The 106,414-nt window shown below is 40.9% G+C and overlaps 1 protein-coding gene and 3 pseudogenes across 4 annotated transcripts; 3 read left to right on the forward strand and 1 right to left on the reverse strand.

Annotated features, from left to right (window-relative positions):
* Window positions 1–5,205: 5,205 nt before the first annotated feature.
* Window positions 5,206–6,010, reverse strand: LOC308433679 (derlin-1-like; annotated as a pseudogene). The gene has a single exon. The product of its transcript is annotated as a derlin-1-like (transcript).
* A 5,612-nt stretch (window positions 6,011–11,622) lies between these two features.
* On the forward strand, window positions 11,623–96,521 carry CPLANE1 (ciliogenesis and planar polarity effector complex subunit 1; the record flags this gene model as incomplete). Its single annotated transcript, XM_080933746.1, has 51 exons — window positions 11,623–11,703; window positions 13,932–14,067; window positions 14,167–14,286; window positions 15,102–15,334; window positions 16,661–16,767; window positions 18,258–18,414; window positions 19,083–19,186; window positions 20,494–20,676; window positions 23,227–23,476; window positions 23,634–23,786; window positions 23,954–24,708; window positions 25,517–25,725; window positions 25,919–25,999; window positions 27,553–27,717; window positions 30,066–30,224; window positions 32,749–32,977; window positions 33,633–33,769; window positions 34,284–34,501; window positions 34,896–35,060; window positions 39,699–39,837; window positions 40,458–40,567; window positions 40,721–40,879; window positions 41,768–41,876; window positions 45,507–45,801; window positions 48,008–48,944; window positions 50,748–50,890; window positions 51,728–51,888; window positions 52,390–52,460; window positions 53,094–53,173; window positions 56,877–57,057; window positions 57,264–57,545; window positions 58,459–59,196; window positions 61,160–61,317; window positions 62,170–62,299; window positions 63,027–63,081; window positions 64,279–64,383; window positions 66,450–66,521; window positions 67,462–67,577; window positions 67,878–68,070; window positions 68,251–68,361; window positions 70,459–70,736; window positions 73,616–73,700; window positions 74,776–74,940; window positions 79,967–79,997; window positions 81,210–81,341; window positions 82,225–82,390; window positions 83,882–83,940; window positions 84,436–84,600; window positions 85,405–85,529; window positions 95,125–95,282; window positions 96,239–96,521. The coding sequence occupies 51 exons, from the start codon at window positions 11,623–11,625 to the stop codon at window positions 96,413–96,415; spliced, it is 9,528 nt and encodes a 3,175-aa protein (XP_080789872.1). The 3' UTR covers window positions 96,416–96,521.
* Window positions 41,981–45,122, forward strand: LOC308433620 (transmembrane protein 223-like; annotated as a pseudogene). Its single transcript has 2 exons — window positions 41,981–42,077; window positions 44,608–45,122. The product of its transcript is annotated as a transmembrane protein 223-like (transcript).
* A 799-nt stretch (window positions 96,522–97,320) lies between the features above and the next one.
* On the forward strand, window positions 97,321–105,600 carry LOC308433681 (non-POU domain-containing octamer-binding protein-like; annotated as a pseudogene). The gene is made up of 3 exons: window positions 97,321–97,437; window positions 99,070–99,272; window positions 104,274–105,600. The product of its transcript is annotated as a non-POU domain-containing octamer-binding protein-like (transcript).
* The last annotated feature ends 814 nt before the right edge of the window (window positions 105,601–106,414 follow it).

Raw genomic sequence — 106,414 nt, forward strand, 5'->3', positions numbered from 1 at the left:
GGTGATATAGTCATAGCAAATAAATTAACCAAAACCTAGATCTGAGGTTTTGAAATAGATGTAGGATTCAGGATCCTGATAGCAAATCTTCATCCTACATTTGATTGACTTCTGAAGCTCTCTGTGGAAGCCTGGCCAGGCCTGGATATGTATTTATTCCTGTATTCTGCCCTCTGGTTTGCTCCTTTGTCTTCTACCTCAGTCCTTACTATCTGGTTTTGTAAATTAGGAATGTGGTATCATCTTGAACGTCTTCCCTCCCTCAAAATGTATTAGTCATCAACTTCTAAGCAAGTCTATTTCCTACTATCCCCCTATCTGTCCAGTTATTATTTGAGTGTCTATTCTGGTGTCATTTTGAACCCTGCAGTCATGTGAATAGTAGTAGTTCTTCCAATCATTAGTTTGACCCTTTCCTTTATTTTTACCCTTAGAAGAAATGATAGAGTGGCATGTGAGGATTACAAGATTAACAACAAAAGTAACAAAAGTCTAGAGCTAAGCACATGATGAATGGACCATCAAAACTGAAAGGCTACCAAGACAGTGGTGGCACATGCCTTTAATCCCAGCCCTCAGGAAGCAGAGGCAGGCACATCATCCCTGTGAGTTTGAGGCCAACCCATTCTACAGAATGAGTTCTAGGAGTGTCAAGGTTACACAGAAAAACACCTTCCCCCAAACCAAACCAAACAAACTGAGAAGCTGAAGTCTGGCTTTCCTCATGATTACACGTCATTCATTCAAGTATCTGAATATGTAAAGAAATTAAAATAATCCCATGCATTCTACCATATCACCATGGACTGGTCTTTAATAACAATAAAATCAACAAAATGGCCACATACACAATAGAAGCTGAACAATACTCAATAACATGGTCAAGGAAGAAAGAAATTAAGGACTTATTAGAAGTTAATGAAAATGAAGGCATAACATACCCAAACCTATGGGAAAAAGGGAAAGCAGTGCTAGGAGGAAAACTCATAGCTTCGAGCACCTCCAAAAAGAAACTGGAGAGAGCATACACTAACAGCTTGACAGCACACCTGAAAGCTCTAGAACAAAAAGAAGCAAATACACCCAAGAGTAATAAACAGCAGGAAATAATCAAACTCAGGGCTGAAGTCAACCAAGTAAAAACAAATAAGACTATACAAAGGAACAACAAAACCAGGAGCTAATTCTTTGAGAAAATCAACAAGATTGATAAACCCTTAGCCAGACTAACTAGAGGGCACAGAGAACGTATCCAAATTAACAAAATCAGAAATGAAAAGGGAGACATAAGAGAACCTAAGGGAATTCAAGAAATCATCAGATCCTACTACAAAAGCATATAACTCAACAAAACTGGAAAATCTGGATGAAGTGGACAATTTTCTAGACAGATACCAGGTACCAAAGTTAAATCAGGATCAGATAAACCATCTAAAGTGTCCCATAACCCCTAGAGAAATAGAAGCTATCATCAAAAGTCTCCCAACCAAAACAAAAAGCCTATGACTAGATGGGTTTGGTGCAGAATTCTACCAGACCTTCATAGAAGACCTCATACCAATATTCTCCAAACTATTCCACAAAATAGAAACAGAGGGAACACTACCCAACACATTCTTCAAAGCCACAATTATACTCATTCCTAAACCACACAAAGACCCTACAAAGAAAGAGCTTTAGACCAATTTCCCCCATGAACATTGATGTAAAAATACTCAATAAAATTCTTGCAAATTGAATTCAAGAACACATCAAAACGATCATTCACCATGATCAAGTAGGCTTCATCCCTGGGATGCAGGGATAATTCAATATATGGAAATCCATCAACATAATCCACTACATAATTAAACTCAAAGAAAAAAACCAAATGATCATCTCATTAGGTGCTGAGGAAGGATTTGACAAAATTCAACAACCCTTCATGTTAAAAATCTTGGAAAGATCAGGAATTCAAGGCCCATACCTAAACATAGTAAAAGCAATATACAGCAAACCAGTAGCCAACATCAAACTATCATCTGGAGTTTGCAGATGATATGATAGTATATTTGAGTGACCCGGCAAATTCCACCAGAGAACTCTTACAGCTGATAAACAACTTCAGCAAAGTGGCTGGCTATAAAATTAACAAATCAGTAGCCTTCCTGTATTCACAGGATAAACAGGCTAAGAATGAAATTAAAGAAATGACACCCTTCACAATAGTCACAAATAATATAAAATACCTTGGTGTGACTCTTAACTAGCCAAGTGAAAGATCTGTATGACAAGAACTTCACGTCTGAATAAAGAAATACGAGAAGATCTCAGAAGATGGAAAGATCTCCCATGATCATGGATTGGAAGAATTTTTTTTCAAGAGACAGAATACCAAGCTATATTTATTGTTTACAGTAGTAAAGAACAACAGCTAATGTACAAACCGGTGAATAAGGACAACAGGAACCGGTGTCACTGGAGGGGTAAGTCGTGTTCTCCGACCTGCCGCTCTGCCACCACAACTCGATTGGAAGGATTAATATAGTAAAAATGGCCATCTTGCCAAAAGAAATCTGCAGATTCAACAAATCCTCATCAAAATTCCAACTCAATTCTTCACAGAGTTAGAAAGAGCAATTTGCAAATCTATTTGGAATAACAAAAACCCCAGGGTATTGAAAACTATTCTCAACAATAAAAGAACTTCTGCGGAAATCACCACCCTTGACCTCAAGCTGTATTACAAAACAACAGTGATTTAAGGGAAAAAAAAAAAAAAAAACTGTATGGTACTAGTACAGAGACAGGAAGTGGGATAGAACGGAAGACCCAAAAATGAACTCACACACCTATGGTCACTTTGACAAAGGAGCTAAAACCATCCAGTGGGGGGGAAGATAGCATTTTCAACAAATGGTGCTGGTTCAATTGGCAGTCAGCATGTAGAGGAAAGCAAATAGATCCATTTTTATCTCCTGTGCAAAGCTCAAATCCAAGTGGATCAAAGACCTCCACATAAAACGAGATACACTCAAACTAATAAAAGAGAAAGTGGGGAAGAGCCTCAAACACATGGGCACTGGGGAAATTTTCCTGAACAGAACACTAATGGCTTATGCTATAAGATCAAGAATCAACAAATGGGACCTCATAAAATTGTAAAGCTTCTGTAAGGCAAAGGACACTGTCATTAGGACAAATCAGCAACCAACAAATTGGGAAAGATCTTTGCTAGTTCTATATCTGATAGAGAGCTAATATCTAATAAATACAAAGAACTCAAGAAGTTAGACTCCTGGACTGGAGAGATGGCTCATTGGTTAAGAGCACTGACTGCTCTTCCAGAGGTCCTGAGTTCAAATACCAGCAACCACATGGTGGTTCACAACCATCTGTAATGAGATCTGGTGCCCTCTTCTGGTGTGTCTGAAGACAGATAAGTGTACTCATATATAATAAATCGTTTTTTTTTTTTTTTAAAGAAGACTGCAGAGAATCAAACAACCCTATTAAAAATAGCGGACAGAGCTAAACAAAGAATTCTCAACTGAGGAATATCCCATGACTAAGAAGCACCTAAAGAAATGTTCAACATCCTCTTGCTCGCTCAGCTGGTAGTCCTTTCCGAGTCTGAGCCTCCACCTTGCATGGGGAGTGCACATGCAATGCCATAGGGAGATCGGCTTGTGGAATCCTAACAGATACATTTTTACCACAGCCTCAGGTCAGCAAGAGACCCAGGTGGTTTAGGATCAGCCTCCTTCTACCCAATAGTTTGTCATATAAATTAAATATGGAGAGGTACACAAACTTACAAGAAACGGGGAGCTCTCTTTCAAACTCCCACTTCCTAATATAATACACATCTCAGTTGTAATGAGCAGAGAAAGACAAGTCACACTGTTAGGGTACATTTCCTCAAAGGAGAAACCAAAGAATCAAAAACCCTCAGACATCATTCAGAGCACACTGGCCACATCACCGCCAGCAGTCTGATTTCAGAATGAAAACATGAAGTAACTATACAAAGCACTGTGGCCTTCAGAAAACTTTATTTAGTGATAAGCTGAGCTCTGCTGACAAAAGCCCACCATAAAAAGGGAGCAGGTCTGATTCACAAAGTGTATACATGCATGACCCAAAATGATAAAGACCTTCAAACGCAAATGGTCCTAAAGCTATTGGAACCTCTGATTATGAGTGACTCATTCAGATGTGCCTCTATTAGCCTTAAAAACTGATCAACACACATCTGAAGAGCTGGACTTCCCTTACCATTATCACAAACACTTGAGCAGAAAAGGCAGGAGACAAAAAACAATGAATGAAAAATTTTGAGTCTGACACTCTCTTCTCCACCGACTCAATGACCATACATCCACAAAGAAGATGAAATGGAGTCAGTGCCCCGAAGCTGGCCTCCAGGGATATGTCTGGCCAATGTGATCTGGAACACAACTGCTCTGGGTACGCAAAGCCAGTTCACCCATCAGAAGAAACACAAGGGGTCACGTTTAAACCCATCCTCTGTGTTAGGAGCAACTCCACTATGGTCTTGGCTCAGAGGGAGAAAAGCGCCTAGCAACCAGTCCTAAACCTCATTACTCCTGGTCTGGGTGCTCACTGACTCAGAGATGCCTTTGTCTATAAATATCTAAAAAGGCGCAGATGGTGTCATTGCTGACCAGCCAAGGAGAAAGTTCTTCCTCTGCTGCGCCAACCTTCTCCCTGCAGTTACAGTCCTGCCAGTGATGGTCAAGGACTACATGTGAACCAACTCTTTGTAACCAAGCTTTGGCAAAAGTCAGTATGTGTCAAAAGCAAAGCCCTTCTGTGGACAACTCTAGCTGCAGCTCTGGGGACACGTGTGTGAAAGGAAAGGGTCCTTTGACAGGGTTTGGTTAATCAACCCCTCTTGCCCAGCTCATTATTCAGATGGAAGGGGAGGAAGAGAAGATGCCAGAAAATGAGCCAGTTTTGAAATCTGCACAGCTGATATTGGTTCGTCATAGTAGTAAGGACTTGAATGAGAATCACGAAACTTGAGGAATACTTGTATTTTCCTTCAGGATTTAAAAATGTGTCCTGCACCAAAAGACTACATTCAGTGTGGGTCAGGTCCAAGAGCAGCAGCAAGAGCTCGGCCATTAAGCGTGCCTAGCGCTAGGAGACTGTCACCTGCGTAGCATGGCTGGTGGCTAGTGAGCAGGCTGGGGTTGCTCCTCACTGGTCGCCAAGTCGGAAGCCCTGGCCCCAGCAGTGCCTCCCACCTCCGCCATTCTGATTAGCAGCTTGCCTCATGCTCACAGGGGACACACCAAACCCTGACGCCCCTCCTTCCTACTGGGTAGCCAGTAGGTGTGAACACTACTCTGAGGTGTGAACAGAAAACTCCTTCCTCCCAAGTCCGTTGGGTATTTGAAAATCAGGAAGCAAAAAAGATGTCCGACAAAGTTTCCAATGAGCTCTCGATCACCGAGCCTCCAATGATATAGTTGAATCTGAGGATAACCCAAGGTAAATAACAGGCCTTAAATCGTGTTCCAAACCAAAATGATACAATCAGGTCTCTGTTCAGCTGGGCCCAGATGTAAAGTACTGACATGATCAAAGGAATCATCAGCAACTGCATATGCATTGCTAAGCCAGTAATAACGATGCAGACCCAGTTAAAAGAGAAGCATGAATAAATAGTCTGCTGGCCTCCCGTCCAAAGCTCCTGCTTCAAGCCGTGTAAAATACTGATATAAGAAATATAAATTGACCAAATAAAGAAATCCAGTTCCTGGACCCACGGGGAAATAGAAGATGGCAGTGAACGACCTCCTCCGTATCCGGAAGCAATAGAGGAAGGCTTCAGGCCAGAGGAAGAAGTAGGCCGGGCTGATAATCCGAGCTTGCCGATAAAGGGGACGATGGTGGCAGCAAACCAGTTGCGTGTGATGGCCGGGATGCTCCGAACCAGTCCTAGATGTCCGACGTGGTCGCCCATCTGGTGGCCGACTGCGCAGCACCACGCAGTGCCCATCCCATGTACGTGGCCGGCTGGGCCAGAAGTGGAGGCGCAGCTGCTGTGCAGGAGGCGGAGACCGACGGACGTGGCGCCACCGAATTCTGGTCTATAGGATTGTTGCTGTGATTATCTGGGTTTGAATCGAAATAACGCTGGCCTCATAGAACGAGCTTGATAGTGTTCCTTCCTTTTATGGGCTAGTTTAAGGAGGATTGGCATTCGTTCTCTCCAGATCTGGCTTTTCTGTGTTGATACTCTTTATTACAGCTTCAACATCATAAACGCAGTTTATGCCTTCTTGACATTTGTGTCTTGGAACTTAATTTCTTCTATACTTTCTTTTTGAAATGCAGCTTTCGAAGTATTCTCTGACAGGCCTCTGGATTTCACTGGGCTACGACATAGATGAGGCTCTTCCCTTGTTTCCTCTAAAATCCGTCCAGTTTCAGGCTGGCCTCTGTGTTTGGGGAACGGGAAGACGTCAGGAAGCTATGAGGATTAACATACCCTTTGAGAAAGTTAAAAGCTAAGCCATCTCTAGTAGTCCTCATTAGTGTTTATCCCGGGTATAAAAATGTCTGCAGTAGGAACAGGAGACCGGAAGCTCATCTTTGGGGAGAGATCTTAATCAGGAGCTCCACTTCTCACTGCACTGCCCTAGCCAATTCCTGTGGAATGATTCTAAGAGTCCAGTTTAACAAGGTCTATTCCTATCTTCTCTGCTGGGTATTTCGAGCTTCTAATGTGGTGATATTTTCTTATCTGATGCGTTTATCTATTTGCCACTTGTTATTCACCTGACTTCCTCTTACTCTCTGGTTTTTTTTTTGTTTTTTTTTTTTCTTTCCCCTATCAACTTGTCAACTGGTTGCTTACTCCACTTCTTGGCCTATGATGACTTTATTTAATCCTGTTTACAATAAGCAGAAAGGTCCTGGTTTAAATGTGTGTGTGTTAGGGCTAAGCTGCACCACAGTTAGAAACACGTTTCTCCAGCAAATAACATAATGTCGGTGTTCACAATGTGATCAAATATCCTGTAACATGTATGATAGAAAACATTACAATTATTTTAAACTTACATTGTCAATTGACATCACTTACAGAAAAGTACCCAAACTACAGGATACATTGTCTCTGACTGGTGTTTGATTAAGAATGGCCCCCATGGGTTCATAAATTTAAATGCTTTGTCACCAGGAAGTGGACCTTCTTTGAAAGGATTAGAAAGATTAGGAAGTACGTCCTTGTTGGATAAAGTATGTCATCGAAGGGTGGGTTTTGAGGTTTCAAAAGCCCATGGTTCTCTCTCTCTCTCTCTCTCTCTCTCTCTCTCTCTCTCTCTCTCTCTCTCTCTCTCTCTCTCTCTCTCTCTCTCACTTATGGATCAGGATATAGCCCTCAGATACTTCTCTAATACCAGCCTAGCATGACACCATGCTGTCTGCCATGATGATAATGGACTAAGCCTCTGACACTGTAATTAAGCACCTAATTAATGCTTTTTTGATAAGAGTTGCCTTGGTCATGGTGTCTCTACACAACAATAGAACAGTGACGAAGACACCAAGTGAACACACCTATTAACCACTGTTGGAGAATTCTGCTTTTAAGGTCACAGTTGTTCATGTCCAAATGGCTCTCCAAGCTCTGCACAAAATGGAAGACTCCTCTTAGCTCTTTTTCCAACACCACATCTACCTGCATGTCACCATGATTCCTGCCATGACTAAACTTAAACTGTAAGCCAGCCCCAGTCAAATGTTTTTCTTTTTAAAAATTATTTATGTATGTGAGTACACTGTAGCTCTTCAGACACACCAGAAGAGGGCATTAGATCCCATTACATGGTAGTGAGCCACCATGTGGTTGCTGGGAACTGAACTCAGGACCTCTGGAAGAACAGTCAGTGTTCTTAACCACTGAGCCATCTCTCCAGCCTTAAATGTTTTCCTTTATTTAAAAAAAAAAAAAGGAGGACTCCCTTTCTCAGTAGGGCTTTCTTTTCTCAGCCTGACCTTGTCTGAAGAGAGTCCCTGAGAATACTAAAGAAATAAATTATTCCTGATGGGGAGCTGTAGAACATGTTTTTCGTTTGTAGAGATTTTATTTTTCTCTTCAGAAGTATCTATTTAGTCCAGTTGCTCTATTTTAAATGAAACTACTTAAAAGAAATAGTTCCATTCTTTTCTCTTTTTAGTTCTTTGCAGATTCTGAATATTCTCACTTATGGATGGCGGCCAACCCTTTTCCTTTTAGTTCTATGAAGGGCTCCTCTGGGGAGTTTAGGTTTGTATTTATTTTTGTTATTTTATGAGTGTCTTGCCTACAAGTATGTGTACCACCTTTCTGTCTGCTGCCCACAGAAGCCAGAAAAGGGTGTCAGATTCCCCTGGACCTGGAGTTACTCAGTTATGTCATCATATAGGAGCTGGGAATCAAACCCGGGCCCTCTACAAACGCAACAACCGTTCTTAACCGTGCAGGTCTAAGTGTTGGTTCCGAAAGCATTCTCCTGCCAAGCTCCACGCAGGGCCCGGAAACTCAAAAGACCAGCAGGAGAGGAAGCCAGGGATGGAGAGAGCAGGAGGGCAGGGCAAACTCGGTGGAGGAAGCCCACTCTGGCAGGCTGGCAGAGCTCCCCTAGAACCCGGACGCAAAGCTGGCGATGGCCAAAGAGGCGACCCCAAGAGCCGCTGGGTGCCCGCCCACGGGGCGACACGGAGCATGCGCAGTGGGGAGCCCCCGCCCCCGCGTCTCCAGGAAACGGCTGTGGGGAGGCGCGCGCGGCCTCCTCCCCTCTCTCCTGGGTTTTCCGCTGGCTCCGCGGGCCTCAGCGGGAGGTAACGGCCTTGGAACCTTTCCCCGGTTTCGGTCCCCGCGCCTCCCGCCTCCCAGGGTGTCCGGGCTAAGCTGTGAGGACCTCCGTCTTCCTCGCGGCAGCACGCCGTTCCCGCCCCCGTCCTCCCCGCCGCGGCCCCCCACACCTCCACGGGGGAACCTTCGGGCTGGACTCTGCGGCCACAGTCACGAGGAAGCTTCAGAGTAGACCCCAGCCGACGACAGAGCAGCTAGGAATGGGCGCGGGTTCCTAGCATCCTCCGTGGCAGTAACCTCAGGACGTCAGTGATTTGCTTGAAATTGCACGCTTCGATTTGTTTGAAATAAAGGTACCCTTTACTCCCGTTCCTGTAGACTTGCAGATTACTCCTGTCAGATAGCTTTGCGCGATGGAGCTGGTTTTGCTCAATTCTTCCACGGGTGGTGCCTGTGGTGTGGTGCTTGGTCTCTGTCTAGTAGCATCAGTGTTTTGAGAGGCTTTGCCGTATGCGTCAGAAAATGGTGTTTGCTGCAGCCTAAGAGGTGATTTTTAGAATTCTAAGTGATGGGAGGTTGTACGTGATTCTGTAGGACACCGTCCGGAAATCTTGAAGGGGTTTACTATCTTTTTATTTTTTACATTTTACTTACAAAATATAATTCTACACATATCCAAACAAACCTTTAAGTGTTTATATTTCATATCTAGATGTAAGGACTCATTAAATAAAAAAAACATAATACAGTCAATTCCTCCTCACAACCAAAACTAACAATTTGTCGTCTCCAGTACATCTATTAGAATAGTCACCAGTGCAATCTAATGATGATTAACCGAATCATGTTTGGTTTACTCCAGTCGCCTTTTATTGATTTCGCATTTATATAAAAGTTGTAAAAATAATACAATTAACTGTGTATTTTATTCAGATTAACCAGTTCTTTATGTTTTGCTGTACTTTATTTTTCATACATGTGCATACATACAACAGTATTTAGGAACTGTTAACTACCTAGAAATAGCTTTTGGTTTGAGGATGATTGCATGTATTATATAGTCTTATATTCATTTCTCATATTCAGTACAATGCATATTTCCAGTAATGCTCTTTTATATAAATAGCCATAAAATTTAGGAAACTTAGCATTGAATAATAATAGTTTTTTTGTTTGTTTTTTCTGCTGCAGGATAAAATGCTGCATTTGGTTGTCCTATGCAGTTAAGTCATGCTTCATTTAGAGCACCTGAGCTTTTGTTCGCTGACACTGGTTACCGAGTTTTATGTCAATTTACCACAAACTAGAATCATTTGGGAAGAACCTGAGTTGAAAAAAATGCCGGTCCCCCTCACATACCCCCTCCACCCAGATTGTAATGTGGTCAAGCCTGTGGGGCATTTTCTTGATGGATGATTGGTGTGAGAGGCCTCAGCTCACCCTTGGGCTGGTGGCCCTGGGGTGGATAAGAAAGGCTCTGCAAGCTGCAAGCCGTGGGGAGCAAGTCAGTAAGCTGAACTGTTGGACAGAGAACCTCACATGCCAAACCAGTGCCTAGCTCCGAATGGTATCACAGCTCTTCTTACTTTTCATTTTGAGACAGGGTCGGGCTGGCCATGAATTCAGTCTTGGCCCAGAGAAGCCATGAGTTTAGTCTTCCTGCTTCACAGCCTTAGGAGTAACTCATGTGTTACAGGATGGGCTAGGCTTCTTCAGATGAGCTAGTTTGGACTTGCTCACAGCTGTGTGGGCTGATGGCCGTTTGCTTTACCTGGTGGGAGGAGTTTCATAAATGTTTACTCCAGAGATTTCTCACCTTTTGTGATTTAGCCTTGGAAATTCATAGTGTCACTTCCATTGTACTTTCTTGGCTAAAGTAATCCCACAGTCTACCATAACATCAAGGGGACAGGCAGAGCAGTAGCAAAGTCAGAGGAAAGCAGGAAGCTAGATTTGTCCTTCTTTACTAAAATATAGTCAGTTACAGAGAAATGCAGATCATATGGAAACTTTGCTTACGGCCACTGTGACCAGTTAAGAAAGCAAATACATTTTTCCTATGTTCAGGATGTGGATGGAATACAGAATGCAATTTCTTACCTTAAAAAAAAAAAAAAAAAAAAAAAGATTGGGGCAGGAGACGTTGGCTTAGCAGTTAAGAGAACTGACTGTTCTTTGAGAGGACCCCAGTTCAACTTCCAGCACCCACATGGCAGCTCACAACTGTAACTCCAGCTTCAGGAGATCCGACAGCCTCACACAGACCTACCTACAGGAAAGATACCAATTCACATAAAATAAAAATAAAAATCATTTTTAAAAGAATAATTTTTATGATCTATTACAAGTTCTTGAAGTTCTAAATTGACATGTTCAGTGTTATCATTTGAATTTCAGATGTCTTCCTGCAGGCTCGTTTGCTTGACTGATTACTTTGTGCCCAGCTTGTGATGCTGTTTTGGGAGGTTCTGGAAACTTGAGGATTTTGGTCTAGTTAGAGGACATGGGTTACTAGGGGCGAACCTTTGAAGGTTGTGCCTGGTCTACTATCCCTGCTCCCTCTGCTTGCTTTCTCCTGTGAGGTGGAAACTCCTCCCTGTGCAAACACCAGCTGTGAGTTGGCCTTCTGAAGCGAAGCCACAGTAAATCCTTCCGCCCTTACTTTGGTGGTTGTCATCGTTATTTTGTCAGTGTTGAGAAAAGTGACCTAGCCTTCCCTGTAAGTATTATGGGCTGTTTATCAATGCTGCTGTCATTCACAGGATCTTGAGACTGGCTTTGCTTGATTGGTCATTGTTATCTCAACGAGCATGGAGATGAGATTAGAGGTTTTGACATCAACAAGTATCAAGCAGAAAAAACCGTGGCCCAGAGTATCCTGGTTGGGTCAAGTGAGTTTTCCTTTGTTCATATACAAAGGGTTTTATATATGTTAAATATGTGCTTTTTATATATGTTAAACATGTAAGATATAGGAATAGTCTGTGGCCTCAAAAAGCAACAACAAAATGTGTGTGTGTTAAAGTTATAATGTACAAGCTAGCATTTTCAGAAGATGGGTGTGGTAGGTGTGTCAAACTTATAATGAATAAGTTAGCATTGACAGAGAATTGAGTCTTCTATCTAGGTGTAAGCTTTTGTCTTCAATTTTTTCATCATATCAAGTTTCTTCATGTTAAACAAGTGTTGGATTTCTTAGACTTTCACTACTAAAACAGTGGAGTGTTTCCTAATACTGTGTCTTTTGTGAGTGTGCTATAAAGTAACCTCAGAGCTGGAATAGGAGAGGTGGGTCATAAGGCATTAATAATCCAGAAATGCCATTTATACAATATGGAATAGCACTCACACCTTAGAGTGGGCAAACCTACACAATCCCCTTCAAATAATGATTATTGACATAAAGATTCAAATTTTCAGTGAGCAGCTCTACCCATAATTAACTTACCTATAATGGGAGTTCTCTACTAAAAACATTTTTTTTAAATGTTCTGTGTGTGAGTGTTTCCCATTCATGGATGTAAGTACATTACATGCATGGTTGGTTCTCACCCAGGACAGAAGAGAGGTAAGGTACAGTTGTGGTGTACACATGGGTGCTGGGAATCAAGCCCCACCTGGAAGAGTAGCAAAATACTCTTAACCATTGAGCCATCCTCCAGCCCAGGGTTTTTAATTTTTATACTCATCAGAGTCATCTGGGCAGGTGAGATTTATTCAGCCATAAAGGAAGAATTTTGAAGGCTCCTGTATGGAGCTAGAGATCATCCTATTGTAAACAAGAGATGCCTGACACAGAAAGACAAGCCCTGTGTGCTTTGTCTCAAAATATGTGAAAAATCTGCATTTAAAAATAAATACATATATGATGTGAAAGTAGAAAGGGGACGTTGTTGGAGGAAGGAAGGGTCCAGGGAGAGAAAGAAGAGGTCCAGGGGGGAGGAAGGAGGGTTCAGTGGGAGGTGGTCATGACAGAAGGAAGAGGGAGAAAGAGAAATATGCTGTGCTTTTTCTCATGTTTTATCTAGACTTTATATGTATGTGCACACAAGACAAAAGCAGAAGAGGGAGTGAGTTCTTGGAGGTAGGAGAGGAACAAGGTTGGTTAGTGGGCCAGTGTGAGCAAAATCTTTAAAAATAGCATAATAAAATGATTTTGAAATACTTTATACACTAAGATGATAATAATAATAATAATAATAATAATAATAATAATAATAATAATAATAATAATAATAATAATAATAATAATAATAATAATAGATTGCTGAGCCCTGTAGCTTTTCCAGCTCAGTAAGTCTATGCTGGATAATTCATGTTTTCTTATTTCATTTTTTAAAACTTTAGAGTGTTTCAAAACTTTATGTATTTTGTGAATATGTGTTTTGTTTGCATGCATTCCTGCATACCAGAAGAGAGCATCAGATTACATGAAAACTTTATGAGACTACAGTTACAGATGGTTGTGAGCTACCAAGTGGGTGCTGTGAATTGAATCAGGACCTCAGGAAGAGTAGCCAGTGCTTTTAACCACCAAGCCATCTCTCTGGCTCTGGTAATTTGTGTTTTTAACAGGTTCTGAGGTAATGGTGCTGCTGCTGGCTCCACAAACTTCATCAAAACTACCCTGCTATTTCTAGACAGAAAAAGTGATTGGAGTCATGAGCTTATGGATTTCTGGAGCCATGTGCATTTTAGTCTAATCAAACAGTATAAAAACTTGTCCATACAAATGTTCACATAAGTAGGACATTAATTTGGCTAATGCTCCTAGAGTATTAACCTTTAAAGAACTTTAATGCAGCTAGCTGTTAGATCACCTTACGCAGTAATTTTAGCAAGAGGTATTTTGTTATTTACTTGTTCCATAGTCATGGACGCAGAGTCCTGACCTCATGCCTGCTGGACCAGCACTCCCATCACTGAGCAGCACCCCAGCAGCAGGCTTGTTAACACAGAACAGAAAGTGCTTAGAGTTCAGGTCCATGTTTACATTCGTGGTGTAAATTATTCTCGTTCTTAAATGTTATTTTGTTTTCCTTTCTAGAGTCACTTATGTAGACAAGATGGAATTCATTCTTGGGATCACCTAAGAACTTCACTTTTTTTTTTCTCTTAGGAAAATGAAGCTGTTTTTCTTTTGGATAAGAAATTCATAAATGAGATTAATTTGCTGTCAGGAAGAACAAAGAAGAAGATTCCTAGTCTGCAGCCTTTGCTGAAGGATGTTGTTTTCCTGGCAACATCCACTAATGGTTAAGTAGCACTGACATGTTCAGAGGCTAGCTTACTGTGGTTTTTAAAGAAAACCAAGTGAGTGGTGCTGTGTTAACTTTGATTTTGCTTTTGAACAGATGTGTGGCTGTCTGGGGTCCTCACTACAGGAGAGCTGTTTCTGTGGAACAAAGATCAAGATTGTTTGAAAAAGATACAAGTGACTGAAAAGCCTAAAGAAGCTATTAAAGCTACAGTTGGTAGGGATTTTTAAATTTTTGTTTAACGGGGAAAAGTCTGTGAAAGTTTTTCATAGTGCTGTTTTGCTGCTGTGTCTGTGTTTGTGTGCTTATGCACCTCTGTCTGTCTGTATACTCTATGTTCTGAAATTTGGTGGTGCTTTGCATCTGCTTCAGCTCGAAGGAGAAAACCTGGCATGACTGGCATTGCTGTGATAACAGGCTCCTGCCGTCACATAATATTGCAGGTTTTATGGTACGGGAGACTGAGGCAGGAGGACCAGAAGGCTAAGTATTGCTTGTCTCCCAGATAAGCTGAAGGTCAGCTTGAGTGCAGACCCTGACTTAAAATAAAAAGTGAAATGAACTTTAGTGGTGGGTCTCAGTGTTAGAGCACTTGAGGAGCACACACAGGCAGAGGGTCAGTTCCTAGTCCCTTATTATTAATGCCAGACATGGCAGTGCACACCTCTATCCCAGCCCCTGGGAGGCAGAGGCAGGCAGATTTGAGTTTGAGGCCAGCCTGGTCTGCATTGTACGTTCCAGGACAGCCAGGGCAACACAGAGAAATTGTCTCAAAAACAAGAAGTAGTGAATGTAACGTCATTCGTGTCTTTATTATTCATGCTCTAGTTTTAACATCCTGAAGGTAAACAGCTTGAGTCCTAGGATGGTAGCTAACCTTGCCAGGCAAGCATTTGGGAGGCTGAAGTAGGAGGATCATAGTGAGTTGGAGGCCAACTTGGCTACAGTTTGAGACCCTATTTCATAAAAGCCAAAAAGTAAAATAAAAATCAGATTTCAAAAGTTTAATTTTTCTGTTTTGTGTTAATTAGCAAGCTCTTCAAGACTATACTTATATGTAGCTGAAAATGGGAAAAGAATTCTGCTTATTACATCTTCTGGCTGCATACTCCTGTGGGAATATTTGGAATCGAAGAATATCTTATCTTCTAAAAGCCCTTCTTTGGTGGGTCGGTGGTCCCAGATCGTGCCTGAAGAAGCAGTTTTATTGCCGTCCACTAAAGATAAAGAAGCTGTAGTAGATGCTGTCTTTGTAAGAAATGAGGTAAACTCCAAATGATACACTATGGAGTAGAGTTCTTGGTTAGTCAGGGGTGTGTACTCGCATACCTGTTTGTTACTAGTCAGAGTGGGTGCAAGATTACTGTTTGAAAAGATGATTTGGAAAATGGCTTCAAATTAAAATTCCCTTTCTCCTAGTCCATAATAGGACTTATAGTGGGCATGTGGTAAGCATGGGGGCGCATACCTGCAGCCCAGGTGTTTGGGAGGCAGCTGTGCAAGGACTACCCTAAGCTTGAGCGTCCTGGGTTGCATATTGAGCATATAGCAAGGCCTTGTCATAAACAACCAAGTTAAAATAAAATGTGTGTATGTTTTGTAAGTTAATAAGTTAGAACTGGTGGTGTCTAATAAGTCATAGCTCATGCTATAGTACATTTATTCTTTAAAATGCAAAATTTAAATAGTGTCCAGTCCTCTCTGTGAACTTTTATCTATTACCTGATTCACTTTTGTTGGAAATTGTAGTTTGAAGTCAGGCTTGGAGGTATGTGACTATAGTCTCAGCATCATGGAAATAAGTAAGATGATCAGTTCAGATCACCTGGGCTATGTGACAAAGCGCAGAGGCAGAGGCAGGTAGATCTCTGAGGCCAACCTAAGTTCTAGGACAGCCATGGCTGTTACACAGAGAAACTCTGTCTTGAAAAACAAAACCAAAAAAATTGCATTTTGAAATTTTATTAGTCCCTCTTATTAAGGTGATAGTCTAATTAAATAAGATAAACTATAAAAGAAGAGAATAATTTTAGAGCAACCTTTCCAGCAATAGCAAGTGGCAGTATATATTTTTAAACTAGTATTTGTACATATCTATGAAATAGCATATAATACTTCTATATATTTATATATTATAGTTAAATCAGGGTAATAAGCATTTCCATGTCTTCAAGCATTAAACACATTAAAATGCTGGGAGTTTTAATATTTGAGTCACTTTGATAATATTGTTATTATATTTTATACTATCAGTCCTAATACTGATAATATGGTCAGTATTTACCCTACTGTGCTATTGGAACATCAGTACAAATCCCTGTACTTTGGTGTCTCTTATTGGACTTGAATGTGAACAGCGTGCTCAAGGCTCTAGGCTTTCTCTCCAGCCCCAGAAAGAGCCCTTCCCTGCCTTAGGCTGATTTCCATTTTGGCTTTGCTTTTGGAAAAAGAAAAATAACATAGCCTTACATTTATTGTTAAAAATGAAAATAAAAGCTGGGTCCCAATATTTTCCCTTCATAGGGGACATTTGCATACATCAGTTTATTTTCAGATTAATTTTACACTAAATTGCTAACTTTGTCTACAGTTACTCGGCGACTGCTGCCTGTGCTCATTTTCTTTTTACTCTGGAGAACACTTGAAGTTAACATTTCTGGCCATTCAGTGGTATGAGAGCATGTTTACATCTGTAAGGTGAGGTAAATATTTCCCATTCTCTTATTTTCCACTTTTAAACTAGTGGCGTCATTTTTGACCAGTATATATTTAAGATTTTTAGATCTTAATTCTGGTTTTTCTGACTTTGTAGATCTTTCTTTCCACCTTTCACTTTTAAACATTTAATCTAGACAGTTTCTTTTGTTTTTATTTCTCTTCCTAGGAGGGAGAGTATGTAAGAGATAGCATAGTTTGTGCTATATTTGTCTTCATACTATAAAAATAATTATTTTGAAATGAATTGAAATTTAAAGGGGACAAAAATACTTGGATTTACTTTGTACCTTTGAAATGCTCAACTATTATGTTTTATTCAGTGTTTTTGGACAAAGTTTCACTACATAGTCTTGGCTGTCCTATAACTCTGTGTGTGAGCCGTGCTGGTCTTGGATGCACAGAGATCCTCTTGTTTTTACATCCCAATGCTGGAGTCCTCAGGCCTGTGCAAGAGCCTTTAGTTCTTATTTATGTATTTATAAAGATTTATTTATTCTTATGAGTATGGGGTAGCTGTCTTCGTACACAGCAGAAGGAGGCATCAGATCTCATTACAGATGGTTGTGAGCCACCATGTGGTTGCTGGGAATTAAACTCAGGACCTCTGGATGAGCAGTCAATGCTCTTAACTGCTGAGCCATCTCTTTAGCCCTTGTTTTGTTTTTTTTTTTTAATTAAAAATTTTTAATAGTAGAATAGTTTGTATTCTAAGCTTCATAAAATAGAGCAAGATATAGTAAAAGCTTATAATTTCTATGTAAGATTTGGAAAAGTAATGTGACTTTTATGAATTCTTTATGTTAATAGTACATTGTTAGCCACATAAAGTAAAACAGGTAAGTTTGTAAGTAGGTGAGTAAATTTATACATCTATCTAATTATCTCTCAGAATAAATGTGGAAAATTGACATAATCTAAAAAAGGTTTGTTTTCCCTACTTCTTTCTCAGTTTTTGAATTAATGTACATTAATTGCATAAAAATGTTTCTTTATTCATTTTGCTTGTATTCATATTCCTACCATTCTTGCTCAGTTCTCTTCCTTATTTTGATGATTCCAGCAAAACGTTTTCTGACACATAAAAATGTTTAGTTGCAACAGGTATATATAGGTTTGATTATGGGACATAACTATTTACAGAACTCCAGCAGTGGACTAGATTGGCTGACAGCTATTGAACAGTTACTCGTATGTATACTTCCATGCACTGAGGTATACGTCAACCCTGCTATTTTCTGTTATGGACTGTGTATCAACCTCAGAATTACTATATGAACTTGGCATGGTCTCATATGCCGGTAGGTAGCCTCTGTCACTTGGGAGGCTGAGGAAGAAGGCTTGCTTGATTCTAGGAGTTCAAGGCCAGTCTGCATCATTATCTTGAGACCTCATCTCCAAAACAAAATATACACAAAAAAAAAGTAAGTAGAATTATTAAAGCTTGCTATCTTTTGTTTCCTTACTGTTAGGTCATTGCCATTCCGTGTTCACTGGGCACAACAGGAATGTCGTCTGTGCAGTCTGATTCCTAAGTGTGCATCAGTAAAGTCAAGAGGAGCTCTGATCTCTGCCTTCTCAAGAGATGGCCTTGCTCTTGCAGTAACTCTTAATCAGAAAGACCCAGTGGTCAGTAATAGCCTCTGTCCTTACTACTTTATGTTGTAAAATTGATGTTATCAGTTTTGGGGAAGTTATATAAATTAGCTGCCATCATCTTCAAAGTTGTTCTGGAGAAATGTAAAATTAAAGCGTTTACCTTGGCCAGATATACCTTTAATCCAGCACTCTAGGGGCAGAGGCAGGCAGACCTCTAAATTCGAGGCCTGCTGGTCTACAGAGTGAGCTCTAGGACAGCCAGAGCTACAAGGAGAAACCCTGTCTCAAAAAAACCAAAAAGAAGAAAAAACAAATAAAAGCTTACCTTGGTGGGAAATGCCTGTCATGCCAGGACTCTGCACACTGGGGCAGGAGGATTTGAGTTGAAGGCCAACCTGGGCTACATAGTAGAACCCTGTCTCAAACACAACAGAACCGGATGAACAGTGAATGGAGGGACTGGAGCAGAGAGCAGGCTGCATGCACACTCCACCCAGCTGTTGGCAGGGCGGGAGTGGGAGGGTTTCAGGTGACTCTGAGCAGCCTAAGCAAAGACTGGTGATGGGCTTCCAGTAAGGCCTGGCTTGGAAAGACGGCTTCCTGTAGTAGTGTATGACAGCCTCTCAGCCTCCAGTGTGGTAAGCAGTGTGTACAGCAGGGTGGATAACTACATTGGTTGTCATGTTTTCCCCATCCAGGCAACTCAGGTTTTGTTTATAAACACGTTGAATTTTGTTACTGTCTGTGGTGGCCTTAAAGGATGTGGTAATAAGAATCCCGTGGTCCCAGCCACACTTACCAGGTAAGAGCACGTGTACTTACTGCTGAGGATGGTTTTTGTTTTCTGTCCAATACTTTACTAATACAGGAAATGTCATTTTGATAGAGTTCAGCTTACCTTTTTACCTAGTAAATTCTGAAAGTTGTTTTACACAATGAAAGCCTCAAATGCTTTTAAAGGAAGGGCAAGGTAGAAAGTACACAAAAGTATTTTCTTTTTCAACTGTTTTTCTATCTTCTTTGGAATGCAGCTGTGAGTAGGTAGCAATCTGAGGCTTTGTTGGGAAGGGTAAGATGGAATCCAGGAGGGCTGGGGAACTTACAGCCTTTTAAACAATTGAATAACAACCTGAACTATAAGAGCTATACAGGTTGTGTGGTGGTGCACACCTTTAATCCCAGCACTCAGGAAGCAGAGGCAGGGGATCTTGGGTTTTTGAGGCCAGCTTGCTCTATGTAGCAAGTTCCATGACAGGGCTGTATAGAGAGAGTTTGTTCCCCCCCCCAAAAAAAAAATAAATAAAGGAAAAGACCCATAAAAGATCATAGTACAAACATTTCCTCTTGAGATTTTTTTTTTAAAGATTAATTTATTCATTTCATGTATGTGAGTACCCTGTCGCTGTCCTCAGACACACCAGAAGAGGTCATCAGATCCCATTATAGATGGTTGTGAGCCACCATGTGGTTGCTGGGAATTGAACTCAGGACCTCTGGAAGATCAGTCTGTGCTCTTAACCGCTGAGCCATCTCTCCAGCCTTCCTCTTGAGTTTCTAACCTTTTTGTATCTGAACTCCTTCTGTACTATATCCTCTGAGTGTGCAGACTGGTCAGGTTGTCTAGTCCCGTCTCCCCCTTCCTTCCCTCTCCACAGTTCCTTTCCAAGAGCAGCACTAAGCTCAGTGGGGGTCCTTTTGACTTACGGCTGCCATTGTCAGAAGGGTGGGAGCTGCTGCTTTTTGTTCTAGTGGCACATGATGCTGCCAGGGAGTTAAGCAAGGAACAGCTTTGGGAAGAGGCGGTGAGCGGGATTTCGTTTTCTATCAGGCTGCAGAGTGGATAAGCACAGTCTCAGAATCTGTCCGTCTGTCTTGGCCATAGGTGCCAGTGAGGTTACAGTTCATTCTCATCAAAAGATGGGTGGCTCAATGCTGGGAAATATTTTCATTTCTGAACTGCTTACAAATCTAAGTACATTTCTAATTGGAATGTTGTTGGCAAAGATATAAGTAAACCTTTTTTATTTCCTACAAAATAAAATTCACAAAATTTATGTGAGAGTTATATACTATCCAGTCCTTTCTAAAACTGTCATTTGCCCTTTCTAGGTCATATTGGGTTGGTGATATCAGCTGGACACATGACAGTCTTTTTCTGGCTTGTGTATTAAAACGTGGCTCCCTGGTTTTATTGACCTGCCTGGGTGAATTGCTAACATTAGTTACATTTGGTTGCTCTATAGAATTTGGGCCAGCTGAATTTATTCCTCTTCATCCACTAATAACATATAGGTGAGAAATGTGAATTGTTTTGTTTAATACCTAATTTTCTTTGGTGATTAATTTTATTATATATTTTATTTATTTAGTTTTCTGTGAGTCTGTCATGTCAATATCTGTTTCTTATCTGTTACTAATTATTTATAGTTTTCTTCCTGTTTCTTTTTGTGGCTTAATCCTGGTGAAAATTTGACATTGTGACTATGTAAGTATAAAGTTATTTAAATTCTTAATAGTACTAAAAACTTATCTTTACTATAAAAGACAATAAAACATGATGTTTATTATTTTAAAAATGTAGCACTGAGAGAGTTTAGTAACTAAAAGTTAACATATTTTTTCCAAAGGACAAAATCTGTTAGTAATAGACTGTAGAGTGTAACCATATTTGGATTTTAATTGTGAAAGAAGGTAGCAATTTAACTTTGTAGTCAGACTGATTATTTCAAATACTTGTTTTCCTATTTCCTAGTTTTGTAAGTGATAATTTAAAAAAAAATTCTCAATTTCTTTTCTCATGAAAGGAGGATGATAGTAATTGTCGTCTAGGACTGAGGGAATGAAGTAAAGATATGCATTATTATATGTGGTTCTCAGTAAGTGCTGAGTCTTTATTGTTGTTGTTGTTTACTGTGTATAGTTAGATGTACAGAGAGAGCTATTTTAAAAATTACCTCTACTTGAAAATCGTGTGAGGAGGTGGCTGCAGTGTGATTGGGGGCAGAGGCCGCAGACACCCCTGGAGCTGGAGTTATGGGGGTCTGCCCCATGTGGATGATGGGATCTGATGTATGTCTGAGACCTTGTGCATATGGTGACCATGGAGGCAGCTAAGGGTGTTCGATCCTCTGAGAATGGGATTGCAGGCAGTTGTGAGCCTTCATGTGGGTGCTGAGAACCAAACTCCATATTTGTGTTTCCTTAAATTTCACTCATTCTTTTCTAAAATTATTATTTTAAGGCATTTCAAATAGATTTTTCTAATAGGTATTCATTATTTAAAAAAATAAAATTTGAAAAACATGATACATTATTAAATAGTATGAAAACAATTCTTATATTCCAAATCTTCAGAGGTAACAACATAGGGTATTATTGCCTTCCAAACAAGATACTCATATTGTGTTTATAATCATAGCAATGTTAGTTTTCTTCAGTATATGATAGATTACATGAAACAGCCATTTATAGTTTTATTTTTAAGTGTATTTTGTATGTATGTATATGCCACAGTGTACACGTAGAAGCAATTCTCTCTCTCCTCTCACCTTAATATGTCCGGCTTATGTGACAAGTGTTTTTATTCACTGAGCTCAGTAGGTGCACCCTCATCTGGCCTCCTGGTCACTGCATGCATTGGCATTCATGTAAGCAAAGCTCCCACGCACATTAAAAAAAAAAAAAGCCTAAAGGTTAAAAATAAAATAAAATACTTTTACTGCAGGAAATGACAATTTTCTATTAGTATTTATATATCTGTCACTGAAAATTAGATATTATGTCAGGCTGTGGTGGCACACGCCTTTGCTCCTAGCACTTTCGAGGCTGAGGCAGGTGGATATTTGTGAGATCAAGGCCAGCCTGGTCACTAAAAAAAAGTGAGTTCCAGCACAGTCAAGGTTTGCACAAAGAAACCTTGTCTCAAGAAAACCAAATGAAATGAATGAATGAATGAATTAATTAAAACAATTAGACATTACTATTTTGCTAAACATAATCAAGGAGATACCCACACTACTTTTCTTTCTATAGATTGATACACTTAACCATCTTTTATACATCTCTCCTTGTCAGACACTGTTTTTAATGGTTCCACACATACTGACCTGTTGTTGGACAGCTGGTTAGTGGAGAACAATCTTTATTAGAATCTTGGGCATCCTGACTTGTCTTTGTGCTAAAGATTAGACTCAGGACCTCGTAGGACTTGGTAGGCAGGTCTCCCATATCTGTATTTTAATAGTTCTCTAGCCCAACAAATTACAGTGTATTAATCTCTCATTTCATATTTATAAAACATTAAATATAATAAGCAGCTGTATTGCATAGTCAGCTACATCATTATAACATATGTATATTTATGTGACTCATTCAATTTTAAACTCAGAAAATGTTACTCCTGATTATATTCTTCAAATGTCCTTCTTTCTTTTTTCTCCTTATTAACATTTGTACTGATTGCATTTTTGTAATTCTATTCCTATGCTTATATAGTTTAGAAGGAGAGTCAGCTACTTAACTCTTTAATAATAAAAGTAAGATTCCAAAAAAAAAAGAAAAATAAAAGTAAGATTGCATATTTTTTTTCTGAAACAGGCTGCATATAATTTTTTAAAAACTAATAAATGTCACAAAATTCAGGAAAAAAATCTGGAAACATAAAGATATATGTTTTGATCACTGTATGTTTCCTGGAAGACAAATATACAATTAATATTTTCTGTCTCATCTGCTTGCTATCATCAGTCTGTGTGCTCACTTGCCTTGTTTTGAATGATTGCTTCCTTTTAGAATGTGATTGCTCCTCTTGCTGATTCTTGACTTTTCATGTTTGTTTGCTAGACCTCAGAAGCTTCCATTTCAAGATTCAAATAACTCTGTAGATTCGTCAGTTTCTGAGAGTGACCCTCTAAGACAGAGGTTTTCCATAAAAGCCCACTCACGGCTACCCTACCTCATTATCTCTGATGGATACATGGTCACAACCCTTCGCTTTCTTGATAACCAGTCACCAACAGTGCTCATGAGGTCCTTGCTTCTTGATTCAACACAGAGGCTTGAGAAAGCATACCAGAGTATGATGCTGTCTAAGGTACAGTGGCTTTGAGTATCTGTGGTTAAAAGTACTTTTCTTTTTAAAGTTAAAATTATTGACAGTAATAATAGCCTTTTTGACACTAGAAGTTTTGAATGCTTTAGGTTTATAGATAACATTTTTTTCTTGGAAATCATTTGTCTTTTTTCTACAGCCCAAGGACAAAGGGCTGAATTTGCGATCTCTGGATTCTTTGAGGTCTAGCCTGTTAAAGCGTCAAGGAAAGGAAAGTTCAGTACATTGCACTATCCCCAGATTTTTGCAGGCAGAAGAAACAATGAAGTTAAATGAAACCACAGATTTTCAGGTACTTACTAATACTTACTGACTTTATTCTAAGAAATTCATTGGTTTGTTGTTTTTATTCTTTGTTGTTGTTGTTTGCTGTTAAATGAAATAGAAAATGTAGGAATAACACAGTGATTCTATACATAAGGCTTGAATGGTATTAAATATTTCTCCCCTTGTGTTTAGGAGTTTGAAGGAGAAGAAACTAATGAAGTTGAACAATTTCTAAACAATTCATTTTCTTTTTGTAACCAAAGAAAAGATGTACAGCTTAATACTGTCAAGGAAGGAAGACTGGAGTTTGCATCTATGTTTGATACAATTCATGCAAAGGACGATTCCAGGGAGACAGGCGGAGCCATTGCAGAGCTTCACTGTATCCAGAAACAGCTGCTTGCAGCTTGGACTATAGGAATTTCAAAAACTGTGACAGAAAGAAAGTTAATGCTAAATTACACAGTACTTTGCATCACTCATTGTTTCTACATTCTTCAGTTTATAAAGTGTCCTTTGCCCAGGTTTGACCTGCTTTTAAGTAAGAGTCTGAAGCATAACACATGGGTTCTCTGCATCCTTCAGCTTTTTCATCAGTGTTTATCACTCCACTATTGGGATATGCCATATAGACAAAACATGAGCCATTTGATAAAGCTCACTGCAAATACTGTAAAGCTTTTATTGACTCAGCAACAAAAAAATGGATTATTCTCAGAAAAGCTTTTAGCTTGCCTTTCTTTGCTCCGAACTGTGACCGACTATTTAAACGGCACATGCCGTCTTCAGCCTGAGGCTGTTCCAGCAGCAGCTGATGGAAGTAGACTAGCAGAGCTAGATTCGTTAATGGTACCTATTTTTCAAGCTTCTAAGGAAAATTGGTCTTGGGACTCATCTTTAAAGATTTATCCTCAAGTGACAAATCTTGTTCAGAAGCCAGGTCACAGGTAAGAATACTGATATTAGTAAAACACCATTAGATTTCTTAGTCTGTAATAAGTTTATAAGTTGGTACTTTTTAGTATACTTATTAGTATACTTAGTTTAAAACTTTTAGTACTAATCATAGAGTAATTTTTCACTCTAGAAGGATACTTTGTAACCTCTAAATTCCAGTATTAAAATATGTTAACTTAAAAATATTTAAGTACCTATTTCCAAAAAGCAGCACATCTTCCTGATATATCAATATGATTTTTAAATATTTTTTTGTTTTAATATGTGTCTATGTATTTGTGTTTATGTGTGGATACCCATGGAAGCCAGAAGAGAGCATCAGATCCTCTGGAGATGAAGTAGGCAGTTGAGAGCTGCCCAGTGTGAGTGCTGAGATGCAAACTCGGGTCCTCTGGAAGAGCAGCAAATGCCCTTAACCTCTGATGCATCTTTCCAGCCTCTCTGTATAAATCTTCCTTGTCAATTAAAAATTGTTTCAGTTTTTCCCCCAAATATTAAAAAAAAAAACACACATTTGGGGTGGTCTTGGGCAGCCATAATGATCTTGAAAGTATATAGTAAAAGTTAGGTATATAATGAAAAATGTACACAAGTGCGTCAGAATTCTGTGAAGATCTGTGGTCCTTATGTGCTTTTGCCACATTAGAATCTGTCTTTTGATTGTGGACTGTGATCACTAACTTGGTCAGTGTGTTCTGTTGGATCTGTGAGCAAACCAAATAAAACATTGCTGATGAAGGAAGGTAAACTCTCTCTCATGAAAATTGGTTTTAATGATTATCTAATATTTTTGTACAGATTGATTGCTCTTTGGAGACTATTGTACAAAAAAAGCTTATGGTATCAAGCACAGTTAAGCAGAAGAATTCCTGATGGTGGCAGACAGTTAACTGAAAGTATAACACATGAAATGTATTTTGTCAAGACTCTGCTATGTCATGTCCAGGCTAGCCTGCAGATGGCTGGGGATAGCCTGAATCAAGCCCTAGAACTTACACCTATCAGTGGTTAGTATCCATAAACACTTTCTAACTTCTTGGATATGTGAAGTGACGGACTGGACTTTGGGTTTTCAGAATGGGTTACACTTACTTGATCTTCAGAATAATTTCAGGCTAGAGATATATCTGCTGAATTTTAAAACAAAACTTTGAAAGTTACATAACCAGCTAACTAATTGTTGGGTAAAATCATCCTTAGGTGAAGAGTGTTTTCTGCTAGCATCATATGAAAAGTCAGTTTGTCTGTGGAAGAAGGCTCTACAAGAAACCCAAGAGAAAGGTAAGGAGTGTTTCCAAAAAGTAACTCTGTATTGGGAAGAACATAAATTAACTTGCTGCAGAGTTTAAAAATATTAAGTTCAGAGTGTTCACATTATCTTACTGTCTTACTCTTCAAGTAAGATGCTGATTGTAGGGAACTTGACTGTCAGAAATACTGTATTTTAAATTATTCTTGATTTTAAAAATCATAGCACCAAGAATCTTTTCAATGCTCTCAAGTTAAATTTCCTGCCTGCCACACCCCGCTTGTGTAACGATAAAACTTGTGGTGGAATGTTAACGGACAGAATGAGATTTACACCCTAAATATTTTCTTCCTTTTTAAGGCACGACAAATATCTAAATAGGAAACTATACATCAAATGCCCTACTACCTTCCTACACACATTGAGAGAACTATGGGGCTAAGCCTCCTGGCCTTGAAGAGATTTGAATGTTCTAGGCTAAACAGAGTATGGGTGTGATTTGTGTAGGGTTTTTATAATGACATAGGACTCTAGGTTCCAGAAACTGATGATATCTTTTATGATGTTGGACTGGCGGTGTGACTGAGATGAGAAAGTATTCTGCCTGGTCAGAGCTCTACACTTTACTGTGTGTCTCTATAGCTCTCCTCTCATTACAGATGGCTCATCAGATCTCATTACAGATGGTTGTGAGCCATCATGTGGTTGCTGGGATTTGAACTCGGGACATCTGAAGAGCAGTTGGTGCTCTTAATCACTGAGCCATCTCTCCAGCCCTGTTGATTCTTTATGAATATCACATCATGTACCCAAATCCAACTCATCTCCATGGCCCTCTAGATTTACACTTTGACCTTACAATCATCCCATAAAAGAAACACAAAAAAATTATTGTTGTGGAAGTTGTGGTGTATCACACAGTATATACCCTTTTACCCAAACAGCGTTACTTACAAATGTTCATTGCAGTGAATCCGGTATGGTTGAGGCCTCTGGCTTCTGCTGCACTATTAATTCTGGATCCTCACCTGGACTCCTTGGATATCCTGTTATTGCCTTGTGTCATGGAGCTCTTACAGCTTTGGTTCTGGAGGATTTGCCCCTTCGAGTGCTTCAGAAGTTTATAGATGGAGTAGATGTTAGGGTGGGTCAACTCAAAGCCCTGGGTGGTCAGCCTGACAGTTCTCCTGCACCAACGTTGTAGGATATGAGATCGCTCTGTGAACACCAAGATTGTGTTATTTGCTGAAACAAAAACTGTTTGTAGTCATATAGTCATATATATATAATACTTTCATTGAGTATTTGGAAATTTCACATCATGCACCGAGGACTTGCCCTCCAACTCTCCAGAAAGGAGGAAGAGAAAGAACAAGTTCAATATGTGTTTGTTACCCATGTACTCACTGGAATATGGTCAAACTTTCCGTGGCTAGTTGTTTAAAGAATAAAATTGTTTATTGAAGTATAAAACAGATGCAAGAACCCTGCATGTCATAATTGTGTAACTTGCTGAGTTTTCACAAACATCACGCAACTGTCTGTTCCTGTGGCTGTGCTTGTAAGTCGAACTCCTCTGTTTCAGGAGGAAGAAGGACGTGTTTTCTTCAGTTACGCTACTATCTCTCTCTATTGTACTGTCACCTCTACTGCTATGATCTAAACGATGCTCAAGGGTTATGCGACCACCTCGTAAGAGAGGTACTCAGCTGGTCCCAGTTACCTGTAAAAGAAAGTAAAGATTGCTCAGGTATACTTTTTAAAATTCACTTATGTTATTTGTTTATTTTGAAACAGGGTCTTGCTGTGTTTCCCTCTGACTTTTTTGATACTTATGTAACCAGCCCCATGCTAGTTAAAACCTCATGGCAATTCTCCTGCCTCACCCTCCTCGGTGCTGGGTTTATAGGCATGTGCCATCCCACTGACTTCATAGCGTTAATTTTCTTTATGGATTTAGAGAACAAATTATTTACATGTAAAACTTGGCTTGCCTTTACAGTGACTAAGTTATTCTTTGTGGGCTTTGGACTGTCAGCTTCTTGGTAGCTTATCACACAGTTCTTATTCAAGATTTATCCAAGAACTCACTAAAGTCACTTCATTCAAGAAGTCAAAATATGCTTCCTAAGTTCTTGCTTTTCTCCGTTTTTTGCTATTTAAGTCCTTGTATAGTCTGCATCTTAACCTCTGGTAGGGCATTAGCTGGCAAGGTTATCTCCTGCTTTGTGGGTTTCTTCATTACTAGGTTGATTGTTCCCTTTGCTGTGCAGAAGCTTTTCAATGTTACGAAGTCCCATTTATCACTTGTCAGCTTTAATTTCTGAGTAAATGGAATTCTATTAGTTCTTTCCAGCCCCTGTATCCTGAGGTGGCACTATCCACAGTTGACTTGGGTCTTCCAAGAAAATACCTCACCAGCATGTCTTTAGGCAGGAACTAACCAGGACACCATTTACTGAACGTGGTGCCTTTCCTCCAGTTGCATTTTTGGCATCTGTCAAACATTGGATGGTTGTGCAGAACTGGTCTACCTGTCTGTGCAGTACTCTGTGGTTCTTATTACTATAACTTTGTGACACAGCTTGAAATCAGTTAGTTAGTAATCCTTCTAGCATAGTTTTTTAAAGACTGATTTATTTATTATATATAAGTACACTGTTGCTGTCTTCAGACACACCAGAAGAGAGCACCAGATTCCATTACAAATGGTTGTGAGCCACCGTGTGGTTGCTGGGATCTGAACTCAGGACCTCTGGCAGAGCAGTCAGTGCTCTTTAACCTCTGAGCCACCTCTCCAGCTCCACATATTCTTCTTACTCAGAAGTCCTTGGCTATCTGAGGTCTTTTGTGCTTCTATATGAATTTCAATTCTTTTTTTCTATTTCTGTGAAGAATAATATGAATACTTTGATTAGGATTATAATGAATTTGGTTGAGTCTGTAAATGATTTTTGACAGGATTGTAGCATTTTACATTATTCTAATGACCCATGAACATGGGAGACCTTTCAATCTTCTAGTGCCTTTAAAGGTTAGGTTTATTCTTAGATATATTTATCTACTGAGATTGTTATGAATGGGAGTGTGTCCATGATTGTTGTATTGTGATTGGTATACAAAAAGGCTACATTTTTTTTTTTAATATAAATTGATTTTGTGTGTTTGTGTATTCTGCCTCTGTAGTGAGAATTTTGGAATTTTGGTTTCTTAAAAAAAAAAAAAAACACAGAAAGAATGTTTTTTGTTTGAATGTTTTTGTTTGACTCCCAGGTGTGAGATTCGGGGCTGCTTCAGATTGTCCACAGCAGCTGTATTCTGTCTCCTGCTCTAGCAGGTGGATGCTTTTGCCAGCTACGATGGTTTCTGCAATTGTGTGATGTTTAGAACTCTGGGCAGTTTTGAGAGGGTCTATACATGCTGGGGCCTTGAGAGGCAGAGTGGGTTGTTGGTTCTTGGTTGGTGTTGGTCCATGTTTGTTAAGTAGTGTGGAAAGAACGAACAAGAAGAAACTAGAAATCCTGACAGCAAAGATCAAAATTGCCCTAAGGAACTTGACACCCCGATAACATTGTCCCTGTTCTGACCCTGACATTTTTCAGGGAACTCTTTTCTTTCCCCTCTGTCCTTTTTTCTCTTCTAACTAGTGTTTGGGGTTGAAAAGCTGGAAGGAAGGGTGGATGAAAGAACCCACAAAGTAGCCAGGACAGCTACAGCCTCATTACTGAGTGTACTGTTTATTATAGAAGTTTCCTGGTGACATTTTTGATATTTCTTACATAGATTTTCCTATTATCTATGAATAGGTATATTGGAGGTCTTTTCCTATTACTTCCCTTTAATGTCTGGCCTGGAGCACTGTGTTGAAAGCAGCTGTGCTCACCTCGTCCTGCCTGTGTCCCACAAGCACTGCACTGAGAGGAGCAGGGTAGTGGGCGGTGGCCCCAGCTGGCCTGAGCATGTGGGCGGTTCGTCTGGGTCTAGAGGCTCTTCTTCTGGCTTGACTCCATTGTATCACTGGATGGGCCTGAGGGTGGGGCTGTCTCATTTTACTTTTTTAGCTTGTTGAGACACTTGGCCATGTGCTCTGTTGTTTAGATTCTGAGGTTGCAGTGACTGGAAATGTACACCCCCAGGCAGCAGTCAGAGTTGTCCAGAGTATGGCCCGCTTCATGGCTGCCTATTTCACCAATGAGCCACTCTTCATCCCGCCGCCTCACAGTGTGAGTGTTCTTCCTCCCCTCCACGTTAAGACAGGTAATACGCCAAACAAAAACTGTTGTGCCTTACTTTGTACCCATGGTATTTAAGTCACTATCCTATGGAATTTGCATGGTTTTGAGACTAAAGCTTGTCTTTTTTTCTGAACCTATTGTTGTTTGTTTTAGTTTTTTTCATTTGTTTGATTTTTTTTTCCCGAGACAGAGTTTTTGCTTTAGCTTCTTGAATAGCTGGATTATAGGTGTGAGCTGCTCAGCGTACTTCCCTTCTTTAGTCCATCCATCCATCCACCCACCCACCCATCAGTCCACCCACCAATCCACCCATCCATCCACCCACCCATCTATCCACACATCCATCCACCTAGCCACCCGTCAATCCACCCACCCATCCACCCATCCACCCACCCATCCACCCACCCATCCACCCATCTACCCATCCACCCACCCATCCACCCACCCATCCACCCACTCATCCATCCAGCTACCCACCCACCCATCCACCTACCCACCCACCCATCCATCCACCCATCCACCCACCCATCCATCCACCCACCCACCCACCCACCCATCCACCCATCCATCCACCCACCCATCCACCCATCTACCCATACACCCATCCATCCACCCACCCATCCATCCACCTACCCACCCACCCATCCATCCACCTACCCACCCATCCATCCATCCACCCATCCACCCACCCACCCATCCATCCATCTATCCACCCACCTACCCACCCATCCACCCACCCACCCACCCATCCATCCACCCACCCACCCACCCACCCACCCACCCATCCACCCATCCACCCACCCACCCACCCACCCATCCACCCATCTACCCATCCACCCCCCCATCCACCCACTCATCCATCCACCTACCCACCCACCCATCCATCCACCTACCCACCCACCCATCCACCTACCCACCCACCCATCCATCCATCCACCCACCCACCCACCCACCCATCCACCCATCTACCCATCCACCCACTCATCCATCCACCTACCCACCCACCCATCCACCTACCCATCCACCCACCCATCCATCCACCCACCCACCCACCCATCCATCCAACTATCCAACTGACAGTAGGTGTTAAAGTCAGTCTCCTGCCTGCTCAGCAAGTGCTCTATCATTGAGCTGTACTTCAGAACCTTTTTCTCTTGTTGCTTGTTGAGACAAGGTTTCACGTAGCCCATGTAAGTTTTAAACTCACTGTGTAGCCAAGGATGGCCTTGAACTCTTTTTGATCCTTCTGCTTCTCAAGTACTATAAGTGACACGTGCCATGCATGGCTGTCAGTCTGTGTGATTGTGTGTATATATATGTGCATATGTGTGCTGAAGCCATAGAAGACCTCAGGTGTTGTTGCTCAGGCACTTTCTACTGTTGCTCTCTTTGAATTCATTTTTGAGTCAGGACAGGTTCCCTCACAGGGTTGAAATACACCAAATAGATTATTCTGGTGGACCAGCAACTCAGGATCAATCTATCTCTGTTAACCCAGTACAGAGATTGTAAATACACAGATATGAGCCTGGGTTTTTAAAATGTGGGTTCTGGAGATCAAACTCAAGTCTTCATAAGTATAAGGCAACCACTTTATTGACTAGAGTCTCTTCCCAGACACCAGTCCTCTTTTTTAATGAAGAGTAATGTATTACATTTTGTAAGTTTTGAATATTTTCTGAAATTGGAAAAATTTTTGACTCTGGATAATGTAAAATGAGATAAAATACAGTTTTCATAATCTGCTATGAAAAATAGGAACACGTTTATGAGTAGTTCATTTACTGTACATTATGATCCAATACATTTTAAAAGATTTTTAGTATATGTGTATGTTTGTGGGCAATTATGTACATAATAGTGCAATGCCCAAGAAAAGAGGGCATCAGGTCCCTTGGAACTGGAGTTACAGGTGATGGTGAGCTGCTGGTCGTGGATGCTGGGAACTGAACTCTGATCTGGTAGAGTATCATGCTCTTAACTACTGATTCTTTGTGGCCCAGCAGTTCTCAGCATATGGGCTGAGGCCCCTTTGGGGGTCAACAGCCTTTTCACAGGAGTTCCCTAAAGCATGTCCTATATATCAGGTATTCAGATTACAATTCATAACAGTAGCAAAATCATGGTTATAAAGTAGCAACAATAATCCTCTTGGTTGGGGGTCATCACAACATGAAGAACTGTTTTAAAGGGTCCCAGAATTGGGAAGGTTGAGAACCACTGCTGTAGTCCCTGGCCTGGTACATACGTATTATGTACATTTTATCTAACTCATTAAACAGTAGCCACCTTTATTTAGTGTAATGCACTTACTCTGTTCCTGCTGTGTTGGTTTTTTTTTTTTTTTTTAGGGAATGTTTGTATTTTATGCATAGTTCATTTAAGGAAGCACATATTTCAGTATTAATAAAACTGTTCTAGAGGGCATTATTTCATTCTATATGCCTCTTCATTGTCATGTTTGAAAAAAATTATTTCATATAAGAAGGCATGAATTTGGGTATATGTGTGCAATTGTGATATCATTTTCTCTAATTGATTCACAGAGCATTCCTTGAGACTTATTCCTCTACAACACTCAAAGGTGGCCAGTATTGTTAGAGATCAGAACCTGTCAAATGTGTGGACGGTTGAATATACCCTCGAATTATTATTTATTGGCGGCCTGATTCCAGAGGCTGTGTGGATGGCACATAAACTTGGAGACTGGAAGACATCTGTTTCCATTGGTGTGGCCTTCCAAGTGTTCTGTAAACATGATTGCAGCTCTGTTCGGTATGGCTCTTTAAAATATCTATTGCATGTGTGTGCACGTGTGTGTGCGTGTGTGGTGTGTGCATGTGTGGTGTGTACATGTGTGGTGTGTACATGTGTGGTGTGTACATGTGTATGTATGTCATGGCACCTATGTAGAGGTCAGAAAAACAGTTGTGGGAGTCAGTTCTCTTCTTCCACCTTGTACGCTTCAGGGACTGAAGTCAGATCATCGGGCTTGGCAGCCTATCTTTTTACCCGTGAAGCTAGGCCACCAGCCCAAGGAATGGATTTTCAGATAAGCTTCGAATGTTGCATAATAGCGAGTGAGGGGAAAGCTAGAAGCACTCATGTAGGAGATGGCCTTTCAGGTGCACACTGGAGGGGCAGGCAGCATTTTGATGAATGGAGCAGCTAAGGAGTGTGAACATCTTGTGCATGAGCAAAGGCATTTAGCAGAGAAGTTTGGGCTTCTTTGGGTAGAGTTATGCATGAAGGACAGCAGTGAGAATAAGGAAATATGATCCTCTGAAGAGCCGTAACATAGTGTTTCCTTGTTAGCAGGGTAACAGAGCAGTTGACTGCATGTTTTCTTAAAAACACTTACTTCCTGATGTAGAATCTTTCCTTTTTTTCAGACATTTTATTTATTTCTCTTAACTTGGTCTTATTGCAGGTCTAAGGAAAAGGGTATGGACCTACCTTTGAATATGACTCCAGCACAGATTTTCCAGGAGAAACTGCGGTGTTTTTTAGGTCAGCCTGTCTCTTTGGCAAAAAATGAAAAGGGCTCAAAATATAAACAATTTACAGGTATGCTACCTACATAACGTCTCAGTGTATCAGGTTAATATAAACTCTTGTGCTATTACAAAAACTTAGGAGTATTAAGAAATATAAACACCTTGAAAAATTATCAAAAATTTCAGAATGATATTTATACTTAATCATGGAGCATTGCAAACTGATGTCAGTGAGCTGGAGTCGCAGCTCAGCGGGGAAGGACTTGCCTGGCACGTGATTTGCTCAGGGTCTGATCTGAGGACCACAAAAAGAAAAAGAAAACCTATGTCAGGTGAAAACATGCTTACTCTGTAGTGGAATATACGGCTCAGTAGTAGAACACTAGATTGACATGTACAAGGCCCTGCATTCAGCCTTTAGCACTGCCAAAACCAAAACAGCCACACTGGAGTCTATTCTGTTTTATACATAAATTTATACTCACTGTTATCTTAGAGATGATAACTCACTTATCTCTGAGTGCTAGGGCTGTAGTCATGAGCTACCATACCTGGCTAATGTTACCTCCTGCACTGTTTGTTAGATCCCATTGAAGAAGAAGATGCCAATCTGCTGTTTGGGTCTGTGCAAGAAGTGCTGAAAGCATCAGTCATGGCTGATGCAGATGTTGTTTCAGAAACACTGCAGCTGCTGATAGACTCCGCTAAGGACTTCAGTAAGAAGCTGTGGGGCTTAGTGCCTGTCGACTTGTACCTTCCAGCGCCTCCGTTGTACTGCCCCCAGCCTGCCATTCTTAGTGAGGTAAGTTCAGTGCAGTCTTGTCGCAGTGAAAGTTTATTTTGTCTACTTTTTAAAAATAGCCTAGGGGGCTGGAGAGATGGCTCAGCGGTTAAGAGCACTGACTGCTCTTCCAGAGGTCCTGAGTTCAATCCCCAGCAACCATGTGGTGGCTCACAACCATCTGTAATGGGATCTGATGCCTTCTTCCAGTGTGTCTGAAGACAGCTACAGTGTACTCACATACATAAAATAAATAAATCTTAAAAAAAATAGTCTGATAATAACTATGTTAAAAATGCAAAAGCTAAAGATAAACTTTTAGTGTCCAGCATAACTATTTACTACATGCATGGTCTTTTTTTAAAATTTGTTTTTTAAATATGTTTAAGTAACATAACTGTTCTGTTGTCCACAGGAACATGGTGACAATCTTCTTTTAAAAGCTGAAAAAGATAACCGCCAAAAATTGTCCGGAATCCTGCAGCGAGTTCTCTTGCTCTTCCGGGCGTCGCGGTGTTCTTTTCCTGTAGCACAGTGGTACATCTTACAGCTGAGGTGGGCACGAAAGGTCATGCAGAAGGTATGCGGTGTCCTAGTCATCCAGGTGCTGTGCATGGCAGCTGAGAGTACTCAGCACTCAGTTACGCCCAGTGCTTTCCCAGGAAGTTCTGCCCTGCGAACCATAAACCTTAGGTTTATTTCCAGTAAACAGCTCAGGCCAACTTCTGGCTGAGGGAGATGAACTGTGAGTTGCTGAGGAGGCCAGCCCAGGTGTTTGAAGGGTTCTTCTTTCTTGTCAGTTCTTGAGGCAGCAGAGGAGGTGGGGGAGGAAGAGTGTTTTATTTGTGGGGGAGTATTGGTGGAGGGTAAGACTTGGTCTTATGAAATACAGGGGTAAGATTTTGTCTTACGAGATATTTAGGGTTCCTGTATAATAAAAAGTTTACTAAGTCTTAAGTTACTATGCTATGGCAGCTGACCTGCCCTCCATGTTCCTCTGAGGCCGGAGACTGCAGTCTCTGGCATTTAGCACCTCTTCCTAGAACAGCAAAGGATTAGTTAAGTAGCCTTTGTACCATCTCAGCTGAAACTACTGGGCTCTGACTTTCAGCCTGCTAGTCAGAAGTTGCAGGAAGAAAAAGGGACACTTAGAAAAGAGATTAAAATGTTTATTACTAAGTTATCAAAAGTTTCCTATGAGGGCTATCTAAGAGAAAAAACTGAAAAGATCCTAAGTGGGGGTGGGAGAGGAAAAAGGACTCCTAAGGAAAACAAAAAGGATGGGATGCTTTTTTCTTTTCCTCAGTACTTACACATCCTCCAGAATACATGATCACATGTTACCAAGTTCAACACAAGTTCACACACCAAATCAAATCATAAATCAAAATAGAAGTTTACAGCAGAGAATGTTTACATGCATATCCATTAGGAGTAATTATCCGGCTAAAGATTCATCACCTGTCTCAGCTCCACAGGTTCACTGAAGGTTTAAAACCATAATTAAATTATTAGTGAAGTTTTGTATAGATAAACCCAGTCAATATTTTATTCTCTGTCCTAGCACCTATAATAAATTGTTAGTTCCTGTTGCTGTAAATATTAGTAAGGATGGCTTATCCCTTTATCAGCCCCCAAGGTCTCACTCCACGGATGCCATTCTAGTATGGAGCGGGGCACATGGATTCTGTCACTTGGTCCACAAGCCGCCCTCTCCAGGCAATTTCCTTCCTAGGGGTTCACTCCACCCGCCCTGCTGCTTCTGTTCTGGGTGGATACGTCTACCCCGGTGTGTTCTTTCCACTACTGCCCAGCAAAAACATTACTCCAAAGCCTAATAGCTTTTCATGTAGGTTTACATAGTAAATTCTCAATCCACAAACCCTCTACACAATAAAATTAAATCCTGTAGACAAAGATACAAACTGCCCTTCTATAAGAGATGAAAAGACCTATAGAATCCCTTAAGAGTATTCATTTCTACCTATCGTCTATTACGGCCACCAGGATCTAGGTGGCCACCAGGATCTAGGTCTGCTTTCTCCAGCTCCATCTTGTAGACCAAGTGACAGATTCTGTGTGTTTGTCTCCATACTAAAGCAGTGCCCAAGGAGTGAGACTGCGTGGCCAATAAAGAGATATGACATTCACTTTTTAATACTTACTGCAACAGGTTCCCTTTTTATAACCTTTGATTAATTGTTTTACAACCTCTTGGAATGTGCTCTGAGTAGGAGAAAGTCTGGTTACTATCTAAGAGCAATTAGTTGGTGACACTTGGGAAACTGGCAGAGTTCTCATTGCATTTCTGACTATCAGAAAATGACTTAATAGAAGTCCCACTATAAAAGAGCTTAATAATCAGTTATAATTTTAGGAATTCTGATAGGATCATCATTAAGACTTAAGTCATTTATTTGTCTATGTAGTGTCACTACAAAATAGTACATCTTTGTAATCTGCAGAGATCTGCTCCAAAGGTGTATCCTATTACTTGATTGTTACATATGTTTAATAATAACAGGAAAATCATATTAATAGTAGGAATCTTTCTTAAAATGAATCCCTTACTGTCTTGCTAAATAAGGGCAAAGCAGTTGCAGATTATATAATAATCTGAGGCGGCCATTTCAAGATGATCACCTGCTAGTTATTATCTTGTCCGGTTATGGCTCCTGACAGTGAGTCTTTGGGTTAGCTCACTTTGTATAGTAATAGAAAGTCTCACTACATAGTAAATTCTTCCAGACTGTACCTGTTTTTTTCTACCCCCTCCAAATGCTGAAAGATTTCCTCTGTTTAATCCCCCCCCTTCTAGAAAGTTAATATCTTTGTTCTTTGGCAAACTCAGTAGGTTCCAAGCATGGACAGTTAAGAAAGTTCTTGGCTGTTTATGTCAGGAGACTTCCTTCTCTGTCTTCTGAGAGGCACAGTTTGATTCTGGGCCTTCCATGCTCTTCTACCCTGACTTGTGCTGACTCACCTGTTCTGAAGCTGGGTGGGTATTGGATATGTTTCTTTATACAGTTGCAAGTCCTTATCAGCAGGTATTTTTGAAAATTGGCCTCTTTTTGGAACAGGACAAATCTCATTGTATAGCCCAGATTAGCCTTTAACTTAGCCCTCTGAGTGCTTAGGATTCACCTTGGCAGAAACACATCTCCATGCCCGACCAAAATTAGTATTAAAAATGTTTATGTATGGTATATATGTCTACATATAGTTTGTTGTGTGAAAGTTGGTATATGCATGCCACAGTGTGTGTGTTAGGGTTCAAGAGCACCTCGCTGTTAGTCCTCACCTCCTCCTCCTCTGGGACAGTGCTGCTGCGTGTGCCAGGCTAGCTGTCCTTCAAGCTTCCCCCTGTCATCTTGCCATAGAGCACTGGGATTACAAACTCCAGCTGTGTCCTGGAGAGGTGAACATGGCAAGTGTTTATCAACTGAGCCATTTCCTCAGCCCCACATTACCTTCCGTTTGTTGTTTTGAGATGGTTTCCCTATGCAGTCCTGGCCAACCTAGTACTTGCACTTAGAACAGACTAGCCTCCAACTAATAGAGATTCATTTGCTTTTTTTCCCTGAGTGCTGAGATTTAAAGGTATGCAACATAATGCTTGGCCAAGTAAGCCCTTTCTTTTAAGGAATTACTTATTTTATTTAAACGAGTACATTGTTGCTGTCTTCAGACACACCAGAAGATGGCATTGAATTTCATTACAGATGGTTGTGAGCCACCATGTGGTTGCTGGGAATTGAACTCAGGACCTCTGGAAAAGCAGTCAGTGCTCTTAACTGCTGAGGCATCTCTCCAGCCCCCAAGTAAGCTTTTAAAAGAGAAAATGAGGTTTAGAAATTTGCCTCCGATAAAAATGTGCTAAAACTGTTCATTGTCATCACAGTGGAGACAAAAATAGACAGTTGGTTTTCAGTGTCAGGAGAAGGGAAGATAAAAAGACTCCTAATAATATATATGTGCATGTGCAGTGGTAATGAAAAAGCTCTTGAGTTAGCTAGTTACTATCCATGACTGACTAGCTGAATACAACAAATCCAGCTAGGTAGCTGTCACTTATAAAAGATGAACCTTAAGGTCTTTACAAAATGACACTGAATTAAGTATTTGCACCATATAGTTTTCTGTTCCTTCTAACAAGTTGCCAAAACCTCATGAGCTAAAGCCTCGCACCTTCTTACTGTCTGTGCATCACAAGTCCCTCGAGTCTTCCTGCTTCTACCACAAAGCTAGTCAACTGCAGAGCTGTGTCCCTTCTACTGTCTTGTCAGGAAAATCTATTTCCAGACTCATTCAGGTTGTGACAGCTCAGTACAGGACTAAGGTTCTCATTTCCTTGCTGGGTCTCCCTCTTAGTAACATCCTACTAGAAAAGTGTTTGATGGAGGGCTGTCATTAACATGCTTACAGAGCATTTGATTAGATTATAGCTTTCTTGAAGTGACAGGTAGAAGGTTGCTATAAACTTACTGTTCATCTTTTTTTGATATCTATAACAGCATCCTTCTTTACAAAAACCAAACCCTTGATATTTTGGAGAAATGGTTATTGTCCTGTACTGCATTGTTCATTTGTGATTTAGTGCCACGCACCTTGTTCTTTGACTTATGTCCTGGAAACCAGTTGTTGATATCTGCCCACCAAAATACACAGGCTTGACTATATACAGATCTTCTTGGGAAGAGTCCTTTGTAACGATCGTGTACTTCTCTGTTTCAGTTTTTAAAATGATACAGCATGAGGAACTTGAGTCAAGTCAGATCCTGTAGCAAGTTCCCCTCAACTCCTCAGCTTCTTCTCTAGTTTGACATTTACTGATAGTCCTATCTAGAGTATCTTTTAGGAACTGTCAGTTGATGACTTTCTATTGTTGCCATTTATAGATTTGGTTTTTGTAAGTTATGTGAGGAAGATTTTTTTTACTTGTTTTAGGTACTGTACATTTAATCTCAGATGGCATTTAAGTATTCTCTTACTTATGACTATAGGGAAAACCTGAGATGAATCTAGGAAAACAGACAATGCAACCGGTTTAACACTCTTTCTTCGATGACAGAATGTAGTGATTGAATGTCTTCAATTAGGCTTGTGAACTGAGTCTCTGAACTCAGAGGGCTGCTTATGTTCTGTGGTTTTTCTTGACTGCCTCACCTGTAAAGATTGTTTACTACTGATGATTAACATATTCTATCCTTCTTTTCAGATTCGAGTAAAAGGGTCCCTTCCTTCTCTTAGTTCTTTCCCTGAATCCTTACTTAATTACTGTAAAGGAGGGATAGCATTTTTTAGACCTGGAGCGGCCGGAGACCACAAGCTTGATGACGTTTCCATCAAAGCCCTAGGTTTGTCAGAAATGAGCTACTTGGTTGGAACTCAGATGCATATGAACTGTATTAGGATTTTCACTTGATCTGGGAAAGTTTTCTAAACTTAGTAATTCTAGTTTGCTCTTTGATATTGTACATAGGGGTTTACAATTAGACATGCTCCTCCAACATGTATGTATGTAGATGCTTTATATGTATGGCCATAAATTACACTTTTATTATATAAAACAAACTGCGACAATTATGGCAGTGTTATTGCTTCCTTGTTTAAATTTGGAATTTCAGCATTCAAGAATACCTTTTCTGTACGTTCCTTGCAGGGAGGGTGTGCTTACTACCACACTGTTAAGTGGGCAGGCTTTGAACACGTTTTAGGGCTTTTGCCCTCACTTTATGATCCTCCGTTCCCACCTCTTCGGTGCTAGGCTGAGTGGGCTACCGCACTGTCCCAGAGTCTGATAAGTGCTGCAGACCCACACTCTGAACTTTACATGTGCACAGCAGCAAGCCCTTTACTTGTTGAGCTGTCTGCCCAGCCAGCCCTCACATTCTTCTTTCATAATAAGCAAAATAAAGAGATAAATAACCTGCAGATGTAATTCGCACATAATTTCCTTTTATGTTTGTGTTTTTAGGTTGCTTCAGAGAACTTTGTGCTTTGTGTTGGATGTTGCATGTCCGGGATAAATTATCGTACACTTGCAGGCAGTATCAGAAAGCAAGAGAAAATGCAAAGACAGAAAAGGTATTTATTAGGTAAAGAACAGAAAGTAAACAGTACTTGGAAAATTATTGCTTAGTTAGAAATGTTTGCTGTTTGTAGTAAACTATTCTTTTGAACTTATTCAGGTCTGTCCATGTAAACTGAAAAAACAGTTTTTTTTTCTTATCCACATAGGACCTCGAGGTGGAGTTTGATTCTTGTGTGGTTGAGCACTGTTTCCATGCACTGGAATGGGCCTGTAGGATGCTACCATTCTCTCGGTTTTTTAATATGGAAGAACTTATTCAGGATATAATTTTGAGCCTTATTGGAGAACTGCCACCAATCAGAAAGGTAATATCATTGTTGGTAAAAAACTAAACTTGAATAATAGGTCCTGGTGGATTTCTGTTCTTAGTTAGGGATGATGTTACCTTTTCCTGTTGAACGGATTGCACTTTGGATGATACCCTCCAGGTTCAGAGAGATAGCTACTGTATGATCCCACAGGTAGACCCTAAAGCTCACTGAAGCAGAGCGGAATGGTAGTTCCCAGGCTGGGGATGTGCTGGAAATGAGGTAGCAGAGGTGATAGAAATGGTGTCGCACCACCCCTCAGGAAGTAGTATCTCTCTTAAGTCCTAATATCTTCTTTGCTTCTTGGAACAGTTTCCACAAATCCTTGAGGCAAACAGATCAGTGCTTCTCAGATCCATCTCGGTGTAATTCTTTTAAGTGTTGGTTCTAAGTACATAGAGAAAAATAAGCTAGTTTTTAAAGGGTGGGGAGGGATGAAGAGATGCTAACTAAATGGTCCAAACTTGCATTTCTAAGATGAGTTCTAGGAGCTAGTGTTCAGCATGGTGACTATAATTAATGATATGCTATGATTTTCTTAAGTTTAATGAAGGAGGTAGAGCTAAAGTGTTCTTGCTGTGCATATGCATACATACAGTTATTGCTACATTTGTGATTGACATGCTAATTTGGCTGATATACTCAGCACAAATTATATATCAGATCATCATATCCTCTATCTTGAATATACATAATTTTGTCAAATATTTTAAAATACAATAAAAAGGAAGAAAAATGATGCTGATTTCTGATAGCTTGGTTGAACAACAAGAGTTTTAAGTAAGTTTATTGTCTAATTATGTTCTGACTTAAAGCATTTAAAGAATTAAAAGGAGAAAGAAAAAGACTGATGTTGCTCATAAAACATTATTTTTTTTTCTGAAGGTAGCAGAAATTTTTGTGAAAGCATTTCCCAATCCTGAGGCCATAAGGGTTCCTTTAAGAGAAAAATACCACTCTCTTCAACAGAAACTCAAACATGGTGTTGTGAAAGGTATTTGCTATTTTTCAGCTGTTTAATGGATACATATTGTTGAAGATGTTCTATTTTTATTTAAGTGTGTGTGCCATGGGTGTACAAATGTATGTGCATATGCCATGGGTGTGCAAGTGCCTCTGGAGACCTTAGTTCCCCTAGATCTGGACTCACAGGCAGCTGTGAACCGCCTGACGTGTGTGCGGGAACCGAACCCAGGTCTCTGGAAGAACAGCAGTGCTGGGAACTGCTGAGCCATCTCTCCAGCTCCAGGATGTTCTTGCTTTGAAAGTATCTGTTGTCTGTCACCCAGGTATCTGGATTTCTGCCCATCCCTACAGGTAGAGAATGAGAAAGAGGATGTACTAATTAGTTGTTTTGCAAATAGATGGAGCGGACTTCATATCTTAGCTCTGTCAGTGACTGTGTCTTAGGCAAGTTTCTCAGTATCATTAGGCCATTGTCTAGGCCTCATTTCCTTATCTATAACTAAAATAGTTATTCTGTTACTTGATTCATATGTATTGAGAGAGGATTATACAAGGTAAGAGATAGATAAAAATGAGCCTGGGGTTTGGGGTTACCTGTGGGGAGGATCACTTGCACTCATGTTTTCAAAACCATTCTGGTCCACACAGAAGAATTTCCCTCAAAATGAAATGAAATGGACAATGGGCTGTGCACGTCATGCATTTAATGAAAACTCTTATTTTTCCTCTTTGTTTAGAGTTACTTATGGTTTTAAGATAATGTATTTTATCTTATATATTCAAGATGGCCTTGTAGATTTTCTCCTGTGGCAAAATGTATAGAACAGGAAGCCAGCCATGTAACCTCCCCATCTTCTCTCTTTTTGTGATGATGCAGAGCAGACCCAGGCCTCTCGGCATCTTGCTCCTGCTTCAGCACCAAACCACAGGAGCCGCAGAGAGCCTTCAACTGTCTTTTTTGTTTCCTTACTCGAAGAACTGCTGGCTTCTTGTGCAACTTGCACTTGCTTAGTTCTTGATACTTTTTCTCGCTTCTAAAATATCTTCTTTCTATATTGATAATGCTTAAATTTTTAATAGACAATCTTGGGAAAACCTTGTTGTTGTTACTATTTCTCACTACTTATAGTAAGAAAGCCTTAATTTTTGATAAAAATATTCTCTATTTTTTCATTCAGAGAGAATAGAAAATAATCCTTGTCCTTCTTTATTGACAATTGTATGTCTTCTAAAGGAAGATGAGACATTTTTATTTGCTCATTTCCTGCATTGAGGTACTTTTCAGTGACATGATTGGCCTTGAGATAGATTCTTTACTCTAGCCCTTCCCTACTGTTTAGTTGCAACCAGTCATTTTATGTGTCTCCTCTTCTTCTTTTTTTTTTTTTTTACTTTTTTGAACCACTTTATTTTAAAAAAACAAAGATAAATGTACAAATTTTAAGCATTTTGCATAAAAGTATACTAATACATTCTTCTCAGTGCTTGTTTTTTCTTTTTTTTTAAAGGTTTGATAGTGTGCAATAAGATAGATCCCACCCGCTACAACGAGCATAAAGTACACGTAAAACAGGATGTAACCTGGATTTAGTCAAAGTTTTCTTGGTGTGTAAAGATCAAGCACAATGTTTTTTTTTTTTTTTTCTTTTTTTCTTTTTTTTTTTCTTCAACCTCACACAGTCTGTGAGTTGTTTCTGGGGTGTTCAGAGCTTTCTGGGGTTAGTATCCAATTATCAGTGACTGCATATTATGTCTGTTCTTTTGTGACTGGGTTATCTCACTCAGGATGATATTCTCTAGATGCATCCATTTTCTTAGAATTTCATAAAGTCGTTTTTGATAGCTGAGTAGTACTCCATTGTGTAAATGTACCACAATTTTTGTATCCATTCATCTACTGAAGGACATCTGGGTTCTTTCCTGCTTCTGGCTATTATAAATAGAGCTGCAATGAACATTGTGGTACATGTGTCTTTGTTGCATGTTGGAGCTTCTCTGGGGTATATGCACAGAAGTGGAATAACTGGGTCTTCAGGTCGTACTATGTCCAATTTTCTGAGGAATCGCCAGACTGATTTCCAGAGTGGTTGTACCAGTTTACAACCCCACCAACAGTGGAGAAGTGTTCCCCTTTCTCCGCAGCCTCGCCAGCATCTGTTGTCATCTGAGTTTTTGATCTTGGCTAGTTTGACTGGTGTGAGGTGGAATCTCAGGGTTGTTTTGATTTGCATTTCCCTGATGTCTCTTCTAAGCCAGTTTTGCAGAGACTTACCTGCTCCAAGGCATTGACAGATTCATGAGTTAGGCCACCAGGGTGAAGGGTTCTTCAGAACCCTTTCAAAAAGTCATATTAGCATCTACTTCCTATATCAGAAATACCTTCAACTGTGGTGGGGTTGGTTTGTTTGCTTGTTTGGTTGGTTCATTTTGACATGGGTCTTCTAATACCTGTCTTCGTGTCCTGATATGCTATAAGATGTGCAGGGGCACATTTCCATGCCTGGCCTACCCAAAAATTATTTCACCTTATGACACACTCTTTAAGAAGGGGAGTGAGAGAATCTGGATTCTTTTAGTATTTGTATTTATTATTTATTATCATTATTATGAGTGGCTCTTATTCAGCTTCTGCAGTTCTGGAAAGGGCCATAGCTTTCCAACAGATACCAAAGAAAACAATCTGTGGCCATGGTGGGTCAACCAGCTTTAGTCCCTATTGCAGTCCCAAAATGTACACTGGTCTTTTTGCAATGCAAAAGGGGTCCCACGGAATGTGCTGCTTTTCCAGCATGAACGGGGCTGCTTCTTTGTCATCCTTGGACTGTTTTGTGCCGGTCAGGGCATCTTCTGGACCTCCCTGGCTGTTGCAGCCTTATCCAGACCTCTGATTTGAGTACCCACAGAGGCTCCCAACCTGGGCTACCTGGACCCGTGCCCTGCACTCTGGCGCTACAGACTAGCTGTTGGTTGCGGCACGATGGGAGCCTTGGTCCTAGGTGCTGGTCTCCTCTACTCACTCCGATCTGCATGGTCAGTCATGCTCCTTGCAGGAGGGCAGCAGGTGACATTGACCACCTATGCCCCCTTTGGGTTGGGTACCCATTTCACAGTTCTCTTGAATCAGATTTCCTGTGTGGTCCACACAGGTAAAGTTTCTGCTATGCTGCCTCTGAAGGTCAAAGGCCAGCACTTCTACTTCCTTTTGGACAAAGCTGGACACTTTCCCAACACTCAACTCTTTGATAACACTGTGGGTGCCTACCGGAGCCTGTGAAAATGGCTTAGCCTTCTCAGATGATGCAAAATTCTTAGGGATAAGGAGACCACCAGGGCAATGAAAAGGTGCCCAGGATTCACTAAAAGTCAATAAATCTATTCCAAAAGACTTCAAAAAACAAAAAGAAAACACAATCTGCAATAATGGGCAAATTAGCTTGGTTTCAGTCAGAATTGGATCCTTTTCTTCCTCTCTTTCTTTGACACAGCCTTGTAGCCATGGATGGTCTGGAACTTAGAGTGTAGACAAGACTGGCCAGAACCTGTTCTGATCCTCCTGATTGTACCCCCAATTGTAGTCATGTGCTACTACTATGCCTGCCTTAAATCTTGAGTTGAAACAATTCTATGAACCATGAGGACTTTGCTTTTTACCCCCTAGGTCCTCAGACTGAGGAACTGATGTCTGTGGTCATGCGTTCTGCTCATAAAGTGAGGGCAAAAGCCCTAAAACGTGTGCGGAGGAACATAGGCGCTTTTGAGATGAATATATGGGAGCCGGATGAAGAAAAGAAACCAGCTGCCTCTCCTGCCAATGACAAGTTTTCCCTGGGGACTAGTTTGAGCAGAAGTACACTCACATTAGAACTGGGCAGTTCTCTACTACACAGCGACGCAGATACCTTCTCTGAAACCTTGTCCTTTGAAGAGAAAACTTGGATAAACTTCTATCAAAGGTACACCTGGGAGGTTATAATACAAGTACCCACTTCCTCCAGAAGAGAGTGCAGATGATGAGCTTATTTCTAATGTCAGAACCCTCAACAATATCAAAAGTAGATAAGTGCCAACCTCTGTAACCCACAGGGGCATTACCAGTTTATATATTTGAGATTCATTGTAAATATTACTGAGATTATGGAATGGTTTTGATATCTGACATGACAGAGGAGTAGATAATTCAGTGAGTGACTTGAGGTCTTTATTATTATTTTTAATCTTTAGATTTATTTAGGGTGTGTGAGGGGTGGGTGTGACATTTGTTTTTATTTTGAGACAAGATCTTATATCTGTGGCTCTCAGAGATCTGCCTGCCCCTGCATCCTGAGTGCTGGGATTAAAGGTTTGTGCCGCCATGCCCAGCTTAACCTTTATATTTAAATACACATTTGACATGCTTAATTTAGAAACCTAAAGTATGAATTTCAGCTCTAAATCTAGTAATATACTAAAAGTTGAAAATTCATGCTTGATTTTTTATAAGAGGTTAAAGTCACAAAACACTAGATATACTGTATAGACTTCCTCTGGCCACTAGGAGTAAGGATTATGGGATTATTTGAAACATAGTTGATGTTTGTTTTGTTTCTAGTGCTGGAACAGGAACCCAGGCCCCTGTACATCACAGATTATTGTTACATCACTGAACTTTCATATTTGGGCCTTATCCCCAAGACATCTCATTACATATATACAAATATCAGCCCCTGCCCCAACCAGTAAGAAAACCCTCCCAGACTCAAAATACTTCTGGTCCCAAGAATTCCAGTAACAGATACACAACCTGTAGTTTGATTGGGTAGGCATGTTATGTTTGAGGACCCAAAGGAAGGAACTTGCATGCTCATTTTTAGAATTCTTTATAAATTCTGGCAGATTCTTCCCTACCATATAAACCTGTGATTTAAGATCTTGGGTTTTGTAGTTTTGATTAGGATTATAGTAACTGCAATGTAATATATTTTCTTTGATTTAAAAACCATATAATTAATAATAATTTTTATCTTGATTAAGTTTAATTATATCTACTTCAAACATACTTCAACAATATCTAATAACATTTTAATAGTGTGTTTGTTTAACAAAACAGCTGTGCTTAAATACAGAGACCTACTTTACAGGCTGCTCTCGTGCTGTTTAGGTAAGCAGACACACACTGTCCTGGGCCCAGGGACCTCTCAACTTCTCTCATACTGAGAGATCCGAGAGTCTCTGTTCTGTCCCAGCCACTGTGTTGAAAGAGTCACTTGACAGCAGTAGTAGCTGCAGCTGAGGTGCCTGCCAGCAGGTTTCCTAGAGCAGTTTGTCATCATTGTCACAATCTGATTGATCACCTGCACAGTGGAGCTCAAGGGACTGTTCTTGTTTACACTGTCACCAGGGTCGAAGAAAACCATGGGGAAAGAACCATGGAACACTGGAGGCATATTTGTCCTTGTGACTTTTTTTGTTGACTCTAGTTTTTCACCTTCCGAATGGACATTCATGTGTTTTATCTTTATATTTGTGTGTGCCTGTCTGTCTGTATGGTATGTGGGAGATATGCCCGTCATGGCATTACTGTGGAGGTCAGAGGGCAGTTTGAGAGTTGGTTTTCTTGTTCCACTGTGTGGATTCCAGGAAGCAAACTCAGGTCTCGAGACTTGGCAGCAAGTGCCTTTGCCTGCTGAGCCATTTTGGCAGCACCCTTACTCTTTTTCTGTGGTACACCTATGTGAACACATTTTAATTATGCCAGTTTCCCTTTGCATATTGTTCTTTAAAGACATTTATTTTTACTTTATGTGTATGTGTATGTACCAAGTGCATGCCTGGTTCCTATGGAGATAAGGAGGGCATTCGATTCCCCGAAACTTAAATTACAAATAGTAAACAGTTTTGAGCTGCCTGACATGAGTGTTAGGAGCCAAACTTAGGTTCTCTGGAAGAGCAGCTGGAGCTCTCAACTGCTAAGCGAATTCTACAACCCCTTGTTATTTCAACCCTGTAGAATAGTCTGCTCATTAGATCATGTAGTTCCTTATGTTTCATTGAAAAGATAAGCAATTGAAACACAAAAATGATACATGACTTGATCAATACAGATAATATTTTAAAAATCCATTATGAGAGCAATATTAACAATTAAGCAATGGTTAAATTAATCTTGTTTTTATACCATAGGCATGCCCCAAGTCATATGGAATTAGCACTGGTTGGTAAGCCCAGTGATAAAAAGAAAATAAGTAATCAGAAAGAAAACTCCCGAAGAAAAGAAGATCATGAAACATCAGGAAAAGAAGCACTTCCTATAATTGGTGTTTGGGAATTTGAACGTGATGATGATGAGTATATTAGCTTCCTTGAGCTCTTTTTGAGTTATGTTCTTGAAAGAGACCTTTGTTCCAGTGATCCAGGCATTCCATTTCTGACAAGCTTTTCTGGGCACCTTAGAGAACACGAACTTAATTCCTTACTTTTTGATGTACATACAACATTAAAACGACGGCAGAGCAAGACCAGCAGTGAGAATGTGTATAGAGCCGGTTCCTGCTTTGCTGCCATTCCCGAGTCTCAGGAATCTGAAACCCTATTTTCTTTAAACAGTGTAGGTGTCCGAAATTTAGAAAGCCAGGTCCTTTCAGCTTCAGAACTAGGTAACCAGTCAGGGAGCACCTCAGAGAACCCTCCACCTGATGTCATGAACCATGAAAGAAGGGCGGGATTGTTTGGCTTAAAACAAAAGCCAATTTATAGAGTTCCAGATGACAAAGGAGAGAAACCCACAGTGCAGAGGTCATCAAGCCACTCCCTTTGGCTCCCCAAGTCCACTAACACCAGAAGACACAGTTTCCGAGCACTTCAGTGCAGCACTGGCCACCCTCGGGAAGACCTTCCTCTGGCACTTCAGAACATGTTCGGCGATGCAGGGAGACTGGTCGAGTGGATGATCCGATGGTCAGATCGGAGACTCCTCTGTGATTCCGGGGTCACTCGGTCGTCCTGTAAATACGGTCCAGTAATTCGTGTTAAGACCTCTACAGCTGCCATTCTTACCTCATTGTGGCTTCTGGAGCAACCCTATTCTGTGGCATATATGGCAAACGATGGCGTTATCAAGGTAATTGCTTAAGCCACTCATAACAGGTGTAGAAAGCAGCTTAAAACTGTCGATTGCCATGCAGAGACTGTGTTCTCTGCTCTTCCCATCTTCTCTCTCCATTCCCTTCCCCTTCTCTCCACATGCCATGTCTGGCCTCTACTCCCCTCCCCCCACCTTTCTCTGCCTCTACTACCCTGTCAACTCCCCTCCCCATGCCTGAATAAATTCTATTCTATACTTAGAAAAAGAATTTATTGAAGTAATAGGAAATTAATGACAGTGTTAATTATACCCTGCATCACCCAGTGTGTTCTTTTTCTCTTGAAGAGATCCCCTTCGTTCTGTGAGAAATTACAGTGAAAGCACCTTCAGGAGACTGAGGATATTTTTATGTTGTTTGTACACAATAAAAAGGGGAGAAAACACTTTAACATTATAAACGTTTTTACATTTCTGTTTTTTCTCTTTTACATTTCAAGAGTTAGTTGATAAAGGGACTGGACTACTTTTCATTACTGAAGTTTTCAGCAAATACATAAGGGGATGTTTTTACTTATACTCTTGAGACAAAGGTTGGAAAATCTGACCCAGAAAAACAGCTGTGGAGGAGCAATGCTTATCAGTTCTTTAGCACGTTAACGGCAAAGACCTTCATTCTAAAACAGTGCTGAAGAAGTGTGTGTGTGTGTGTGTGTGTGTGTGTGTGTGTGTGTACATTATTTTTTGTTCTTTTTAATGATTTTTCATTTCTTTTTAAAAACTGTTAATTTCTGTTATTTTAAGGTTATTTTAAGTTTATGTGAAATGAGGATACTTGTTTTCTTGAAATTACATTACTTGTATTGTTTTTCATTTTTTCCTTTTAGTTTTTGTGTGTATGGTGCTTTTTGCCTGTATTTAGTCTGTGCACTACACACATGCCATGACTGAGGAAGCCAGAAGAAGGTGTTAGGTCTTTTGAACTGGAGTTGTAGATGGTGGTAAGCCCTGACGTTGGTTCTGGGAGTGAAACCGAACCCAGGTCCTCCGGGAGAGCAGCCAGTGCTCTTAACGACGGAGTCATCCCTCCAGCCCGGTCACTTGTATTTGTTAGGTGCATGTGCTTCAACGCCATGTAATCATGAACGTGTGGGGGGGGGCAAGCATGTGCTCACTGGCCTGGAACTTGCTAGGAAGACTGGCTGACTGACCAGTGAACCCAGGGATCCTCTCCTGCCCATGGCTGGTGCTACAGCTGTGTGCCAGCTCCCCTGGCTTTGTTCCATGAGTTCTAGGGCTCTAACCTAGGTCTTGATGCTTACATGGCAAGGGACTTGAGGACAGAGCTGTCTCTCCAGTTCCCAGATGTCATCGTAATGGCAAGCGGAGTGGGAGGAGTGCATCCTGGTGTTTTGTTTGTTTGTTTGTTTTTGTTTTTCTAACTAATGTTTTATGGCTGACATAAAGGTTAAGTATGTGAACAAATGGTTTTGTGTCTTTTCCTTTTTTAAAAATCCCTTGAAGGAGGGTTTCTCTGTGTAGCTCTGGCTGTCTTGGAACTCACCGCTGACCAGACAGACCTTGACCTCAGAGATCTGTCTGCTTTGCCTTCCAAGTGCTGCACTATTACTGCCTGGCTTTATGTACGAAGTCAAACTTACGTTTTCCAGGTAGACTGAAGATTTGACCATTGCTTCTAGAAACAAATCATTGGCTATATAAATGAAGTAAATAATGACTGTATAAAAGAATTAACCAGTTCTAAATAACATATGAATGATAGAAAAGTATGATTTAAAAAGTGGAATAATACTCTATAAAATTCTAAAATGGTTTCTTTAGGTTCTAGAGAATCATTGCACTGAGTCTCAAGTGGCAGCCAAGAGGGAGAGCAACAATGACATGGACTCTCCAGTCGCAGTGGCAGCTCAGACAGGAACCGAGGAGGGAAATGACCAGAACGAATGCTGTCAGAGCATCTGGAAGTGAGTTGCTATGTGTATCCTCCTTTTCAGTAAAGTGTGTTAGCTTAGGAAGAAGACTTGCGCTCTTAAAAATGAAAAGAACAAGCATTTCTTTGAACTACAGGAGCAGAATGTAAGCCCCCTGAAGTACTTAGAATTCAATGTAAACTATGTTTCTTCCACATTGGTCTAGCATGTCTCTTCTGAGGGAGGAGCTAATTCTTCCCGAAAGACCCCTTTACTGTGAGACAACAGTAGGAGCAGTATTATTTGCGAACAGTTAGTCAGGTTTCTGTCACTATGTTGATAAACACGAGGTAGGCAGCTTACAGAGAAAGAGGTTCCACTTTATGGCTGGTGGCCATATTGCTGTAGGTCTGTACTGAGACAGGATATGATGGAAGTGCATGGTAGAGGAAATCACCCACTTCTTGGCTAGGAAACAAAAAAGAGGAAGGGCCGGGACTCATCATCCTATTCAAAGGCACGGATTCAGCAACCAGTGAAGCAACCTGTGAACTCCGAGGGGTTCTTACCTCTCAGAGCTGCCTCCACCCCGAGCAGTGCTGCTCTGTGAGCTAAGCCTTGGACAGCAGTGACCTCGGAGGGACAGTCACCTGCAAATGACAAGTACCATGGCAGAAGCATGAAGACACCTTTAATTTAGAGAAGTTGAATTACTCTGGTGTTTTGAGCAAATGAAAGCTAGGCCCTTCCATGTATCAGAAATATAAGAAACATTTTTTAAAAGGCTTAGAAAATATGAAAATGAAGTTAGTTTATTGTTGTAAAATGAATCATTGAGAAATTGTCTCCAAGAATGGACTCTAATTTTCATGGCTGTGCTTTTGTCAGTAGAACGGCAGCTGAAGCAGGAAGCCACGAAGTGAGAGGGACGGGTGATGAGGCCAGTGCTGTCACGCACGGGACTGAGGAGGAATTTGTGCATGTTGATGAGAGCCACTCAGGAGAGTCATGTACACAAGATAAAACGGATATGCACATCTCAGACTCTGAAGGTCAGTTCGTGTAGGTTATAATTTCCATTGGCATTACTAATTTCTAATTAATAATATCTAAAATAACTGTTATTCTTAAATATATTCTTAAATATATTTGCCCAGAACATAGTTTAGAACTAAAAGATTTAAGTGGTAATTTTTGAAATGCAAAGCATATTGATTCACTTGTAGCTTGCTTTTCAAATAAACCTGAGAATGTGCAAGACATTTTCATGTTAGGAGGTTTCTCTCTCCAACAGTCACACTTGAAACTGAATTCCAGGAGCTGTGCTTGCACTTAGATTAATGCATGGCCTCTCAAGGCTCTCCTAGCATTTACTTGGTAAAGAAGTCATTTCTAGGTGTTTTAAAATGTATTTGTATAGGGTTAGAAAATATTTCTGTCATAATTTTCTGCAGTATCTCCTAAACCCTAGAGAGAGGGGGGGAGGAGAGTGAGAGGCAAAGAGAAGCTTTATCTTTAGACCTTAGCATTTCCCTCATTTCTAATCTTTCTAGAAGGACCCATTGGGAGCCTCAGAGGTCCCAGTGCTATCACCTGCGGGCCAGCGTCACAGCTCTCATCAGAGGTAAGCCGGTGACTTAGTGCTTGAGTGACAGCAGAGGCATGTGCCCCACTGCACAGCATGTTAGGCAAAGCCACTGTCACAGATGCTCTGACCTGTAGGCAGTATGCTGCATTTCTCTTCCTCTGAGATTCCATTACGTGTCCTGTGCTTTCAGACACTGAAACTTTCCATTTCCTGAAGTGCTCCAGCGAGCCAGTCAAGAGTGTGAGCGTGTCCTTGCTTATGAAGTGGGGTTCGGTTTCAGTGTGATTTACAGTTTCTATGATTATTCGTTTTCTCAAAACCAAATTTCTAAGAGGAACATAGATCTTTCCTGTTAGTTTAACATTTACTTAAAAAAATTAGTTTTTCCTCATTTTGTGGTAGTTTTCGCAAGTTCATTTACATGTGATTTATAAAACAGTCTACAGACAACACCTCATCTTTCGACTTTGATAGACTCATCCTGATGGGCTGAAGGCAGTTCACATGTATAAGGACTTGCTGAGAGCAGGACTGAGCCTTTTAAGGTTCATTTTTGTCCCTTGCCTTTTAGAGTGGTATTTAATGTAAAATCCAAAACACACAACAGGAGTTGTGCAAATGTGTTTCTCCTCTTTTCATTGTGGATGTGGGCACTATTGGCTTTTACAGCGTTCCACAGAAGAGGCTCAGTGTTCCAGGAAAGAACCACTGGAGACCAGCGTGGATCCAAAATGGACAGAACAGAAAGGGTAAGGAAAAGAAAGTAAGACATGTGTCTTTGTCACTTTTCTTGTGAAGAAACATCATTACGAAGGCAAGTCTTGTAAAACAAGCCATTTAATTGGATGCTTGCTTACAGTGTCAGAGTCCATGGTAATCATAACACTGGAGCAGTAGCCAAGAGCTTCGCATCCTGATCCACAGGCAACAGGGAGAGATGGAGGGAGGAAGTGAAGCAGAGGGAGGGGGCCTTTCTCATTCAAACTACAACAACATGATTATAAGCTGGTTTTTTAAATCTTAGTGAAGATTTCAGACATTCTTCATAATTTATATATTTTAGGTTGGTGTTATTTTATTCATAATGACAGCGAATTGTTTTCGGTAAATTCAATTATTGGTAGAAGTAATCATTTCTCTTTTGCCTTTGTCTGTCACTCAGCCTTACCAAAATAAATTCTACTGTGCCCATAAAGAGATCAGGGTCTATTCATCTACTAATTGGGGAAGTACCTGTTCACACTGATTACACTTCTGTTGTACATCATAATACTTACGGCCTTCATCGTTGTGTTCTGGTTGCTGCATTCTGTCCATTAGGGCTCGGGACAATGTGTATAATTTGCTTCTGGTACATCACTGTTTAGGGAGAGGTGAAAATTTTAGAATTTTAGAAAATAGTAGGGGCTGGTGGGTAATTGAGCCAGTAAACGGCCTGTCACATAAATTCAAGGGCCTGAGTCTCATCCCTGTGCCCATGTGCAAAGCAGGTGTGATGGTGCTCACTTATGATTCCAGTGCTGGATCAGTAGACGTGGCAGATGCCTAGGACCCACTGTCCAGACAGCCTAACCTAACTGCCGAGGCTCTGTCCCCCAAAACGGAGTGAACACTTCCAGAGGAATGACACCCAAGGTTAACTGGCCTCTCTGTCTATGCCCATGCTCCTGCGTACCAGCCTACATGAGCCACACACTTTCACCATCATCTGTTGCCTCTTTGTTTTTCTCCTTCCCTCCTCCCTTCAACTTAATACAAGCCAGATATCTGGAAAGAGGAACTCAGCTGAGAAAATGCTTCTTATCAGATTGCTTATAGCTCGTGTATAGGGCATTTTTTGATTAATGATTGATGTGAGAAGGACATATCACCCTTGAGCATTTGGTCCTGTATTGTATAAGAAAGCAAAGGGAGCAAGCCAGGAGGAACAAGCCAGTAAGCAGTTTCACTCCATAGCCTCTGCTTCAGTTCTTGCCTCCAGGTTCCTGCCCTGGCTTCCTTCTGTGATCCCGGGAAGTAAAATAAAAGTTTTCATTGCTAACTTGGTTTGGCTAGTTTTTATCACATCGAAGAAACCTAAGACACTTGATAAGAGAGGTAACATTAGACTCTTTTTTCCTCAGATTACAGAGATTTCATGTTATTTTGAAAAGTTAATATAATTTTTTGTTTTGTTTTTGAGACATGACCTCACTATGTAGACCTTGACTGGCATAGAACTTGTGTAGACCAGGCTAGCCTCAAATTCATAATCTGCAGGCTTCCGTCTCTCAAGTGCTGGGACTAAAGGCAAGTGCCACCACAGCCAGCTGAGACATTTTTCCCTGGAGGTGCTACGGATTGTTTGTAGGGCCTTACATCTAATGGACAAGCTGTATCTCCTGTCCACTAAAGAATAAACTTAATGCCCTGTGGTGCCATTATAAGTATTAGTATTAACTGTTCATAGTTGTAAAATTTAATCTTCATAGTTTGAAACTGAGATTCTTTGTTCTGAGTAAAGTGACATTTGTTCTGTAGAACTGTGGGTCATAGATGGCTTCATGCCCCCAGCTTTAGATTATATTGTTGATGCTAAGCAGTCAATGCTGCTCAAGCTGTGTGTTAAGTCATCGAGTCTTTGCTGCTGTTTGACTCCATGACTAATTGCTATGGAGACCAGTGTAAACAGATTGTGATTATGAGCTAAGCAGTGTAGCATTATTAGAGGAGTAGATTCTTCGATGGCAGAGCAGTAGTCATGTGCACACCTTAGAAACTGTAGAGGATATTGTGTTCCTAATCACTTCTTCTTATTTGTAGTCTGATCGAAGCCTTGCCAAAATCTGAACATAGCATTCCACATTCGCTTTGCATAGATGCAAATTCAGAAACTTCTAGGTAAGAATTTTTATCTACTGCACAATTTTGAAATCATGTTTTAAAAATAAGAGAATATTCCTCCTGTGCCAGCCTGAAATAATTGCTAAGTGTTTGTTCTAGACACTAAGAAAATAAGTAAAAGTGATATGATACATTGAAAAGCAGCATAGGCACAAAGTTTTGACACCTCAATTATTTCCTATATCTGTGTTTTAAAGGAATAAACTATGTTGGGACAGTCTTTTCAGAAAAAATCCAGCACTAGATATATTATTGAAATATTGTTCCTATTCATCTTCTGATCCCTAATATAAAAATGCTTTTAGCTCATTTCTATATTCTTTCCTTCATTTTGCAGTACTGGGGGATGAACCTAAAGCCTCAAGCAGGCTAGATAAGCTGTCTGCCACTGAGCTACCTAACCCAGTACTGCCCTGCCCTAGCTGATTAGCTTCTGAGACCAGAGGAGGGAGGTCAGGCTGCTGTGCTGAAGACTTCATTATCTTTAGGTTTATCCTTTTTGTCTTTTAAGTTTCTTCTACAAAAGTTAATCAGAGTGCTAATAAAATTTGCAGAGTTAGAGGTACATTTAGTACAATTTTATATATAGTAAATTCTCAGACTTGATCTCCTTGCTCGCTGATGAAAGTGAAGCCTAGTAAAGTTGTGTAAAAAACATCCCATCAACTGTGATGTCTGTTTTCATAGCTTTACCATATAAATGAAGTTTTGGTTTAAAGCATGCTCACTGCATAACAAGGGGAAAATGATAGTGCTGAAAGGGAATGAATGAATGTAGGTTCAAATCTGTCTGCTATTGTGTGCTTTGTTCGGAAACAGTGATTGCTTATTTGAAAATTATACTTGCTGTTTCCTTATTCAGTTGATGAAATTTATTTGCTTAGAAAATACTGGAAGTCTGGGGTAGAGGGTATATGCTTTTAGTCCCAGAACTTGGGATGCCAAGGCAAGCAGAGCTCTATAATTTAAGGCCAGACTAATAATCTACTTAGCCAGGACTATTATATAAGAGATCTTATTGAAAGAAAGGATAAGGTAGGGTATAAAAAAAAAAAAACACTGGAGACTTACTATATTTAAAGAATCCTTTCTTAATAATTGTCCAAAAAACAAGACCTAAGAACTTGCTTTAATTTTTTGTTTTAAGTAAGTGTTTTGTTATGGTTTATTATAAATGGAGACTGTTTTGTTTGAAAATGCAATGTTCACAGTTCTTCTGTGGGTTTTTTTGTTCATTTGTTTAATAATTGCCAGAAGTTATTTGTACTGATAACCTAGGAATTAAACATTTTTTTATTCTTTTTGTCTTCTTAATTCTATTTTCCATCTTTAACTTTAGTGAAAACATTCTTAAGTCAGTACCATTAAAAATGATGATTGACTCAGATGCTTTCAGGACCAGAGTGGGTTGTTGTGGGCTGTAACATCACTGACAGGCAAGGCATCCTGATGGTGGGTACCGGGGAGCCTTCAAGTCAAAATAGCTTAAATATTTAAGTTATAGACAACCAATTGCTTTGGTTTTTTGTTATTGTTGATTAATGTTTTTATTTAAATGTTTTCACACAGTGCACAGATTTCTGAACTTAAAGATAAATCATCCACAGTTCCACCCCTCATGTCAAATGGAGCCCAGGTTACTTCACAAACACCTCAGAAGACTCAGGGAAATGAACACAGGGTTCAGTTACCAGATTCTTCTGATTCTGTTAGGCAGATGCTCCAAGATGAGATGTTTAAATTAGTTCAGGTGAGCATGTGGCTGTGTAAGTAAATCTCTACCTTATATATAATTTAAAATTAGCGAATTCCTAGTCAAAATGGAATTTCTTCAATTTCTTTGTCCTTATGAGTCATGAGATATTCAACATTTGAGAATGTGGCTCTTAACTGCAATATCTTAACTTCTTTTCATTGTTCTTAAGATTCTTAAGATCTCTTTTTGTTTTATTCTAGCTGCAGCAGATCAATTTTCTGAGCCTGATGCAAATAGTAGGACCATCTGTTGCTAATCTCCCAGACATGCATCGACTTGTTCAGCAGGCTCAGTCTGTGCATTTCGGTGACAGCCAAGTATCAAGCCCCACAAGGAGTGGTTGTATTGAAGTCAACAGCAGACAGAGATCTTCTGCTAAAGCACAATCCATGGGAGAGTGCACCAGGGAGCCTGACAAGAACAGCCCACCAGACCATGAAAGAATCAGCCAACCTGATGAAGATAGTAATGGAGACACACGGGTAAGTCACACAAACATACTATTAGGACTGAAGAAATAATCCAGTGGCAAGGTTCTTGTTGAAGGCTTGAGCTCATTCCTCAGAACCAGTGTTTAAAAAAAAAATTAGGTGTGGTGGTGTATACTTAAAGTCCAGTGCTGGGGAGGTAGTGACAGTCAGATCCCTGGGGTTCACTGGCAAGAGCCTAACCTGCTGGGTAAGTACATGCCAACGAGAAACCCTGTTTTAAAGCAACATCAACAACAACAAAACAAAGCAAAAAGAAAAGGTGGATAGCACCTGAATAATGACAGCCAAGATGTGACCTTTACCTGCACATGGACTCTTACATTCTATTCTGGTTTTATTTCTGTTCCTGTCATAAAATCCTGACAAAAGCAACTTGGGGAGAAAGAATTTGTTTTGGCTTGCTGTTCCAGGCTGTCATCTTTAATCAAAGGTCAAAGTAGAAGGAGCTTGAGGTGTGTAGTCACAGTCACATCCACAGTCAAGAACGGAGAACAAATACATGCCTTACTTGCTTATGCTCAGCTCCTTTTCTCCACTTTACACAGTTCAGAACCTGAGCCTAGGGAAAGGTGCCATGTACTATGGGCTGGATCTTCCCATGCCAGTTAACCTAATCAAGACAGTCTTCTACAGAGATGGCGTAGGACCACTCAGTGTAGACAACCTGTTAATTAGAACTTTTTTCTGGCCATTCTAGATTATCTCAAGTTGACAATTAAAGCTAATGGCTCACACAAAGTAGATGGCATTTGTGTTTTTGGCTAATTGTTGGCTTCTTGTTATTTGAAAAATTGTATTTTATTAGCAATTTTTCTAAGATACTATTTGTCCAAATTGTACTAAATATTTACAAAATAAGGAATTTCTAACATACTCTAAATTGTATATAATATTTTTCATTCAGGATATTCCACGTGGGAGCATTCCTTTGTGTCAGTTAGATGGCCAGCCTAAAATGGGAGGACAAACAGGAGCATCTCGAAGCTTCATACCTACTTCATGTCCCCACGCTCCGGCTGGAGATACCGGCCTCCAGCTTTTGTTCACACCTGCTGCTGTCCAGAAGACGCCTCAGCTGATTCCACCTGCCAGAACAGTCAGTCCTAGTAGTGGCTTTCCTTTGCTTCATTTTCAGCCCAAGCATGAGTTCAAGCCTCTTTCCTTACCCGTAGGAAGAATTCCAGAAGTTCCTTTCCGGCCCCAGGCCCAACCGAAAGAGGCTTGGGGCTTGTCTGACTCTTGCCAGCCTCCTGTGTCTCAGAGAATAGCGCACCCCATGTCACTCTCTCCTTCAGATTCAAGCCACTGTTATGCTGAAGCCATGAAAAAAGCAGCTGTACTCACAGACATCCTGAAGCATGTGAACTTGGATCAGTACATTGGGCAAGGGTACTTGCCACCTCAGCAGGATTCTTCAGTATTTATAAAGCCAGAAAACATATTTGATGTTAAGCCAAGACCCCCTGAGACAGCTCTTCAGAATTCTTTTGGACTTCCTCTATTACACCTTCAACTTAAGCCTCCTTATGCATTCTCAGCACCATCAAGAGCATTAGGTAGATTTCCCTCAGTACCTGGCCCAGAAGGAAAAAATCATCCTCAGCTGTCGTTACTTCATCCATGCCTGCCCCCAGAGAGCACGGTATGACTTTTTGTGTGGTGACTGTGTTTTCCCATGCTGTAAATGCTTGCTGTATTTACAGGAGCATACATTTGAGAGCTCTAGAAAATGTTTTAGTATCTATTTATTTTGGGTGTATGTGTCTTAAGGTTACTACTGCTGTGATTAAGAAACAACAGCAAACAAAACAAAACAAAACAATATGACCAAAGGAACTTGGGAGAAAAAGGTTTATTTGGCTTAAACTTCCACATTGCTGTTCATTGAAGAAGTCAGGACAGGAACTCTGACAGGGCAAGAACCTGGAGGCAGAAGCTGATGCAGAGGCCATGGAGGGTGCTGCTTACTGGCTTGCTGGTCATGGCTTGCTCAGCTTGCTTTGTTAGAGAACCCAGGACCGCCAGCCCACGGATGGTACCACTCAGAGTGCACTGGGCCCTCTCACATTAATCATAATTAAGAAAACTCTCTACAGGCCTCCCTGAGCCCAGTCTTACAAAGACATTTTTTTAAATTGAGTTTCCCTCCTCTCAGATGACTTCATAGTGTGTCAGGCTGACACACTACAGCACAGTGTGTACCTGCACACATGCACATGCCATGTGCACACATCTAAATAGTAGAGGACAGCTGTGTGGACTAGTTCTCTACTACCCTGTGGCTTCTGGGAGTCAGGCCCAAGTCATCAGGCTGGGCAGCAAGCACTTTTACCTGCTGAACTGTTAGCCCATTTCTTAAGAGAATTCTTCTGTTATTCAGACAACAGGATAAAAGCCAGGTTTAAAATAACTTGATGTTTTAAGTATTTTAGGTATTTTGTATACCTACCAGAATCTATAGTCTTTATTCATGTTTTTTCTGCATAAAGAAGATATAAGTAAGATAGATTTACCATGTACTCTATGCATATGTGTGTGGGGGGTTAGAGGGTAGCTGGTATGTATGAAGTTTCTAGCAATATGATTCTCAAATGTGTTTCATATAAAAGTTTTTAAGTACATGCCAGCTTGTCAATAGCATTCCATGGAAAGACACAGAAGCTTTATAAATCCACTGTCCCCTCAAAGATCCTACCTTGATCTGTGAAATTCACTGTGTCAGTAGTATGCACTAGGGTAGTAATTGAGTAACTTGTTCTGTGGTACACTTCACTTCTCACAGATGTTACTAAGAAGAGAAGTGGTTATTCACTGGGAGAAGTATTTAAGATTTATTTATTATGTACACAGCATTCTGCCTGCAGGCCAGAAGAGGCATCAGATCCCATTTCAGATGGCTGTGAGCCACCATGTGGTTGCTGGGAATTGAACTCGGGACCTCTGGAAGAGCAGTCAGTGCTCTTAACCACTGAGCCATCTCTCCAGCACCCACTGGGAGAGGTTTCTTTCCTTGGTGTATTATAAACAGAAAAGAGGATTAATGATGTGGAAATTTTATTATGTTCAGAATAATTTAAAAGTTTTTTAATTAGCACAATATGCTAGAACCCAAGTTCTTCTGATAATCCCTGATTAGGGATCAGACAACCCCTGTTTAGGTGTCACACCTGTTTAGGGATCATCAGAATATGCTGATGTGCTTACTCTATTGATAGTCTTCAAGCCTCACATTCTGCATTGCATTTGCAGTCAGTTAAACACTATATATACTATATCTCCCTCACAGGGAGGCAGATCTTATATGAAAATGCAGTTGAGAAGATGGGGACTTGAAGATGGCTCAGTTGAGGGCCATGAGGTGCTCACTGGAGAGCACCGACTTAGCATGCTCCAGGCTCTGAGTTGGTTTTCAGGGGAGAAAATTAAAAAAGACCTGCATGAAATCTCAACAGCCCTCTCTGGATGTCTAAGACATGGATAGTCACTCTTCCTCTCCAAGTCGAAGAGGAAGTTGGATTGGATTTGTTCTTTCCCTTATATGTCTTAGTTTAATTTCTTTGGTTTCCAACATAATTGTGTATTTGAGTTATGTTTTCTTTTTGTAGTATAAGAAGCCCCAACTTATCCCTCTTGAAAACCTCCTGGCATTTAAAAGAAGCCAACAAAAACTAGCACCCAACGTGTTTGAACAAGGCGATTCTGCTCATCTTCAGTTTCTAAAGGTCAATATGGAAGCACCTAAAATAACACAAGGAAAGAAGAGGCAAGTTCTGAATGAAATGTCATCTAATAAGTTACGTACCGAAGTCATGAAGATGGCTCTGCTTCAGTCCCTTCCCAGTGCACAACTACATGTGATTAGCAGTGTCCTTGTCATTTGCCATGTATTTATCCTTACAGTTTGGAAACGTTTACTCTATTGTGAGAAATGTGATCTCTCTCCCCCCCCACCCCCCACTTCATGTTTCTTAAAGTTTTCCTTTTTACCTTTTATGGCTGGAGTGTTTTTCTCTGTTTCTGTAACAGAATGAACAGTTACATTTTGTATCACAAATCTTTGGGATGAGGTAAAATTCTATTTACAGTTAGACACTTTGAACCAGTATTATCTTTACTCACTTTACCATGCATCCCCAGCCTACTACACGCATGAGTACACACACACACACACACACACACACACACATGAGGAGTGTGCGAGTAGAAGTAAGGCTGCCCAGACTAATGCAGAGCACCTATTATAGTCCTGGCCCTGCAGTGGCTGTCAAGATGTGTCGGTAGTACTTTATGTATATAGAACATGTGTTTACATACTGGCCTTTCTGCCTTGAGTGCTTGTTGCCTCTTCATGGAGCTTAGTGGAGGTTTTTCATAGGATGTCTGGCACCAGAAGAGTTTGAAACTGGTTAAAAGGTATATATCTATCCCTTCATTCTAGAGACCAGATCAGAATACTTAATTCAGCGTCAACCGTAGTTGTTTGTATTCTAGCAGAATGTCATTAGTTAAATTGTCATGAAATGGGTTTTCAGCAATTGTTTTTATGTAGCAAGACACAGATGGGAACCTGAAGTTACTCTAAGAGAAACTATGTTTTGCACATTGTTTTCAACAGGCAAAGCAGACGAGCTGAGAAGGAGCTGCAAGAAGGAAGAGCTCAGAAGCCGAGAAGAAAACCAAATGTTAGTTTCCGCCCAGAGGAGTCTCTCATTAGTAATGAATCAGAAGTCACCAAGGAACCCAAGGTACAGAGGAGCTACAGGAGACTCCTCCCTCACTTTGCATGGAACCGTTTGGTGTGTGTGGCTGTAGCCTGGTTAGAGTTTCATAGTACAGGAGAGCCCTGCTGATTCCCTCCACAGATGGACACCCTCTGTTACAGAGGTGAGAAACAACCTGAGAGCACTCTGAAAAGACTGTGTGTGACATCGTTCTGGGCTTTTTCTCTGTCTTAATGCACATAATGATCATTTTTCTGTCAAAGGATGAGTTATCCAGATAGATTTGCTATGTAACCTATATTATAAGTCAAACCTATTTAACCATTCATTCAATTTGGAACAAACATTAAAGGGATACTTAATTTATGAATATGTTCTTAAAGCTATGCTTTTTCATCAGGTCCTCATGAGCACTTATTCAAATGTCTTTTGAGTCCATTGAGGGCTTTATCAGGACAGGGGTACAGTTTGAGTACCACTTCTACTCTGCTGTGGAGCTTGTACATCGTAATTCATAAACTGGTATTAAGTTGGTAATGCTATATTTTACTATTTGACTTGTGGATTTCATGAACTTTTTGTACAGCTGCTTTGACAGAATAAATAACTTGATAGAGTAAGCAGTTTTCCCTAAAAGGGTAGAAATTGAACCTGTGAAGAATTCAGTCTTTATAGCTACTAGATGTATTGTCTCCAAAATAATAAATGCCTTTGAGTTATTAATAGATTGATTATTTTGGACTCCATTTAGGAACAACTAGGACATCATGACTCTCAGCCTTTGGATAAATTTGACATTCCTTTTGGTATGTAAACAAATGGTTAATGTAATGACTAAGTTTAGAGTTGTCAGCTGTTTAGAAATAATAAGGCTGGACATGGTGGTTCATACCTTTAATCCCAGCACTTGGAAGGCATACGCAGGTGGGTCTCTGAGTTTGAGGTCTATAATTTAAGATTCTGGTCAGTCAGGGCTACACATGGAAATCCTGTCTCAGGAATTAGAAAAAATTAATTAATATAAAAATAATAGTATATTACTGTCTTAGTGTTCTATTGCTGTAAAGAGATACCATGACACACAAGCCTTTTGTTTATTTTTTGTTTTTCAAGATAGGGTTTCTCTGTGTATCCCTGCCTGTCCTGGAACTTACTCTGTAGACCGGGTTAGCCTTGAACTCAGCCTTCTGCCTCTGGCTCTGCCTCTGCCTTCTGAGTGTTGGGGTCAAAGATGTGCACCACCACCACGTAGCATTGAAACTCTTAGAAAGCGTTTAATTGACTCTCTTACATTGTCAGAGGGTCAGTCCATTATTATCATGGCAGGAAGTGTGGTGGTACACATGACTGTGGCACAGTAGCTGAGAGCTACATCTGCAAGCAGAGAGATAGAGACAAAGACACACACAGCTGGTGTGGGCTCTTAAAACCTCAGAGCCTGTCTCCAGGGACAGATTTCCTCCAACAACCTCCCAGTTCTAATCCTTTCAAAGAGTTCCAGTCCCTGAGGACTAAGCATTCAAATATATGAGTGTATGGGACCATTTTTATTTAACCCCACAGTTATTTCCTATTCTATACAACAAGGTGGAGGGTCTTTGTACTTTACTTTTTTATCTAGTAAAGAAATGGTTGACATCAAGGCCAGATCTAGACCATGCCTGCTTTTATGCTTTAGTTTACTGAAACAGAGCCTCTCACAGCTTTCTCACCATAACAAAGTAGAGGAGTTACTACAGAGGAAGTTTGTGGGGCTCTGTGGTAGACTGATGGAGTTCATTAGAATGTAAATAAAATAGAAAAATTTAAATAAGGACATTTTGGGAGAATATGCCCAACATTGAATTTGTCGTAGAAGGTACATATGCTAAAACTGAATCTGTTCAGAACAGTGTCATTTGTATGATGCCATTTTTAATGAACGTTTACTACACCAGTGGACGTGTATTCTGTGACTTGTCGGCACTCAGTGATCACTTTCTGTATTTTGTTTTATATGTAAGAAATGTTAGAAGATGATGCTAATACTTCAGCTGGACTGCATTTCATGGCCTCTGTACGAAAGAAAGCTGTGGGAAGTCATGATGCCAGTACAAACACAGACCCAGGTAAATATTTTAAAAGTTTGTATATTGCAGCTGGAGACATAGCTCAGAGGGTAAGAGCAATTGCTGTTCTTCCAGAGAACCAGTTTGGTCCCTAGCATCCGTGTCAGGCAGCTCACAAGAAACTTATTTCAGCTCTAGGAGGTCTGATGCAGCCTCTGGTCCCTGTGGGTATCTATACTAACCCAGCATACACACTAACACACACGTGGTTTTTTTGATATTGATTATCTCATTTATTCATGAAGCAACATAGCCATCCATTTTTTTTATTACTTTTATGTTTTACAGTCCAGCTATTATCCCCCTCCCGGTCTGCTCTCTGACAGTTCCTCATCCCATTCCTCCCCCTCCCCCTGGTCTCCAAGAGGAAGTCCCCCCCACTCCACTACTCCTCTGCTTTATATTGACAGGAGTCTTGAACCAGCTAGTGACATACACATCATTTATTTAAAATCACATCTTTTAAAATTTTTGGTAAGGTATTTATACTTTTTCTTTAACCAGTGATTTAAAGGAAACTTTAGATTATGTGATATTATTTATCCCAAGTTATTGAAATAGGGTAGGGAGTAATGGGGGGATAGGGTATGGGGGGGGGAGACGGGTTGTTACCAGGCTTAAAGTGAATGAATAAATGAATGAAAAAGAAATAGCATTTATAATAACTTGAACTTATAATTTAAATAAAACAAAATAGAGATTTTTGTTGTTGAAAACTTAACATGTTAAAGATTTCAAGTGCATATAAATAATGTTTTGAATTAGACTTCCTAAGCCATGAGTTTCCTCCCTGGAATTGTAGCTCTAGAATGAGAGGCGTAGGGTCCCAGCTGGGAAAGCAGGCATGAGAAGAAGGCTAGATTCTGGTCAGGCTGGGAGCACGTGGCCATGAGTGGAAGTGTACAGAACCTTTCAAGTAGTCATTAAATCTCCTCTGAGTTTGCTCCTTATGAAACGCCTAAGTACTCGTTGGTGTAATATAGCAAGCTACAACAATCATATATTTCATATAGTTAGGTAACCGACATAGTAAAAGTGTTCTTTGATACTCTGGGTATCCCGTGTCCCTTGCTTTTCCCTGAGAGTTCAACTCTCATGTCCCACTGTTGGTTCTTCCAGTTACCTTTAGACATTCTCATACTGTATCATAACGTGCTGTTCTTTTTTGTACTGCATTTGCATCTTAGTGCATTTGCAGCAATGTTGAAGGTGGTGCATGTGTGTGTTCAATATTATTCATTACAATATGTTCATGCCTACGAATAAAACGAATGCTAATTAAGAAGTGATGTTTAAAATACTTTATATTATATAATAATCCTTACTATGTTGTTACATAGTTGTTTAAGTCTATTTAAGAAAATTGGATGGCACGGGACATGTTATTGTCACCTCGCATCTGAAATAGCCCTATGTTCAGGAATGCATTGTGTGCATTTACTTTGATTTCTACTTATATTACACATTCTCTTCTATTGACAGCAGTATTTTATAAGCATATTCCTTTTCTAGTCTTGCCATAAGATATTTAACCAGCTGATTGTTGAGTGCACTGATGTTTTAGACAGTTTTTAGAGCTGTTTTCTTTCTTCTTTCCTTTGGTTGGGGGAGGGTGAGCCAGGGTCTCATTATGTGGCCCTGGCTGGCCTAGAACTGGCTGTGTAGACCCAGAGATTCATCTGCCTCTGCTCTTGAAAGCTGGGATTAAAAGCATGCACCCCCCACCACTCCTGGCAAGGATTAGGACCTTTGCTGGCACAGTGGCTCATGCTTTTGAACCCAGCACTCAGGAGGTAGAGGCAGGGGATCTCTGAGTCTAAGGCCAGCCTGACCACCATAAGGAGTTGTAGGTCAGCCAGTGCTATGCAGTAAGACCATATCTCAGCATTAAATAAAATAAAACCTACAGTCATATTGCTTAAAAATTAAATTAAGCTGGCAATCTATTTTCTCACTACCTTTATATATACTGTCTAATATCTGCATTTATATATTTCATTTCCCTGTTTATAAAATTCTTTTTCTGTTTTTTTCTTTTTCCCTCATATATTTGAATTTACCACAAGATAAGGAAGGTACTTCCCAAGAAGTTAATTCTGAAAGTAATAAAAATCAACAAGTCATTTCTAAAAACTCAGGTGAGTTCTTTGTTCTCTGAGAGTAAGTTAACTTATTAAAGTTATGTCTGCATTAATACTAAAGCTAAAGTCACTCTCTCCCTTAGAAAAGACCGTTTAACCAAGGAAGTGGCTTCATAGAGATAGGTTGACAATTTATACAGTTTTTGCGTTATTTTTTTCTTTGGTTTTTAAAACATAACCCGTGATTAAGTTCCATCTTTGTTAGCAGCTTTTCAATAAAGCCAATATGATATGAACTTCATTTTACATATGAATTTAAAGTTATAAAATGCTAGAAAAGTAGATTTGAGTCCCAGAACAAAAGAACAGAGTTCAGCTATCTGCTTACCTGGGTAGGGTAAGCCTCTTTATTTACTGTTGAGAAAGAAGCAGTTAGCTAGTGAAATTCAGATGTTCAAGTGTTTTAACCTGTAAGAGAATGAATCATATCTCAGTGAAAATAAACCACTGAAAGTTTTTTAAATGTAGCCAATATGTATATTTATCTTAAGTAAAATAACTAATGTATTTAAAATAGAAATAGGAAATTATATTCTTTACAATTTTACATAGCTTATTGTTCATGTATGTTATTTATAAAAGTAATTTTTTGTCTTTGATTATAAATTTTCCTATAGAAAAATCACCCTTGGACTAGAGTTAAATTTTTCCTCAGACAGGGTTTCTCAATGTAGCCCTCACTGTCCTGGAACTCACTTTGTAAACCAGGCTGGCCTCGAACTCACAGAGATTCACCTGCCTCTGCCTCCTGAATGCTACACTTAAAGGTGTGGGCCACCACCACCTGGTAGTTTAATTTTCTTTGATCTATTTATACCTAAGAAGTTTCTCTTTAGGTTTTAAAGAAATATACATTTTGTGTTGTTTGTTGCAAATGTATTCTTAGAAATTTAATGACTACAGACATGTTTAACATTTCTGATTTTTTTTCCTTAAGTTCCAGGCCATGAACCTTTGAATGTTCCACAGCTTTTGATTCCAGATATATATCTAAATGTCAAACTTCCCACTGGAATGTCAGAGAAACCTTTGTCTCCTTCCCCACCTCATATGGTAATAGCCATGGTCTATACATTGAATTTTAATAATAACCATGTGTCAAAACTTATAGTCATTCATGTAGTATCCCATTCTATGGGTGAAATAAATATTAAAATTACATAGCTTTATAAGAAAATTAGTTTAAGTGTTACACCCTATAGTACTGTAAACTAGAACCAGGAACGTACTTGGTGTTGCTTTCTCCAAGTTAGGCATACCTCCTCTTGTTACTAAGAGGAGGGACATTTTATTACTACCACTACCCCTTTTATGGCCATCTAAAGTAAAAAAAAAAATCTGTGTTTACCTCAGGCTAGACACACGTATATAGATGTGGTTGACATTGAAGCTGGTGATCTGTTGGGATTACCTGCCAGTGAAGAGCCTTCAGGCGATGTTAGCGAGCAGCAAAGCCGTCCTCCAGAACCTCCATCGTCTGCAGAGTTACATTGTCTGGCAGCTTCAGTTGTCTGTGCTGTTCCCTCTCGTTCTTTTCAGAGTCATGGTAATTATTCTTACTTTAAAACAAATTAAGTACACTAAAATGTATTTAGCACCATTATCCTTACCCCAAGTCTCTAGACCTTCCCTGGATTCATTGCTCTTAGCGTGCTTCTGTTCACATTTAGAAATGATCTGTTAGCTTTCCAGATGCCAGGCCTCAAAGTTTGTGTGTTCTTGATAGAAGCTGCAAAGATGATTCCATCCTGTGAGAGTGAGAGCTGGAGAGAAAGTGTCATCGAAGCAAAGGAGTCTGAGAGCGTCTCGGTGCCGTCAGACAGGCGACAGGACGGAGGTAAGTAGTCAGGCTGTACTGCACGGTCTGCCCTCCATGGATTCCGTACTTACGAAAGAAGTGTTGCACTTGGTCATTGCAGAAGCACTAGAAAGAGGTAAGGTGTATAAATGAGGTGTAGCCTGGGACTCTTAGTTTGCAAGGAGACTTCGGATCTACTTGTGCACACCTCTAGGTCAGAATGCTGAACATGAAAGTCTTGTCAGAGCCCTTCAGTATTTTGATATTTTAAAGGAATTCTCATCTTTGAAAAGAAGGGAAAATCTGAGCCATCAAAAGCACTTAGACCTTGGAGCCTGATAACTCGAGTTCAAGCAAAGATTCCAGGATAGGAAAGCCAGCTCCCTAAAAGTGTCCTATGACCTTCACACACTCCCCACTCTGCCCAGCACACATGCACACACCCACGCACACACACTAAAATGTGTGTAGGAAATTCTGTAATAGTACATAGTAATACATGGGCATGGCAACCAACTAGTAATGTAGGTTTTTGGGTTTTGGTCTTTTTTTTTTTTTTTTTTTTTTTTTTTTTTTTTGAGATTATAATATAATTATACCATTTTCTATCCCTTTTCTCCTTTCATATCTTACCATATTCCCTTCTTTGGTCTCTTTCAAAAAATTCATAGGCTCTTTTTCATTGGTTGCTCATGCCTATGTGTGTATATATAGGTATATTTATTTCTAAGTTCAGCCAGCTCCTCTCCTTACATGCCAAGGCCATGCTTTCTGCTGTATTTTTTCCTCTAAGTCTGTGTGCACCAGATCCTTCCTGAGGGGGATTAGATGTGGCACTTCAGGCTGCTGAGAAATAGGATTTATAGACAGATAATAAAAATGTGAGCGTCAGCTGAAGCAGGGTAAGCAGGCAAGATCAGTGCTGACATCATCTTCTCTTGGGAAGACTAACAGAAAGCACCATTTATATCTGTTTATAATTCTCATTTTTCAGAACACTTCATTGCAAAACTTGAACTTCATAAAACTTTGTGAGCTAAATGCAGTAGACAAAAGTCTGTTTTTGATGGATTTCTTATTGTGTAACTATTTAGGGACCCAATACTAGGCGTGAAAAAGTAATTGCAGATTGTTGGCCTGGGGGCAGTGACTGTGGGGAAAGGAAGGCAGAGGAATAAAGGGATGATCAGGACACAGCTTGTAAGTGCTGTGAGGGATGGCTGGTGACATTCTTGAGCAGCACAGCATCAGATGTCCTCAAGAAAGAGATACGAACAATGATGGTTAACTGCACTCTGTTTGACTGAGTCTGATTGGCTGTAGTAGTACAGTTTTGTGAACCAGCTGGGTTTGGGAAGTTCACCTCTTAGAGGCAGATGTAGCATTTGTTGTAAGCAGTAGCAGAGCTGACTGTTTGGATGTGCAAGACTGCTGTTGTTAGACATAATGAAACATGTAGATCTTTAAAGTGAAGGCATTAGAGACACGGGGAAAGGAAAGTATCAGTATCATATTTGTGTTTTTAATATGTCCTGTGAGGCTCTGTGACAGTCACACAGGAGAAAGCTAGGATATTGTTGGAGGTCACAGTTCAGCAGGATAAGAATGGAGACATGGAGGAAGGACAGTCACCAGTGTTGTATGTTACTTGGCAACTGAAGGAGAGCAGATGTAGCTTACTGTCGGGCTTCTGAGTTGGGAAATGTGGTGCGTGAAAGTGCTGTTCCCTCAGCTTGGTACCAGCGGAGAGGTAGCCAGCCAGAGAAACAGCTGGTCTTCAAGGCTCTCTGCTGGCTCGCATTCTGCATGGAGTCAGTAGTAGCCAACACTGACTCCAGCTTTTATTGTGTAATGCTGTTGGTTTTCAGAAGGTCAGAAAGAACTTAAGTTGCTTTTGACATACTATGTAAGAAGGTATAAAGGTGACATTCACATTGCTATGTATGTAGAGCTTTGTGGGATTACATTGGTATATGTCTTTAATTCACTACATTGATACATTTCAGACACTGAATTGAATTTATAAATTTCTTAATAATGTCAGTTTGAAAAGTAATGGTATATTGACTTAAAGTGAGAATGTTCACTTATACTTTTAGTAAAATCAGTGCTGATCTTTCTTTGATAACTGTTTAGATATACTAGAACAAGACTTCCAGTTCAAGGAACAGAGCACAAAATTGGACTCTGTGGAACAGTCCCTACTTTGGACCCTGCTACAGGATGCTTCTCCTGTGTGCCCCCCTCCAAGCCCTGCTGCGTGTCCCACACCAAGCCCCTCTGCTCAAAAGTTTGAACATCTTACTGCCAAGCTTCAGAAGATGGACGAGCAGCTGTTAACAGTGCAGACTATTGCGGAAAATATAGAGCAAAACTTCCCTGCACCAGAGGTGTTGAATCTACACTGTGAAAAGGTATCACTGTTTTCTGGTGGCTTTGTGTGTGTGAGAGCCTGTGGTGATGGCTGCAGTTGAGTTATTAGATATAGAATGATTAGTATGATATAATTTTACATATCTGACTATTAAATAATGGGAAAAAATTAAGCTAGAACTTTTTAACCTCAGTATTGTTGACAGGCAAGATCAGCAGTTCTCAACATGTGGGTTGCTGACCCTTTTGGTGATTAAACAACCCTTTCACAGGGGTCACCTAAGACCATCAGGAAACACATATTTACATTAATCAGTAACAGTAGCTAAGGTACAGTTATGAAGTGGCAATGAAAATGGCTGAGGATCACCACAACATAGTGTATTAAAGAGTCGCAGCATTAGAAAGGTTGAGAACCACTGCGGTAGGAAATTATTTTTTCCTTTCTTCTGTGATTCTGAAGTTATTCACATGTTAGGCAAGTGAGCCACACTCCCTGCTCTAGGCACTTCTGCCTTGCTGTGTATTACAGCATATTTGGCAGCAGTGTGGGCTTCACTCACTCGGAGCCAGTAACATAGCCCAAGTAATAACCATCAGACAATATTTCCTGGAATTGTCAAATGTCCCACAGCTGAGAACCAACACCATCAGCTTTTAAGTAGGAAGCCTGTGCTCCCCAGCAGGGAAAGACATGTAAGCTACAAACCACTGCCTTCAGTGGAGTGTCCGTTTCCTCTTAAAGACTTACAACTTCACAATTATTGCTCTTTTTACATTTGAAATAGCTCATGCAGTACATAACGGCCCTTGTCACTAAGCCTGACAACCCCATTGCTGTCCTACTATGTCCCCAGAGTACACATGGGAGGAGAGAACTAACTCCTGCCGGTTGTTCTTCATCCTCCACACGAGTGCTGTGGCAGTCAGTAGGCCAGTCAGTGCTTCTGATGCATCCGGTGCAAGGAAATGGTACAGGTTGAGGTTAGAGTAGGAAAGGGGTCTCGAGGGAAGTTATTTCATACAAGCCTGTTCCTTTCCTTGAGACAGATCTAGGATGTAGTTCAGGCTGCTCCCTTGAATATTCACAGAAGAAAATTTTATATAATCACACTAAAGAGCAAATAGTAAAGCTATGTTAAAGACGTTAAGGTCTAATCTTGAGACGTGGTGAGCACCCTGTAGGATGCGTGCTCCACCTGTGACTCCTAGCAAGCATCCCAGATTGCTAGTGTGTCACTGTAACACACTTATTGAGCTTATAGAATGTGTTCTTAAATTCATTTTTAACTCTCACATAAAAATAAAAACTGTACTTATTAGTCAAGTACCATTTGCCATTTTGCAAGTATGTATTATGCAATATTGAAATCCAGCTAAACCTGTCTCCTCAGTCATCATTTCTTTGTGATGAAACGTTAGGAAGTGCTTTTTCCCAGGTTTCTGAAGTGTACAGTACGGGACTGTTCCCTGTAGTCACACTGATGTGCAGCACAGTGTCTGGCCTTCCGTGTGATGCTTCAGTCATTTCCCTCCGTCACTGCAGCTTCCCCAGGCTCACGGTTTCTGTGAGAACAACTATCTGCACTACCCCAGTGAAGTCGTGAGCTTCTCTTTAACATAATGATCTTCAGTTTTGTGTCTGAATAGAAGTGTTTCTTTATTCCTCCATTTAATGTTAGGATCAAACTGTGTCATCCAGAGGCTTGAGGGGGGGGGGGCAGTGCTGAAATGTCACGAGATCTGATGTCTTAGGCAGGGCAGGCAGATCTTACAGGCCATCTATGCTAGAGCTGTCCATTTCTGGACTTCGGTGACCTTATGAATCCAGATGTTTATTTGGATATGAGACAGCTGTATTCTATTGTAGTTCTGTTTTTAACTTTTTGAGGGTCTCCATAGTGTTTTCCATAATGGCTATTCGAATTTACATTCCCACGGACAGTATACACATCTTCATCAGCACATGTAACATTTAGTCTTTTTCACAATAGACATTTTTACTAGAATGGTAATGTATACTGTTCTTTTAATCCTTACATATTAAAAACTTAAAATATGACTAGATCATTACTAATATTGGTACTGTGGTGTTTACATGGAATGTTTGTTTGGTTTTATTTTTGCTTTTTTGTTTTGAGACAGGGTTTCTCTGTAGTCGTGGCTGTTCTGGAACTCCTTCTGTAGACTCTGCCTGCCTCTGCCTCCTGTGTGCTGGATAAACACACACAAACTTGGACATGTCCAAATGAATCTTGAGCATCAGAGTAGTCATTGACAGCCTTTTCTTCAAAGACTCTTTTGAAATTGCCTTCTGAGCTAGTAGAAGTTTATTAAAAGCCAGATATATGTCTATATACACACACTTATAATATATGCATGCTTCGGTAAGCTTATAAAATGTTTCCCTATGACTTTAAAAAATATCTGTAATGTTATTTATCTTTCCTTCCTCCTTCTCCAATTAAAACACCAACACTTTCATTTGCCAAGTTTAACAAAATGGTTTTCAGGCCTGGATGAGGCAAGGGACTAGGACACCGTGAACAGGGCTCTCTCGGAAGCACAAGGACTTAGATGGAATCCATGACCAGCACTGTGGAAATTGCTCAGTCTCTGGGCCTTGTTTTCTCATCTGAATGTAGAAGACTTTGTCACAATGGTGGCTAACTTTCCCTCTACAGAACCAGATAAAGTCATCTCCTAACCCTTTCGAGATGCCACCTCAGTTTGCTATAAGTAGTAAAAAGTTCCTCTTTGTGATCCCAACAATTACCTCAGACTAGAATTTACCCTATTCTTTCATTTTTGTTGCATTATTTAAAGTGCTTAAAATGTACATAGAATTATGCATGGTATTTTGACATTATCAAAGTTTAACATTTCAACAGTTGTTTGCTGTGTTTGTTTTCTTTTGTAGGCTGGACTGGTAGATCATGTTGGATTATCTTCTTGCCCTGAAATTGAAAAGCTACTAGCTTCAAAAGCCATCAGCATTTCTGAAGGTTTGTGTTGGTACCAGGGCTGGTATTGAAGCCTGGCTGTAAAAAACTCCTCTCTACATGTGAGCTGCAGCCATCGTTCCCACCCTGTGCTCTAATCTTTTACATCTTCTTTATGTTGTTAAGTGGGTGTTTTACCTACACGTGTGTACCATGTGTGTGCATTGTGTGTCTGTATCTGCAAACATCCCATCCTCACTTCCGTTATTTGTTCTTTCCAAGTCTGTGACTCTCCAGTGAGTTGTCCCCATCTTTGAAAGCAGCTGTGCTGTATAGCTGACTTTAGTGTTTCCCTCATTTGAAAGGCATTGTCCCAGTATTTATTGACTTCTCGAATGGTTGAGTTTACAGTGCCTATGTGCTGTTAGTCTAATTGATGGTTTAAAATCTCTGGTTGCTTTAAAATTTACCTTTTACTTGTTATTGACCCAATGTCTAAGTATGAATTTGTGTCTTACACACCTAGATAGAGTCTCCACTTTGGAGATTTGACATTGGGAAGTTTGTGCTGTTTCCATTTCCTTCCCTCTGTTCTGAAAATGCCTGTTAAGTTTATTTTGGACCTTGTTCTATTTCTTTAATTTTTTAAACTTGCATGTTTATTTGCTTGGGAGCAAGGCAGTGCACACCTAGAGGTCAGAGGCCAGCCTGAGGGAGTTTCCTCTCCCATGTGAGTCCTACAGGTCCAACAGAAGTTTTCTGCCATCTGCTAAGCCATTGCGGCATTGTTTGTTTTGATTGTGTGTGTGGTTTTTTGTTTTTTTTTAAGTACAGAATAGAGTTTATTCAGGTCATGGGGGGGGTTAAGAGGGCTGTAGAGCAGAGAGGTAGAGGTTGACCATGAGCATGGGGGGTGGTGGGGAGAGTAAGAGCCCATGTGTGTTTTTAGCACTTGACAATTTGTCTTTAGGGCTTAGTGGTGTATTCACTAGTACTTCTCCAACCCTGCCTTCCAGCTCACTAACTTCCTGGTGTCCTTGCTGCCCCAGCAGTTCAGGTTTAAGTGTGGTGACTATCTTTAGTAGCTAAAATTTTGTTTCCACTGTGGTTTCTTATCTTTTCTCCTGCCTTGAATTAGTGTCTTTCCAGACTCAAGAGGATGTGGAAGATCAAAACAATACCGAGGAGACTTCAGAGACTCAATTTTCAGTAACAGAAAATCATTCTAGCCAGAAAACCTACGCATGCCCTTCTGTGGGGTCTGCCGCTTCCTCTTCTGTGGGTTGGAACATCACTTCTCCTGGTACTGTTCTTCTTAGAGTTATATATTCTTGTGTTGCATTAAAGTGTTCCCAAACTGAGCCTGGGAGGGGTACAGGTATAAAATTTGTGAAGTAATTTTATAATATTCACTTCAGGGAAGAAAAATTTAAACATGCCATTCAACATTTTAAAAGTCAAACTCATAAACACTTTAAACCATCTATAGTAATTAGTATTATTTAATTTTATAAATACTGAAATGTTAATTATTAGAATTTTAAATTTTAATTTATTGGATAGTCTCTGTATTTACATTTTAGATGTTATCCCTTTTCCCCAATTCCATCCCCCCTCCCTCTCCCACCTCAGCTCCTTCGCATTCCCCTACACTGGGAAAGTGAGCCTTCACTGGACCAAAGGCCTTTCCTCCCATTGATGCCAGAAAATGCCATCCCCTGCTACATATGCACCTACCTAGGGACATGAGTCTCTCCATGAGAACTCATTGGTTGGTGTTTAGTCCTTGGGAGCTATGATTGGTTTGGTTAGTTGATCATTTTGTTCTTCCCATGGGGTTGTGGACCCTTTCAGCTCTTCCAGTCCTTTCTCTAGCTTCTTCATTGGAGTCCCCGTGTTCAGTCTGATGGTTAGCTGCGAGCATCTTCTTTTGTATCACTATGGCTCTGGCAGAGCCTCTGCAGAGGCATCCATATCAGGTTCCTGCCAGTAAGCACTTGGCATCAGCAATACTGCTTGGGTTTGGTGGCTGCATATGGGGTGGATCCCCAGGTGAGGCAGTCTCTACATGATCTTTTTTCCAATCCCTGCTCCTCTGTTTGTCCCTTTATTTCCTCCCATGAGTGTTTTTGTTCTTCCTTCTAAGGGCTGAAGCATCCACCTTCTGGCCTTCTCTTTGAGCTTCATAAGTTCTGTGAATTGCTTCTTGGGTATTATAGGCTTTTTGGGCTAGTATCAGTGAGTACATACCATGAGTGGGTTTTGTTTTGTTTTTGTTTTTGTTTTTTTCTTTTTGACTGGGTCACCTCACTCAGGATGATAGCTTCAAGTTTCATCTATTTTCCTAGGAATTTCATGAAGTCATTGTTTTTAATAATGAGTAGTACTTCATTGTGTATATGTACCACAATTTCTGTATCCATTCCTCTGCTGAAGGACATCTGGGCTCTTTCCAGCTTCTGGCTAGTATAACAAGGCTGCTATGAACATGGTGGAGCATGTGTCCTTCTTAGATGTTAGAGCTTCTTTTGGGTATATGCCAAGGAGTGATATAGCTGGGTTCTCAGGTAGTACTATGGCCAGTTTTCTGAAGAACCAGACTGATTTCCAGAGTGGTTGTACCAGTTTACAACCCCACCAACATTGGAGGAGTGTTCCTCTTTCTCCACATCCTTGCCAGCATCTGCTGTCACTTGAGTTTTTAGCCATTCTGACTGATGTGAGGTAGAAGCTCAGGGTTGTTTTGATTTGCACTTTTCTGATGACTAGGGAGGTTGAGCATTTGTTTAGGTGCTTCTCAGCCATTCAATATTCCTCAGTTGAGAATTCTTTGTTTAGCTCTGTACCCCATTTTTTAATAGAATTATTTGATTCTCTGGAGTCTAACCTTTTGAGTTCTTTGTATATATTAGATACTAGCCCTCTATCAGATGTAGGATTGGTAAAGATCTTTTCCCAATCTGTTGGTTATCATTTTGTCCTTTTGACAGTGTCCTTAGCCTTACAGAAGCTTTGCAATTTCATGAGTCCCATTTGTCAATTCTTAGTCTTAGAGCATAAGCCATTGGTGTTTGGTTTAGGAAATTTCCCCCTGTGCCTATGTGTTCTAAGCTCTTCCCCACTGTCTGTTAGTTTCAGTGTACCTGGTTTAATGTGGAGATCTTTGATCCACTTGCACTTGAGCTTTGTACAAGGAGATAAGAAAGGATCGATCTGCATGCTGACTGCCAGTTGAACCAGCATCATTTATTAAAGAGGCTGTCCTTTTTCCATTGAATGTTTTTAGCTTTCCTGTACATTAAGTGTGTTATTTATGTGCTTCTTGAGACCTCCATCATCTTCCTGAAGTGTGATGCGACTGCACAGTTGGTTATTATTTGGCCCCTGCCATGTACTATGTTTCTTGCATGGCTCCTTTAAGACTGACTGAGAGGAATGCCATTTTCTGAGATGAGGTGTAGACACATGCAGAGTCACTGTTTGTTTGAATTCATTTGGAAATGCATCATTATTACATTCAGCCATATGAATAATAGGTATAGTATTTTTGCAGAACCCACAGAACCTGGATAAATTGAAATATTTTCCTCTAGTATTTAATGTATGAGTGTAAACTTGAAATCATATATATTTTTAATAATATAAGAAATCCAATGCCTTAAGTAGGAGTCTCCATCCAGGCTAGCCTCTTGTTAAAACGTAGTGTCATTTCCTCTCTGTCATGGTCAATTCTGACCACAAACTAACTTGGAGTTTTCTCTTCTGCAACTTCCATTAAAAAAAAAAAAAGTTAATGGAAAATAATTGGTTGACTAGGTTTGCATTTTAATTTTAGAAACATCTATAACATTTCCAAAGACACTGCTTATGCAGGAAGAAGATGACAGACTGAGCATAACTATTTAGAATTGTGGTTAATGGAGAATTACACTGATGAATTTTGCTTAACCATTTTTGAAGGCAGTCCCAGAAGAAGATTAAAAAATAGAGTTAGAATAACTCAACTCCTCTAAAAAGTGTTCTTTAGGGCTCAGTGGTTAAGAGCACTGACTGCTCTACCAGGGGACTGTTTCAGTTCCCAGCACCCACATGGCAGCTCACCACTGTAACTCCAGTTTCAGGAGGTTTGGCACCCTCACACAGACATGCAGCCAAAGCAGCAGTGCACATAAAAATAAGTCAACTTTGGCTGGGAATCCCAGCATTTGAGAGGCAGAGGCATGTGGATCTTTGAGTTCAAAGCCAACCTGATCTACAGAGCAAGTTCCAGGACAACCAGGGATACAGAGAAACCCTGTCTCAAAAAAAGTATTCTTTAGATATAATACTTGTCAGAAAGTAGAAAAGAGCCATCTATTTCATTTCTTACTGGTCACTTTTCCAGTGTGTTCAGGTTTATGGCAGTGTTTGGGATTATGCTGTAGACCAGGCTGGCCTTGAACTCATAGAAATCCACCTGCCTCTGCCTCACAAGTGCTGGGATTAAAGGATGCACTACCACATAAGTTTACAAGATCTGTCTTTCAGTTTTCTTCTTCTCCTAAGAGAAAGTCAGTAAAATAAACAAGCTATTATTACTAACATCATCTTAGATTTATATAAAGCATTTCACTTCTTAAAAATTAATGCTATTAAGAATTCATACTTGCCAGGCATGCTAGCAGACACCTTTACTCTCAGTGCAATCAAGGCCAGCCTGATATACATTAGCGAGTCCCCAGACACTCAAGGATACATAGAAACCCTGTCCCTCCATTTTTTTTTTTTTTTAACATTTGCCAGGTCTTAAGCAGGAAGGTTAGTCGTTACATTGAGAGGATGGGAATGGAGTGCAGCTGAGTTGTAGAGTGCTGAGCCTTGCACGCCCAAAGCCTCCATCACCACATAATGCAGCTGTGGGGTACCCAGGAGACTCATGCAAGGTGTTGCAATGTCCTCTTCAACCCAAATAAGCCCTTTCAGTGAAAGCACAACTCACTAATTAGGAACACAAGCTGTGCGTCTATTTTGGGCAGATTTGCCACTACACTCACTATTCCCCTCCTAGGAGATCCCTTCTCACTTGCCATTAACTGTCCTACTGTTCCTGTTCTTTCCTCCTGACTCCTCCTCTTCCGTTTCCTCTCCTTGTCCAGTCATGCATGACTTAACATAAATCTACAGCAGGGCAATCAGAAGTTCACATCCTCCTCTGTACACAAAACGTCTGGCACCAACTTGGGATACATAAGACCCCATCTCTCAAAAAGAAAAGTTCTTATCGTGAGGATTAAGAAATAAAATATGTTCTTAAAAAAACAAAATTATTGTATGTAGAAACACATGCTTATATAAGTTTTAGACACAATTTAGGCCAATCTAATAAGATCTTAAAAAATTTCAGAGATGTCAGAACACTCTTCCCTCTAGAATTTGATCTAGATGCTTTGCTGAAAGATACATATCTTCTTCCAAGAAGACTGCTTCTAGAATCAAATTACTTGTTTCCAGGACATGTTCTTTTCAGGTTGTCAGAGATGTCCTGTTATCTTTGACTAATTTATACTCCATTCTATGAAGGTACTAAGGAAAGGAGGGTGTATTTTCTGATGTGTCTTACATATACATGAGACAGAAAAAAATGTAATCTTAAATACAGATAATACGGGCTGGAGAAATGGCTCAGTGTCAAAAGCATTTGCTCCTCTTGCAAAGGGTCCTGTTTCCTGAACTCATATGTTGGCTTACAACTGCCTGTAAGTCCAGTTCCTGGCTGTCTGATACCAACTTTTGGTGTCCATGGATACCATGCATACATAGTGTACTTAGATATGTGCACACAAAATATTCATGCACATAAACTAAAAATCTTTAAAATGTAGGTAATAATTATAACCAAATCATATATAGGAAGGCACACACACACACTAGTTTAGACATTTAAAATTATTTCATTTACTACCAAATCATAGTCATTTAAAATTAGTTTCTAAATCTGATTAGGAATTGAAGTTAAAGAATTGGCCAGGGGCCTGGGAAACCAGCTCAGTAGCTATAGGCTTGCTTACTGTGCAAGTATGCTAGTGTGGATCTGTAGTCTCCGCATAACAAGCTGGGCTCAGCTGGATCTCTGTTAGCCAGCTTCAGTGAGAAACCTCGTCTCCTAAAGTAAGGTGAAGAGTGAGAGAAGAAGGCACTTGATGTTAACCTCTGGGCTCTACACACAAAGGTGCATGCTTGCACACACATTAGTACACACAGATGCTGAGCTACATTTTAAAAATACTTTTATTGAAAATTTTTCAGTGCATTCTGATCATTGTATTAACAGTAATATTTCTATTTTTAAGGTGTGAATAACAGCAATGAATTATTTGAAAGGTAAATCGTTTAAGAGTTCATGGTTTTAAATGTGTGTGTTTGAATGTGAACCTTGTTTGTTTCTCTTGTATAGCCTGGCTATCCTGGACTCTCTTTGTAGACCAGGCTGGTCTTGGACTCACAGAGATCTTCTTGATTCTGCCTCCCAAGTGCTGGTGCCAGGCCAAATGTGAACTTCTGTATTACACTTTATTGTAGTTTAAAGAAACTATATTTCCTTACTGTTTGAATGCAGATGAGTAGAACGGAGTAAATAAATTGTATTGGCTGCGGTCTCTTACATTATGTGTTAAGACCCATAGTTCCTTGTAATGAGGCAGCAGCACCATGTGCCCTGTGTGAACATAGCTTCACTTCAGTGCTGTTCTCAACCATGACCAGGATGGAGGCTTCACAAGAAGACCAGCTACGATTTCTCAAAAGCATCAAGGTCATGAAAAAATGTAAAAGGTGGAAATTGTCTTAGATTTGAGAAGACAGATGATAAGACAACTATACTAATACCAGAGTTGACTTTGGGTAGAAAGGGACATTAGTGAAACAATTAGAAAAATATGAATCTATTCTATAATTAATAATAGATCAGTCCATTTTGATACAAGATGAAAATTATTTCAGGCAATCAGATTTGCAGAAGCTAAATAAGGGTATTTGAGTTTTGCTACTTTAATTTTGTATTATGTATATGCATGTTTTACCTATATGTATAGCTATGTACCAGTTGAGTGCCATGGAAGCTAAAGAGGGCATCAGATCCCCTGGAATTGGAGTTGTAGATGGTTGTGAGTCACTGTGTGGTTGCTGGGACTTGAACCCAAGTCCTCAGGAGTAGCAGCCAGTGCTTTTAACTGCTGGGCCATCTTTCCAGCCCAAGTTTTTTACTTTGTGAACATGAGTGTCCACTGAGGCCAGAGGCTTTGGAACTCTGGACCCTGTGTCATTGTGAGCCACCTGATGTAGATGCTAGGCCCTTTAGAGCACTGAGTGCCTTTAATCACTCCAGCTTATTTTGCTACTTTCTTAAGTCTGGAACCACTTCAGATGAACTGTTTTTTTTTCCTCTGGGCTTAGCGCTCACTTTCTGGTAGTATCTATGAAATGACTATAACTAGGCTTTTCTACTGAGTGATCCCTGAATTATAGGAATAATAGTAAGAATAATGTGATTAAGTCATAGATATACACTTACATTCCTGAAATTATATTTGCAAGTGTTTCAGAAGATCAGCTCCAGGTGACTGGCTTGACAGATATCGCTGACATCATCGATGACCTTATGACTAAGAGTGGAGTGTCCGGCCATGAGCTGGGCTTGACAGACAGTCAAGCTAGAAGTATAGCCAGGTAATCAATGGCAGTGCATGCATGCTAGGCGTGGAGAGACATCTCAGGGCCTGCTCATGCACAACTATACCAAACTCTGAAGAATCTAATCCAAAATCTAAAATAATTATGGCTCAAGAGTATTTAAAATTTGACAGATTTAGTTTTATGAAGCAGATTTGCAGCTCAGAACAGATGTTTTCCTAATGAAGAGGTTTTGTGGTCTGCGTGTTGTCGATCTTCTTGCTAAGGACATCAGTGTTCTGGAAGCTTTCTCCCGGATTCACTGTGCTAAACATACAAGAGAAGTCATTAATGATTGAGTCATGGTACTTGTTCCTGAGTACTAACCCTGGGCTACACTTGTAATAGCATCTCTGTGGAACATTCAAGTTCAGTTTTCACTCAGTCTTTCCTAGATGGAGTCAAGGCTGACTGTCCACTCATGCTTCCTGAATTTCTAGGCCAGCTGGTCAGGGGTGGTGGCGTGAGATGCCAGGAAGGTGGAAGCAGGAGGATGCCAGGTTTGAGTCCAGCCTGGGCTATCTAGAGACTGTCACAAAGTAAAGTGTAACTTAAAAAGTTTATAAAATTTAATGTGATTATTTACTACTGAGTTTCCTAGTTCAATTGCATTATTAACTTCTTGAAAATACAGTGCATTACAGCTAAATTTAAAAAGGTGGTACCAATATCACTTGTTTGTGTGTGTGTGTGTGTGTGTGTGTGTGTGTGTGTCAGGGTCAGGGGGCGGGGGCAGCATATGTGCACATGCGCATGCAAGTGTCCTTGGAACTAGAGTTATAGATGATTGTGACACACAAAACCTGGATAAGTGTGTAGTGTCCTTCAGAACTCATCTGCAAGCATATCAAAAAGCCCACGATCCTTCCTTATTTTTCAGAATTCCACATCCTTCTGGCCGGCATCCCCAAAGAACTGAGGAGGAGAGGAGAAAGGTTAAAGCCTGGATGAAAAGGAAGCGGAAGGAGCGGATGGCAGAGTACTTGGAGCAGCTGGCAGAGAGGAGGGGGCGGGAGCACCGCCCTTTCTGCCCCACAGGCAGCCCGGTAAGTCTGCAGTATCTCAGGACTCGCACAGCTTTGTTTTTCCTGGCAGATATTAAGAAAAAGATGAATGTCATTTAGATGCCTTTTTTATTGAGCAGTAAGGAAAAGTTAATCAGTTTCCTGAATAAAGTGTGTTAGTATGCTGTGCAAACTGTGCTCTTTAATGAATTTAAATACTGTTTTCTCTGTCAGGCTAATTGAGGCTCTGTTGTTTTACACGAAGAGGTTGACTGGGTGGCTAGTTGGAGTTTAATTTTCAGTGGGACTCATGGTAGCTGATGTACTCAGCTAAGTAAAGCAGGGAGTGTGCTGTTAGCGAGAAGATCGACAACATGCAGACCACACAACCTCTTCATTAGGAAAACATCTGTTCTGAGCTGCAAATCTGCTTCATAAAACTAAAATCAGGCAGATTGTAAATATTCTTGAACTACAGTTATTTTCAGTGGATTAAATTCTTCAGAGGCTAGGGTGTGTTCGGGCAGAAGAAATGCTCAGGGATTTATGCAGGTGCTACCCTTGCAGATCACAATCCCTGTAACATGTGCCATTTACACAGACATGTGTAATGTTATCTGCAAAGACTATTTTTAGAGACGTGGTCTCTTACTGGCCTAGTGATTGATGCAGAACTGATTACCACAGTCTTCCAGCCTCCATACACAAAACATGGTATGCACAGATCTGCATACAAATAAACATGACTCTGGGGAAAGCCTGTGCTGTTAATATAACACTTCCTTTTCTAAATTATGTACGTCTCCATTTTGCCTGCCTGGTGCTCATTGCAGGCCAGAAGACAGGGCATTGGGTCGTCTGGCACTGGAGTTACTGATAGTTGAAAGCGGCCATGTGTGTGATGGGAATCACTCCTGCATTCTCTGGACTAGCAGGCAGTGCTTGTCATCACCGAGCCCTCGTAGCCTACACAACTCTTTAAGTTGTAGGCACCATTGAAACCTTCAAGTCTATTGAAGTATGTAATCAGAACCAGTATAGGGATGTATGCCTGTGTTCTTTCCACCAACAATGAGCTCTGGCTGATAACACCTTCACTGTCAGATATACAAACCAGACAGATTTATGAACACTTGGTGTAAACTAACTGTCAAGGTATAAGGACAAGTTCTGAGAGTGTTTTCTCATTCTCTCATATGGGTCCCAGAGATCAAACTTGGGTCTTTAGATTTGGCAGGAAATGTCTTTACTTGCTAAGCCAGCTTGCTGGCCCTAATGCATAAATTTTGAAAATACGTCATGCATTAGGTTTTTGGAAACAAGATCCTGTTTAGTCCTGGCTAACAAGAAATTCGTGATCCTGCCACCTAAGCGCTAATTTCATGGTGTTTGAATCTAAGATTACACTTTACACTGAGAGAAAACTTTCTCAAATATGACGGCTTTTGCACCTTTGTAAATACCAGAAGAATGTCTAGTGCCTTATTGGTTGGGACTGAACAGTAATGAACTAACTGGATATTTCCTGTGCAGTTTTATATGACTTCACGGCAGATCAGGCAAAGACAAAAGATGAAGCGTGAGAAAGATAGGTAAGTCCAGGAGCTGTGTCCTCAGCACGCTCTCTAGCTTGCTCTGGGATTGCATAAGAGTTTTCTGTCAGTAAACAAAATGTTATGGGAAATACCATTTTAAGAAAAGCTGTTTAGGTATTTGCTTCCAAATAATACCTGAATGAATTACCATTAAATTTTTATGACTTATTTCTGCTGCACCCCCATACCCAACTTGGATTCATTTGTATGTCTGAAATACCTCAGAAGCCAAACGTACAAACACCTTTATTTTGTTACCATTATCATGATGTCATTCCCCAGGGTGGCCTCACAGTAGCCATCTTCCTGCTTCAGTCTCCCAAATACAGAGATCATAAAGTGTGTGCCAAACACCTGTCTCTACAGGGACATAGTCATACACTGTGCCTTCCAGTGAGTTTGAGAAATCTGATAAGCCAGAAGGGTTTGTAAAGCATGTGCTCCTAGAAGTGAACAGGAAGGACTGAGAAAATGACAGTTTCCTGTCCACAGGTTGCAGCTGTCTCACCACTATAGTCAGCGAATCTCACAAGCATACTGTCTGATGAATGAGCTGCTCTCGGACTCAGCACAGATAACTGCATCTGCACATAAACCCCTACCTCACACACACCTCACTGCTCAGCGTTCCAGACGGCATCAGTGCTCTCCAAAGAGGTAAGGCAGACAAGGCTTGGCCTATCTACTCTCAGGACTCATAAACGGCACAGCGCTGAGACAGAGTCTCCTGGGTCTCAGGTTGGCCTTGAACCTACTCTGTGGCCAGTGATGACCTTGAACGTAAGATCCTCCTGATGGCCAGGATTACACACCCTGTTTGTTCAGTGCCTTATGCCAAGTCCCAGCCCCAAATGCAGCACTCTTATGTCACAAGTTCAGTGTATCTCCATCTATGCTACCTGAAGTTATGATCTAACAAATCTAAGAATCACCAAGGAAAAGGTAAGTCACTAATGTGTTAAACAAGCTACAACAAAACATTTTTGAATACATGAAATAAGTACGTTTGGTATCTGGTCAGTCATTTCTTCATTTTCTATGAAGATTCGCTTCTGTAATTTGCCTCTTAATTCCTCCCACCTGCTGTTTTTATTCGGGTAGGAAGATCCAGCCCTTCCTCCCCATCCGCACATCTTTCTGGGCCCGTCCAGTTAGACCCACCCAGCTGCAACCACACCTGCAGTGGGTTAGATATGAGTCCAGTGGGCAGAGGTTAACTAGAGAGTGCTGCTCATGTCTGAGGTGTGAAACACAGATCTGTTAGTGTTAGGGAGGCAGATGGTTCTTATTCAGAATATCCCAGTAAGTACATAAATAAGCTTCCAGGTATATGGAGATTTGAAGTGGGTAAATATTTCTAAAATTTTCTTTGAAAAATATTTGACATACAATGTCTAAGAGTACATTGTCATTATTTTTGGAGTTATTAAAGTTTTAATAATTGCGTGATTTCTATTTCAGAGAGAATGCACATGGGCAGAAATTATCTGTGAATAGACCTGGAGGAGGCAGACATATTTCCAGATCAAGTCATCTTCATAATGGGGAGCCCTTGGGACAGTCCCAAGGCTCATCTCAGCTCTGCGGTAAGACCTGGGCTTCCTTGTTCTTGGAAGTCTCCACAGTTATTAGCAACGCCATAAAAAGCTCCAATTCCAGCAGGGGGCACAGCACTGAGAATGCTTAAGCTGTCCCAGGATTGTGTTCCATCAATGTTGAAATGGCAGTTCTCTGACTCTGCTGTCCTACGTGCTGGGATTCCTGCTCGGGTTCCCAATGTGAGCTGTGTCTGGCTCGTGGCTGCTTGATGTCTGAGAAATAAGCCTTGGATTCCATGGAAATAATATCTTTTTATATTTGCCCCATTTGAAGCCTTTATTCTTACCTTGTTATCTTGTGTTATGAGTATGGCCGTCCCCCGACTGTGCTTGGTTTACCTCACCTGCTTCTGCAGTAGCTCGGACACCCATACAAAGACTTCCATGCTCTCTCCTCAGCCTCAGGCTTTCTGCCCTCTGTTACTTGTCTCTTCCCTTACTTCTGGTGTCTTGAAGACATCAGCCTTCTAAATAGTTAGGAACGTAGACGGATGCCAGTGCATGTGGCTGTGATGCATTGAGTTTAGTTTGTCTTCATTTATGGATGGAAGCCAGTGTTTAATTTGCGTAGTTGCTATGAAGATGCTGTAGTTAGTCCGACACTTCTCATGGACCATATTAGTCTAATTCTTTTGACTGTGCCAACAGCGTGGTCGTCATCTTTGTATTATTGGTCCTCACACAGGACAAATGAGATACTTGAATAACTACCTGAAAATGGCTGGTTAGCTTTTTTTCTTAAACATAGTTCTGTGTAAACAGATTGTTTAACATTATTAACAGGAAAGTATTACAGCATATATACCCTGTCAACTGACCAAATGCCTGGTCATTGTCTTTGTTAACCTGTTACTTTGTTTTAAAAAGGTCTAGGTTTTGGAATCTTTAAGCTCTGCTACCTACTGTAGGGACCTTCAGGGACATTAAAAATTAATTCTCACATCTGGTGTGAAGGTAAACACTCAGAGCCCCAGCACTTGGAAACAGAAATATGGAAGGATCAGCAGTTATATGTAAAGAAGCAGATGGGTGGTGTCTCACACCTTCAATCCCAGCACTCTGGAGGCAGGTGGAGCTGTGAGTTTGAGGTCAGCCTGGCTCTACAGAATGAGTTCTAGGACAGCTAAGGGCTCTGTCTGTTTGACACAAGAAAAATCTTGTCTCAAAGAACAACAGTGTTCTGGTGAGGTACATGTGGAAGTCCCACCTGCCTGAAAGTTGAAGCGAGAGGAACACAAGCCCAGGAAACATACTGAGATCCTGTATGTAAGTAACAATAGGTTAATAAATAAATTACTTTAAAACTGTTAGCAAGATGGATAGCTTAGCAGGTAAAGGTCCCTCCTACCAAGTCCGTGACCTGAGTTCAGTCTCTGACACCCCTGTGAAGGAGAAGAGAGCGATTCCTACAGGCTGGCCAGAACACTGTTTCTAAAAGTTACTGAGTATTTTAAGTACTGCATAAAGCAAATAGTTGTTACTAGCCTTTGAGGTTATGAAGCCTTAATTATGGCCATGCTAAAATTTAAGTTGCTGCTTTAGCTAGGACTTTAGTGCTAACAGCTTCTGTCCATGGCTTTTTTAGCTGTTTAGTATAAGTAGTTTTTCTCTTCCTTTAAAGGCCTGCATTTTTCTTTCGGTTTTTTTTTTTTTTTTTTTTTTTTTTTTTGGGTTCAAATGAGCTCAGTTTATTGGGTGATTGTAGATGTCATCAAGTTGACATTCCCTACAGAACCCAAAGGTACCTGTGAGTATGTAGGTTAGCAGCCTGTCTCTGAGAGCCCTGAGCTAGACTGTTGCTGATTGGCATGGGAGGGCCAATGACATGGGGGGTGTAGGGAATGGGTTAGGTCAGGCTCCATTGTTTGTCACTCTGTTGTATGAGAACTGAGGACCACTGTCTACTGTCCTTAAATACAGAAGACTCATAACTTGATGTCTAAATAGGCTTTCTTTTTTTTTATTATGTTATATGTATGGGTGTTTTACCTGCATGCAGAGCCCACTAACCTGTATGCTCTGGAAGGGCGGTAAGTACTCTTAACTGCTGAGCCGTCTCTATAGTTCCTTTGGGCGGGGGGTTGGTTCCTGTTAACACATCACCTTTCACATTGGAACGCATTCATTGACACACAAAGTATCAAGATGGACCCCCACCTGTGGTGCACACCTTTAATCCCAGCATTTAGGAGACAGAGGTAGGCAGATCAAGATAAACAATATTATAAGCAGGTGATAACCAAGTGACAGAATCTAATGTTTTTCTATCAGAAGTTTATCACTTAGTGATAAAGCGTTCAGTTTGACAGGAAGGCAGAAACATGTGAGTGTACCTGAATTGTTGAGCCAGATACATAGAGCAAATACTCAGGGGCTCAGAGGAAGCAACAGCTCCCAGACGAGTGGACAACACTCCAGGGAGCTGCTTGGTCTCTGTTGCCAGGGTTCAACAAGGCTTTACAGTGCTCTAGCACTCAACTGCATGTGGGTTTTCAAAACAGACTTGACATTTGTAGAGAGAAACTCTTGTGCAGGTGTGAAAGCATTCACCTGTCAATGGTCTTTGGTCAATGAGCCGAGGAGGAAATTCTGAGAAACTGGCCAGTAATGCTGGAGGAGACAGAAGCATGAAACTGAGAAGGTAGCCAGCCACATGGCACTCGGAGGATAAATGGGGCCTTGCTCCAAACTGAGGCAACAGGCACGTAAGTCAGAGAGGTATCTCAGAGTCGTCAGCTCTGGGAACAGCCATGGGAAGGGAAGAACAGGAAATGTAGATCAGAGGACAAAAGTAGCAGGTGCATATAGCTAGACAGACACCCAGAAGAGTTGACAGACAGCAGTGGGACCTTATTAGTGTGTTGTGTTCAGTTTATGGAATGGGTAACTGTCACCTGGTGAATTGTTAATTTATTGTACCATAATACTAACCCATTTTATCAGAGTGTACGTTTATAAATGTCAAATTTATAAAAATAAAATCAAAGCTTTGGTCGCACTGGAGGTAGTAAAACTCTACCCACTGTTTCATAGAAATGCATGTTGTACTCAAGATTGTATAGGCCAAATAAATCAAAGAGAAAGTATGGTCCAAAGAGAAGGAAACTACAGGGTCACCTTGGGTAAAATCAGGAACAAAGACTGCTATTGTCTCCGTCTGAGGATCATCACCCCTTCACAGGTGTTGCCTATGACCAAAAATTACAATAGCAAAATAGCAAGATAATTGTATGGCTGGGGCCGCAGCATCAGGGATGTCACCACTGCTTTACACCATCTTCCTAAATGTCAATTACATTTATCGAACCAAATACGGCATTCTCTGATGTCTAGATAAGTTAACTGTGGCAGGGAGACTCCCCTGTGAATAACCAAAGCACAGAGAGGGCTGTGGAAAATGCAGCCCTCTGGTTCAGTGGAGCCGCAACTCTGGCATAGGGACTCGGGAGCCACCTGAAAAGCCCTGGCTCAAAGCCTAGACACACAGGCCCACAGTAAAGCACAGGCCCTTGTCAGTGGGAACTGGGGTTTGCCCAGAAAAGGCAGTGCTTGCAGTTCAACTCTACAGACCCTCTTACACCTGGACCAGAGGGGAGTCTGACACATAGGCCCAGGGAGAGCAAATTGGGAGTCCTCAGAGAGCAGAAAGTTCTGTGCTATTGGGAAAAGGGTCCGTTGTGGCCTAGAGAAAGAGCCAGGTCCCTGCCAATAGTACTCAGGACCTGTGGGCACAGGGCTGAGCTACCAGAACAGCCTCACAAGAGCTCCCACATCTGAGACCACAAAGACAGAGCCGAGTCACTGCTACCAGAACTCACTGCTTGCCCACCAAAAGCCGAACACTCAGAAGCGGTTTTCTTCCTGAACCCACGGGCACTCAGGTCCATGGGAGAGACAGGTACTAGTCACTGACATCAAGACGTATAATCACAGACAACAGGATGGCAAGAGGAAAATGAAAGAAATTAAGCAATGGAAACCAAGACAACCTGGCAACATCAGAACCCAACTCTCCCACCGCAGCAAGCAGTGGATTGCCAAACACTCCAGAAAAAGAAGACTCAGACCTGAAATCATACCTCAAGATGATGATGAAGATCTTTGAGAAGAACATGAATAACTCTCTTAAACAAGAATGGGAGGACAACCATAAACAAATAGAAGCTTTTAAAGATGAAACACGAAAAACACTCAAAGAAATCAAAGAACTACAGGAAAACAGAACCAAAGAGATGAAGGAATTGAAAATGGAAATAGAAACAATTAAAAAAAAAAAAACACACAAAAAGAGACAACCCTGGAGATGGAAAACCTAAAGAAATCAGGAGTCACAGATACTAGCATCTCCAACAGACTACAAGAGATGGAAGAAAGAATCTCAGTGGCCAAAGACAACATTGAAAACATAGACAAAACATTTAGAGAAGATGCAAAAACCAAAAAGCTCCTAACCCAAAATGTTCAGGAGATCCAGGACACAATGAGAAGACCAAACCTAAGGATAATAGGAATAAAAGAGGGCGAAGAATATCAACTAAGAGGCACAGTAAATATCTTCAACAAAATTGTAGAAGAAAACTTCCCTACCCTTAAGAATGAGATGACCATGAGCATAAAAGAAGCCTACAGAACTCCAAATAGAGTGGACCAGAAAAGAAATTCTTCCCGACACATAATAGTCAAAATGCCAAGTGTTCGAAACAAAGAATACTAAAAGCAATAAGGGAAAAAGGTCATGTAATATATAAAGTCATACCAATCAGAATCACACTCAACTTCTCAACAGAGACTATGAAAGCTAGAAGATCCTGGACAGACATCATGCAGACCCTAAGAGAACACAAATGTTAGCCCAGGCTGCTATACCCAGCAAAACTCCCAATCACCACAGATGAAGAGACCAAGATATTCCAGGACAATACTAAATTTACACAATATCTGACTACAAATCCAGCCCTACAAAGATGGAAAACCCAACACAAGGAGGGAAACTACATCCTAGAGAAAACAAGAAAATAATTAAGCAAGAAAACCAAAAGAAGACACACAGACATAATTCTACCTCTAAAAGCAAAAATAGCAGGAAATAGCAACCACTATTCCTTAATATCTGTTAACATAAATGGACTCAATTCCCCAATAAAGAGACAGGCTATCAGACTAGATACATAAACAGAATCTAGCATTTTGCTGCATACAGGAAACTCAGAGACAAAGACAGACACTATCTGAGAGTAAAAGGCTGGGAAAAACTCTTCCAAGCAAACGACCCCAAGAAACAAGCTGGAGTAGCCATTCTAATATCGAATAAAGTAGATTTTCAACCAAAAGTTATCAAAAAAAAAAAAGATAATGACACTTTTTACTCATTACAGGGAAGATTTGTCAGGAGGAACTCTCAATCCTTAACATATATGCTCCAAATACAGGAGCACCCATATTCATAAAAGAAACCCTACTAAAGCTCAAAAAATACATTCCAATACACATAATAGTGGGACACCTCAACACCCCACTCTCATCAATGGACAGATCATGGAAGCAGAAACTGAACAAGGACACAGTGAAACTAGCAGAGGTTATGAACCAATTGGAATTAACATACATCTACAGAACATTTCATCCTAAAACAAAAGAATACACCTTCTTAGCACCTCACAGCACCTTCTCCAAAAGTGACCATATAGTCAGTCACAAAACAAGCCTCAATAGATAAAAGAAGATTGAAATACTCCCATGCATCCTATCAGATCACCATGGACTAAGGCTGGTCTTTAATAACAAAAAGCCCATATACACATGGAAGCTGAACGATGCTCTACTAAACGATAGCATGGTCAAAGCAGAAATAAAGAAAGAAATTGAGGATTTTCTAGAATTTAATGAAAATGAAAGCACAACATACCCAAACCTATGGGATGCAATGAAAGCAGTACTAAGAAGAAAACTTGTAGCTCTGAGTGCCTCAAAAAAAACAAAAACACACACAACTGGAGAGAGTATACACTAGCAAATTAATAGCACAGTTGAAAGCTCTAGAACAAAAGGAAACAGATACACCCAAGAGGAGTAGGTGGCAAGAAATAATCAGAGCAGAAATTGACCAAATAGAAACAAAAAGAACCATTCAAAGAATCAAAAAAAAAAAAAAAACCAAGAACTGGTTCTTTGAGAAAATTAACAAGATTGATAAACCCTTGGCCCACTAAAGACAGCAAAGAGTGTCCAAATTAACAAAATCAGAAATGAAAATGAAGACATAACAACTGAACCTGAGGAAATTCAAGAAATCATCAGATCCTACTATAAAAGCCTGCACTCAACAAAACTGGAAAATCTGGAGGAAATGGATGAATTCCTAGACTGATACCAGATACCAAAGTTATTGACAACCTAATACCAATACTCCCCAAACTGTTCCACAAAATAGTCAGATGGAACACTACCCAACTCATTTTTTCAAACTACAATAACCTTTATTCCTAAACCACACAAAGACCCTACAAGGAAAGAGAACATTAGACCAATCTCCCTCATGAACATTGATGCAAAAATACTCAACAAAATCCTTGCAAACTGAATCCAAGAACACATCAAAATGATCACTTACCATGATCAAATAGGCTTCATCCCTGGGATGCAGGGATAGTTTAATATATGGAAATTCATCAACATAATCCACCATATCAACACACTCAAAGAAAAAATACCACCTGGTCATCTCACTAGATGCTGAGAAAGCATTTGACAAAATTCAACACCCCTTCATGTAAAAAGTCTTGGAAAGAACAGGAATCTAAGGCCCATACCTAAACATAATAAAAGTAATATACAGCAAAAAAATAGCCAACATCAAACTTAACGGTGAGAAACTTGAAGCAATCCCACTAAAATCAGGGACTCAACAAGGCTGCCCACTCTCCCCCTACCTATTCAACATAGTACTAGAAGTCCTGGCCGGAGCAATTAGACAGCAAAAGGAAATCAAAGGGATACAAATTGAAAAGGAAGAAGTAAAAACATCACTATTTGCAGATGACATGATAGTATATGTAAGTGACCCCAAAAATTTCACCAGAGAACATTTACAGCTGATAAACAACTTCAGCAAAGTGGCTGGATATAAAATTAAATCAATCAGTAGCCTTCCTCAAAGGACAAACATGCTGAGAAAGAAATTAGGGGAAAGATACACTTCACAATAGTCACAAACAATATGAAATACCTTGGTGTGACTCGAACTAAGCAAGTGAAGGACCTGTAGGACAAGAACTTCAAATCTCTGAAGAAGGAAATTGAGAAAGATCTCAGAAGATGGAAAGATCTCCCATGCTCATAGATTAGAAGGATCAACATTGTAAAAATGGCCATCTTACTAAAAGCAATCTACAGAGTCAATGAAATGCCCATCAAAATTCCAACCCACTTCTTCATAGAGTTGGAAAGAGTAATGTGCAAATTTATCTGGAATAACAAAAAACCTAGAATAGCGAAATCCATCCTCAACAACAAGAAAACATCTGCAGGAATCACCATCCCTGACCTGAAGCTATATTACAAGGCAGTTGTGTTAAAAACCGCATGGTACTGGTATAGAGAGTTAGGCACGTTGATCAATGGAACAGAATAGAAGATCCAGAAATGAACTCTCACACATATGGTCACTTGATTTTTGACAAAGGAGCTGTAAACATTCAATGGAAAAAGGACAGCCTCTTCAACAAATGGTGTTGGTTCAACTGGCACACAGCATGCAGAAAAATGAAAATAGACCCTTTCTTATCTCCTAGTACAAAGCTCAAGTGCAAGTGGATCAAAGATCTCCACATTAAACCAGGTACACTGAAACTATTAGAAGAGAAAGTAGGGAAAACCTTAGAACTCATAGGCACAGGGGAAATTTTCCTGAACAGAACACCAATGGCTCGTGCTCTGAGGTCAAAGATTGAAAAATGGGACTTAATGAGATTGCAGAGTTTCTGTAAGACTAAGAACACTGTCAAGAAAACAAAACAGCAGCCAAAAGATTAGTAAAAGATCTTTACCAACCCCATATCTGATAGAGGCCTAATGTCCAATTGTATACAAAGATCAAGAAGTCAGATGCCAGAGAATTAAACAATCCTATTAAAAAAATGGGATATAGAGCTAAGCAAAAGTTCTCAGTTGAGGAATATCGAATGGCTGAGAAGCATCCAAGGAAGTGCTTGACATTCCTAGTCATCAGGAAGATGCAAATCAAAACAACCCTGAGATTCTACCTCACACCAGTCAAAATGGTGAAGATCAAAAACTCAGAAGACAGCAGTTGCTGGCAAGGATGCAGAGAAAGAGGAACACTTCTCCACTGTTGGTGGGGTTGTAAACTGGTACAACCACTCTGGAAATCAGTCTGGTGGTTCCTCAGAAAATTGGACATAGTACTACATGAAGACCCAGTTATTCCACTTCTGGGCATATACCCCAGAGATGCTCCAACATATAATAAGAGTACATGCACCACAATGTTCATAGCAGCCCTATTTATAATAGCCAGAAGCTGGCAAGAACCCAGATGTCCTTCAGTAGATGAATGGATACAAAAATTGTGGTACATTTACACAATGGAGTACTACTCAGCTATCAGAAACAATGACTTTATGAAATTCTAAAGAAAATGGATGCATCTAGAGAATATCATCCTGAGTGAGATAACCCAGTCACAAAAGAACAGACATAATATGCAGTCACTGATAATTGGATACTAGCCCCAGAAAGCTCTGAACACCCCAGAAACAACTCACAGGCTATATGAAGCTCAAGAAAAACAAAGGCCCAAAAATGAAAGCCTCAGTCCTTCTTAGGAAAAAAATAAGTGTATATCTCCCTCTCAGAGTGTGGTACACCTGGACCTTAAACCATTAATAACTCAAGAACTAAGAATATAGCCTTATGGCATTTTTTTGGTATTCAAAGATCATTATGCTTAATTTATACTCACCAAGAAAACTGTTTCCATGTTACATTCTGTCCTACAGGTACTTTATGCTTATGGTAACTAGTGGGATTTCAATGCATGCTATCAAACCTCTAAAAGAATTAAGTACTAACAAAAAATATTCATATAGTATTATGCCAAAATGCCTTTAAAAATCTGTATATGTACCCCTTCTTTTTAAAAATAAAGGTGTGAGAGAAAAAAAATTAAAAAATTTTGTTTCTGAAAAAAAAAAGTTAGCTGTGGCAGACATAGCATGGGATTGCATGGTGTTTACAGCCTATGCTGACCTCTGATTTATATCCTAAGCACACATGTGGCTGCCCACTTTCCTTTGTTGTCTTGAAGATAGCCCACCCTATTGGTCAGAAGTTGACCCTCCGACCTGATGCCTTCTTTCCTCCTCTTTCCCTGTTTTGAGACAAGGTCGCCTCACCATTTGTTGTTGCTCTAGTGATGAAATCACCATTACTGTCAAATCAGAAGACATGTGAGAATTCGCTGTCTGTGTCACATCCAGACCCCGTGGCTTGAATCCTTGGGAACAGATGGTGTTAGCAAAGTCACAGCCGGTCAGTTCTGCTGTGTGTTGTTTTCCCTCTGTAGGTTCTACTTCTCCATGTTGGAGCCGTGGGGCTGTTGGGGAGCCTCCTGTGCGGCAGGCATGTGTAGAGGATGAGCGAGAAGAGATGGTGGTGAGTCCCTGGACTCTGCCCTCTGAAGTCCACAGGATTCTTCATGACAGGCCTGGGTCCCTCTTGCAGGTAACGGCTGCCCCGCATGCTGCAGTCCGTGTGTGCACACGTGCTTGTTTGCTGCAGTCATCCGTCTGTGCACACGTGCTTGTTTGCTGCAGTCGTCCGTGTGTGCATACGTGCTTGTTTGCTGCAGTCGTCCGTGTGTGCATACGTGCTTGTTTGCTGCAGTCGTCCGTGTGTGCATACGTGCTTGTTTGCTGCAGTCGTCTGTGTGTGCATATGTGCTTGTTTTGAGGCAGGATCTCACAGCCTCTGTTGGGTTTTGTTTTCAGTCTAGTGATAAATTTTGACATTTTCTAGTGCCTTCCTCCCTTTTCCAAAATAATATCATGGTCCCTCTGTTCTTATCTGACTTCACAGTTCCATGGAGTCTTTTCATTTCCCTCCTGTGTTGGATGCTCCCTCTTTGGTTTCTTTCAGTTGTTTGTATATCTGAATGTCTGTGTGCGCACGTGGTGGACATGCATAGGCCCCTCCTATTCCCTTGGGACTGTCTGTTACTGAGCCTGGAGATCACTGTTCTGAGCTGTATTTAACAGGCTAGCAAAGTCCCCATGTTCATCCTGTGTGTGTACAGCCATGTGGGTTTTTTTTTGGGGGGGGTTCTGGTGTCTAAACACAGGTCTTCATACTTGAGCAGTGAGCACTGAGATCTCTCTCAGCCTCCTTTGAGAAGTCTAGACAAGCTTCAGACATGATATAAAGTTGAGGTTTTCCTCAAACTTATGATCCTGCTGCCCCCATTTTGGAGTGCTAGAATTACAGGCATGCCTGCTATTCCAGCTCCTAGGGTTTCAGCTACGGTCAGCCGTCAGAATCTCCTCATCATGCATTGTATCCATTAAAAAGTACAGAGAACAGATCGCAGGTATCAAACTCCATTGACTGCCCTGCCACCACTACCCACACTCCCACATTCCCTGTGCCTCTGACGGACCACAGCTGTTTCTCCAATCCCACAGGACATGTCACCAGCAGAAGAGGAAGAACGCGAGCCCCCTTTTGTGTCGGGTGGCTTGGACAGCGTGTCCGAGAGCACTGGCAGCATCCTCAGCAAGCTTGACTGGAAAGCCATTGAAGACATGGTGGCCAGCGTGGAGGAGAAGAACCTGTCTGTCCACTGGGCCTTGGACCTGTAGGACCTGGATGACCTTTTTCCAGGCATTGACCAGCGTCTCACTGATCCGGTCCTGAGAGTTTTGTGGGTCTAAGGCTGTGAAACACTGAAAGAAATGAGAATTTACATCCTGCAGTCATAGGCTTCTCTGGGTTAACCATTCTAAAATGGAAAATAAACATGTATTGGGAATATTGTCTTTATGAAGATAGGCTGTTTAGAAAAAAAATATGTTTTGCATGTGATTCATCTTAAATACATGTCAAGCCAGGTTTTCACAATATTTAAATTATTTCAAATAAAAAGTTGTATCCTCTACTTTCTTTACCACCCTCTGTGTTTCTAGAACCTCCTGTTGCTGAGGAGGAAATCAGTCTCTGCTTTAAAGCTCAGTTTAAAACGCAGCCCCTTCTCACTGACCCTGGACTGTCAGGGCCAGGTTGTCCTACGCTCTGTCTGGAAAAGTCAAGAGTGAGTGCTTTAGACGGTGAGGAAAACCATGGAAATCCTGGTTATTCAACAGTAATCTTGTATGTATTGTGTGTGTGCATGGATGTACAGTGGCGCCTGTGAGGATGTGGTCCTTTCTGGCACGTAGGTCCCAGGGCTTGAATTTGAGTCATCAGCTTGGCAGCAAGCCCCTTCTCCCCATAGAGCCACCTCGCCTACAGTGATCATCCTAACCGTGTGAAAAGTACAGGGCTGAGTTTGAGATCATTCTCAGGGAAATGACTAAAACCAGGAGCTTCCAACACTTGTTGCTTGTGGTGGTCTTACCTAAGAAGGCTGGGAACTATCCCAGATGTTTTCCATGTTCAACTAAAGAACATCATTTAATATAGATTATCAACTACTTTTATTCTTACAGTCTCTTAGATGTGCATGCGACCAGTTTTCATAAACGTGTATTGTAAGGCTGAGGACGTCATGTCTGCCTACTGTGTGCAAGGCCTTGGTCATGATCCTCAGCAGCACAGAAAAAAATTCAGAAATAACATGAAAATTTTCTATTTGCCTACCCACCCCTTCATTTTTGGGGTGGTGGTGAGGATTAATTCTGGTGATGCAGGAAGGATCTAAGGACTTGCTCTCAGCTGCATGAGAGGTCACCTCATTAGTTTGTCCCTGTGCTGCTCTGGCATGTGTAACTCGTGACAGGCCTGCTTTTAATTGCAGGTTGGGTCTTGGGCTGTGTCTATTTCTACACCTTGTTCTGTCTTCTTCCTGCACCTTTGTCTTCCTCATCCCATCCCTGTTTCCTCTCAGTTGGTCAGCCTTCCGACAGCCTTCCATAGCTTACCAAACCCTAGTGTCTCCCGCCCCCAGCACAGCCCCAGCACGGCCCCCTTTCCTTTAGCTGTTTCACCCATGTCAACATTTAATCCACATCCTCCTCTTCCTCAACTAAACGCTGAGAACACAGGACAGACAAATGCAATTGAACATCCATCCAGACATCAGCATTGCTACAGTAGTAGCAGGTGACTTAGGTAACCCTCTGTCACCGTCTGCCCAACAACAAAATAGAGAAAGATGCTAATTAAGTGACAGCATCTGCAGTACATTCCATCCAACACTGCTAACACCGTCACAGCCGCCCATGTGACTTTATCCAGAATAGACCACAGTAGGACACAAGGCAAGTCTCAACAAATACAGGGAAGCTGAAGGGATTCTATTTTACCTAATTGAAATGGGATAAGACTACAAATAAATATCCAGAGAAACCCTAAAAAGCACAAACTCATGGAAAGGAAACAACATACAACATGCTGAATCCTAAGAAATCAAAGAAACAAAACAATTCTTTGAATCATATGAAAATAAAAATCCTCTAACTTGAGGAATCCACTGAAAATATTTCCAGAAGGTAAATTTACACTCCTAGGTGCTTGCATTAGGAAATTGGAGATCTCAATGTTACACCTTAAAGCTCTGGAAAAAGAATAAGCCAAACCTCAAATCAGTACACAGAAATACAGGGCAGAAGTTAATGAAAGGAGAAAAAAAAAAAAAAAAAAAAAAACAATAGAGTCAATGAAACAGAGGTGGTCATTAAAAATATATATATTGTCAAACCTGTGCCCAAAACTAAGCAAAAAAGAAAATCCAAGTTAAAAATTAAATGAAAAGCTGTCACAACACCAAGTAGATTTAGAGCACCAGTAGATTTGCCTTGAAAACATTTCCACTAGATTGGAAGGGTAAAGGAAAGCAGCTGAAGCCGTGGTGCACTCTGGGCCGGTGCTGTCACCAAGGACCATGTCTGTCCCATGTCCGTGCAGCAGCAGAACTGGGGAGCTCGGCCCCAAGGGGCACACTTAGAGCAGGTCCCGCATCTTGCCTGGACAGCACAGTATAGAGCGGACCCTGGCTAGGGGCAGCTGGCAATGACAGCAGGTGAGCTTGCCCCAATGCAGAATAGCTGGCAGGCTGAGTAGTCACCCTCCCCCCCAGCACCAGATCCATGGCTCTGAATTGGCCCGCCCCAACATTACCCCATCGGTGAACTGCCAGAGTTTGTAGGCATAGAGTTTTTGCAGCCTACTTTGAATAAGGGTTCAGCCTCTCCTCTAGCCCACCACCCAGCAGAGGGAGTAGAAAAGTTAAGATTTGAGGGAAGTGAGTTTGCTCAGCAAATAGTTCTTTTGGGATAAACTTTATGATCTTTGGCAGCAATTTAGTCCTAAAGCAAACACCAAATACAACTCAGCAGACCAGTCCTCTCGGCAGGCAGACACCAGGCAGCTGTATTTCAATCCTGAAGGAACCTCAAGGCTCCCCAACTGGCCCGAGACAAGAACACTGGAACTTCTTGAACAGTTCTTGGGCAAACTTCTCTCAATGGCGACATTAACACAAGTTGAGCTCAATGCTATGTAAGTTGAACCAATACATGCATGTCTTTAGGGAAGATTATCAAAGCAGAGCAAACCAAACCAATGCACAGTGCTCATCTCCCACTGTCTGTGGGGTCATATATATACTCCTTCATTCCAGGTCCTTTCACGTCTGCTTCAGGAAAACAGTCTTTCACAAGTTTGCCTTAGTAAGACCTCCTTTCCCCTGTGTGTCCCAGCAAAGCATCATTTGATGTAACTAACTTTCACAAGAACTAGAAGTTTCTACTTCAGAAGTGCATGAAGGGGCCAGTCCTGCAGGTGCAGGGTCTCATGACATAGGACAACAAGAGGATGTCCTAGAGGAGTCTTAGTAAAGATCCAGTATTGATAATGTAGCAGAAGCCAGAGGCCTCAAACTAGACCAGTGTCTCATTGCAACAAAGTGAGGATGTGTGGACAGTGGGTGTATTTATTGCCTGACACGCTGCAGCTTCCACTGCAAGTGGGGTTTTCTGGTTTGGTTTGGTTGACTTTATTTGATTTATTTTGGTTTTGGGGGGAGATTACAAGGGTGGAAGGCAGATATGGAGGGGGGAGGGGAAGATGAGTGGGATTGGAGTGCATGATGTGAAGTTCACGAAGAATAAAAAGTTGAAAGAATGAAACTAAGTTAATATAACTCACCCTGCATAAAAATTAACTCCTTGAGGCTGGGGAGATGGCTCAACTCATATACATATATACAGACCAGGAAGTATATATGTATATATGTATGTATGTGCATGTACACACATATACACATACACATACAAAATCTGAGGTGAAATAAACTTTATTATATATTATACTGCTCTTGAAGAAGATCTGTGTTGTGTTCCCAGCAACCATTTAATGCTTCACACCTATACATTACTCCAGTTCCAGGGTACTTAATGCCACCTGCTGGGGCACCAGGCACACATGTGGCACACACAACTGTATCAGCAAAACACTCACACAAAACAAATCATAACAAAATACCCTACACAAAAGGATCAGTCGATGGGTGGATAATGAAAACTGTACATTTATACAATTTATTCAGTTGTTAAGCAAAATGAAACCCATGAGTAAACAAATAGGTCTGGAAGAACTGGTTCTGAGCGAGGTAACCCAAACCAGAAAGATAAGCACCGCATTTCCTCTCATCTGGAGATGTTAGCTTTGAGTTTTAAACGTGTGTATGTTTCATCTGCAATATCCATAGAGGCCAGAAATTATTAAGAGGCTACATGTGAGTTACCTTTAAGGGAGAAGAGATAGAAAGGAATGCTATAAGGGCTTAAAGTGGAGTAATGGACCAGGAAGAATTGGGGCAGGCCAATAGGAGAGCAGTATAGAAGAGGGAGTATAGACAGATAATGATAAAAAATAAGTTATTATTTGGAAACTACCTACTACTGTAAAAGCTTTCATAAAAGGTTAAAATATATCAAGAGAAGTAAAACAGAATTCACCTTGTAATAGAGCCATAATGCTCCTAATAGACATCACAAGCTGAAAAATAAAAACCCAGTCACCATACAGACTTATAGCTAAAGTCTCTATGCACTTGACTCGTGGATCATGAAAATAAGAAGCTGCAACTTACAAGGAAACATCATCACACCTCCTGGTTTAGCTTTCATTGATCTAAGAGGCACTATGCATGCTACCAAAGAAAAGTAGTCATCGGTCTGTGAATCTTGGAAGCTATTGACTGGCATGAAAAGACATGCCCACTGGTACACTGGTGGTACTAACATCAGTAGACAACCACTTTCTGACCGAATATAAGCCCCAGTCCATGACATGAAACCCATGCCTGACACCAAGAACCCATGACCAAACAGTTCATAGGTTCTAGTGAAGAACCTGTATTTATTCTAAGTGGACATAATATTAAACCAGCGCCTAACGACTTATGTAAGGTTATGCACATAGATCAATGCATCTCTTAATATCATAGCAGATGGTAATTAAAACAGATCCACACAAGGCCAAGCAATGCTCATCTCTAAATGGGACATATATATTGCCCACACTCCAGGGCTCAGGGGCCATTGCAAAAGAGGGGTAGAAAGATCCTAAGAACCAGAGGCAGGAAAGAATGTAAGGAACAGTCTTTTGGACATAGAGCTGTTGCACATAAGAAGTCAGCAGTTATGACAGCAAATATAAGACCAGCCCAAGCTCAATATAGACCAAATGTCAGCATGGAGAGGAAGGTCCTCATGGGGTTCTGCTCCTTGCTAAGGAGCTATAGGCAGCTGATAGCAGTTGGGAGAGTCAGTTTTCTAGAAGAGCGTTGCCCATGAAAGCTTCACCACACTCCAGTGGAAGGCCACACACCCAGAGAATGTATGAGCAGCCCAAATTTAATTGGTGAAAAAAACAAAGTTGTGTGGGTCTACTGGCTGGTCTTGTGTCAACTAGACACAAGCTGGAGTTATCACAGAGAAAGGAGCCTCAGTTGGGGAAATGCCTCCATGAGATCCAGCTGTAAGGTATTTTCTCAACTAGTGATCAAGTGAGGGGGGGCAGCCCATTTTGGGTGGTGCCGTCCCTGGGCTGTTGGACCTGGGTTCTATAAGAAAGAAAGCCGAACAATCCAGGGGAAGCAAGTCAGTAAGTGACATCCCTCCATGGCCTCTGCATCAGCTCCTGCTTCCTGACCTGCTTGGGTTCCAGTCCTGACTTCCTTTGGTGATGAACAGCAATGAGGAAGTGTAAGCTGAATAAACCCTTTCCTCCCCAACCTGCTTCTTGGTCATGATGTTTGTGCAGGAATAGAAACCCTGACTAAGACAGTAGGGAGAGAAGGAAGGAAGGAAGGAAGGAAGGAAGGGGATGGATGTGATGAGAACTCACTGTGTACAAAATTCTCATAGAACGAATTAATAAAAAGAGTGTATCCCAAACCCCAGAAACAGCCCCAAAACACAAAAAACAAAATTAAAACAAAACAAAAACCATCCAGACACCCATCACAACTAATAAAAAAGAAAAAAAGAGGATGGATTCAGGACAGGAAACCTGAGCCCTTTTCTCCCAGGGCCTCTTGGCTCTGCATACGAGTATTACACAAACCTTTTTATTTCTTTATGTTTTTAATCATTTTTGTATGGGTAATGCACATGTGCTGTGCGGTGCAGATCAGAGGTTAACTTTTGGGAGATGGTTCTCTTCCATCACAACATAAGTCACAACAACTCACTTCTGTAAGTTTAACAAAGAATTAGTAGAGGCTGCAGGTGGTGGCGACGCACATATGGCACTTGGGAAGCAGGCAAATCTCCAAGGCCAGCCTGGTCTACAGAGCGAGTTCCAGGACAAACAGGGCTACACACAAAAAGCATGTCTTGAAAAACAAAACAACAAGGCAAATAAAAATGATAGGGGGCTATGACAGGCAAGAGCCCAGCTTCCCATCTGACTATATTAACAAAGTGGACAGCAGTTCTTTGGCCAAATCTTACCTGCTTCCTATGGTTGCTCTTATTTATAAGATTTTCATGGTAAGTGCCTTCCAGCTGCTTATATGTGTGACTCAGGGTTGTGAGGTTACAACACAGACCATAAGTGTACAAAACCTAAAGCATTTTCTGTCTTACAGAAAAAATGCTTTCTAACCCCTCCCTGGCCTTTAGTGTAAACTCCGTTTTGAAAGCTCGTGCTTCAGTGTAGTTAGTGCCTTGCTCTCATGTTTAAGTGGACAGGCAGACATCAGAAGGGAATCGGATCATGAAAGAGAGAATCCAAGACTCACTCATCAATACAGGGCTTTCCTAGTACTGAAGGAAGTCGAAGTGGGAAATTCTCTACCCTTGGCTTCCCCTCTACACATTCCTTAAATTCTCTTTCTTCCCACCTTGTGGAAACAATGGCCCATCGGTCCAGTAAGAGACTTCCTTGTGTATCTGGGAGGGGCCAAGTGAGTATGTTGGCCCTGGAGGATGCCAGGACGGACTGTGGCCCTGAGGCCCACCTTCAGTTAGGGTCCTGACGTATATGCTCACTAACCAACAGGTTTTAAAAGTCAATATGCTTAGCCAATGAATTTAAATTATAACCCTGCTGATGTAACCTGCACCCCTAAGAAGTATAAAAACTGCTTGTAACAGCCTTTCGGGGTCACCTCTCCTCAGGATGTAGGCCACCCCAGTGCACTGGACTAATAAGCCTCTTGCTTTTGCATCGATTCCTGATCTTTTGTCTTATTCATGGAGCCTCAAATAAATAAGACTCCATTTGGGTCTTACAGTACATAGGAAGAAAAATTATTTTTAAAATCCAAACCACAATGGGTTAGAACCTGCCTCTGTGTGACATGGGCAGTTGACAGTGTAACAAGGAATAGACTTTGTTTTAAGGAGAATGAAAGACCAGCAGAACCTACAAGTGTGTGTGTGTGTGTGTGTGTGTGTGTGTGTGTGTGTGTGTGTGTGTGTGTGTGATAGGACAGCTTACAAATGCAGAGAAAGGCAAGGGCGCCCCTGAAGTAGCACAAAGCTATGCTCCCAGCAGAGAAACAGATTGTTCATGTATAGTGGTGTTAAAACCTAGTTGCTGTGGAAACTACCATATCAGCAGCAGCCTCTCTTCTCACAGACTAAGGCATGGTCTATACATTTCTGTATCTTCTGAGTTTACATCAACATGAGTACTGGTGGCCGCGTCCTGCCCCCTGCCTGGGAGTCAGAGACCTGACTGTCATCTTGTGATAGGAAATCTTTCCCATTTGCAGAAAGAGACTCCCATTTCTGCTTCAGGGGCCTTGGTTCCCTTTCTCTAGAGCCTTTTCCTCACGGCATGTCTCTAGTGCCTCGCCTTTAATCGCTTTCAACCTTAGAACATATGCTAGTTTTGTTTTCTTTTTTATGTGAGTTCTGATATAAAATGGTTGCCATTGTTTGACCTAAAGGGGAGTGCTGGACCTGAATCGTGCTGTTGCTGGTACTTATTCTGTTCTAGCCTCAAGGGAGACTTGCTCACCTAGAAGGCTTCTAAATGAAACAGGTTTCTGGTGCTTGCCCGCTCTTCTCTCGGGACAGTGGAGGCCATACAGAATCGCCCTTACTCGGAGCAAAAGCTGTGGGCAGAGGCAGTCGGGTTAGAGAAAAAAAAAAAAAAAAAAAAAAAAAGCAGAGCAATAAAATCTAACTTGGAGAAGCAGAATCATACTCCAAGGAAACATCATCATCACTACCACCGTCATCATCACCATCAGCCGCAGCGGCGGCCGCACCCCCACAGTACCTGCAAATGGACAGCAGGTCAGCAGCCAGAGTGCAGGCTTGACTGTGAGGAAGCCCCGAGAGACCTTTACCCAACGAAGCCGTCTCTTTGTGGCCAATCTTTCCCCTGACAACACTGAGGAGGGAATTAGGAAACTGAGAAATATGGAAAAGCAGGCGAAGTTTTCATTCATAAGGATAAAGGCTTTGGCTTTATTTGCTTGGAAGCACGAAACCCTAGCGGAAATTGCCGAAGAGGAGCCGGACAATCTGCCCCTCCGCGGAAAGCAGTCCCCAAGCTTCCTCAGGGCGTGTCCGGCAAAAGAAGCCTTTTCTGTGTTTGGCCAGGAGGAGAGGGCTGTAGTCATTGTGGCTGACGGAGGAAGGCCCTCGGGCAAAGGCATTGTTGAGTTCTGGGGGAGCTGCTCGGAAAGCTCTGGACAGATGCATTGAAGGCTCCTTGCTACCCACATTTCCTCGGCCTACTGGTTATAAAAAAACCAGCATTTCACAAGGAGAGAGAACAGCCACCCGGATCTGCCCAGCCTGGGTCCTCTGAGTGTGAGTATGCCATGCGCTGGAAGGCACTCACTGAGATGGAGAAACAGCCGGATCAAGTGGACCGGGACGTCAAGGAGGCTCGTGAGAAGCTGGAGACGGAGGCAGCAGCCGTGAGCACCAGGTTACGCTAAGGAGGCAGGATTTGATGAGACGTCAAGAAGAGCTTCGAAGGAGCTGCCTAACCAAGAGGTTCAGAAACGAAAGCAGTCAGAACTCAGCAAGAAGAGGAACGCAAGCGCTGTGAGGGAGAGATGCCGCGACAACAAGAAGACGTGAGGCTGGAAGGATTCAAGGAGAGAGAACAAAAGATACGGATGAGCCAATGGCTGTGGGAGGTGCTATGGGCATATACAGTGGCGCCACGCCCCCGCTCCTGTGCTGCCTGGTACTCCTGCTCCTCAGGGACCTGACACTTTGACGCCCGTGGATTGGCCCCACCAACAACTGAATGTTTAGGCCGAGCTGCTACAATGGAAGGAATTGGAGCAATCGTTGGAACTCTTCCTGCATGCAACCAATCAGCTCCGGGAGCCGCAGATATTAGATAAAGTTGCATTGTCTAGTTTCCTGCGGCCCTTAAAAGAGCTCTTTTTGGACCAGTCAGAATTCTACCCTGGAAGTGTTAGGGGTTCTTCCCAATAGATAGGTCTTCTCTGCCTGTTCTACTCTAGGGAGTATGCTTGAAGGCTGAATGTTATCTCTTTATAAACTTATAAGCTATAGGAAACCCAATCAGATCTACCTCCAATGGACCAAATAGACTCCACCCAGATAAGTGCATCTTCCTAAAGCTCACTACCTATTCTAAAGGGTGGCATTCCTCTAGATTTCAAATGTGGGTTTCAAATGTACATCTAAGAATTTTTCGTGGGCCACTGAGATAGATAAGCCATACATTACTTAGTTTCACTTTTCCGGATACCAGCTTGTGGCTAAGGCTCCGGCACAAACACCAGCAAATTGATAGGGATTAGCACTCCAGTTGGCAAAGAGAATCCCCGATTTCCCAAATAAGGTCTGGCCAAAGAGGATTAATTCTCTATTAGCCACAGTTTTGAGACAGACATTGACCACTGAGAAGGTCCCGTCGGGAGTGCCCTTCACTTTATCCCTTCCCCCAGGGCTCTAGCAGCCGGTTCACTCAGCTGAAGACCAGGCCTGGCAAGGGCACTCTCTGCCAGATCCGGGATCTGGCGAAGCCACCAGGAGTCCAAGTGATGACTCGATACCCCTGCGTATAGGCGAAACTTTCCTACCGAATTTTATCCACTGGGACGCCAGCTAGAAAACTTAGTAGTCCCTCCCTGTCCCTTCTTCCTAATGGGCAACTCAATGTCTCAAAATGTGTCACCAGGCCCCCCA

Source organism: Micromys minutus (genome assembly GCF_963924665.1).
Source record: "Micromys minutus genome assembly, chromosome: 20".
In the NCBI taxonomy this organism is placed as follows: domain Eukaryota; kingdom Metazoa; phylum Chordata; class Mammalia; order Rodentia; family Muridae; genus Micromys; species Micromys minutus.